Source organism: Simochromis diagramma, unplaced genomic scaffold (assembly GCF_900408965.1).
Source record: "Simochromis diagramma unplaced genomic scaffold, fSimDia1.1 OVJJ01000325.1, whole genome shotgun sequence".
Taxonomy (NCBI): Eukaryota; Metazoa; Chordata; class Actinopteri; order Cichliformes; family Cichlidae; genus Simochromis; species Simochromis diagramma.
Window position 1 is genome coordinate 1647745 of NW_024387291.1, and position 134325 is coordinate 1782069.

General features: G+C 40.2%; 8 protein-coding genes and 1 non-coding gene across 16 annotated transcripts; 6 read left to right on the plus strand and 3 right to left on the minus strand.

Moving 5' to 3' along the window:
- Nucleotides 1–12388: 12388 nt before the first annotated feature.
- rps19bp1 (ribosomal protein S19 binding protein 1) lies at nucleotides 12389–15715 on the minus strand. Of its 3 annotated transcripts, none has more exons than XM_040003928.1 (4): nucleotides 15519–15715; nucleotides 14077–14298; nucleotides 13724–13821; nucleotides 12389–13370 (listed from the first exon to the last, which is right to left on the minus strand). In XM_040003928.1, exons 1-4 carry the CDS (start codon nucleotides 15571–15573, stop codon nucleotides 13353–13355), a joined length of 393 nt encoding a protein of 130 aa, XP_039859862.1. In that variant the 5' UTR covers nucleotides 15574–15715; the 3' UTR covers nucleotides 12389–13352. The 3 variants fall into 3 exon arrangements, with proteins under 3 accessions (XP_039859862.1, XP_039859860.1, XP_039859861.1); XM_040003926.1 differs by having other exon boundaries at nucleotides 12389–13331; nucleotides 15519–15709; XM_040003927.1 differs by having other exon boundaries at nucleotides 12389–13331; nucleotides 14077–14250; nucleotides 15519–15707.
- A 729-nt stretch (nucleotides 15716–16444) lies between these two features.
- LOC120716395 (3-mercaptopyruvate sulfurtransferase-like) lies at nucleotides 16445–21715 on the plus strand. Its single transcript, XM_040003925.1, has 2 exons — nucleotides 16445–17367; nucleotides 20289–21715. The coding sequence occupies exons 1-2, from the start codon at nucleotides 16788–16790 to the stop codon at nucleotides 20585–20587; spliced, it is 879 nt and encodes a 292-aa protein (XP_039859859.1). The 5' UTR covers nucleotides 16445–16787; the 3' UTR covers nucleotides 20588–21715.
- LOC120716391 (interleukin-2 receptor subunit beta-like) lies at nucleotides 21605–36861 on the plus strand. 2 transcript variants are annotated; one of them, XM_040003920.1, is made up of 10 exons: nucleotides 21605–21710; nucleotides 31638–31844; nucleotides 31948–32059; nucleotides 32177–32267; nucleotides 32932–33019; nucleotides 33148–33281; nucleotides 33444–33648; nucleotides 34666–34750; nucleotides 34879–34957; nucleotides 35641–36861. In XM_040003920.1, the coding sequence occupies exons 2-10, from the start codon at nucleotides 31754–31756 to the stop codon at nucleotides 36619–36621; spliced, it is 1866 nt and encodes a 621-aa protein (XP_039859854.1). In that variant the 5' UTR covers nucleotides 21605–21710; nucleotides 31638–31753; the 3' UTR covers nucleotides 36622–36861. The 2 variants fall into 2 exon arrangements, with proteins under 2 accessions (XP_039859854.1, XP_039859853.1); XM_040003919.1 differs by lacking the exon at nucleotides 21605–21710 and adding an exon at nucleotides 21829–25910.
- Nucleotides 36862–45918: 9057 nt separating this feature from the next.
- LOC120716394 (apolipoprotein L3-like) lies at nucleotides 45919–52158 on the plus strand. The gene is made up of 9 exons (XM_040003924.1): nucleotides 45919–47177; nucleotides 48304–48405; nucleotides 48525–48617; nucleotides 48891–48983; nucleotides 49075–49114; nucleotides 49209–49260; nucleotides 50618–50747; nucleotides 50822–51010; nucleotides 51331–52158. The coding sequence occupies exons 1-9, from the start codon at nucleotides 47169–47171 to the stop codon at nucleotides 51751–51753; spliced, it is 1131 nt and encodes a 376-aa protein (XP_039859858.1). The 5' UTR covers nucleotides 45919–47168; the 3' UTR covers nucleotides 51754–52158.
- Nucleotides 52159–55039: 2881 nt separating this feature from the next.
- Nucleotides 55040–60493, plus strand: LOC120716393 (apolipoprotein L3-like). The gene is made up of 9 exons (XM_040003923.1): nucleotides 55040–55170; nucleotides 55743–55868; nucleotides 55987–56079; nucleotides 56352–56444; nucleotides 56536–56575; nucleotides 56670–56721; nucleotides 57886–58015; nucleotides 58095–58283; nucleotides 58632–60493. The coding sequence occupies exons 1-9, from the start codon at nucleotides 55162–55164 to the stop codon at nucleotides 59052–59054; spliced, it is 1155 nt and encodes a 384-aa protein (XP_039859857.1). The 5' UTR covers nucleotides 55040–55161; the 3' UTR covers nucleotides 59055–60493.
- A 330-nt stretch (nucleotides 60494–60823) lies between these two features.
- Nucleotides 60824–64859, plus strand: atf4a (activating transcription factor 4a). Its single transcript, XM_040003921.1, has 4 exons — nucleotides 60824–60997; nucleotides 61961–62122; nucleotides 62378–62686; nucleotides 63641–64859. Exons 2-4 carry the CDS (start codon nucleotides 62074–62076, stop codon nucleotides 64606–64608), a joined length of 1326 nt encoding a protein of 441 aa, XP_039859855.1. The 5' UTR covers nucleotides 60824–60997; nucleotides 61961–62073; the 3' UTR covers nucleotides 64609–64859.
- Nucleotides 64860–82303: 17444 nt separating this feature from the next.
- On the plus strand, nucleotides 82304–84726 carry LOC120716412. Of its 2 annotated transcripts, none has more exons than XM_040003952.1 (3): nucleotides 82304–82561; nucleotides 83121–83385; nucleotides 83542–84726. In XM_040003952.1, exons 1-3 carry the CDS (start codon nucleotides 82461–82463, stop codon nucleotides 83902–83904), a joined length of 729 nt encoding a protein of 242 aa, XP_039859886.1. In that variant the 5' UTR covers nucleotides 82304–82460; the 3' UTR covers nucleotides 83905–84726. The 2 variants fall into 2 exon arrangements, with proteins under 2 accessions (XP_039859886.1, XP_039859887.1); XM_040003953.1 differs by having other exon boundaries at nucleotides 82306–82623.
- Nucleotides 84727–90999: 6273 nt separating this feature from the next.
- On the minus strand, nucleotides 91000–109763 carry LOC120716410. Of its 4 annotated transcripts, XM_040003949.1 has the most exons (17): nucleotides 109467–109763; nucleotides 103500–103561; nucleotides 100065–100179; nucleotides 99851–99954; nucleotides 99213–99593; nucleotides 99070–99129; nucleotides 98822–98896; nucleotides 98317–98456; nucleotides 96988–97038; nucleotides 96748–96786; nucleotides 96101–96295; nucleotides 95856–95993; nucleotides 95655–95751; nucleotides 95203–95318; nucleotides 94906–95079; nucleotides 93353–93442; nucleotides 91000–93180 (listed from the first exon to the last, which is right to left on the minus strand). In XM_040003949.1, the coding sequence occupies exons 3-17, from the start codon at nucleotides 100175–100177 to the stop codon at nucleotides 93064–93066; spliced, it is 1890 nt and encodes a 629-aa protein (XP_039859883.1). In that variant the 5' UTR covers nucleotides 100178–100179; nucleotides 103500–103561; nucleotides 109467–109763; the 3' UTR covers nucleotides 91000–93063. The 4 variants fall into 4 exon arrangements, with proteins under 4 accessions (XP_039859883.1, XP_039859882.1, XP_039859884.1 ...); XM_040003948.1 differs by lacking the exon at nucleotides 103500–103561; XM_040003950.1 differs by lacking the exons at nucleotides 103500–103561; nucleotides 109467–109763 and adding an exon at nucleotides 102978–103481.
- A 22138-nt stretch (nucleotides 109764–131901) lies between these two features.
- Nucleotides 131902–131973, minus strand: trnac-gca. Its single transcript has one exon. It is a non-coding gene; the product is annotated as a tRNA-Cys (tRNA).
- Between the last annotated feature and the right edge of the window lie 2352 nt (nucleotides 131974–134325).

Sequence of the window (134325 nt, forward strand, 5' to 3'; positions counted from 1 at the left end):
CAGTAACTGTGTGTATATGTAAGCATTTAAACACTGCAGAGAGAACAATTAATAGTAACAGTATTGTAGAAATTCATTTCACCGAAACAATAACGTGGCGCACAGTGTGACGCATGCACCAGTTTATTGTATTTCCAGACTTGCTTTTGGCACAATTTACAGTGCACGCTACTCTGTTTTTTGTCAGACTTGAAATAGCCGAAATACCTTCACACTACGGGACTTCTATGGCTCTTCCGTTCGACAATCTCTCCGGCATTGGAACCATCATCTGTTTTCTCTTCGGTCACGCTCGGTTGATTTTTCTAGTCGGCACACTCATTTCCTCCATTACCCGCTGGCTCCATTACCCGCTGGCTCCATTACCCGCTGGCTGCTTCCCAAACAAACACACGTGCGGCTTGGCACTTGTGCTGTACGTAACAAGTCACGCGACGTGACGCTGCGGCTGTGATTGGTTCGGCTCTGCGCTACTTAATTTGGATTGGCTGACCTTTTTTTTTTTTTTTTTTTTTTAAGAGGACAGGAGCGGCGAGGTCTATCGCGATAGCTTAATTTCTCTATCGAGTAAAAGTTATATCGCGATACATATCGTTATCGTTCTATCGCCCAGCTCTAACTGTTAGAATTCATATTATGGCAAGAACCAATCAGCTAAGTAAAAAAACAAAATCCATCATTACATGATACATCATTAAAGGTCCTGTCTTTATTCATTCATCCATTTTGTGCCACTTATCCGGGTTTGTGTTGTGGTCTGTCAGTTGGTTTGTGTACTAACTCTTAAAATTTTGTATTAGAATTTACTGAATTCCTTTCCTCCCAGTCTTCATCAGATTATCTGCCAGTTTTGTATGGTAAACAGACTAAACCAAGTTAATTTTGTGAAACTTACCTTTTGTGTTCTAGCAGTCCTTTCCCTCCTCTTCCAGTATCTCCTCATTGACTGCAGGAGTACTCCTCCTTTTCCATCTCATCACATGGACCCTTCAATGATTACCTACCGCTTCACCTGCCTACCTATGCTCAAACAACTCCTCAGCAAGTCACCACCCTGCAGACCCAAACCCCTTCTGGACGTCGCCTTCTAATAAATCAAGTAAGCAATCTGGATCAGTCTTTTTTTGTCTTTATGGATTTTTTGGGAAGTTTTGGGATTAACTCATCCTGTGTCCTTCTCCCTAGACAACTCACCTCTGCGACCTGTACATTTTCCCAGAGCTTTGTGAAAGCCCTATTTGTCGAAAAAAAGTCCTGTGTCTGCCTGGGTACCTCTTCCTGTTCAGACTTCTGGTGTTTATGGTAGGATATTAGAAAAGAAGAAAACTATTCATTCAAATATAGAAAGCTGCTGGTTGCAGTTTTCTATATTACTTAACAACTAAGTTATTGTAAGCTTCAATGGCAAATCCTCAGTTTTAGCAAGTGCTACATGCTGGTATATACAGATATATATGATATGACTTCTAATTGTGATATTAACTAAATAGTCTGACTAAAGTCTCAGGCGAAATCCTTACAAAGAAAATATGACTAATAAACATGTTTAAGACATTTACAGGCTCATCATTTGGAGAACTAGTTTCATGACTTTAGTCAGAGAAATAACTGCTGACTGCATGTATCTGCATAATTTCTGGTAGGTTTCGAAACAGATACTGATTAAATGTGAACGTCAATCTGCGGTTTGTTCTGAATGGACAGATTTTAGTCATAATAATACACGTAACAGAAAAAAGAAAATATGAGGAGGGTTGGAAAATGGCTTCAGTGGCTTGTGTCACTATTTCATACTGTATGAGGTGGTAACTGTACTTAAATCTATACTCGGCTATTTGTTTTTCTCTTTACTTTTACTACCTACATTTTTTAACAAAGATCAGTAGGTTCTACTCATCATATTTTTAAACCAGATTCGTTACTCCAGGTTTATTTATAGCGTTTATATTCAGGGGTTAAAGTGGGCTGGAAGGAGTGCAGGTGTCTGCATTTTGTGGTTGCAATACTTCAAAATCTAGCTAGCTCTACAGAAGAAGATGAAGCAGGAAGAGAGACGTGTTTTCAAGTGGCAGGTTATTTCAAATTCAACATTGTGTTGCTAGCTAAAGGCCCAGCTGCTTTACTTCACGGGGTGGGGGGGTTAGATTTGAAGGTAAAGACTGCTCAGTGACACTTGATAAACTTTTGGATTGAATCTGTATAGGAAGTGTTTTGATTATGTATTTTTATATTGTGAAAATTCCTGCAAAACAAAGTTATATTAACTATATACTATACTATATTTATTCAAATGCTCCACTTTGACCGACATGGGGTTTTTAGGGGAGGGGGGGGGGGGGGGGGGGTATAGGATTGGCCTCAGTCCTGGTCATGAAAACCAACATTTAATTCATATTCAGAATTTTAATCCTTTAAAAGCCACTTAAATCACATAATCCTAAGGATTTATAAATGGAGAAATGCATTTCTGTTTTTTTCCAAATAGTACATGCAACCTGATTTATACTTGACCATCACTTCAGCTCAGTGTATATCAGTAATTAATAGTATCAATGATTTTTATGCATCATTACTTTTTGTGCAGTGTGTGGAGTTCTTCTTCGAAGTTTAGGAGACAAGTCTCTATTTCTTGTTGACTAGAGCACACCATGGGGTTAATGCTTGTATCCTTTTAATGAGTATTGCATCAACTATTATACATTGCAATTCATGTTAAAAAGAGACTTCAAAAATCAAAATCAAAAATCGTATTTCAATCGTATGCGAACAACCTTGTCCAGGTCATCTACGCTGCCTTTGCACCTATTGTAGCACAGGATTGCTGCAGGCTTCATATTTTCCCCATCACTGCCTGTGCTTTGTGCTTAAAAGCATTCTCCCCTCAACTGGGGACGTAGGACTCCGCCATGGTCATTTTGGTGAAGGCAAAGACGGATGACAGAGTCTTCCTCTGTTGTAGCGAAACAAATCTATCGTAACTCTGGTTTGTTTCTTGTGATTGTGCCAACCAGAGCCAATTTTTTTTTCTCCCTCTTCCTTCTGAGGAGTTACTCTGCCAAGATGAATTACGCAAAGTTGTCCCATGTGACAGTGTGTCCTTGGAGCCCTTCTGTCAGTTGGAGCACAACTGCCTGGGAACTACCGGGTGGGGAGTGTGATTTTTTTTTCCCCCCGTGTAAATTTGCACCTTCCAGGCATAGGAGGTTACCGCAGCACGGGTGACCCAGATTTTAATGCCATATTTTGCGGGCTTGTTGAGCATATACCGTCGAAATCAACAGCAGCCTTTGAATGCAACAAGCTGTTCGTCAACACGCACATCAACCCCTGGACTGAACAACAGGGGAAAACAAGCAACCCATTTTTCCCACAGGATATGAAATGCAGCAAGCTTATCATCCCTGAAGCGTCCCGGGCAGGTGAGCCTGTCATCAAAGTGGATGTTAGCACTGATCTGAGAATAGCGGTAGTGGGACATCGTCGCACAAAATATTGCCCATCTGGTCTTGTCATCCCACAAATCACGTGTTGCTTCATGCCTTGAGTGGTAGACGCCAGCTAGAATCAAAATTCCAATGTAGGCTTTCATCTCAACTTCCTATACATCCCTCCAATCCTCACACCTTTGCCTCCCATGCACGAGCCTTGTCATTCTTCATTGGATACAAGTTCTGTTTGGATCCCAATGGCTTTTTTTCCCAAAATCACCTGGGTTCTACTGGCTTGTGTGTAATTCTGAAATTTAATAGTACATTGGTTAATTTATTATATGTTATTTTCAATTTGCTCTACAACTCCTGCTGCACTTATCATCTTCAAAATACCTGGTTCTTGGATTGTGTTTGTGATTGTGTTTACTGAGCTAAGTAGGCAGGACAAGTACCATGACATCCTGGACCCTCACAGTCCAGTAATGCTGCATGAACACTTTCCAGGAAATGGGTCTTTGGTGGGGTTTCCCCAACACCTTTCTGTAAATGAATATTCAGTGATGTATGAAACAATTTTTAACAATATTTCTTACTTTCATGCACAGTTATGTGTGGTGTTATTTAAATTTCTCATTAAGGTTTTGGTAGTTTAGATACACATGACAGTATGATTTCAAAATTCTATTTTTAAAAACGAACAGATTGCATTTTATTCAGTTAATTTATCTTTTTTATGTAACCTGCACCCAGTTTCTGTGAGACAATGAGACACATTCATTTGGAATGACAAAGTAATATTACTAACTTACTTTCCCGTCTTTGGCAATCACTTTTCATCAACATCCAGAGTCCCCTTTTTTGCATGAGGAGTTTCAAGTTGTAGTGCTTTGTTACGTTCCTGCCACTACAAGGCCTGCAAAAACATTACTGCTACACTATGGACAACCCCATCCATGTCATGTCTTTCATTGAAGAACAACATTTAAGGAGCCCAAACACATGCATTCCAAGCCTGCAGTTTTCTGAAATGCAGGGAAAAGTACATGGAACTACTGTTAGTAGTACTTTTAAACCAGAAATATTAAATTGTCATACAGTTATTGATATAAATGTACACACATTTCTTAATATATACACAAAGATCCTTAGCATTTTTCATGATGTGGCTCAAACATCAATGAAGACCAGGAAGGTTGAACGTCTATGGTGGATGCTGACTAATGATTATTGAAAAGTACTTCCTCCAGACTTGTTTTGCAGAACGTAATTGAAATTGTTTGGAGGAGTACCAATGATCCATCACACACAAACATTACACGCCTTTTGTAGACCTTTTTTGAAGTACTTCTTGGGAAGAGAAAGAGGTTTCATTTAGGTTACAAATTAATTTCTTTAAGAATATTTACAGTGTCAAACTACATCAACTGAAATACGTTACCTGTTTCTTTGAAGGTAACGAGTTCATATTCTCCTTGAGCATGGAGGCTCTGGAGCATCAGCAACCTCATCATCAAGTCAAGTCAAGTCAAGTTTATTTATAAAGCACATTTAAAAACAACCAAGGCTGACCAAAGTGCTGTACAATAAAATACAAATATAAAATACAATAAAACGCAAGTACATAAAACACCTCACTGATAAAACAATAAATTAAAACAATAAGTTAAACCTTGCTAAAAGCCAATGAGAAGAGGTGAGTTTTAAGAGCAGTTTTAAAAGTTCCTAGGCTTGTGGAGAATCTGATGTGAGGAGGTAAACTGTTCCACAGTCTGGGTGCAGCCACAGCAAAAGCCCTCTCTCCCCTAGTCTTTAATCTGTACCTGGGAACATCTAAAAGTATCAGGTCTGCTGACCTCAAAGATCTCCTGGGGCGGTGTGATGGCATGCCACACATGGTAAGCTCCACACCTCACCACCCGTTGATTCACTTTAGTTTAATTTACAGTCACTACTTTAAAATATTCTATTTATTGTTCAATATTGTTTCTTTATTAAATGTATTTATTTTTCCATCACACCTTCCAATGTTTATATGGCGTGCACACATATTAACCTTGCAAGGTCAAAGTTCTGTTTTATGTTATATTAATACATCTTTCTTTGTTTGAGTTACCTGGGGGTTGGCTTCTCCTGTCTGGCAAAAGGTGTGGCAAAGGGCTGCGAGACCTGAAGTGCTATCCTCTATGTTGTTGCATGCTGAGCACCATGTCAACATTCTTGATATTTATGTATAATCACCTCCGTCAATCCTTGATATTTATTCTTGAGTGATTTGTATATATTGTGCTATTTCTTAAATGTCTTAAATCTGTAACATATAGTATTGTTATATAGTCTAGTCTGGTTCTGTTACTGTTATTTATACTGGAGCAACTGTAACCCACATAATTTTCTTAGGGATTAATAAAGTTTGCAGATTCTGATTTCTGGAAATCTGACCATCCAAAATGGAAGATATGGACCATAGAGACATCTCTGCAAACTGATGTAACAATGGTTGAAGTCAAGTTTTGGACTCAAATTCAGAATAATGGTAGAATAATGGACCAAGATACTAAACTGTATTTGAAAAGATACTGTGACGTCTTACAATCGCCAGTTAAACCATAAATAAATTTGGTCTGTGATATGGAGTAAAATATAAAAAGTTTGTTTGCAAAAATACAGATTCTGTGGAGGACTGTATGTCTGGGACCAGCACAGAAGCACAGATGTACTTTTTAGAGATGTTTTAAAAGAAGAAAGACTATGCTATCAGTGCACCCAGGGTTCAGGTGCAAGGCTCATGCAGCTAAATGTTTGACAGAAATAGAGAAAATGTTATTTTATGTCATTTGTTTGACTTTTGTTGTAGAAAGTTAAGATGTTTCGTCGGCATGCAATGTGTCTGGGAGAATACGACGGCCGTGGGCTGAGTTCCTTTAGCCATCAGTATTGTTAACTTTAGCTAGTAAACTAGTTTGCTAACATAGCTGATAAGACTAGTGTCAATCTCACTTTGGCCGTACAAATGATAGGTCCTGCATTATATTGATATTATACTTTATATACATTGAACTATAAAATAAAATTTTCTTAAGATGGAAACTACATCAGAGCATTAAACAAGCTGATGTTATTTGGGGTTAGAGGGTCTAAAAGGCTAAAGATGATACAGATGATAAAGACATGACTTCCTTATGAAATATTATGTAATCCTGCAGATTAATTTACGCCAAAATATTGTTTTTGTCAACAAATGTGTAGCATTCATAGCATTATGTCCCATATTAATATAACGTTAAAACACAATGTTAGAAAAATGTTAATGATATAACTATGATGAAATTTAGGGTTCTAAAGTCACTTATGCACACTAGCCAAACAGCCACTGCGAAAAATCACATTAAGAACGTACCAGTGCTTTAGTGTGCCATCATGTCCATGTCTGGGTTGTTCACGTTGTACCCTAAACATTTCTTCGACTCAAGTTTGACTCCTTTTTTCTGAGAAATGAGGATGTGGTGTTCTGATTTGCCTTGACGACATGAGTAATTAAAAAAACATGAAAAATGGTGAAAACCCTTTAGGTCTATGGTGGCACTCTTTCCCTTAAACAAAAAAAAGCCCATCTCGAAGGGGAAACAGTTAAGAGCTCACTAAATGAAACAGCTTTTTTTGGTTAATCTTTAAAAAAATGTAAAGAGTGAAAATGTCTGTGCTCTTCCCCTCCAAACCTTATTAGTTCACCTTTTAACCTAATAAAAGCAAAATATTACAGTTTTTCTCCATTGGTTTGGCTCATTTCTTGAAACAGAAATTACATTCTCAAAATAACATGGACAAACCTCCAAACCTCTTGGCAAATGTTCACAACAGAATGGCATTTCTCATTCATTTTATCAAATGGCAAATGCCTAAGTACATGTATCAATTGTCTCAGTGCATCTTTGCAAATGATTAAGTACAAGTAGCCTACAGTTATACAGTTAGCCCACATTTAGCACATTTTCCAAATGAATAGATCTTGTAGATCTAAACTGATTAGTTGATTCTCAGTCTAATGATCATTCTCTCCAAAACATGTCAGCATGATTTCATTGTATAAGTACTCGCATGCACAACTGTCTGTTCAATTGTCAAAATTGGTCAAGAACATAATACCATGAATACCATATATGAATTTCTTTGAATATTTGATAAATTGATGACAGTCATTGACAGTCAGGTGAAACTAGACTAACGAAGGGGGAGCGTCACACACAGGTGTGTTCCAGGTGTTGTGTGCTGCCAAACACGGATATATAGAGCTTGACCAGAGCCAGTCCGAGGCTCTGAACATGGATAGACAAGGCCAAGCAAACGGACAAGGGGAAGTTCTTCCTCAAGGAAGAGGAGGAAGAAGAAGAAGAAGAGGAGGAGGACTGAGAATGCGTGGTGGAGGAATAGGGGGAAGAGGCCGCAAATAATGCCAGAGGTGGGACCAAGTCATTGTTTTGCAAGTCTCAAGTAAGTCTCAAGTCTTTATCCTCAAGTCTCAAGTCAAGTCTCAAGTAATGTCAGGCAAGTCAGAGTCGAGTCTCAAGTCACTGGTGTAAAAGTCCGAGTCAAGTCACAAGTCTGAAACTTTGAATTTCAAGTCCTTTCGAGTCTTTAAAAAAAAAACAAACGAAAAAAGCATGTTGCAGTTATATGCTAAATGTAAATATTAGACCATGTAATTTTAAAATCTGTGTTTTTCTCAACACATGACAAAATAGTGAACTTAGAAAATATACACAAATTGTGAAATTGCACCTCTTTAAAATGCAGCTCAATTAAACCTAGCTCCAAGAATAATTTTCACCGACAGTTCTGAGATAAACTGCATGTTATTCTTGGATGCGGTTGTAGGACCAGCTTTAAAATCGCATGACAAAAATATCATACACATTAAAAAAACTGCATCACCAACGTAGCCTGGACAACATTTGCTAGTTAGATGAAGTCAGCTATCTCATCGTAGCATATTTATATGCATATTTATAATCATACGGTTCTTGGAGTGAGTGCATACACTCATGAAGTTTAGTAACTTCAGGTCACTGCAAAAGTAAAAGTATATGTTTTTGTCAATGTACCATAATAACAGAAGCGAAACGCAATATTGTGTCAGGACAATTCACTATTTATGCACAATAAATAAAGGAGCATAGCGCGACAATTTCTGTTCAGCGCCAGACTTGCTTGTAACCTATATCACTAATTATGTTATGAAAATGACGTATTAACTACTAAAAAACACTGACCTTCGTGTAAATGCTTGGAGCAGACTAACCTGTGAGCTGGAGTGTTCTGGGACGTTATATTTGATCTTTGAATGGCTGCAATCCAGGCCATCCGTCGCCTCTTTGTTACTTCGGAAACATGGCTCGAACAATTTCTCTTCAACGACGTAATCCGATAACAACCGATCTCTTTACCCGTCGGCTTCCCGTGGCTGTCATGCGACCGGCTATTGCAGTTAATAATACAACAGCTTCTTGACATTTTTGTGTTTCTTTTTATCGCTGTATAACTGATTTCAATTGAAAGCCTGCGTGCGCTAGTACCGCTTGCCACGAGTTCCCAGAATCCTACCCGTGAATGACGTCACATTTTCAATCTCTATATAATATGCATGTTAAATTTTATATTTGGGGTAAAATATCAAGTCTTTTCAAGTAAACCGGTTCAAGTCCAATTCAAGTCCCAGGTCATTGGTGTAAAAGTCCAAGTCAAGTCACAAGTCTTAGAACATTTTTTCAAGTCAAGTCTAAAGTCATAAAATTAATGACTCGAGTCTGACTCGAGTCCAAGTCATGTGACTCGAGTCCACACCTCTGAACAGAGGTGGGACCAAGTCATTGTTTTGCAAGTCTCAAGTAAGTCTCAAGTCTTTATCCTCAAGTCTCAAGTCAAGTCTCAAGTAATGTCAGGCAAGTCAGAGTCGAGTCTCAAGTCACTGGTGTAAAAGTCCGAGTCAAGTCACAAGTCTGAAACTTTGAATTTCAAGTCCTTTCGAGTCTTTAAAAAAAAAACGAAAAAAAGCATGTTGCAGTTATATGCTAAATGTAAATATTAGACCATGTAATTTTTAAATCTGTGTTTTTCTCAACACATGACAAAATAGTGAACTTAGAAAATATACACAAATTGTGAAATTGCACCTCTTTAAAATGCAGCTCAATTAAACCTAGCTCCAAGAATAATTTCACCGACAGTTCTGAGATAAGCTGCATGTTATTCTTGGATGCGGTTGTAGGACTGGCTTTAAAATCGCATGACAAAAATATCATACATAAATAAATGATTTTTTTTTTTAAATATCATTTAAAAAAAAACTGCATCACCAACGTAGCCTGGAAAACATTTGCTAGTTAGATGAAGTCAGCTATCTCATCGTAGCATATTTATATGCATATTTATAATTATACGCTTCTTGGAGTGAGTGCATACACTCGTGAAGTTTAGTAACTTCCGGTCACTGCAACAAGCCCAGGTACAGTTTACCGACGGATGGGTGCAGGACCTTGAAATGCACCGTGTAGAAAGTAAAGACCATCGTACGTATCATAAGTTTACCAGTCTCACAAATCGTCGTCATAAATACACATTCGTTAACCGTTTATTAATAGGACCTTTGAGCTCAACGGTAATTAATTAGCAGTGGAAATAATTTCTGGTAGCATCACAGAAATGTAGCAGTGACAATAATACTGTATGCTGTAATCGTACTGGACAATTAGTGATACAAAACAACTGTTTTACCCTGTGAATAAAAGTATATGTTTTTGTCAATGTACCATAATAACAGAAGCGAAACGCAATATTGTGTCAGGACAATTCACTATTTATGCACAATAAACAAAGGAGCATAGCGCGACAATTTCTGTTCAGCGCCAGACTTGCTTGTAACCTATATCACCAATTATGTTATGAAAATGACGTATTAACTACAACAGCAGACTGATCTTTGTGGAAATGCTTGGAGCAGACTAACCTGTGAGCTGGAGTGTTCTGGGACGTTATATTTGGTCTTTGAATGGCTGCAATCCAGTCGCCTCTTTGTTACTTCGGAAACATGGCTCGAACAATTTCTCCTCAACGACGTAATCCGATAACAACCGATCTATTTACTCGTCGGCTTCCCGTGGCTGTCATGCGACCGGCTATTGCAGTTAATAATACAACAGCTTCTTGACATTTTTGTGTTTCTTTTTATCGCTGTGTAACTGATTTCAATTGAAAGCCTGCGTGCGCTAGTACCGCTTGCCACGAGTTCCCAGAATCCTTTGCGGTTCTACCCGTGAATGACGTCACATTTTCAATCTCTATATAATATGCATGTTAAATTTTATATTTGGGGTAAAATATCAAGTCTTTTCAAGTAAACCGGTTCAAGTCCAATTCAAGTCCCAAGTCACTGGTGTAAAAGTCCAAGTCAAGTCACAAGTCTTAGAACATTTTTTCAAGTCAAGTCTAAAGTCATAAAATTAATGACTCGAGTCCAAGTCATGTGACTCGAGTCCACACCTCTGCCTCTGAATAATGCCATCACATTGAGACAGATCCGTGATGCCATCCTTCAGGACAATCATATATTCCAGAATATAAACACAATAAGCATCTCCACAATAGACCGGGTTTTGAAGAAGCATCAGATGACAATGAAACAAATCTACAGGGTACCATTTGAGAGGAACTCTGACAGAGTGAAGGAGCTGCGCTACCAGTATATAAATGTAAGTCAGTTACTGGTTGTCTCTCATTATAACCTTACCTGTAATCACAGTAAGCAGTAGTTCACTTATTTGGTTTCAATACCTCCTTTACCTGGTTTCAGAATCAGTATTTGCTTCATCTGACTTCAACAATTTCAACAGAAAACTGCAGTTTACTGTATGATACGATTGTCATTATAATCCTTATTTTGTTGTCTCCCAATCAAATCTATCTAATATTGTAGGTTTTACTGTAACATCTCAGTAAGTCACCAGTATTTCCCACTCCCCTTTCTATCAAATACCCCTGCAGTACTTCCTCATAGGCCTATCACTAGTTTAGAACCACTGGAGTAGTGGCCTGTAGTATATTGAACCTGTGGGGGAGAACATGTAATTGTCTAACTGTAGTATATGACTCTTCTGTATGACTGATTTTACGTTCTTTACTCTATTTTAGAGAATGATGGCATTGGAAGGACATGAGACCCCTCACATCCTGGTGTTCGTGGATAAAGCTGGCTTCAACCTGGCCAAGGGCCGAAGACATGGCCGTAATATTATTGGCCACCGGGCCACAGTGGATGTCCCAGGTCAGCGAGGGGGCAATATAACTATGTGTGCTGCCATTTCTGAGAATGGTGTGGCCATAATTTCCTTGGTAGTGTGAGTGCAATCTGTGATGTCAAACCTTGGAGGCTACTCTTTTCTGTTGTATATTGTTGGTCCTCTGCCATAGTGACAAAACATCTAAACATTTTGTATGGCAGTACTCACACAATGCCAAAGGGACGATGCATTTTGGGGGCACTGACTATTCAGATTAGAAAGAAATGTAGTTTTGACACATGAGTGAACTGTTTTAGGGGAGATATGAGCTTTTGCAGGTGGACCATGTTGTTGTGATCAACCTTCCAGGTTTATTTTGACAAAAGCACCAAGAATGATGAGAATGTCCGATCTGTGTTGAGAAATGAGCCAAAGCTATTGAGAAGGATCTTTGCCATTTTGGAGACACTGACTGTTTAAATGAGAAAGGGATTTAGATTGAAGCCCGAGTGAACAGTTTTGGAAGAGATATGAGCTTTTGCAGGTGAGCTATAGTGTTGTGCTAAACTGTAAGAGTGTTTTGCCAAATGATCTTAGAGTTTTGAGAATGTAATTTCTGTTTCAAGAAATGAGCCAAACCAATAGAAAAAGACTGTAATCTGAACAAGAATAAACCCATAACAGGAGTCATTATTTCATTACTTTAATAAAGCAACAAGTTTGAGGACGACCATATCAAAACACGTGTTTATAGGAGGAATGATGAAAATGATGGAAGCTATTAATTCAAGGTCGTTGCAATAGAAATAACAAACCTTTGTGTTGACTGTGATATTATTTAATAATTGATTAATTAGCAACTAATATCTTTAGATCTATCGAGTGTGGCATGCAGCTTTATTCCCAGAATTACAGCTTTTATTGAAAAAATAATTCAATAAATTAAAAAAAAAATAAATAAAAATTCTAAGAAGTTATCAAAGAAGAAGGGATGAGAAACAGAAATGTATTGTATAAGTCATCCATAAGCCCATAATTTCAGGAATTTGCTCTCTCACACCGCCCTGTAACGGCTCTTGCTAAGCTTATCTGGTTATTAAGCCATGAATATGGTGTTTTTCTTGGCTGTGAATTGAAGGTGAGCTTCATTACGTTTGTAGTTCACAAACAATGAAACAAAGGACTCGCGAGCTATGACTGACACAAGTCATATCTCAGTCATTTCCTGTCTCTTTGTAAATGATTTTTCATACTTTGTCTATGAACTTCAACCTGTGGTTGGTTCAAAATGTACACATTACTCACACAGACACCCTTGAAAGAAAAAAAAAAAAAAAAAGAGAAGAAGAAAAAAAAACCCCAAACCATACAGACACTACACGAACATTAATGAGAACAAAATCTGGTCCAGAAATCCACTTCGATCCTCCAAACGCAGCCCTGGAGCTTCTGCTGTGGGCGCAGTGTCTTTGTGTCTGTTTTATTTCTTTTCCTCCACAGTCCTGCCAAAGTATTCCTTCTGAAACTGCTGGAACTCCTCCTCTGTGAACAAAGACTTTGCCTCTTTGGCCTTCTTCACAGGCCTGTCCGGGTGATTTCTTGACTGCCTCCCTTTATTGTGGTTCACGATCTATGTCAGACAGAAATCAAATCAGCACGTTAAGGCCACCTGTAGACAACAAAAGCAGTTCATCAGTAGCCAGTGATGGCTATGAATCTATTTGGGTTATCAATAATGCAAAAAAATAAATAAAATCCTGGGATTTGGATCTTTACTGTACAGGATGTTTATTTTTTGCCGACATTAAAATTGATACCACTGCTGAATCTACGAGCAGGCTGAGAGGTACCACCGGATGCCACCAGTGTTTTCGTGGCTGTGAGCAAGCTGCTTTTTTATGTAAATATGACTCTTCTTTTTAAATCCTGCTTAACATTTTGGACTCCAGTGTTTCAAGAAGAGATAAAAGTCACAGACAATGACAGTACTTGTAAAATGTGAGGGACTGATGACCTGGTTACCTTCAGTGTGTCAGAATCTGTTGCTTTACAGCCAGTTGCCATAAAGTATTTGAGGTTCTCACTCAAATGGCTCTTCCCCTGCTTCTTCCTGAACTCCTCTACAATTCAAACCAAAGAACAAGAAATTTAGAGCAACATCAACTAGACTGTAAAAGAGTAACAGAAAATTATTCAGGTTTAAGTTCTTTTTCAGTGGAAGGCTGTACATTTTACAACTGAGTTTAAGACCAATGCTGCCACCTATTGGTCCTTACATGAAAACGCAAAAGCCTCTGTACCAATTGTTTTTACTTTTTCACAGATGTCTTTTATTCTAAGCATGAAGAAGACAGAAATACAGCAAGCAGACTGACCCACTGCAGACTTGATCCTCTTGTCTTTAACAGTGGCTTTGCTCTTGCCAGGCCCGAGACGGCCTTGCAGTCTTTTGACCTGCTTGGTAACTCCCTGCCGCTTGGTGCTCACCAGCTCCATCACTGTGGCTGAGCTAGGGGTCTGCTGCTGCTTCTTCTTCACTTTAGTGACATCTGGCAGGAAACACATGGCAAAAAGACACGCACAAAACCCAAAGTAAGCTGCAGACAAGGAAACATGTTCTTTTAAGAGTGTGAATCGATCTTTTTGTCATTCAAAAGCTATACACTAATTATAGCATATCTGAATGGAATCGTGTTGCACTGGCTCACAACATTAATAAAAATTGTAGTAACAAACAGAGCTATAAAAATGAATGTGAAATGCATAAAAAAACAGCAGTATTGTTAAATTACCAGTGTATTACACTTATAGATAGCAATGGAGTATCACAGCAGCAGGGACATCAGTCCAAGTGTGGTCCACTGTGTGTGTGTGTGTGTGTGTGTGTGTGTGTGTGTGTGTGTGTGTGTGTGTGTGTGTAGATGGGAGGGGTATTAAAAAAAATTAGAATTTAGAAGCCTGATGGCTATGAGAAAGAAACTTGGAGAATCTGGCTCTTCTGCTCCAAATACACACTCTTCATCTGAGACAGGAAGTGCAGACATTGCTGTGCTCCCATTACAAGAGAACAAAGCTAGAAACTTAGTGCTGCTGTCCACCTCCTCCACAATGTTATTGATGAGAAGCTGTGTATGTAAGACAGTGCTGTTTGTGGTACACCAGTCCCCATCAATTGTCTCCACTTGCCGCATGCTTTCATGCTGGGAGATGATTTGTGTTGAATGCGGAACTGAAATGCACATTGTGAGTCCTAAAAGGTGATAATCATTAAGACATGGAACTGTGGACTGTTTTTAGGAACTAGTATAATGGTAAAATTCTTGAAGAATGATGGTACAACTGCATGGTTCAGTGAGGTATTGAAGAGGTCTGTGAGGACATGACCCAGCTGGTCAGCACATTCCTTGAGCACCAGTCCCGAGGCGCTGCTTGAGTACGTCAGTTCTTCTCAGGGTCCTCCTGACATCAGCTGTGCTGAGACCAAGTACCCGCTCACCCGGATGAGGAATTGCTTTCCTCACAGGAATGTTATGTAGGTTGAGGTTACGCATAGTACCGTTATTCAAATACGTCTTCTTCGGGCTCTACGTTGCAATGGTTTAATGACGACAACGTGAAAACCTCCGAAATAATATTCAAGTAATCAATTTTAGATCTTAAAGCAACATTGTAAACCCCCTCTATTACGGCCTAACTATAACGATGTAAAAAAAAAACCAGATCAGTCACAAGTTATGGTTAGAATTATAATAGCGAGAGCGCTAATATCCAATACTGTTAGCCAACTGGCACAGCAAGCTCAAGAGGCTAAACTGACCTTTAATGTCATTGCTCATCAGCTCCAGTCCTCTCCTGATCAACGAAGCCGACATCCTGATTCAAGCTACAAACTTTTTATTCTACTTTCCACAAACTACATCCACAGAAATGTGCTTTTATAACCGGGTAACAACATGTGGTTCCATAAACATCCGGGAAGCTCGTGTGCGTCGGTTAAAAGCAGTCGGCTTGACGACGTAAAATGAACAAAGTTCCTACCTGGATCACCTGTTGTGCTATTTCAACTACTTTAGTTTTAAATTTTTATTCTTCTTCTTATTATTATTATTATTAGTAGTAGTAGTCAGTGCGCCCCAGGGCAGCTGTGGCTACAACGTAGCTTGCCTTCACCAGTGTGTGAATGTGTGGATGACTGAATGTAGTGTAAAGTGCTTTGGGGTCCATAGGGACTGAGTAAAGCGCTATACAAATACAGGCCATTTTAGTAGTAGTAGTAGTATCAAAACAGAACAGGCGCACTATGGAAACTGTGGGACAAGGAGAAAATGTAGTAAAATGATAAGTCATGCTATTTTAAAATGTAGGTCGAAGCAGTCTCCAGATTAGGTGAAGAGAATTAGCCAATGAGGCGTCCAAATTTACTGGCCTGTTAATAACAGTCGGTTGTGCAAATATGATAAATGGCCTGTATTTGTATAGCGCTTTACTTAGTCCTTAAGGACCCCAAAGCGATTTACACTACATTCAGTCATCCACACATTCGTGATGGCAAGCTACATTAGCCACAGCTGCCCTGGGGCGCACTGACAGAGGCGAGGCTGCCGGTCACTGGCGCCACCGGGCCCTCTGACCAGTAGGCAACGGGTTAAGTGTCTTGCCCAAGGACACAACGACCGAGACTGTCGGAGCCGGGGCTCAAACCGGCAACATTCCGATTACAAGACAAACTGTCAACTCTCAAATCGAATATGGAACAAGTGGCTCCAATCCTCTATTTCACTTCACACGGAGATAGGTTAATAGATTACGTTTTCTGTTGGAGTTGGAAAAAATGTGCATGTCTCGCTGCAGACTTATGAATGAGTGTCGGTTCAGACTTTGTCTAAAATGTAGGCTAATGCCATTTTTACTGTGTCCCCCTTTCACTTTTATCAGTGTCAGGTGAGCCGAGGGGCGTGACGGTTTGGCATGCGCTCTCTCGCCACCATTAGTACCTTTGCTCACTCGACCCGACTTTTGGCTCGGTTTTGTTAAATATTGTGAAACTTAGGTAAACTTTGTAGCCTGTCTGCATCTCCAGTTCACCATGGCTCTCCAAGCCACCGCTCTGGTCACCTCTAAGTGGCTGGCTCAGGCTGTAAAGGTCCAGGGGAAAATGCGGGTCTTGGACACTTCGTGGTATTTGCCCAAACTGCGGAGAAACGCAAAGACCGAGTTCAAGAAGAAGCATGTGCCGGGAGCAGCTTTCTTTGACATTGACCAGTGCTGCGATAAAACCTCTCCTCTGGACCATATGTTGCCGTCAGAGGACTATTTTGCGGAATACGTCGGGAAATTGGGAATAGAAAACGACACGCACGTCGTGGTCTACGATGGCAGCGAGTTTGGGGCGTTCTCGGCGCCCCGCGTGTGGTGGATGTTCCGAGTGTTCGGGCACAGTGCGGTCTCTATGCTCAATGGGGGGCTCAGGAACTGGGAGCTGGAGGGTCGACCTGTGAGTGACCGGTACGTCAGACCCACAGCGACCGAGTTCAAAGCCTCTCTGAACCGCTCGTGGATAAAAACCTATGAGGATATCCTGGATAACCTGGAGACTAAAAAGTTCCAGGTGGTGGATGCCAGGCCCACAGGCAGGTTCAAAGGACTGGACCCTGAACCCAGAGACAGTGAGTAGTCTGCATTAGAGCCTTTATGATGGTTACAGTCCTGCGTGCCCCACTCAGGCTTTTGAAGAGATCCATTCTTCTCAGAACTTCATTACATTTTCAGATTACTGACACCCTTATTTCAAATAGCATCCTCAGACTACAGGCACACTGACATGAGGGGGCGTGTACTGTATCTTTATTCTTATTGCCTCTTGATGACAAATGCGTTGATTATGATTAAGATAACTTCACAACTCAGCTATTGTTGGGACACACTTGTGCCAGGATTTCCGGTCTGACTCATGTCCCTGTGTAACTGAAATACTTCTAAAGAACCCAACATTACACTCTTTTCCCTTGGAAAAGATGGTGACATGCATTTTTTTTATAGAATTTTTATCTTGGTCAAAGTGATGATTGAGTGACTCACAGTAACGTCCCACAGTAGCTTTTATTACGTGCATTGTTGATAGTAACTTTTTCATTAAAGGGTTTATAGACAACATTGATGATCTTATTGTGCCTGTTTTTAAGATAAACAGAATGATTGAACCAGTCAACTTGTTTAAGAGTGTTTAAGAATGACTGATCAAAAACTGGTTCGAGGATTGCAGCTGGAGGCGGGTATCAATTACCAGTTTGAAATTCTCCAAATGTCTTCCTGTTGTCTGCGCAGATTTGTTTTTCTGGCAGTTGTACACTGCAAAGACTTCAAACTCATGGCAGTGGAGGTGGATAGACACACAAACGTGTCACAATAAGTTATTATTGTTATTAGGGGAGGATATCATGGCTCATGATATTTTATGTTATTGACCCCTGACACTCTTCTCTTTACTAGTGATGGGATAATTAATGAACAAACATGGACAATAATTAGTATCTTATAAAACACAATTACAGTTTGACTCTGACAGTGACGTCAGGGTGACACAGGTATGGGACGGGGGACAAGATAATGGTTTGCTAGTTCCTTGTACATAGAGTTTTATGGAGTTTGCTCTGTGCAAACCCAGCAGGCTGGGCTTGGATGACTGAACAACACAAACATGAAAAGAGGTCAGGCAGACAGGCCGTACTTGGATAGCCCACATTTTAGCTATAGTCAATGAACCATACACACACACACACACACACACACACACACACACACACACACACACACACACACACACACACACACACACACTGCTGTACCACAGTAGCAGACAAAGTGAATGGTTAAAGTTTAGATGCAGCAGTAGTCCAACCTTTGATCTGCTGATGTTTTTAAAGACGGCACTCAGTGAATGGAAAAAACAGTGATAAGGTATAGATGTCTTATCCATATACGTCTCACAGTACACACACTGTTAGAGGGTAAAGCTCTGATGTGCTGTTACAGGGCTCCTCTGCAGGCAGAACACTTCTGAAAGCAGTTTGAGCAGTGACCTTTCTGACTGCTCTCTTAAAAAAAAAAAAGAACTTCCCTTTTCATTGCATGTGTAAATCCAGCCTGGATTTAATTTGGGGGGGAACAAATAAAACTTTCACATGCTAAATCTGCTCTTCTGATTGACTCCCTTGGGAGTATAAGCACCAGTTTTTGTAATGTCTGTTTTCATATCAAACATTGATACAAACACACATATTTGTCTGTGGTAGTAAAAACGTAGCAAATGCGGGTTTCGCTTTCTTTTCCTCGATTCAGAGTTTTGCTTTTGAAACACTGAACCAATTTCCCACTATAACTGATATAGTCAAGACTAAAATACCACCTGTCCCAGTGTGGTTGTGGTTTATTAACACCTGGCTATTTTTTTTTTCACATTTAAAATGTGATCTGAAGAAAACCCTTTCTGGGGTTTCGTCCACATGGTCCTTCTGTAGCCAAAAGGTCACAGGGTTGAGTCATCAATGATCACATTATGTTCCTTTTTTTATCTTATATTTAAGACTGTCATCTTCGGTCATGGACTTTAACAGTCCTCTGTCTCATGCCTCTCTACTGATTTATTCAGAGTCGAGTGCAGCTGAGCTGGACCAATATAACTTACGCCTCTTACTCTTTCTGATGCTAGCAGAGTGGAGATGGAAATGCCATAATAAAAGGCGGTCAATACAAAGGCAGATTATAATGATTTGCTAATCATGTGTACTGTATAACAAGTTATTCAGAAATGGGGATCATAACAGTTTTACTAATGGCACTAAACATGTGTGGTAAAATTATTTGTGATGTAAAAGGTCACTCCAGGATTAGAGACTACATCAAGGAGGGGTGTAGCTAGAAAGGTCTAAAAAGTAAAGCCAAAACAGAAGTGCCTTAAACATGAATTCTTTTTAATGGCTGGCACAACTTCAATAGTAAGCCTTTACCCAGTGATTGTGCAGTGTCATTGGTTTCACAGTTGCTTGCCACATGTGGTTTTAAAACACCACAGTCACAATGATGAAAATGCGTCACAGCGAGACTTCACTTACTAGTCAATGGGTGATGTCATAGTTACTACTTGCTACTTAAAGAAATGACAAGAAAGCTTGTCTAAGAGAGTTTGGGCTGTGTTGAAGAATAAAGCTTGTCTAACCAAATAATGACAAACTCTGTTTTTGCCTCATATACTGTATTTCCATGTATCTTTGTATGTGTTTCAATAAATTGCTGCACATATTTTCCATTCTCCCTGCAAAATATTTAGAATAAAGAGCAGCAGCTCAAGAATTTTACTGTAGTCCACATTCAAAGTGTAGAACATAATCCAGACTGAGAAAAACAGAAGGGATCAACACAGGGTTAGCATGACTTAAAAGCCTCACCAAGGCTAATCAAGATCTCTAAAGGTCTTTTTAATTGCATGTTTCTGTGTAACTGCCCATTTCTTAATTAATTAAGAGTACACATTTGCTATTTCAGATTATTTAATCATATTCTGAATGTATCTGCTCTTTCTGATTGACAGACACAGAGCCGGGCCACATCCCTGGCTCCATCAGCATTCCTTTCCACGCCTTCCTGTCACCTTCTGGCCACTTCCTGCCAAAGGAACAACTCCAGGCTCTGTTTGCCCGTGCTGGTGTGGATCTCGACTGCCCGCTTTGTGTCTTATGCGGCTCTGCAGTGACCGCGTGCCACGTGGCACTGGCGGCCCACGAATGCGGGCACCCGGGGGTGTCGGTGTATGACGGTGGATGGTCGGAGTGGTACACCCGCGCCGTGCCCGAACACGTCATATCAGATGGGAGAGGGAAACATTTGTGATAACAGGAAGGACCTGTGACCGATGGTTTTAGGCTGGATCACTTGTGCTGTTGTTGCTATTGAAGTTTGGTCATTTGGGATTTGTATGACTTCCTCCTGTGAAGCCACAGCCAGCAGCACGATAGCAAAATTTCCCAGAATGTCCAAAAAGCTCCTGTATTAATAATACACCACTGGGGATTTTTTTTTTTTGTTCATCTATTATATACTGATAGATGATTTGTGATTAAAGTCAACAATATGTGGACACTAAACTGAACTTTTTAACCCCCGTCCCCCCCACCTCAAGTCTCCACCTGTTGGCAGCTCACGGACTCAAAGACACCTACACTTTGTAATCTTGTGTAATCTTTGGTAAAATAAATATGAACATGTTTATCGACGCAGTAACTGATTAAAAAGGACTGAAAATAGACAAAGAGCAGAGTCTACTTTGTTAGGTTCTTACAATAATGCAGTTTAAACGATGGACTTTTGACTTGTTGACTGATTAGAGCCTAAGGATAGTGATGTTTTTCTGTTTGTTTTTGGGGGTTTTTCCCCTTCCAAAGTCAGATATCCTGAGAAGTTTGTGTCTAAAGAAAAAATAAATTAATATATCATCATGATTGCTACGGTCTCATGTCATGTTACACATTGCCAATTACTGTACAGCATTTTAGAAGACTCTTTTTCTGTGGTGGCTTAAAATAATTTCAGTGATGCAATGTTGATGCTAAAAATATTGCTTTTAATATAACAAGTAAATCACTTTTGCCATATACAATAATCATTTCTTGAGTAAAGTTCAGCATGAACAGATATAAAATAGACTTGCACTAAAGGAAACAAAAAGGTGGCATCAAAACCCACTTTGCTGTGACGTACTTAGTGATAGTCACACGTATTACACGTAAGGCATTTTTCCACTGCATAGCAAAGGGGTTGCTGTACATAAGTTGAAATGTTAAAGCTGACCTGTGACAAGGAAGTGAGACTCAAATGTCCTCTCTTCCTCTTTCGCATTAAAAAAGCCTTTTGCTTTTTCTGAGCAGTATAGTTGTACATGTGTCACCGAGAGGACATGTTCATTATTTGTGCTGTTGCAGTGTGGGAGTAGTCACCCTGTCCTGGCTCTTAACTGGTGAGTGTGCTGCTCTGATAAATGATTTCTGTTATCTTGCTGCGAACATGAGCTCCTTTGGGAAAGTTGTTGGTGATAACTTAGAACAGCAGTGAAGTCCCAAGATAATCTCTTGGTTTGTTTCTCTATTTTCTCTTGGTTTGTTTTTTATGTCATAAATAATTGGGGTTTTTTACATTTTAAGTTTAATTTTATTTTATTTCAGAACACAACCTAAATTCTAGTTAGACTAAAAACAAATAAAAAATACTAACAATAAGGAAAAGCTCGCTTGTTTTAACACTGATTATATTTTCAGGGCTTTAATGTGAAGTTATCTTTGTGAAGTTAATATTTATCCCTTTCCACTTTATAATAACCAACATTAAATGCCATTTGAGTTTGTGTTTCTAAAGCTTCCACTCGAGGGCAGCACTACACTAGAGTTTTAAACCTTGGCATTCAGCACTGTTGTATAATAGGAGCTCAGGTGAAATAGTCTGAACATTTAATCATGAGTATTTTTAATTAGTTTCTCTGAGCAGCTTTGCTGAGCACCTGCATCTACACACAGAGTTGTCTCAGGATTGTATCCACTTGAAAAATGTGTTACTTTGTATAAAAAATGGCTTTAATTCTTAAATAGTTCTTGTTAAAGTGTTGTCGTAAATCTCACCCAAACGGTCGCAGCAGATGGCTGCCTCGCCCTGAATCTGGTTCTGCTGGAGGTTTCCTCCTGTTAAAAGGGAGCTTTTCCTTCTCACTGTCGACAAGTGCTTGCTATTTGGGGGTCATGTTATTGTTGGGGGCTTCGCTCTATCATTATAGTGGCCTTACATCACAATAAAAAGTGCTGTGAGGGAACTGTTATTTTGATTTGGCACTATGTAAATAACATTGAACAGAATTGAAACTGACATTGTTAAAAAACTTGTGGAACAGTGAAACATTTACTCGTCAAACAGTAAATGAAGGTTTTTCTTCAAGAACACCTCCAACATTTTGACATTTATTAAGTATCTTTTGGTGAGTTACATAATTAAATTCATATTACGATCATTTATTTGTCTATACATAACTATTAATGTACAGTTGGTGATCTTAACTTGGCTTTAATGTCCTTTATGAGTCTAATGGGCACCATAACTTATATAAATCACGTTTTAAATAAATGTTGGAACTTGTCATTAAGACCCATCAGGAAAGTGTTTCCTCAGGTCTTTTTTTCTTTAGAGTTCAAGGCTTTTTTGAAACTAGTCTTGAGATATTTCCATCTCTGGTTGGTCTCTTGCTGTTAGCTGTTTTTAGCATGCTATTGATGCTTAGAGAGATCTAATGTTCTGTTCGCAGCAGTGCAAAGGCAGACATCACAGACAGAAAAATAATATAAAAGATAAAGTTGTAAAAACACTTTACAAACTGTTCCTTTTTTTTATCCGTCTCAGAAATGCATGATTTAGAAAGTAAAAATATAACATAACCATATTTTTTTCCTTAAAATGTCAAGCATCATGGACAAATGACATTACATAGCAGTCAACAGTAGTTACAAAAGGTGCAATGAGCAATCAGCTAATACCCGCCACAAGATGTCACAACAGTACAAAATATTAGTATAATATTATAATATATACGACTATAATATTAGTTATAATATATGCAATGTGCTAAGAAGTGAAGAGTGTGCTGAGAAGATTAAAGGAATACTTTAAGAAGCTAATGAATGTAAAAAACGAGAGCCAGAGGGGGACGGAAAGTGGATAGTTAGCCAATGAGGAAGTGCAGAGGATTAGTAGCAAGGAAGTGAGGCAGCTCTAGAAGAGTGGAAAGGCAGTTAATCCAGATGACATACAGTGGAGGTTTGGATGTGTCTAGGAGAGAGGGCAGTGGACTTTTTAACTAGATTGTTTAACACAATCCTGGAGATTGAGAGGACCCATGAGTAATGGAGAAGAAGTACACATCTTCTTCATTCCTTTCCAAGAACAAAGATGATGTGAAAAGCTGTAGCGGTATGGCTTCATGCTGTGAAAGAGCACTTCAGGTGTAATGTTTGCTTTAAGAGTGTTGCTGGGTGGGCACTGGTTTAGCATAGTTGGATGAGCAGGCGACCATGTGCTGCACGTCTCCCCCTCTGTCTCTTTTTGCGTTCCTGTCAGTCTTCACTGTCTCCATCTAATAAAGCCAGAAAAAGGCCAAAAAATATTTTTTTTAAAAAGTGTTGCTGGAACATCAAAAAGGGGTTGCACTGTCTTCATGGATCCAGAGAAAACATATGATAGGGCGCCTGAGGTAGTGTGTTAGGAAATCAGAAGTGTATGTGAGTGTGGCGCAAGACATGCAGGATGCCAGCAAGACAGTGGGTTAGGTCTGTGGTAGAAGTGACAGATGAGTTCAAGGTGGGTATGGGATTACATCAGGGTTTGACTTTGAGTCCTTTCCTGTTTTTGATGGTGATGGACAGCCTGACAGGTGAAGTCAGGCAAGGGTCTACGTGGACTAACGATGCTTACAGATGATATTTTGCAGTGGCGAGAAGGTAGCAGAGAGCCTGGACATGTGGAGGTTTGCACTGGAGAATAGAGAAATGAAAGTCAGTAGAAGATAGAATACATGAGTGAGAATGAGAGGGATACAGGTGGAACAGTAAACATGCAACTAGCACAGGTGGTGAAGGTGGGGTCAACCATCCAAAGCCTCATATAATAGACAACAGAGGTGAAGAAGAGAGTGCAGCGGGTGGAGATGAGGGTCAAGGTTGATGTGTGACAAGAGTGAATGGAAAGATTTCCCGTATGGTGGTGAAACCTGCTATGATGTATGGTTTGGAGACGGTGGCACTGACAAAAAGGCAGGAGGCTGACGTGGAGGTGGCAGAGTTGAAAATACCAAGATGTTTTACTAAGAGGATGGACAGAATTGAAAATGAGTACATGAGAGGTATAGCTCATGTTGAAAATCATTTTTGGAGGGGTTAAGGGTTTCAGGATATTCAACCCCTCATGAACAAAATGTATTGCCTAAACCTTTTATACGTGTCTGGCCAGGTTCTAGTAAGTTATGCACAAGTTGGCTTCTTGTATATCCTGTGTGCTGTGGCTTAAAAGCCCCCCTAATCGTGAGACTGGCCTACTTTTTGGTTATCTGCTTGTGTGTGCCTGACGTGTCACAGCACGTGATTAATATTTGTTTTGGTGTCTGTGTTAAAATATTGTCTTTAACACTTTCTCACCTGTGAGGCCCAGTTCGGTCAGATTTAGGCTGTCTATTTTCATCTGCTGTGTGCAGCTGGATGTGGTACTTGCAATGGTGGCATATTAAAAAAAAGTAAGACACTCTAGCACACGTGCACACTTCAGCACCTCTAATTTCAAGTCCTTTCCCAAACTGATAGCATTTCACCAGCAGTGGATAGTTGTTTATTAACTGGGCACAGTCACTTTTTTGTAGTATAGACTGTTCTGCCACTTATATCGTGCCTCCAGGAAACTGCAGAGGGATGATTGCCGTGTGAGTGCATGCACATGAGAACAAAACTAAATTTAGGACAGTGATGTGTTGTATTACTCAGTAACGGGTAAATGCATTACAGTAACACCAACACTGCTTTTTACCCACAGAAAAACCAGGTAGGATGACAAATAGAGGTTTTCACAATTAACCAATAAGCTTATTTAGTAAGCCAGCTGTTTCCCCCATTCTCAGCCTTTCTCACTTGCTAAGCTAACCTTCATATTTCTTATGTAAACATAAGAGATATCAAACTTTCCATCAAACTCTCAGTAAGAAAGCACATTTCCCAACTAATCATTTAACCTGGCCCTAAAAAGAGTTGACTATGAATTTCAGTTAGCAAAGCAAACAAAACAGAGGCATGAAATTATAGTTTCTGCACTAGCATACTACTTTTACTTCTTACCAAGTCATAGTATTTTTAACAAATAATAGAAACTCAGTGCAAAGGGAACAGAAAGTGTTTATGCGAACATAGAAAAAGGGGTTTTCACCATGTTTCACATTTCTTGACACGCTGATTGAATGTCACCGAGTTACAACCCCAAGGGAAACCACAGCACCGCAGCCTCTTCTTTTCTCAGAAAATTTTCCAATACGTCACCAGAGGCAAGACGGCAAAACTTTAGTCAAAGAAATGTTTAGGGTACACGACCTGAATAACCCTACAGACATGGAAATGACAGCACGCTGAACAACTCTGGAACGGTAAGCTCAATTTTTACTTGGTTTACTTGGTCTTTTCTAAGAGAGATCAAACACATTTTTTAGTTGCTATGAATGAATGAACCTGCGGTGAGAAAAGATGGTGTTGCAGTAGTTACAGTCGTGATGGAGAAAGTGATAAAGTCTACTCTGAAGCGAGATTAGAAGTGGCTGGTTACGTGCATGTGATGAATGGAAAAGGCTTTCTTTTTTCTGTATTTAATTCATAAAATCATAACAAGTTAAAGGTCACCTATTGTGTTTATGCAAGAGTTCTCACTGTATTTTCCACAATATAATTGTGAACAAGACTTTTCACAGTTATATTGTAATTGTAATATATTTTGCACTAAAGTCACCTAAAAGGTCCAAGTAGACAGAAATATACTTAGATATAAAAACTAGTCCCAGTAAGATACCTAATGCTGTCTTTTTAATAAAAACGCTAACTCGGAAAGGTGCACTTTAAATGGCACAGGAAAACAGGTGGGGGGGGGGGGGGGGGGGGTGAGGCAGGGGGAGGTGGCAGAATAGCAAAGACTCAAAATAGTGTGCAGGAGCGAGAGAAGGAAAGGACGCCAGAGTTAAAGGGTTTCTAAAAGGACATGTGGATAGTTTTGTCAAATAAACAAAAGTCGTCCATGCACACAACAGCTTTTTTGGGGGTTGCAGTTTGAAATGTGTCAGCATGCTAACAAGCAAGTTTATCATGTTGATTTTACACATAAACAGTATTAAACAAATTGAAATTCAGACATTTCACAAAGCTCGTGGTAAGCTGTAAACACCCAAATTTCTGCCTGCCAGCAGCATTAGAGGAAACAGCTCAGGGGATTTATTGTATGTCTGTACAAAATTATGTGTCCCTGCATGCTCAACAGTCATACTGCTGCTGCTGCTGTTGTTTCGGGATACGCCTACTCCTAGACTGCGGCTATGATATGCTAATTTCTCCCACCTTCAACCCTTTCAGTTAAGAATTCAAGCCATAGCGGCATAATCAATCCAACCATCTCATTTCCAAGTATCTGATCACATAAAAACTACTCTGCAGATTCTTGTCTCTGACATCATAATAATAACGATGCTTCAATTAATCACTTACAGTAAACAAGACAAGGTTCCACCAACTGACAACCATGCTCATTTTAGCTACTTATAGTCAGAGAGCAACAAACATCTTTACTGCCTCTTTTTGGTTGAACATCAGCCAAAAAACAAAAGAAGGAAAGAAAAAATACCCAGACAGGTCAGCAACTTTCTGGTAACCACCAGTTGCTTAGGGAAAATCTGCATTTCCTGACACCAACTATCTAATGAGTGACATTTTTGTCAGTCATGTAGGTTGACAGGGTGGACCGGACTTTAAGCCCATGTGACTGAAGCTTAACATGATGACTATTATGAAGCAGTTCTGATCTGTATGCCCACAGAAATGAGTAAAACATGTTACTCCAGCTCACCACTAGTTGTGGTTTCAGAAACCGCTGCACCAGTAATTTCAAGAAAAAAGTAGTTCAAGAAATGAAGAGCAGACTTTCTGGATTGTGAATGGTTGCTTTTTTTGTTATTGGAAACAAACATACCTTTCTGGGAAGACAAAGGGGTTAGGATGTGGTTTAAGTTTTTAGTGTGTATTTGTAATCAGTTTGTGGTTGTTTTTCTCGTGTGTCAGTGAAGTGAGTAAGGAAAGAGAGAAAGAGACGAAAGAGAAAAAAAAGAGATCAAAGAGTGTCAACTTTTTCACTTTGCTGTCGGACCAGTGTAGGGGAAGTCCAAAAGTCAGTAGACAAATGATATGAAGAGAACTAGTGCTTAACACATGAAAAATGGTTCTTAGAAGGTAAAGTATTAAGATAGTGTCTGATAAGAAGAGGCAAGAAGAGGAATCTTGATTTTTTGAAGTTATTAACAAAGCGGGTTTTCCACAATTGGTCAACTGACGCAAATCATTCAAATCTCCTGTTAGCTGGGGAAGTCTGTGGATTGTCCAGTATGACTTTGACTCGTGTCATTAATCACGTGACTTCAGGTTTGATTAAAAACAGACTTGTGATTTCAGTCTTATGAACTTTTAAAAAAAAAAATCCACCAGAACAGAAAAAGTCTTGTTGAAGTCTAACCAAAAACAAACAATCCATCCATCTTCTTCCGCTTTATCCGGGGCCGGGTCGTGGGAGCAGCAGCCTAAGCAGAGAAGCCCAGACCTCCCTCTCCCCAGCCACCTCCTCCAGCTTATCCGGGGAACACCAAGGCGTTCCCAGGCCAGCCGAGAGATATAATCTCTCCAGTGTGTCCTGGGTCTGCTCCAGGGCCTCCTCCCAGTGGGACATGCCCGGAACACCTCACCCAGGAGGCGCCCAGGAGGCATCCTTGTCAGATGCCCGAACCACCTCAGCTGGCTCCTTTCGATGTGGAGGAGCAGCGGCTCTACTCTGAGCCCCTCCTGGATGGCTGAACTTCTCACCCTATCTCTAAGGGAGAGGCCAGCCACCCTAGGGAGGAAGTTCATTTCTGCCTCTTGTATCCGCAATCTCGTTCTTTCGGTCACTACCCACAGCTCGTGGCCATAGGTGAGGGTAGGGACGTAGATCGACCGGTAAATTCAGAGCTTTGCTTTTACACTCAGCTCTCTCTTCACCACGACGGACCGGTGCAGCGTCCGCATCACTGCAGCCACAGCACCAATCCGTCTGTCGATCTCCGGTTCCCTTCTCCCATCACTCGCAAACAAGACCCCGAGATACTTGAACTCAGAAACGTTGGACATAATTGGACAATATTACTCAGCTGAAACAAGGCTGTCCATAAGACTTGGCTTTGCTGACACTATAAGGGTAAAAAAGATGGTTTGTCAGAGTGTGAATAATTGAGGCTGAGGCATTCCTATCCAAAGTAATTACAGTGAATCATTTCATGCTCTGTATTCCATACACAACACCAGAGGTTACAAGTAGACAATTTTACATAATCCAGACCTTTATGTCTTTAAGAAATGCTTAAATGTGACTAAATGGACAGTTTCACCTGGCTTCAAAGATAAATATAGCTTGGCTCTGTCATCATAGCTATGAAAATGTGTGCAGTGTTTACTAGTGATATTGTTGAAGTTGAATAAAGGTAAGTGTTGGCACAGAAGCTCATGGAACTTCATGATGAATCTTTTGCATTTAAAAGACTCACCGTTCTTTGAAAGTCTGTCTGAATGCTTTAACTGCAGAGGACATCTACCCAGGCAAGAAGAAAGAGTTAGCTGTGATTAAACCAAAACACCCACATCAAACATGCGCCTTGTTTGAGCCGTCTGCTACAGATTGATGTGACTGCAGTGCGACCTTTATAGATCTGGTAGAGTGAAAGGTCAGTTTCTACAGATTCCTCACACTGAGGAGCAGCAGTGCATTAGAGGTGTCAGGTAGGTGTATGTTGTCAGACCATTTGCATGTGGAAGATCAGATAACGAATAAAATATAAGCAGTCTCATATCATAATCTGACACAATAAGTAATCTACTTCATTTCCTATCCCATACTGGTGTTTCTCTTTTTTATTCTGAAAGATTGCAAGGCTGTTATCTTCTTGGATCACTACATGCGACATTGTCACCCTAAAAGAGCTCTCATCAGAGAGTCTCAATGTCAGGATGGAACTGATATTGCTTTATGCTGCAGCACATGACTACATTTTAAGAGGATGTAGTTAGTGTAACTTCCCCCCCTCACCTTTTGTATGAACTGACATCTTGTTAATTTTTACACAAAGTGCCTCCTGTTAAGCTTATCAACTTCCTGACTACTAAAGCACTTTCTTGTAATGTGCATGACTGGAAATTGTATACTCCATTTATTAAAATCCTGCAAGTCTGAGCTCATTGCATGCAATCAGATTAAGTTTTTTTAAGAAGTGCCGTTAGCAGGAAGTGAACCTGTCAGAATAATGGAACATTTGAGTTCTCAGAAAAACATTTTGACCTTTATTAAACCTTGCAAACAGGTGACCGTAGAAGCACCAACATAATGTGCTTTCCCCTGTGCACGGAAATGGAAGAAAAACAGTAGTGTGCAGCGGTTTGGGCTAAAAAAAAAGGAGAACAACACTTTTTCTTTTTTTTTCTTTTTTTTAAAGAAATGATACTGGCACCACAAATATTTATCAGTAAATGATTTTTAAAATGTTCCACTGCATTTTAAACTGCAGCAACTCATGGTATACTTGCCACAAACTGCCACAAGTGTTGACTTCTGCATGACACTTGGAACGTAGTTTGTTAGACAGTTATTCTATGGATTGTGGCTGAAGATAATATTTACGGTTTTAGCTGCAGGTTTAGGTTTTCTATCATGCTACAAAGCAGAATATATGTTATGTTATGAATGTGAATCTAAACATGTAAAGAATCTACGTCAGCGCTGTGCAGTATAAACTTAATATGTTAATAGGTTCGCTTGAATGTCAATGAGATAAAATGCTTTTAAAAAAAGTCTTTACAGATAATACTGCAGTAAACGCACAACGTGAAAGTTTTAGGTCAGGCTGTGGGTGTTTGTGGGTCAGCTTGCACTTGGCTGCAAAACCACAAGAACCACGAATCCACACAAACACATTTTTTTTTTCATCCTGTTTTTCACAGAGTTTAAATGTCATTGCGGTCCACATGCAAAGGCAGCTGCAGCTAATACATTTATAAGTATTAGCTGTAGCATGCCCTTTGTGTGCATTGCTGTGCACTGTTAAAAATGGCAGGCTATAGTCAACAAACTAATAAATGATGATGAAGTTTAAAACTGAAACATTAACGCAGAAGCTGCCAGTTTCTACCTGACTGCATGTTTAAATGTGTCATCAGGTACTAAATTTAACCATATCTGTCAGTTGAAGGAAATGATAGGAAGTAAGAAACACGTGTTGACATGCTTCAGATGCTCAGAAGTGAAGAATAATTAATCAGAAGTTCACATTTTAGTCTGGAGAGCAGTGCGGATTCAAAGTAAGATCCTCTACAGTGTTAATTGCTTGAATTGAAAAGCAATGAATTCAACCTTTTTTTTTTCCTTTTATCTGTTTGGGTTTGTGTAGCTGACAAAATTATTATTATTGTTTTATTAAGAGAACTGTTTGATATTTAAACTGTATTTTATTAAATATTTTTGCTGAATTCCAATGGAGATTGAATGGAAACTGCTGACATTTTTGCACAAATGTGGGTGGGATGAAAAAGGCAGACTGCTGTATGTTCCAAAAAGGAAGCTGATGAAAGGTTTTGCATGTCTTGAGTGTGCGCGGCTGAGTGTAAAATGAGAATTTGACCAGAGTATTTCTTTTCATTACCTGTTTTAATGGCTGTATGAGTGTGGCCTTTCAGAAAAAACAGCTGGTCTTGTTTTACCCTGAAAAAGGAAATATCAATGACATTGTATTTGGTGTTGATTTTGATGCATAAGCCTGATTTACATTGGAACTTTGTTGTCTCAAATCATCATTGTTCATTTATCCTGTTACTGCAAGAGAACAAATGTCACATTTGTACAGATGTGGAACCGCAGAGGAGTGGGGCAGGATCTGAAACACTTCTATTTCTGTTTTTCCATCGACTGCTTATGTTACAACTTATTCTTGATGTGTTTGTAGGCAGCAGTTTTTTTTCTATGTGTATCTCTGTCACATTGTTGCATCTTGTCAACCAGATGATTTAATAAACACTTTAAATTTATTTATTTTTTATCTGGGCAGGATGAGAAAAATTGGGAAGCAGTGAGCCAAAGTCTGGAGCGACTACAATGCTTCAAGTCTTCCAGTCACTGAGCTTTGGAAACAAACCATCCCAGTGGCCTCAAAGGACTTAACAAATGGAGAGAAATAAGAAAAGCCTTTCCCTGTTTATTCTGCTGCCTGTGCTGCTGCTCTGCAGAAGTGATGAGTGTCCCAGGCTTCCAGAGAGTTAGTCTTTATTCCTCTTTATTCATGTTTAACTGATTTTAAGATCTGTTGTTTGACATATTTACTCATTCTCATCGCATCTCTCCGGTTTTATTTCTCATAGATCTCACTTGCTACACTGACTACAATAGAAACATCACATGTTTGTGGAACAGCAAATACGTGTCTGATGACACTGCATGCACCATACATGCTCAGTATAAATCTCGACACCTGTAAGGACCTCAGTCACAAAAAGAAAACCTAGATGCATAATACTTACAATACACGAGTCACAAATGTCATCAGTAACATCATCTACAGCAAAATCAAATGAATATTCTTCTTCTCAGCTCTTACAGCACTTCCTGTCACCTAAAGTCTGTTGACATGTCCAGACCAGACCTAAAGGAGTGCTCCCTCATCTTTGAAATGGAATACACTGTGAGTGTGTAAACAACTAGCATTGTTGGTGGATACCCTGTTTATTAAAAATATGTTTAAAATCTGTACAAGAGAGAAAAGAAGAATCATCTGCTTTTTAAGGTATAGACAGATGTGAAGAATCCTGTGATGAGCATATGGCCAGCAGGACATTTAAAGCACACTGCTTTCCATTTTATATTAGAGTATCTATGTATGAATTTCAGGAAGTATAACTCAGACAGGATCAGGCTTCTTTTTTATTTTTACTTTTCTGCACATGAAGTGAAATTAAAGCTAATTATGGCCTCTGTGCAGACACAGACTACTATCAGTATTCCTGACAAGAAAATGCTAATTTCTCAAAACGTAGAAGCTAAACTGAGAGAGCATTCTGGACCCCTTTTTTTTCTAATATGTGCGGGTATACCTGCACATATGAAATAATAATATGTCAAAAATGAAGAAGAAGCATAACTGGTCCCACCCTTGTGATCACAATCTGAATTTCACTCTGTGACACCAAGGAAAACCTCAAGCCTCAAGCATATATACATCACTTCTAGATTTACATCGAAACTATTATCTGTAGATTTGAATCAAAACATTTTAAATTTACCAATCGATTTAGATCTTCACTAGTTTTGGATCATTTTATTTAATTTTTCAAAACAATTTCTTTCAGTTTCGGTCTCTCCATGTGTTGTCCATGAATCTGAGCTGTGCTCATATGAAGCAGAGTCTAATCACTTCCTACATGCCATCCTGTCACAGTGAGTGTAATCTATACTACCTCATTGTTACTTACAATATGACCTATTTACGGAGCCCATAGAACATATTTGTCTGATTCGTGTGTGTGTGTGTGTGTGTGTGTGTGTTCATGTGCACACTCTTACAGTAAAGGTGAATCCTCCTTCGAAGCCAGAAGTCAACGTCACCTCTGTTTCCTGGTTGTCCAAAGACCCCGAACATGAAATGATCAGTTCATACGAAAGTGAAGTGCAGTGGAAGCAGCAGGATCAGTCATGGAGTGTAAGTTTAGATTTTGTATCACAATGTGAATGAGTTTGGGTATGAAGTCGAGATCCTGAAAGTGCACGTTTAAATAGTGTGTACGCATGATCCTTGCCCTGTGTTTGTGTGAATTCATAGCAAGAGTAAATAAAGTGATATAAAAATCTTTCTGTCTGTCAGGATCCCCCCTTTCAGAAAAAAGGTAAGATTCAGTGCAAGAATGAGTGCAGGGCAGAGCTGGACCCAGACAAACTGATACAAGGCGAGAAGTACGAGGTACGAGTTCGTGTGCGGTCTCTTAAACCTCAACCCGAGGGAGCCTGGAGTGACTGGAGCCCCACTGCATCATGGGAGTCACCAGTAGGAAAAAGAAAACCACCATCAGGTACTTTTTTTTGCCAAATGGCTCCAAAGACAAATAGTTTAGTTTAAGAAACTCTGCAGAGTTCTCTTTTACATTCAGTCCTGCCTTCTCTCATTTTCTAAGCTAACGTGATCGGCTCTGTCTTCTGTTTCAGTACAACAAGGACACACATTTTATAAGAACAACTAAAGCCCACAGAAATTCTGTATTTGTTTTACCTGATGAAGTCAGTACAGTCAGTACCATTGTTATTCTCTGTTTATGTAAATGACATGCAGCTCCAAGATAGGAAAGTGAAAATGTGAAAATATGCTGATGATATGGCTATTGTTGGTCTTCTATAGGAACTCGAGCCCTAATGGTTTTGCTCAGGGATGCAGGTTGAAAGAAGGGTGTAAATTTCATTATTTCCTTATTAAAAATGAAAAAGCTTGTCTTGAATTACCCAATCCCCATGACCGGCTTCACTTTCTGATCAGTCTGTGAGAGTCATTAATATCTTTAAGTATCTGGAAACACATTTTAAGGACAAGATTTATTTATTTTTTATGCTCATTCCATTTACAGGAAAGCTAATTGGAGAATATTTTGTTATTTTGTAACATGATTGTTAGAACTACCAGAACAATTACTGGTCGAAAGCAGCCTTGATTGGAATCTAGTATCTTCAAGCTGTCTTAAGGAAAGCCTGGTCTATTGTTACTGACCCCAAACACCCTCTTCACTCTGATTTTGAATTAATGCTGTCAGGATGACGTTACAAGATGCCTCTAGCTAGCAAAAAAGTCTATAAGAGATCCTTGTGTCAAAAGCATTTAATATTTTAAAAAATCCATCATATACTGTGAAGTATTTCTATAGGTATATTGGAGTTTTATTTATGCTTAGGTTTGAATGTGGTCTGATTCCTACCAATATTTTTATTATGATTTTATTGCCTGCTTGATTTTTGACTTGGTGAACCAAAGACAATTTTCCATTAGTGTGGACGATAAAGTTATTCTATTCTGTTTTTTTTTTTTTTTTTGTATTTTTCAGTTGTTCCTAGACTTGTTGTGTGCATAATTACAGCAGGTGTTGTAGTGTTAATGGCAGTCATTCTCTGCACAACTAAAAAACACTGGTAAGCAAACTTTTCCAAAAATATCTCAATGTGCAGTATATTATGATTAGTTATTCTGGTATGATGTATTAAAAACAAAAAGATTCTTTTTGACAGCTTCGGTTTTGATTGTAATTTTGTTGCCTCAGGGTTTATGTAGTAAAGACAATGAAAGGTCAGCCCGTACCAGACCCAGGAAAATCCTCCCTGCAGAATGTACATTTTAAGGTAAGCATACAGGCTGTAGATGCGTCCTCTTTACTCTCTACTGTTAAATCATGTAATCAGGTTACAGTTTACAGTTTAAAATGAAAAACAATCGAAGCTGCCATTTCAGGGCAGTAAAAAATAACATTTGTGTACTATCATGGTGAACATGTTTGCAGTAAATGTACATGACTAGCAGCTATTGTTAGCATTTATTTTGAGCTGTGTGTCAGCCACATATGACTGTAAGTCGATGTGGCAGGCCGTGGCTTGCGGTGCTGTGCAGGGAGGGCAGACGCACCTGCATGGCATCTGCAATCATGCCCCGCCTACTTAAATACTGTAGTGGGTCCTGCGTGTGCACAGCAACCATCAAGTATTAATAAAGAATGATTAAAATGCCACTGGGTCAGCCGTGGTCGTTTACAGTCGAATACTGAATCTTCTTTAGTTTTGAGTTCAAATACTTTGTCATAACCATCTACAAATAAAAATGAGATAACTGCAGCTCATAAACAGACACAGCATGCAACATAAAAAGAGAATTACTGAAAGTTGTGCTGCAGACAGTCTAACCAGACAAACAAAATTGATCACTGATCCATTCGTCTTTTTAATCCTGGTCTTGAAGTGCAGACTGAATATCTTGTATATTTCAAACGTTTCTAATCTCTTCTTCTGTTCTGTGACTTTCTCTCCTCCAGAGTGGGTTCTCCAGTGAATACTTTCACTCCTTCTTGAAACCAGTGGAAATGATCACTGTAGAATTAATCTCGCCTGTGGATGCTGCTGTGGCCTACAAGCCAGATGAGAAGATGGTGTTGAACAAAGGCAGCTATGACTCCACCAGCTCCACCTTCACTAACCCAAGTTACTCTGAGCTTTGTAGCCCTCCTCCTATTTCCTCACTCACTGCTGGGAATCTGAAGCCCTGTGCGGCTGACACGCCTTATGGTCCTGTTGGTACTCGGGGTGAAGGAAAAAGTGCAGAACAGGAAAGTGATGAAGCGAGAGAGAAAGAAAAGGAGACGTTAATGTTGCTGCTCAAAGGCAGCAGTAACAGTGAGCCAGTGCAGGTGATTTCAGACTACGAGAAAACTGAGAGGCTCGACAATGATCGATTTAGGCTCCAGAGTCTAGATTCAGGCATGTGCAGTTGTGAAGAGGTCAGTGAAGAGAGCATGGAGGCAGATAGCATCAATATGACTGATAGCCATGATGAAGAACCTGAGGCTGAGGAAGAGAAGGAGGGAGGGAATGAACAAAAAGCTGATTTTCAGAGGCTGTTTGGAAGCAGCGGAGGTGTGTTTGGCAAGTCTATCCAGGTTTGTTCTGATTATGAGCGAGTGGAGAAACAGCAGGCTGACAGCCCGGAGCTTCCCAGCTTGGATTCAGGTGTTAGCAGTGGGGGAGAGGAGCAGCTGAGTCAGGATGAGGGCATGGAGGATGTTGATAAGTCCACTGAATCTACACGCTTCCTGTTTCCACCTCATCCTTCCAGTGCTTTACCATGCTCCCTGCTCTCTTTTCCTCAACTGCCTCTGAACTTGCCTGGGCCACGACTGAGTCCAGCTTTGCAGCTCCAGCCAGGTCACATGACACAGGGGTTTGCTCTGATGTCAACAGGCAGGTCGGTGGAGCCCTCTGGTGACGGATATATGCCAGTGAAACAGGAGGAGGGCTGAGAACAGACAGCAGGCTCAACTAGCAGGACAAAATAGCATGTAGCACTTGGAGGAGTCATCACAGTCTGTCAGTTCTCAGGAAAATGTAACATCACATAAATCTTTCTCTTCTGCTCAGTTTTCAGCAACTTTGACAGTTTCATGAATGTATTTTACTTTTGTTTTTTATATATTTATATCAATATTTATGCCTGCTCAGAAACTCATACTGTCACCCCAGAATAAAATAATGTGACTCTTTCTACAATGTAAAGGCTGCCCTCTCTGCCATCACACTAGCTGACCTGACTGACTCTAAACTGCGTAAATCTGTGTAAACTGTGGTAAACTTCCCTACATGGACTAAAGTTTTTGGCCACATACATATTGAGCGATTTAAATCCATACCATGAAGCTTCCAGTGCACATTTTTTATCCTGATGTCAGTGGCAGAGGAGGTTTGGAGCTGTGCAGAGCAGAGATGGGCAGTAACGCGTAATCCGATTACTTTTTTCAAGTAACGAGTAAAGTAAGGGATTACTGTTGCAAAAACGGTAATTAGATTACCGTTACTTTCCCGTAGGAACGCTGCGTTACTGCGTTACTAAAACCGTGGTTTTTTTGCGAGAATGTCTCATGACAGTAAGGTAAGCAAGTGCGACGTTCGTGACAGCAGCTGTGTGCAGATCAACAATGGATAATATATCGAGTGCAGGAGAGAGTATGAGCATGCAGCGTTTAAAGCGTGGAAGTACTGACCTTACTTTAAGTTTGATTCCATAAAAAGTGACAAAAACCTGCCCCAGGGTAAACCTCCGTCTACACCACTCCTGCTTTACAGGTGAAAATAGAGCAAAAGGACCGCTGAGTCTTTGATTTTATTTATTTTCTGCTGTGTTTCACTTGCATCTATTTGAAAGACTGAGTGTAAACACAAAAAAAATATTTTATGTGCTGGAATGTGCAGAAAATAGGTTTAAATATTAAACAAATTTCTCCCAGTCAGTGAATGTTGCATATAATTAAATTTTTGCTTGATGCATAAAGTTAAAAGATTAAAACTAATAAAACAAGTTTTAAAAAGGGACCTTTCCATTTGATTACATTTTGTATGATGGATTATGTGGAAAAAGTAGAATTGGGCTGAAAGATCTATCGCTTTATCACCTATTCAGGTTGTAAATCGTGTTTTTAAAAAGTAACTAAGTAATTAATTACTTTTGAAAATAAGTAATCAGTAAAGTAACGGGATTACTTTTGGGGGGAAGTAATCAGTAATTAGTTACTGATTACTTTTTTCAAGTAACTTGACCAACACTGGTGCAGAGCCTTGGTGGCTTTTATCTCAGCTTATGTTGTCTGACATAGTATTACGGTACCACACTGTGAGAGCAGTGAACTGTTCAGACCCATTCTTTCACAAATACTTGCAAAGGCAGACTGCATGGATGCTTAATTTTATACACCTGTAGTCATGGAACTGAAACACCTGAATTCATTGAGTCAGAGGTGTGGCCCAATACTTTTGGCCATATAGCAGCGTATTTAACAATATTGGATTGCTTGTTTGTAACAGACTAACTTGGTAACTTTATTGCAGGAAACATATCCGGTCGTTAAGTGATGACGTGACGAATTCTACTTCCGGGCCTAAAGTAGTCTGTGTTTAATATGGCTTTTGTGTTGTTAACTTGTTTAATGTTTTGTATTTTCTTCTATTTAATCTCAAAAAGCTCCTAAAACAGTCAGTGATCACTGTTGACCTCCCTCGGCTTTTATTACCGCTAATCTACAGCCCAGCCCATGCAGCAGTATATGAATGACTAACCTCGTATTGTGGATGGATTATCTCAGTTGTTCTCCTGGCTGAAGTTTGGTCCTTTTACAGCATCCTGCCATGCGATTACATTTGTTCCTGACCACCGAGAACACTCACGTTAACTTTTATCGAGTGGGAAAAAAGTTAGCTTGTATATATTATGCTAATATAGCTGTGTCGCTAGCGGTCATGTAGCACATCATTATATACCAGCTATCCAAACTTCAGTAACCCTACAAACGTCACTGCTGTTTAGTTTTCTGTCTTCATTTATGTTGGAAGTGATAACAGAGCTGTACGTTTGAATTTGTTTCCAAAGCCCCGCAGTCAGGACATGCTATATTGTATCTAGATAGAAGCTAGTGAGCTAACTTCCTGCTAACTTCTAACTCCGTTAAATATCATAAATTTGATTTTATTTATTCTTGTGTGGCAGCTATTTACTGACTTTAAGAAGTTATTTGAAATTATGTCATTTCATGAATAACAGTTATTTTCCATGAAAACTAAAAATGGTTAAAATCTCAATAAAAATTAACGAGAAATACATGCAATTTTGCAGTTTTTTGGCTCAACATGTCGTTTTGAGGTTAGGGGTGCCATTGGGTCATGGTTAGGTTTTTGGGTAAGGGTTAGGGTTAGGCATTGATTTCTGATGGTTGGTTAAGGGGCATTATGTCAATTCAGTGTCCTCACTAAGATGTGAAAACGAACGTGTGTGTGTCTGTGTGAAGTTTTGATGTGAATCTGAAAAACACAATTTTGAAAACACTGGAAAGACCTGAAGACACTTTTTCCTTTTCTTTCTATGCAAACAAAAATTCCCACTGAGGCTTTTCAGTGTGAAATTTTGTTTGTATAGAAAATACCTGTGCCATTTGTCTCTGTTGCCATCTACTGGTGAACATCACCTTAACACTACATCAGGTGAGATTTTCACTCTGCACAGCAACACAAAACTCTTTTAACAACACAAACAAACAACAAAATTAATACATTTTAAAATGATGTAGACAGCTCAAGATAATGTTAACAAAGACTCAGTGAAAACTGAAGTTTATCTTAATCCTTAAAATATGCAGGGAATCACAGTTGCTTATGTCCAGCATCACTCTGTTATTATAAAAATTTATCTAAAACGTGGCCAGTTTAATGTCTTAAACTGAAATCACATTAAAGTTTTGATCAACTAAAATCCAGCTGATTTTTTACCCAAAAAGTTAGATGCGACATATAAAAAGTGGGCAGGACAAGGCTTAAAGGTATACTGTACATTTTATGATAAGGGAACTCTTAGGGACTTCCAGTCAATAAAAGATCAATGCCAGTTAAGCAATAGTGATTTTTTTAGGTTTCTCCAAATCCAGCATCATCTACATAACTTTATACCCAAGAGAATAGATCTTTTCGCTCTTCCTGTTCTGAATATATTTGTTAAGGCATACTATGCGGATCCTGGTCTCAAAGTGATTTCTAGACTGTACAAATGTTTACAGGAAGTTAAGAATATGAATACAATTTACATCAAACAGAAATGGGAAAGGGAAACAAATATGGTAATTTCAAATGACACTTGGTATCAGCAATGTGCTCCGTTATACGGCATTTTGAGTCTGGCTGCCCGAAAGACTAAATGGCTCGGTGTAAAAATTCCATCACTAAATGACATGAAGTTGTGTATCGGTTGTTTAAAATGGAAAAAATTACATTCTCTAACAGATTTCAATATGACACATTTGTTGAAATTTGGGACATATGGAAACATTACATTTAGTCAAGGCGTCCCGAATTTATGTGAGTGAACCTCCATATTCCAGTATCTTATATTTTTGAATTGTTATGTACATATGTTAACTAGTAGGTACATCCCTTGCTTTTTGTGTTTGTTTGTTTGTTTGTTTATTCTTGTTGTACATGTTGTGTTTTATGTTCCCTATTTTAAAAAATGTATATTTAACAAAAGGTCGACATACTGAAAAGTGACTTTCACACTCTTTAGAATTGTGCCTGTAACTCTGCCTTTGCCTTATGTTTCAATAAATTGCTGCACATATTAAAAATAATAATAATTAAAAAAAAAAAAAACTAAAACTGAGTCAGCACCAAAAAAACCTCGTATCTTTTAAGAATTTGTCCATAAACAGTAGCGTTGCTCTTGAAATACTGGGGCTAAATCCAGACCTGAAATCTATAGTATACTATATAGTATACTATAGATTTCTCTGTGGTATATAAATATTATAGTATTTAATAGTAAAATTTATGTAAAATGTCAAACATTATATGCTACCTAAAGGTTGACGTCACAGAATGATACTGAAATAAACAATCAATGCAATTTGAGTTTGTTGTTTGTTGCTAAAGTAAAACTTTTGATGAAGCTCTGGTGATAGAGCCTGTGCCTTTATTGTGCCATAATGTCTCCTTTTAAACTGTCCTCTTGCTCGTCTTTAGGATGCTACCTTCTTCACCTTTCCTGTTCCTTTCACTAAACTGCTCACTCTTGTTCTCCCTGCTCCCACTTCCTGTTCTGTTTAGTCAGCATGTGTCAAAGAAACTCCCCCCAAAACTATCATTTTTTGATATGATTATTAGATATTTAACATGTTATTTATCAACTTATTTTATGCACTGAATCAATGAATTATTAAACAAATACCATACTGTAGAAAATTAAATTATTAATGCACTAAGCCAGCGGTCCCCAACCCCCGGGCCTCGGACCAGTACCGGTCCGTGAGTCGTTTGGTACCGGGCCGCGAGAGTTGAGGCTTGGGTGTGAAATGTATGGTTTTCAGGGTTTTTACCGGTTTTTAGCGTTATTTTGTTATCGTTTTTATTGTTTTTTTGGTTTTTTTTGTTTGTTTGTTTTTTGTTTTTTTTGGCCTGTCCCGTTTGGCTCTTTTGCCATCAGAATTGTTGTCTAAAGGCAAAGAAAGATGCCCAACGGATTTACTTTACCAAATTGACCATCCCAGCCTTGCCGTAATGGTCCATTTGATTCACCTTTTATTGTTTATTTTATTTTCACTTACTGAATACGGGACAGACTTGACTGGGGGAAAGAAGGGGAGAAAGAAAGAGGGAAAGAGAAACAGCTGAGAAGAGGGACGGGGGAGAAGGGCAAAAAACAAAAACCAACAGAATGAGCAGAAAAGAAAAAAAAAGAAATAAAAAATGCATATATCGATCATCTGGATCACCTGCTGAGAAAGAAAAAAGAAAACAAGCAGAAGAGAACAAGAGTAATAGAATAAACAACATCACAATGATATATGGGAATATGACAGTAAATACTAAATATTAAACATTATTGTGCAGCACATAAGATCAACAGAACACAGTGTGCTTTGAGGTAGGAGCCAAAAAGGGTGTAGTTTGTGGGTGTGATCACCCGTGTGTACACCTGTGAGCATGGACGCGCTTGTTTTTTTAAAAGGTTCCTTCATGTAATGATCTGCTAGAGGGTGTGGGGGGGCCACAGCCCCGTCCTCCAGGGCATGAAGCAGGTATGGAGGAGATCAAAACTCCAGACATCCAGAGGCCCCCAGAACACAAGAGACCAAGGAAGACCAACAGAGGGGCAGCCGCGCCACTGTCCCAGAAAGAGCTGAGGAGAGTCCCAGATGAGGGCTCACTCAGCAGCCGCGGAGCAGAAGCCAGGGGGAGTTGCAGTGACGCGCCCGTGAGCTCCGCCGGCAGCCAGCTGTGCCTGAGTGACCGAGCCCCAGGCCGAGAGGCCGGGGGCACCCCACCTCCGAAGTGGCCCGAGCGAGCCCCAGGCTCCGATAAGCGGCCGCCAAGGAGTGAGCCGGTGTGTACCTGGACGCCCACCCCCGGACACAAAGAACCACCAACGCACCGATGTCTGAGGGAGTCCGCCACTGGCAGGGGAAGTGGTGGTAGGGGGAGATAGGCCTCCAAACCTTGGAGGGCCTGAGATGTCCCCAGAGAGGTGGCGCCTGACACCCAACCTGACATATAGACACAGAAATACAGGCACACACATATACAAACATCCATTCCCACCCTCATGCTCTCATATGCACTTACTCCACACTCAACCAACGTGGAGACAGACATAAAGAGACGCTGTACACACGATCACACTCCCCAAGCGTACTCTACAAACCGGGTCTAGGTACCCTTGCCCCTGGAGGGGGAACTGCACCCAGACCCAGGTGGTGTTACCCTTTTCCCTGCGGTGGGGGGAGGCAGACCGCCCCGACTCCGCAGCAGCAGGGAAGCCCCACACTCCAGACTGCAGTCGGACGGCCAACTCCTCCTCCTAGCCCCCCCGCTCCAGCAGGTCGCAGAGAACGGGGGTGAGAGAAGACTCCAAACCTCCCTCCACCCGCTCATTGTAGTGTTGATGCATGTGTGTTCTAAGGTGCATTTAAAACCCAGGAGGGCATGGAGCTACCTGCCAGAGAGCAGCAGGTAAGCGCATAGTCCCTCCTGCTAGCCCTCAATGTCTACGTGTATTTAAAATTGAGAGGTGGGCAACGACGCCAGGGGTGGGGTGTACACCCTGATGGTACTTTGGATTCCGTGTATCGTGCCCACCCCCAAGATCCTATATGTATGTGTAATGAGAGTGTGAGTAATGTGAATGTCTAAGTTGTGGGATAAAATTGAGGCAGAGGCAGCCAGAAGGGGACAGAGGGGGGGGGGGGGGGGGTAGCCTCCTCTGCACCCTGGTGACATACCCCTACTCGAAGGTCCTGCATGTGTGGGTGGTTGTGGTGGAGCGGGAAGAGGGAGGCAGCTGGAGATGGGGAGGGAAGGAAGGGAGGGGCAGGTGACCCCTCCCTGGGGCCAGCTCCCCCGCTGACCCCAGTAGGCACCCCCATACTCCGCGACCCGCCAGGGAAAGGGGGCCCAGGCCCATCCAGACCGGGGCCCAGCGCAGCAGCGCCTCCCGGCCCCACAGAGCCCGGGACAGTCCACCCAACCCCACCACAGAGAAAACTGCACCCACCCCACCATCCACTCATCTTCCAGACTACATAAGACAATAAACACCCAGGCTGAGATCTTCCTCCACCTCTCCTGTATCTCCCCCTCCTGCAGAGAAGTCCCGAGGAGAGGAAAGCTCCTGCAAGATGTGACAATCTCCCCCACCAGTTGAAGAGCCCCCCAGGTGGCTCGATGCACCGGCCGCACCCTGCTCCAGGGGTGGGCCCCCATGCACCCACCCGCCCACAACCCCGGCAACACACCAACCAGGACCCAAGCCCCCGAGGCCCGGCCCGGGCCCCAGCCCCGAGACGGAGCGCCCCCAGAACCTCACGCCCATCCCGGACCCACCCAGGGGCAGCCAGGCTACCAGGTCAGTAACCCACGTCTGTCAGCACAGACCCTCCCCTAGCCCCGCTGCACGCAGCCGCGAGGAAACAGTCACCTGAGAGCCAACAGAGCCCCTAACCGGACATGACCGCTACCCCAGGTTGAGCCCCCCAAGGAAGATGCCTCCGGGGAACCCCCCGACGCCCTAAGCCTGTCCCTACCCCCACACCAATCACAACAGTGAAGGCGGGACCAAACTATGACCCCCCACCCCCACTAGGTGATGGAGCTGATCAAAGGAGCCCAGAGCAATTGATCTGATGTGGTGGCAGAGGCTGTATCAAGACTAATGTAATCTAATAGATAATTTCTATATTGGTTAGAATTAAGATTGTTTTTATTTTTCCAGTTCATGAGGACAGTTTTCTTGGCTATGCATAGGGCAGTGAAAACCATATGGACGATATTCTTTTCTGAAGTGACATTATCTAAGCTGCCCAACAAACACACTAAGGGGGAAGTTGGAATGTTACATTTCAGACACTTCGATAAGTCTTCACATATCTCGCGCCAAAACTTCTGAACTGGTGGACAGAACCAAAGAGCGTGGATATAATTGTCCGGTGAATTGGTTTGGCAGTGTGAGCAGTTGTTGGTAGACGTAAAGCCCATCTTGAACATCCGATGACCTGTATAGTGCACTCTATGTAATATTTTGTATTGAATTAATTGAAGACTGGGATTTCTAATTAGATGAAAGGTTTTTAAGCAAATCTGAGACCAGAAGTTTTGGTCTAAGTTAACTGATAAATCCGCTTCCCATTTTGCAATAGGAAGTGATATTGATTCATCTGTTTTAGAAAGCATCCTGTATATTTTGGATAGTAATTTGGGGGTTTTAAGAGTACGAAATTGAACCACACTTGGTGGTGTTTGTAGTTCAACTTGACCCAGTTTAAATTTCTTTTTTACTATGGATTTAATTTGTTGATATTCTAAAAATCTTTTCTTGTTGATCCCATATTGTGTAACTAGTCTGTCAAATGAGACAAATTCTGTTCCTTCTAGTATATGTTCTAAATATTTGATTCCTTTACCACTCCAATCTGAAAAGTTTATCATATTATTGTTTTGTAATATGTCAGGGTTGTTCCAGATAGGTGTACGTTTGCATGGGATTAATGAAGGTGCTGTCAATTTTAGAAACTCCCACCATGCTGTCAGAGAAGAGCTGATGTTGATGCTTTTAAAGCATTCATGTCGTTGGATGTTTGAGCTGATAAATGGTAGGTCTGAGATCTCTAGATTATTGCAAAGTGCTTGTTCTACATCTAGCCAAGGTTCATCTAAGAGGGTATGTTTTATCGTTATGTTTATCGTTTTTATTGTTAACTCGGTTTTCCTGGGTCTTTTCCCATGTGTTATGAATAAATCTTTTTTTTCGGTACTAGTACTAGTTTTATTTTGTTGTATTTATCCGCGATACCTTAAAGGCCGGTCCGGGAAAATATTGTGGCGCAAAATAGGTTGGGGACCGCTGCACGAAGCAATTTCCTGCCACAACAGCTAAATGGTCCTCAAAGAAAATACTGAATGCCTGCACAGTACAGGCCAGTATTTAATGCAGCCACAGATCTACATCAGTCAGCATTTTGCTCTTTCCACCTCATGACGTCTGTCTAAACAGTCATGTCACTTTCTCATGTGAGTGACTTCTTCAGTCTCAGCTGACTGCAGGTTTCCACAATCTCATAAACAGTACATTTGCACAATGACTGACACAAACAATGTGCTGTGAGGTCAGTTTCATGACCTTTAATATGCAAATTGTCATGACCATTGATCAATGGCCATTCGCAGAGAGTTGGGAAATGGCTGCAATCACAGCATTGTAAGATGGTAAAAGATGCACCGTTAGGCTATCTGGCTAAGTGGATGGGACAACACAGAAGAGCTAACTCATCAGGCAGTTTATTTATGCCTACAGGCATGATGAAGACATGCTGGACAGGGAGGAGCGCTGGTTTGAGTGCAGAGTCAAAGAGGCCATTTACGTGAAAAGGGAAAGACCATCTCTGAATCGAGGAGGGGGCCTAAGGGAATCATAATGGGCATGGTTTTTTGTCTGACTGGTATTCTTGGTCTTCTTGAAGCTTTGTTTGATTTCATGAGGCTGTCTTGAACATGTCTACATGCCTAAATGCTTTGTATTGCGGACTCACAATTGGTTAATTTGATATTTGCATTATTGAGCAGTTGAACAGGTATACCTAATAAAGTGGCTGCTGACTGTATGTAATATGACTTTTCTGGACCATACAGTAGTCGGTGCTATGCTGTCAGGTTGTATATATTTTCTTTGTCTGTTTTCTGATCTGTATGTTTTCATGAGTATTATTTTGCTTTTCTCCATTTCAGCAATTTTTCACATAAATCCATCACATGTAATTTTTCTGTCTGGATCCTTTTTACAGAGTTTTGCAGAAATCTTTGCAAAATCAGTAAGGTTTTGTAAAGGTAAAGTAAAGAACAATTTAATGTCCAAGTCTTAAAAAGGTGGTGAAAGATTGTTATTCATTAATCACAGAGTTGAAGTGATTGACTGACTGGCACATTTGACAAATGTGAAAAACGTTTTGATTATTGTCCTGTCTTTAGTACAGGTGAGTCTGTGTCATAAAACTATTTTGAGAACTACATGAAGTGCAGTGAGAATAACATTCCTGCTGTGAACATCGTGCCTAATTGATTGAGACAACCTGTAAAGCCAGGGCGTGAATTACAGCGGATCCTGGCATGACATTAGCACTCTTCATTCTCATACCTGAGAAAAGGTTTGCAGTTTTTCTCAGTTGCTTTGGTGCAATTCTCACATCTGTAGCCGCTTTCTCAAAACAATGATCATTAGTGGGAAAGAGTGATGAGAAGAATGTTCCAGCTCTGAGATTTTCACCAAAGTCACTAAAAAACAACAAAACAAACTGTGTTACAAATATGAAATTTTGTCTTACTGGTGCAACTGTATTACAGTAACATAAAAGACAGTTATCCTGCTTAACATACTTGAAAAGGCACACATAGAGACCTCTGTATAAGCAGTTACTAATGAGATTCCCCCTAATGTATATCCCAGTTTAGAAAAACTTAAGCAAAAGCGGAAGTTGTCTTTCTGTTCACAGAATAACATTTATGCGTTCAATTTCATTAGGAAAAGAAAAAAAGAATCTAAGTATTCTTTTAATATTTCTTGTGACGAGTGGCGGGTGTTGTTATGCTAAAAACATTTTCCAGTCCAACAACAGAAGTGAATGAAAAACGGAGAATGAATACCATGACGTGACGTTTCAGTCACCGTCATGCCTAACCTTTTTGGATTGTGGGATGAGCATTCATTTAGTGGTGCAGCCAGCCAAAGTGCAGCATCCTGTAGTGACACAGAGACAAGAGACAGCGTTACACAATGCCACAGGTAAGAAATTCAAATGGAATTTTAATGAAGTTCAGATGACTCAGAACAACTTTTACTCAAAATGCCATTCATATTGTTTTAGTCAAAATAGCCTACCTATCTGGAATTTGTTCCAAAATATTATTTGGCAGAATTATAAAATATTTTTTTAAAAATCAGGTTTTGGCAGTTAATTTGGTCATTTTGTGCTGAAGAATGAGGCTCTGTCCAGCTCTCAGTCTCCGCAAACCTCACAGTAAACTGTTATCTTTAGAACTGCTTTCTAGTATTTTCTATATCACCATGTTGCTGCAAGGCTTTTCAAATGTCAGTTTTTGTGCTTGCTTTGTAAACTGCAAACTTTATGCAACTCACCTTGAGTCACATAGTCAAGAAAAACATCGTCTTCACTGCTTAATATCAAGCATACGTAGGGAGGGGTCATTACAGTGTGAGCATGTAAATGTCTTAAATATGTTGCTTGTTTGTGCTTGTTTTTCATGTCTTTTTTTAGTGATTTCTTCTGAAACTTTATTTAGCTGTTACATTTACGTTACATTGACATACATATATTCATATATACAAACATCGTGCACTTGATTACGCTGAAGATGATTGGAGTCAATAATAAAGGAGTTATTAAGTAATAATGTAGTCAGAACAAATCATTGGAATTCCTATTGCATACAACTGCTTCCCATATTTACTGTATGGGTACCATCATTGCCAACATCATATTCCCTTAGAAATGCTTGTATGTTTGAATGCATCTTTAGTATGTCTTCAGTTTTGTTACTTTCTTAGTCAAAGGCTGACTTTGGAACAATGCCACTGATAGATAAACTGATAAACAGCCATTATCAAATTTTACTCGGAGAAAAAGTGAAACCAGTCAACAATGGGTGTGTCAGCTGCAGAGATGTAAGCAGCCTTGTTTAGCGGACCTGAGATCTTGAGACAAATTCCACTGTAAAAATGTATAAATCACAAGATTTGACTCAACATTGTAATGTGAACATGCACTTATGGTCTCAAAAAATAGGGGGGGGGGGGGGTTGAAACTGTAGATGCATTTTTTGATAAACTTACATAACTCTTTTTGTAACATAGTGGCACCACCTTCAATTATGTTCCTTCTTTTCTACAGCCAAAGCATCCCCTTCCCCTGCCAAGGAAACAAATCTCACTTCCAATCAGTGTTGATGAGCCAGAAAAAAGTGCTCCCCTGTCTCCCACGAAATCTGAAGAGGTTTGGGTTCAGTCGCCTACACTCTCAGAAGTTTAAGCAGTGGCTATATATAAACATATATGGTTTAATTCTAATAGTTTTTAATTATTTGGTGAATTTTTTTTCTATTTTAAACTCAGGACATCTGCTCAAGTCCACCACCAGTGTCACCAAAGAAGTGGACTGTTAAAAAGAGTCCAGAAGGAAATGGAGTTTTTGTGGAAAAAATAAAGGTACCGCTGGTCTATATCTAATGTTTTTTTTTCTGTCCACATCTACTCACACAATGAATGCTTTTAATGTGTCACAGAAATGTAGTTTATCTGAAAGCAGTTGAATTGCAGCAGTACAAAGGTCAGACATGTGCATCCAAAGAATCTGAAACTGGTGTGTCTGATCAAACTCTCTGTCATGTGAGATAACATATGAAGTATGTGCACAGTTCAAACAGGATTACCATGTTCAAGGTTGATCTAATGAACATGGATTGTTTCTCTTTTTTTAAGATGCTGGATCAGTGTTTTAAGGATAAAGGTGAACTCCCTCTACTGCCTCCTAAACCCCATCGACTGCAGCTTGATGATGAAAATGAAGCCCTGGTAATTACTTAAAATAAACACAGCATTAAATTGATATCAAGTGATTGTTTTGTCATGTTGAAGTCACTTTAAATCATCTCTCTTTAATTAGGATGCTGAGAGTCTGTCAAACTTCTTTGAAGAGTCAACACGTGAGTAAAAAAATCCAGCTTGAAAAGATTTCAATTGGATGTTGTTTTTTGTGGTATCCTGTTGTTGCTGAACTGTAGTGTCATTTGCTTCTAGCCTGGAAAACTCTGTCCAGTGAGCTCCAACTTGGTAGAGTACCAGAAAAAGTGTAAGTTTTTTATCCATGCTTTTACATGTGGGAACAGTAGTTATAGTTAAAATTATTGTTTGTTGGCACTAAGTTTGTCTTTGGATTAATTTCATCTTCACTTCAATGCAGCTTAATTCAATTCAGTGACATGCAGACACATCACACAAATGTGAGCATCTTCCTCTCTTCAGACATCATTGTACTTCAGTCTTTAACAAAGGGTGGACAGACTGACAGTACTGTCATGAACCTACTCGTGCACTCCTTTGGCTACAGCACTTCTTTTATACCATACAGTTGATTGGCTGATTGCATGTGTTTAAGTTCAGGCCTAACTTTAGTTCCCAGCCATTCACATAGCCTTTTTGCTTAAAGAACATCTTTGCATGCTACACTGGCTCTCGCTGCCCAAAGCTGAGGAGGAAAGCAATTTTCAAGACCACATAATTTCACAAAACATTTGGAAGAAAGAAAGAAAAAGAACAATGCAAGTGAAAGTGAAGGCATGCAGAGATGCCGGAAGGGGCTCGTTCTCTGTGACCTTTTTGTTCATGAACATACACAACTAGGGCAGGGCTGGCAACTCCCATATCTCTCATGATAATAATTAAATATGAATGCCTTTTTGTTATGCATTAGTTTCACTTTCTTAAATTAATTAAACAAGTTAAACAGGAATAACTTCCATAAACATGGAAGGGCACAAAAGAACATTTTATTTTATTTGACATTGGTGACTAAGGCAAATAAAACAGTTTTGTGTGTGTGTGTTTTTATTTTTACTAAATGAGATTCATTAGAATGATGTGGCTAAAGACATCTGAGGTTAGTTGTTGATTTGAGCTGTTTGGAGGAGTCTTTCCTGTACTTTTATTACATGTCTCCTGCTTCAAATGATTAATGACACGCAGATTCACACTGATTTCAAATAGTGTCCTGAGTAAAAAAATAAATAAATAGTGTCCTGAGTGCTGCTTTCCATCTGGTCCAAATACTTCTGTAAAGAAAAGAACCGAAACAAAAGCAGACTTTTAATACAAAACAACTCTTAATAGTTTGAAACACATAAAACTAAGTGACCTGCTTAAGAAAAGATATACTCACAGCAGGCAGTCATGACACACGTGTTTCACCAAATAATCTACCACAAACAAAATTAAAGAAGCAGCTCGTGAAGCAAATGAAGACTTACACTGTAAATTAAAGTGCAGTTTTCCAGTTATCTGTGATAAATGCAGTGCTTTTCCTGCTTTAGGAAAAGTCAGAGAATCACCAAAGTTATTACAGTCTGTTATCATGAATAAGTGTGTTTAAAATGCAATTGGTTTTGTTGATATTAAAGGTGAATTAATAAAGTTTTTATAACACATTCTAGGGTCATAGAAGTTAAAGCCGAACATCTTCATAAAGCTTTCAATTCTTACATCTCAACGACATCTGGGTGTCAAGGCGGGCTACAAGAGAAAATAGACGAGCTTGGCTCCATCGCTGACAACTTAGATAAGGTGGTGTGGATATATTTATTGATATATGTATATCTGTGTCCATAGGTTCCCTTTTTAATCCTTTTCTTTTTCAGGTTTCAAAGGGGACAAAAATCGCTGGCATCACAGGAGGCGCTACAACTGTAGCAGGAGGTGTGGCAGCAGCTGCTGGGGTGATCCTGTCCCCGTTCACTCTGGGAGCCTCGCTGGCACTAACTGCTGTCGGGGTCGGCGTGGCTGCAGCCGGCGGTGTTACTGGTGCATCAGCAGCCATCGCAAATAAGGTGACGGTCTTTAAGGCATTGGGTTAAAACATCTTTGTTCATGGTTTTTGTAGGTTGATAGGTTTTCCTAAATTTTTAAGAGAAAATACATTTTTCAAATCTATTCCGACTCACTTTTGTTTTTGTTCTTTTGTTAATTTGGAGTTCCAGGACTTCAATCTAAAATGCTGAATGTCTTCTTTTACAATATAAAGTCTCTCAAGATCAAAAGCCCTGTTTTTATGTTATCACAATTTTTAAAAAGGGTACTAACTGGAAACTACCCACACTAGTAATCTGAATTTCTGGTATTGAACTGATTGTGAAGCATGTTTTTCCAGGTGAACTGCAACCAGGACCAGAAGAAAATTGAAAAGGTCTTTACCGACTACGAGTCCCTCAGTAAGGGCATTCAGGAGAAACTTGCTTATGTCATTGAGGGCATAGAGCAGCTGAGGCAGCATGGTGTCATCATGCTTGAGAGGACCAAGGTGAAGTCAGAGAGGGCCTCCAAGTTGTTGGAGTTCTTTGGTCTAGGAGGGCCATGTGCCAAGGTCTTGGAGGCAAACTCCAAGCCATCTGGGATGATAGAAGGCTTCGCCCTCGGCATGGATATGTACTTCACCAAAGGAAAAGATGGAACCAAGGTGAAGAAGGGCTTTGAGTCAAAGTTGGCAAAGAAACTCCGCTCCTTGGCGGTGGATCTCCAGGAACGACTGGATGAGTCCATCAAAATCAAAGAACTGTTTGAAAAGTATTGTTAGGAGGGTATTTTTCTCCACTTGAATATCTTTTGTTTTGGGGTTGTCTTTTAATGTTAATTTTCAGCTTTTATTAAAGTTTATTGATCAATATAGATATTACCTCTTTGGCAACAGGTTTGAAAACAGAACAAAACTTTTAGTGCAACTTTAGGAATTGTAACTTCAAGCAGTTTCTTTTAAATGGCATGTGGTTATTAATGCTGTATAAAACTGAGATTGTGTTAACCTCCCTTACTTTAGCCAATTTTTCCTGTTAAGATTATTTCTAAAACTAATCTAATCAGATTTTGTCGATTCACACTTTAAGCTAGGTGTTAAACAGAATGCCATGACATTTTTAAAAATGACTTCTAAATAAACTACTTAAAGACCGACACTATCCACCAGGGGGCAGTGTAATTCTTTTTTCTGTTTTTTATTTCACCTGATACTGAGTACAGTTTTAAAATACATAGACTTTTGTTAGGGGTGCAACGATACACAAAATTCACGGTTCGGTTCGGTTCGATACTTTGGTGTCACGGTTCGATATTTTTTCGATACAAAAAAATGTTCATGCATTTTTAATTTGTCATTTATTAAAATTATAAATATATATTTTAACTCAAAAGTACAGTTTTTAAATTTAACCCTAACCCTTGTGCGTGTTTTTTATTTTGACAGCGAATGCGCACCTGCGGACCACTTATGTGCAGCCCTGGTTATTTAGCTCATCATATTGCAGCCACAGAAATTCTTTTGTCCATGAAACCATAAAGCTGCACTTTCTTTTTGCCTTATAGTCTGATTTGTCATAACTTCTCCGTTTTGTGGTAAGCTTTTCTTTGGCTGTCACTTCTTCACCCTGACCTGTCTTATTTGGCTCAGCAGAACTGAAATGCTTTTACACGCTCACTCACATAAGCTCAGCGATTCTCTGCGCGATCAACCTCTCACATGTTTAAGCTTGCTGCGGGAGATTTCACTTGTCATGTTTGCATAGTAAGCTAACGATTAATAAGACGATGTCAGAGGAATTGGTGCACAAATTATCATCACTCACAGATCAGTGCTGTCGCTCTCTATACACAGTTCGCATGATTGCAAAGTGAAAGCAAAAAAACAAGCGCAAATTCAAACGCGATTTCAATATGTCACATATTGACAGTGGCTCACAGATGCCAATGACATAATTACCCAGCTACATTTCTGAAAGAATGCAAAAGCATTGACATATATTTTTCCTACAATAGCCCGACGGGCAGGGAAGAGATAGATTTTGGTAGCCCGACTGAAAAAAATCGCTAGCTCCGGGACGTCGGGCTAGCGATATTGCAAGCCCTGTATCTGATTGAGGAATCACTCATCTTTGTAAAAGAGAGTTTATTACAGAGAAATGGCTCTTTCCAAAAATAAAAGCTATACTATCCGCTTCTTCTGGGCTATATTCTCAGCAGCATAAGGAGAATCATGTGCTAACAGCTGTCTAAATGACTCGGCTAAAGTTAGTAGCATGCTTGCTTTTTTTTGTCTGCTTCCACTTGTCTTTGCACTAGGATGATGTCGGCGTAAATGTGCAGTCATATTCGTTGTGTTCCCACTAGTGCTTTCAGGTTAATCTCGTTGAAATGACCTTAACGCCACAACACGGCAAATCTCCGTTAACGAGCTACCGCCGATCGCTCCGTGCATGGGGCTAGACGGCAAACACGTTAACGAGCTAACTGCGCTAACACACTAGTTCACACCAATGTAATTGAGCATTGCATGGCACATCCAACATACTGTTTTACTTTAGTCCATGACTCGCTTACCTTCAGGGTCATACGTCACATGAAAACCAAAATAATTCCAAACGCCAGATCTGAATGTTGCAAGTAGAGCTTAACTTCTGTCTCGCTAGCTTGCCCTGCGCTCTTCCTTCTGACTATGCTGTCTGTGTTGAGTGGATCTGCGCTCGACAGTGCAGCCTAGGCGGAGTAGTCGAACACAGATTCACTGAGCGCTCAACACAGACAGCATCGTCAGAAGGAAAATTGATAAAATAAATTACAAATTTTGTATTGTTCGATACATATGCATACCGAACCGAAAGCACTGTATCGAACGGTTCAATATCGATACGAATATCGTTGCACCCCTAACTTTTGTCATTCCTAGCTTGACTTTATATGTCATGAGTGGTTGTTAACCGTAAGCTTAAAATGAAACATTTTAAATGTTACTTCTACATAAACTTACTCAGGCCCCAGACCTGACTGTGTGTCATACAAACCATATGACAATTACAGAAATGCAGTCAAACTTTTTCTCAGTGTTTATTCAAATAGTTCTGCCTATCATTCAACCTATTTATGCTATAAACCTTTTTACATTTTCACACTATCATAAGGTGTGGACACCTTGGGTTGTGAAAAAAAGTTTGAATGACCTAAAAAAAAAAAATTAGGGTTTGGGTCCAAATTAATGTCTGGCTTCAAGTGTGGTCTTCTGCTGCTGTAGCCCAACTGCTTCAAGGTAAGATTTGTTGTGCTCTTCTGCATGGTTTGTTTATAATCGCTGGTTATTTGTGTTACTGTTGCTATCAGCTCTGGTGATTCTTCTCTGGTCTCTGACATCAACAAGGCATTTACACCCTGAGAACTGCTGCTCTCTGGATATTTCTCTTTTTTTGGACCAGTAGTTTTTGACACACTCAGACCAAAAACCATGCCTATTATACCTTACTTCTTGATGCTCCGTTTGAACTTCATGAGGCTGTCTTGAACATGTCTATATGCCTGAATGATTTGAATTACTGACTCATGATTGGTTAATTTGGTATTTGCATTATTGAGCAGCTGAACAGGTATACCTAATAAAGTGGCTGCTGAATGTATGTAGTGTGACTTACAGTAGTTGGTGCTATGCTCTCAGGTTGTATATATTTTCTTTGTCTGTTTTCTGATCTGTATGTTTTCACGAGTATTATTTTGCTTTTCTCCATTTCAGCAATTTTTCACATAAATCCATCACATGTAATTTTTCTGTCTGGATCCTTTTTACTCTGCATTATCCCTACATTTTTTGCAGAAACCTTTGCAAAGTCAGTAAGGTTTTGATAAAAGTAAAAAACAATTTCATCTCTAAGTCTTTAAAAGGTGGTGAAAGAAAATTGTTATTTATTCATCACAGTATTCCTAAAGTGTTCCTTTAAATGATTTCCTTTAATATTTCTTGCGACAAGTGGCAGGTGTTGTTATGCTAAAAACAACATTTTCCAGTCCAACAACAGAATGAATGAAAAAAGGTGAATGGATACCATGCCGTGACGTTTCAGTCACAGTCATGCAATCTGTTTGGTTTGTGTGATGAGCATTCATTTAGTGGATCAACCAGCCAAAGTGCAGCATCCTGTAGTTACACAGAGACAGCAGGCACTGTTACACAATGCCACAGGTAAGAAATTTAAATAGAATTTTATTTAAGTTCAGACGACAACAACTTTTACTCACACTGCCATGCATATTGTTTTGGTCAAAATATCCTACCTATCTGGAATTTGTTCCAACATATTTCAAAAGAACTGCAAAGGTTTTGTTGCCAGAATCATTAAAAAATTTGAATTAGATTAGATTTGCACTCGAAGCAAAAGTGAAACCAGTCCACAATGGGCGTGTTAGCTTCAGAGATGTAAGCAGCCTTGTTTGGCGGGCTTGACCAGGTAGATTAACAGTTTGGTTGTCTGGAATTTCAGCTCTGTAAGCTGACTCTGAATTGAAATATAATGTGTTCAGATTTGTAGTTCCTTAGAAATCTTGAGGCAAATTTCACTGTAAAAATGTATAGATCACTAGATTTGACTCAATGTTGTATCATGAACATGCCTCATGGTCTATAAAAGTAGGTTCAGGGAGGGGGCCATTGAAATTGTAGACCACAGTTCTACTTTGATAAACTTATTCTGTGTTACATAACTATCTTTGTCACATTGTGGCAGCACCTTCAATTATGCTCCCTCTTTTCTCCAGCCAAAGCTTCCAACTCCCTCGCCACGTCCGACTCCCCTGCCAAGAAAACAAATCTTCCTTCAAATGAGTCCTAAGACTGATGAGCCAGAAAAAAGTGCTCCCCTGTCTCCCACGAAATCTGAAGAGGTTTGGGTTCAGTCGCCTACACTCTCAGAAGTTTAAGCAGTGGCTATATATAAACATATATGGTTGCATTCTATTCTTTTTAATTATTTGGTGAATTTTTTCTCTATTATAAACTCAGGACATCTGCTCGAGTCCACCACCAGTGTCACCAAAGAAGTGGACTGTTAGAAAGAGTTCAACAGGAAATGGAGTTTTTGTGGAAAAAATAAAGGTACCGCTGGTCTATATCTAATGTTTTTTTTCTGTCCACATCTACTCACACAATGAATGCTTTTAATGTGTCACAGAAATGTAGTTTATCTGAAAGCAGTTGAATTGCAGCAGTACAAAGGTCAGACATGTGCATCCAAAGAATCTGAAACTGGTGTGTCTGATCAAACTCTCTGTCATGTGAGATAACATATGAAGTATGTGCACAGTTCAAACAGGATTACCATGTTCAAGGTTGATCTAATAAACATGGATTGTTTCTCTTTTTTTAAGATGCTGGATCAGTGTTTTAAGGATAAAGATGAACCCCCTCCGCTGCCTTCTAAACCCCATCGACTGCAGCTTGATGATGAAAATGAAGCCCTGGTAATTACTTAAAATAAACACAGCATTAAATTGATATCAAGTGATTGTTTTGTCATGTTGTAGTCACTTTAAATCATCTCTCTTTAATTAGGATGCTGAGAGTCTGTCAAACTCCTACAAAGAGTCAACACGTGAGTAAAAATATCCAGCTTGAAAAGATTTCAATTGGATGTTGTTTTTTGTGGTATCCTGTTGTTGCTGAAGTGTAGTGTCATTTGCTTCTAGCCTGGAAAACTCTGTCCAGTGAGCTCCAACTTAGAGGAGTGCCAGAAAAAGTGTAAGTTTTTCCTCCATGCTTTTACATGTGGGAACAGTAGTTATAGTTAAAATTATTGTTTGTTGGCACTAAGTTTGTCTTTGGATTAATTTCATCTTCACTTCAATGCAGCTTAATTCAATTCAGTGACATGCAGACACATCACACAAATGTGAGCATCTTCCTCTCTTCAGACATCATTGTACTTCAGTCTTTAACAAAGGGTGGACAGACTGACAGTACTGTCATGAACCTACTCGTGCACTCCTTTGGCTACAGCACTTCTTTTATACCATACAGCTGATTGGCTGATTGCATGTGTTTAAGTTCAGGCCTAACTTTAGTTCCCAGCCATTCACATAGCCTTTTTTCATAAAGAATGTCTTTAAGAAAAAAGGCTGTGCTCGCAACTCTCATACCTCTAATCTAGTTGCATATGAAAACATTATTGTTAAGCATTAGTTTCACTTTCTAAAAGTAAGTTAAACAAGCTAAACAGGAATAAGTTCCATAAACATGGACAAAGAACATTTTATTTTCCTTAGCAACCAAACATTAGACGTTCAGAGTTTTTTTTTTTTTAAGTATTTATTTTTACTAAATGAGATTCATCAGAATAGTGCGGCTAAACACATCTGAGGTTAGCTGTCGATTTGAGCTGTTTGGAGGAGTCTTTCCTGTAATTTCATTACATGCCTCCTGCTTCAAATGATTAACAACACGCAGATTCACACTGATTTTTTTTTACACAACAGACATTGTCAAATAGTGTCCTGAGTGTTGCTTTCCATCTGGTCCAAATACTTCTGTAGAGAAAAAAACCAAAACAAAAGCAGACTTTTAATACAAAACAACTCTTAATAGTTTGAAACACGTAAAACTAACTGCTTAAGAAAAGATATACTCACAGCAGGCAGTCATGACACACGTGCTTCACCAAATAATCTACCATGAAAAAAAGAAGCAGCTCGTGAAGCAAATGAAGACTTAGATTGTACACTGAAGTGCAGTATGTGGTATGACATCCGTGATAAATGCAGTGCTTTTCCTGCTTTAGGAAAAGTCAGAGAATCACCAAAGTTATTACAGTCTGTTATCTGCGGATCATGAATAAGTGTGTTTAAAATGCAAATGGTTTTGTTGATATTAAAGGTGAATTAATAAAGTTTTTATAACACATTCTAGGGTCATAGAAGTTAAAGCCGAACATCTTCATAAAGCTTTCAATTCTTACATCTCGACGACATCTGGGTGTCAAGGCGGGCTGAAAGAAAAAATAGACGAGCTTGGCTCCATCGCTGACAACTTGGATAAGGTAAGAAGGTGTGGATATATTTATGGCTATATGTATATCTGTGTCCATAGGTTCCCTTTTAAATCCTTTTCTTTTTCAGGTTTCAAAGGGGACAAAAATCGCTGGCATCACAGGAGGCGCTACAACTGTAGCAGGAGGTGTGGCAGCAGCTGCTGGGGTGATCCTGTCCCCGTTCACGCTGGGAGCCTCGCTGGCACTAACTGCTGTCGGGGTCGGCGTGGCTGCAGCCGGCGGTGTTACTGGTGCATCAGCAGCCATTGCAAATAAGGTGACGGTCTTTAAGGCACTGGCTTGATTAAATTCTGCTGTTAAAAACAATCACAGCTTTTCTTTATCACTTTCACACTCCAGTGATGCATCTGAGTTTTTGGGCTTCAGTGTCTTGGCCGAGAACACTTCTCCCCACTGTCTAAGTGTTTGCTGTCATAGGGGACTGTTGGAGTTCCAGGACTTCAATCTAAAATGCTGAATGTCTTCTTTTACAATATAAAGTCTCTCGAGCTCAAAAGCCCTGTTTTTATGTTATCACAATAAATAAAGGGTACTAACTGGAAACTACCCACACTAGTAATCTGAATTTCTGGTATTGAACTGATTGTGAAGCATGTTTTTCCAGGTGAACTGCAACCAGGACCAGAAGAAAATTGAGAAGATCTTTACCGACTACGAGTCCCTCAGTAAGTGCATTCAGGAGAAATTGTTTTATGTTAATGAGGGCATAGAGCAGCTGAGGCAGCATGGTGTGTTCACGCTTGAGAACACAAAGGTGAAGTCAGAGAGGGCCTCCAAGGTGCTGGAGTTCTGTGGTCAAGGAGGTGCATGTGCCACGGCCTTGGAGGCAAACTCTAAGGCGTCTGGGATGATAGAAGGCTTCGCCCTCGGCATGGATATGTACTTCACCAAAGGAAAAGATGGAACCAAGGTGAAGAAGGGCTTTGAGTCAAAGTTGGCAAAGAAACTCCGCTCCTTGATGATGGATCTCCAGAAAGGACTGGATGAGTTCATCAAAATCAAAGAACTGTTTGAAAAGTATTGTTAGGAGGGTATTTTTCTCCACTTGAATATCTTTTGTTTTGGGGTTGTCTTTTAATGTTAATTTTCAGTTTTTACAAAAGTTTATTGATCGGTGTATATATATTACTTCTTTGGCAACAGGTTTGAAAACAGAACAAAGCTTTTGGTGCAACTTTAGGAATTGTAACTTCAAGCAGTTTCTTTTAAATGGCATGTGGTTATTAATGCTGTATAAAACTGAGATTGTGTTAACCTCCCTTACTTTAGCTGTTTTTTCTTTCAAGATAATCTAACAGCTTAAGCTACGTGTTAAACTGAATCCAATGACATTTTTAAAATAAGACTACTAAATAAAGACTGACGCCATCCACCGGGGGGCAGTGTAGTCCTTCTTTTAAAATATTTTAGCTGATGCTGAGTACACATTTTGAAAATACGTAAACTTTTGACATTCCTAGCTTGACTTTATATGTGGTATAGTTTTACGTATAACATTTAAAAAACAATTTACACACAAATGCGAGTGGTTGTTAACTGAAAGCTTAAAATGAAACATTTGAATGTTCTCCATAAACCTACTCAGGTACCAGACCGGACTGTGGGTCATACAGACCGTATTACAATTACAGAAATGTAGTCAAACTATATCTCAGTGAGATTAAAACGACTACAAAAAACATAGCAAGAGACACTGGTTTTGGAGACGCACAAACCAGACCCAGGTGTACTTTCAGAGTCACTGTCCTGCAGCTTGAATCTTTCAGTACTGTCTGCAGAACAAGTTTGATGTTTCCACCCCTATTTCAACTTTGGATGGAGGTTTTTTTTTTTTTTTTTTATCTATGTTTGCTTTATTGTCATTACTTGCTTATTACACTATGACTGGCTCTAACAAGTGTATCTACAAACAATGCTGAAGATTTCATTCAGATGCCAATTTTGGGTTTTAGGGGGCTGCTCTAATATTTGGCTTCAACACCATCTTTATCTTCGGTTTGAAAAAAGGAACAGTGCACTTGAGTGACAATCAGCCTTTTATTTACCTCGCTGACTACTTTGACAGTCATTAGATGACTTCCCCATCTAAAATAATATCTTCCCTTTACAAAACCATCCCAACCACATGAAACCTTCATGTAGGGTGAAAAAAATAATTATGATGAAATGTATGAAGTGAGACTCCTCGCTCTGCAGTCTGCACAGTCTTGTTCAGTCCAAATAATAGTTACCAGGCTTGTTTGACCAGAGACTGCTCAAAATGACAAGGGTGTGACCCTACATGTGTTAGACATAAGCAGTGAATCATGTCCGTCTGTATGTGAATAAAATATAAAATGGGACACGTTGTGATCTAAATTAACTGTCGGCCAGTTAAAACAATAGACATCTTCGCTCCAGTACAATGAATATTATTGCATAAATGCGATTTGGATGGGTTTTTTTACAAACAGTAAAACAGCTAAAGGCCCATAAAATACTCAATACTCAATGTTTACATCCTGGATTTGACCTATATTTTACGTCACAGCAGCCTGTGGATCTACTTTGTCCGTTGTAAAAGCTATGATTCATCCAACCAGTTATAAACATGAGTCAGGCGGAGGGATCGCACTCACAAAAAGGGCTCGTTTGTTTAACTTAACCAGCATAGTCGAGTGGCCACGCTTTTGTTGACGTTATAAATACTGTTGTGAAGACCTCCCACTCGCGCTGCTGGTTTCACAGTGAACAAACGCCCTCGCGCTGGCTGCGGAGTGATATACGCAGTAGTACTTCGTTCCTATATAATCCCCACGCGACGGCTCTACCTGCTTTTCGTTCCTACAGCTCCTAAAGTAAACACACTTTGCGCATAGTAGCTCTAGCGGGCCAAAATGGCAGTGTAGAGGCGTGCGGCAGCTAACCTTGCAGCGGCAACAAACCGGCAGTGCAACGGCTAAGTGCACTGGCTTTTTCTGGCAAAATGGCGTAAGTAATTTTTTGTGTTTGCAGTCTTCTAAAGAGAAAAAAATATAGCCACTTCCTGTAGTAACTAACCTGTCAACTAGAATGTGTTACTGGCTGTTAAACTTGTTGATCAAGGCTATTTGTTATTGTAAAAAAAAAATAAAAAAAATTTAAGTGTGTTTTGATTCCTAGTTCCTTGTTTGGAGCTAAGGTGTCAAATTACAGTATACCAGCTGAAGTAGACCGAGCCGGCCCCTTACTTTGTGTTGTGAATCATGCTAACGAGCCGTCGTTTGGGCACTGGAAACATTTCAGACGTCTCATTTGAAGTTGTAATTTTTTTTCCATGGCTGCGACACTGTTGTCAGTGTGATACTATAAACATTTTTAGTGTTTTGTATACGTTTCATATTGGCAACGTGGCGTCCAAAATGGCGCGCGCTGTGCTCGTTCCCCGCCTCGCGCAGATGGCTCTGTTGTGAAAATGGCGGTTTGCCCTCCCACATCTCCGCCGTGACTCATAGGCGTGGGTGGAGTTACCAGCCAATGCATGACCAAATTAGGCAAAGTTATCCCCCGGTGTAGGGCGGAGTTTCCCATCAATACAGCTTTGACGCTTAAGGGGAACGGATTAGCCAAAATTAGATACAACCCCCCCCCCCCTCCCCCATAACTGGGATGTCAACTCCTCTAATGACCCTAGTACATACCACCAAAGAAGCTTACATTGTCTGCACAATGTTGTCAGTCAACAATATGCTTGTTTCAGGAAGTACACCTGCTCTGGGGAAACTTTGCATTTACAAATAAACTTGGCCCTGCCGAACATTGAATTTTCATAAAGTTTGAATATATCGTTTCACAACTTCCTGCAATAAAATGTGTCACTTCATTTTAGTTTCCATGAGAATCAACACTTACATTTGCTTATATTCCTTATTTTTCTCCCATTAACATGATTTCTGTTTTCTCCCCTCCAACCAGGTCTCTCCCGGCAACCACCTTCAGCTTTGCTGCCGTCGACAGCATACCTGGACCTCTCGACTCACCTTTGTTCTTGTACACCTTTTCACGGCTACCACTGACCAGCAGCAGCCATGACCCTCTCCCAGCTAGCCCTGGAGGACGTGGAGGCCCTGTACTTAGGTGTGTGTTGTGATGACACATATTGCCAGAGCACTAGTACAAACACTGCTGAATGTGCCGCTTTGTTTGCATAACATTTGGTAATAATAATACCATTCCCAACAATTCTAAAGCCAATGAAGTACAGTTCCATATGGTCAGCATGGAATTATCTGTAGATGGGTTAGATGTTTTAGTGAGTTATTGGATGAATGACAGATTGTATGTATTGGATGCCCAAAATTAGAAATTGATGGGCTGATCTTTTGTTCTCAGGGCCCTCCTTTCTGATGGCTGACCCCATGGGGCCCCTTCTGGACCAAGATGAAGAAGAAGCTCTTTCTCCCTCCTCCCTAGAGGGGAAGGCGCCAGCTTCACCCTCCCTTTCTTTGTCCACTTATCCATCCTCCTCGTCCCCTTATCAGACTATGTCTTTCTCCCCGCTGTCTTTGTCCTCCCCATCTCCCTCTCCCACCCATTGTTCCTCGTTCCTGGGAACCAAGGCCGGAGCGGACTCTATGTCCCTCTCTTGGCTGGGTGCCGGCGACCTGCTCGACGCCCATGTTGGAGCAGATGATGGCAAAGGTGAGCGTGGCTTAAAATACATGTTTAATGAGCAGGGGGCAAGTCCTAAATTTTAAAAATTATTTTTCAAAAGGAAATAATTTGACTACTTGTTGAGCTGATTAGAAACCAAATAAAAGAAATGATGGGAGATTACTAATTGGAGTATGTTTAGGACCAAACTACATCTTCCACGCTCATTAGACTGTGAAGTTGGGAGTATTTCTTATGCTGTGAGTATTTCAGAGGAGAGGCCTGCTGGCAGTTAAGTATTTGAGGTTTGCTTGCAGGCTGAGACCTGACGTTAAGACCGTGGGTGAGAAACCTGGATGTTTGTAGGGCAACAAACATTTATTGGTTTGTGAGTGGCGGGTGTGGCTCACAGTTGTGCTGTAATGACCGGCTCAATCTGGTTTTGTTAGACATCATTGTGAAATGACACATTTAGCCCTTTGTTCTTCCTGGCATCAGTTAAAGGTGTAAAATTCCTTGTTTTGTGTTTTTTGTCTCACTTGAGTATTTGTGAGACGAGGGAGAGATCAAATTTACGCCTGAGGTCATGTGTTGAATACGGTTGGATCACAACATTTCAAGAAAATTTGATGTATAAAAAATAAACACTGTATGTTTTGTTGATGCTTGCAGCCAGCAGCTCTCATAATATTTTGGGATATTGTATCTTGGGTCAATATTTTAAACAGCAGCTTTCACCGTGTAACCACATCAGTAATTTACATCCGCCCATTGTTTTTTCTGTCATATGTAGTAACGTGACTATAACCCACATAGTGTTGATATTGTCATATGGCTTTTTTTTATAGGTTGTAAAAATTGATCCAGTACAATTCACAACCCTGGTATTTAACAAATAAGTAGCTTTATGGAGTATTGCATGGAAATGATTCACTGTAAGAATAATGATCCAAATTTCTGAACTGTTTATTGCGAGTATTAATGAATAATATTTGTCAGCAGATGATTCTTTTGCCGGCATGGACTGGATGTCAGAGAAAATCGACCTGAGTGAATTTGACCTGGAGTCTTTCATTGGATCCTGCTCCTCTGATGAGTCTCCCAGCTCCCCTGAAGATCTCCTGGCTTCCCTGGACTCCTCCATGGATTTGGATCTAGATCCCTTTAACACAAACATCCCCGTCCCACACAGCAGCCTTGAGCTGAGTTTGCCTCTGCCCGACATTCCCAGTCCCCCTCTGGAGCTCCCTCTCCCTGTGGCAGCTGAGGTCAAGAAGATGGATGTTGCTCCTGCTCATGAGGTTAAATCTGAACCTCCCTCTCCATCTCCCCCATCTCCAGTCTACACATTGGAGCTGGGAAGCGAAGTAGATGTCCTAGATGCTGACAAGCAGACCACATCCCTCACAATCATCCCAGACCCCAGTGGAAGCGTTCAGTCGACCCCCATTGTTCTCTCCATCCCCACCTCTGGTCACTTTGTGGTGGTTCTCTCAAACAAAGAAGAGCCCTCCCTCGTATCTCTCCCCGATCAAGCTGTTAAAACCTCTCCACCAAGTGAATGCGACAGTGACTCTGGCATTGAGTCAGTCATTGGTTCTCCGGTGCGCCTTCCTTCTCCTCTTCCTACCCCACCCCCTGCAGCTGGTTCCTCTAGGACCAAACCCTACTCCAAATCTGAAGCTTCCACCTCTCCCAAGACCTCCAAGGTCAAATCAGTGTCTGGTGCTCCCAGAGGGGTGGAGAAGAAGCTCAAGAAAATGGAACAGAACAAGACAGCAGCCACACGTTATCGGCAGAAGAAAAGGGTTGAGCAGGAGGAGCTGCACAAAGAGTGCGAAGAGCTGGAGAAGAAGAACCACGAGCTGGCGGAAAAAGCAGAGTCCATCAGCCGAGAGATCCAGTACCTCAAGGACCTGATGGAAGAGGTTCGAAAGCACCGCCGTGTAAAGACCAACTCAGTGGCTTAAAAAGAAAGTAGTGAGAGAGTGGTGTTCCTGCTTCAGTGATCACATGCTTAAAGGGAATCCAAACTAGTAATTGAAGAAAATTGTAAAAGAGCTGCGCGTGAAACCTGCCACTTGGTGGAATAGAATGAATAGCCAGATTAAAAAGTCAAACTCGTATAGAAGTTATAGTAGTGTAGATTAGGGGGCTGGGAGTGTGTGAGGTGAAGCATCTGTACATGCTTGTCTCTCAGTCCCCTGTCTTATTCCTGGTACAAAAAACAGGGTGTAAGTTTGTCTTTGTAGACTAGGCATGCAAAGCACGAGTCACTGTAGCTCCTGGTATTGTTGTAGACCTGTAACTCATTGACAGAGATCCCCTTGCTCCAGCACCACTTCATCACCAGACGTCGAATGGGCTTAAATACATTTAGTCAGAAAAATTAAACACCACTTCTACCCCGGTCCTACTACCTTCTAACCCCATGCAACCCTATTTTGACCTTCTTCTTAACATCTTGACTTCCAGTAAGGGGCCTCAGCCTACTTATGAATCCGTGATATTACACTCGACTCACTTTTATGTATATAGTTTCTCATTTGCTTGCAGATTGTGGGTATTTTCCCCCTTTTTTTTTTTTTTTTTTTTTTTTTTTTTTTTTTTAATTATTTAATGCTGGATAAAATGTTATCACATCTTTGGTAGCTGTCTCCTAGCACTGGTGTTTGGCTTGTAAAAAATGCTTTGCTGGTCTTTTTTTTTTTTTTTCTATTAAATATCTATCAGTACTCCAGTGATAATCTGTGTCTTTATTTTATTTAGAGTACATTTGATAGTTAAGTCTGTCAGGCTTTTCTGGAAAATTGATACGACAGACTGTAAAACACACATTGGGTAGATAAAAATGAGATTTTTAAGATGAACCAGTTTCAGTGACAAAAATAAAATCTTAACACAGATCCTTTGATATATTTAAGTTTATAAAAATGCTGAGTCATTTGCAGAAGGCAATGAGACGATGAAAAATTAGTCGTGTAAGGATCGGTTACTAAGCCAGAGACTAGGACTTGAACTTATAACTCAAGGTTATGAAAGTGAATATTGTTATTAATAAAAATGGTGCCTTGTATTGGGAAGAGTTGCGCACAAATATATTTAGAAATTTTCCTTTCTGGTTACATTTGTACCTTACCTGGTTTGTATTGCCTTGTCACAGACCAGATCTGCTAATGCCTCAAACCTTTGGAATGAAAACAAATCTCTTTCCACAGAGCTGCGTTACAGTAGTATTTACATATTCTCTGTGTTAGTCAGAGTTCCTCTTAATGTTATTGTGTTAAAGAAGTCTGGCTGGTTTACTACTCAGTTGAAATATGTGAAGAAGAGTGAGGCCAACACATTTTATCAGTTGAAGGCCACGATGCATCGTGTTAAAAATAAACCCCATGTTTGAGCAGAAGTAAAAATTGCTTTATACAAAGAGTGAGTGTGTGCAACTTTCCCTTGACTTGACCTGCTAAATAAGTTTAATCACAAAAACTGAAACTTGTGTCACCATCTGGAGCTGCAAAAGCAGCTTTTCTATCTGGAAATGAGACAAGAACAGAGAAAGGAACAGATGGGCCAAGGTTGTGTGGGAAAGTCCTTGTAAGTGTGAAACGAGACAACACTCCCCAGGCTCGCACAGGGTGTCAGAGTGACTCGGGGGGGGTTGCACAGTTTGTTCCAAAAGAGTGTGTGTGTGTTAGAGGCCACATTTGGAAACTTTTTAATTTGCTCATACCTTGTGTGTTAAGCATGAATTAGTATTTTAACTTACAGTTAAGTCGGTGTAAAGTGTGTGTGGTTTAAAGCCAACTCAGTGTGCTGACTTGTGTTGACCAGCTGTGTAAATTTAGTCTTGTCAGTAAAACCCCTCAGGCACACACACAGATGCACACATGCACACTCCTTAACAGATTCCTCAGTAGCAAGGCCTTGCCCTCCTGCGAAGATAGCGATAAGAGTGGCTACGCTGGAAGGAAAGACAAGAAAAGAGATGAGGAAAAAGGTCTGCTTTGGTATTATATGGACCCTGCAGTCCTTGTTAAGGATTTGCTCTCTGTGTTTAATTGTTACAGTTAGGCTTTTACCTGAAAACTTTCAAAGGGACTTTATGTCACTATTGTAGGCTGTTATAGAGTCATTCTTAAAACATCTATCGGTGCTTCCCACTGTCGCTCAGAATCAGCTGCTTTTCTGTCTACAGTAACCTTTGCATATTTAATGAAGTTAGGCAAACCTGTACCATCAGAGTATGAATAGTTTTCTAGTTACATTTTATTTTTATTTATGAGACAAATAATAAACTGAATTCACATTTTTATGCCCAAATTTGAGCCCACACACTGGCATTGGTAAATAAGTGTCACTTATCAAAACATAACAATAATGTGTTTTCCCTGTTCGTTGTGCCTTTTTGCTTAATGGTAAATTTCAAAATGAACGGTGGACAACAATAATTAAAATTTAGCATTAAAATATCATTTCAGTTAAAGAGCTTCTGCATGCAGGTGGATTAACTAGTACAGAAACAAAGCAGTGTATTTAAAACTTAAAAACTAGAACCAAATCAATTTGACAACTCAAATCTAAGCATCACAATCCACAACCAAATTGTTGTTTTTATCACTTGTGGAGGTCACATGCACCTCACCTCTCTGCTAACACACATACCCAGTTATATGAAAATAATAATAATAATAATATAGCATTAAAAATGCTATGTAGAGTTCAAATGAGACTTGTTAGTAAAGTGAAGTAGTTAATAATTTTATTTATCTGATCTTTCTGGTAGGGCTTCACACTGCCGGTTAATTTGACTCTTCTTCTCCTTTGCGCTGGAACAATGCCCAGCAACACCTCACTGAAGAATGAGGCATCGCCACATTCCTACCATGCACATGCTGAAAAGCAGCTTTGATTTAGTATGCAATATGACCCATCTAGTGAGCATTTACACACAAAATTCAATTCAATTTTATTTATATAGCGCCAAATCACAACAAAAGTCGCCTCAAGGCGCTTCATAGATACAGAGAAAAACCCAACAATCATATGACCCCCTATGAGCAAGCACTTTGGTGACAGTGCAGGAAAAACTCCCTTTTAACAGGAAGAAACCTCCAGCAGAACCAGGCTCAGGGAGGGGCGGGGCCATCTGCTGCGACCGGCTGGGGTGAGAGAAGGAAGACAGGATAAAGACATGCTGTGGAAGAGAGACAGAGATTAATAACAGATATGATTCAATGCAGAGAGGTCTATTAATACATAGTGAGTGAGAAAGGTGACTGGAAAGGAAAAACTCAATGCATCATGGGAATCCCCGGCAGCCTACGTCTATTGCAGCATAACTAAGGGAGGATTCAGGGTCACCTGGTCCAGCCCTAACTATATGCTTTAGCAAAAAGGAAAGTTTTAAGCCTAATCTTGAAAGTAGAGATAGTGTCTGTCTCCCGAATCCAAACTGGAAGCTGGTTCCACAGAAGAGGGGCCTGAAAATTGAAGACTGTCCCTCCCATTCTACTTTTAAATACTCTAGGAACAACAAGTAGGCCTGCAGTGCGAGAGCGAAGTGCTCTAATAGGGTGATATGGTACTACAAGGTCATTAAGATAAGATGGGGGCTGATTATTTAAGACCTTGTATGTGAGGAGCAGGATTTTGAATTCAATTCTGGATTTAACAGGAAGCCAATGAAGGGAAGCCAAAACAGGAGAAATATGCTCTCTCTTTCTAGTCCCTGTCAGGACTCTTGATGCAGCGTTTTGGATTAGCTGAAGGCTTTTCAGTGAGTTTTTTGGACATCCTGATAATAATGAATTGCAGTAATAAAGTAATGGAAGTAATAAATGCATGAACTAGTTTTTCAGCGTCACTAACTTTAGAGATGTTGCGCAAATGGAGGAAAGCAGTCTTACATATTTGTTTAATATGTGCGTTGAAGGACATGTCCTGGTCAAAAATGACTCCAAGGTTCCTCACAGCGTTACTGGAGGCCAAGGTAATGCCATCCAGAGTAAGAATCTGGTTAGATACCATATTTCTAAGATTTTCAGGGCCGAGTACAATAACCTCAGTTTTATCTGAATTAAGAAGCAGAAAGTTAGCGGCCATTCAGGTCTTTATGTCATTAAGACACTCCTGCAGTTTAACTAATTGGTGTGTGTTATCTGGCTTCATGGACAGATAGAGCTGGGTGTCATCTGCATAGCAGTGAAAATGTATGCTATGTCTTCTAATGATGCTGCCTAAGGGAAGCATGTATAATGTAAACAGAATTGGTCCTAGCACTGAACCCTGTGGAACTCCATAATTGACCTTAGTGGGTGAAGAGGACTCTCCATTTACATGAACAAATTGTAGTCTATTAGATAGATATGATACAAACCACTGCAGCGCAGTACCTGTAATACCTACAGCATGTTCTAATCGCTCTAATAGGATATTATGGTCGACAGTATCAAACGCTGCATTAAGGTCTAGCAGGACAAGCACAGAGATGAGTCCACTGTCAGAGGCCATAAGAAGATCATTTGTAACCTTCACTAAAGCTGTTTCTGTGCTGTGATGAACTCTGAAACCTGACTGAAACTCTTCAAATAAACCATTCCTCTGCAGATGATCTGTTAGCTGTTTGACAACTACTCTTTCAAGGATTTTTGATATGAAAGGAAGGTTGGAGATTGGCCTATAATTAGCTAAGACTGCTGGGTCTAGAGATGGCTTATTGAGTAAAGGTTTAACTACAGCCAGCTTGAAGGCCTGTGGTACATAGCCGATCATTAGAGATAGGTTGATCATATTTAAGATCGAAGCATTAATTAATGGCAGGACTTCTTTGAGCAGTTTTGTAGGAATGGGGTCTAAAAGACACGTTGATGGTTTGGAGGAAGTAATTATTGAAGTGAACTCAGAAAGATCAACTGGAGAAAAAGAGTCTAACTTAACATCAATGGTAATAAGAGTAGCTGTAGATAATATTACATCTGTGGGATGATTATTGGTAATTTTTTCTCTAATGATAAAAATTTTATTTGTGAAGAAGTTCATGAAGTCATTACTAGTTAAGGTTAAAGGGATGGTTGGCTCAACAGAGCTCTGACTTTTTGTCAGCCTGGCTACAGTGCTGAAGAGAAACCTGGGGTTGTTCTTATTTTCTTTAATCAGTGATGAATAGTAAGATGTTCTGGCTTTGCGGAGGGCTTTCATATAAAGCAGCAAACTATTTCTCCAGGCTAAATGATGATCCTCTAGATTTGTGACACGCCATTTCCTCTCCGGCTTACGAGTCATCTGCTTTAGGCTACGTGTTTGAGAATTATACCACGGAGTCAGGTACTTCTGATTAGAGACCTTAGTTTTCACTGGAGCTACAGTATCCAGAGTCATACGTAGTGAGGAGGTGAAATTATTAACAAGATAATCGACCTCTGTTGGGGTAGCGTTCAGATAGCTGCTTTGCTCTATGTTGGTACAGGGCATTGAAGATGATAACAGTGGGTGGATTATATTCTTAAACTTAGTTACAGCGCTTTCAGAAAGACATCTACTTTGATAAATAAATAAATAAATACATTTTTATTTATATAGCACCTTTCAAGACAGAATCACAAAGTGCTACACATAAGATTACAAGTCATAAAAAGATTTAAAAAGAGAAAATTAAACAGGCAAAAAATAAAGTCTACTCTCCACTGCTGTGTAATCAATTATTGTAAATGTAAATGTTATCAGGAAATGATCAGACAGGAGAGGGTTTTCAGGAAACACTGTTAAATGTTCAGTTTCTATGCCATATGTTAAAACAAGATCTAGAGTGTGATTAAAGTGGTGGGTGGGTTCTTTTACATTTTGAGAGAAGCCAATTGAGTCTAACAACAGATTAAATGCCATGTTGAGGCTGTCATTCTTAGCAACTACATGGATGTTAAAATCACCCACAATAATTCTTTTATCTGAGCTCAGAACTAAATCAGATAAAACATCTGAGAAATCAGAGAGAAACTCTGTGTAAGGCCCAGGTGGACGATAGATGATAACAAGTAAGACTGGTTTCTGAGTTTTACAGCTGGGGTGGACAATGTTAAGCATCAGCATGATTCATTTAAACTAACATAGTCATCCTGCTGCAACCAGGTTTCTGTAAGGCAGAGTAAATCAATTTGTTGATCAATTATTAAGTCATGTACTAACAGAGACTTGGAGGAGAGAGACCTAATATTTAATAATCCACATTTCACTGTTTTACTCTTTGGTTCAGATGTGGATACTGTATTGTTATTTCTTTGTGATTCTTTATGTTTAAGTTGTTTGTTGCTGGTTTTTAGTTCGTTTTTTGGCTTTTGGGGAGCTGACAGTCTCTATGGAGATGGGTTTTTGGTGGGGTAGCAGGGATAGCAAAATCAGGTCAGTGCAAATGACAAGGCTATACCGAGCATGGCATGGTCTATTGGTTAGCTGTGAACATGCTAAAAATCTGTTAGGGACTGATATACTTTAATGCTATAAAGAAAGTTTAAGAGTTATTAAGACTTTCCTTTGTATTTTCCACTATTCCTGCTTGTTTAACAACAGCTGAAAAAAAGAAGACATCACTGGTCCAGCTGAGAGGGATTTTTATGTGAGCAGTAGCAGGAGCAAAGCTTTGCGCAGCCCCGTCTTGGTGTTCTGGAGACAGAAGTTACCATATTTGGACGACAGGGTGGAGTGCTAAGTTATCTGCTTGGCTGGCAAGTTTGGTTAACAAGCTGCATTCATAAATCGTATGGTTGGAATGAATATTGGGTGTTATCTAACCCGACACTGTACCGCTGCTGTCAGGTTTCTCATGTGCAGTAATGCTGGATACCGCACACCTGACGTACATGCGGAAATTCAAGAATGCTGATTTATTGTGCTGACTTTCATGTGACAAAAAATCAAACTGATCCTGAACTCACACTTATTGGATGGTCTGTAGCAAACAGCAAGCTTATTATTTGTATGACAATCCCATTACAAAAGCTTCAGAAGGTGCCCACAGCAGATAAGAAGGAGAGAGTTCCAGTTCAGTGACTCCAATTAGCGGAGGTGAAGCCTAGCAGATGGTGTTAGGAAACCTGTCACTAAAGGATGACCATGCTCTGAACTCCATTATCTGGGTGGATGTGTTATAAAAACACATTTATTTATTTATTTATGAATAAGCTTTTTAATGCATTTGGACATTTCTCTGTCCAATAGCTTTGGCTTATTTGTCTGATGTTGGACAATTGGACGCTATCCAAAACATGACCTTAAGAATCCAGACCTGAACTTCATATTTGCATGTGGTCCAGATAAGAAGGGTGGCTGAGCTGAAAGGAAAGACAAGAAGAGACATGTTGATTCAACGTCATACTGTGAGGTAAAACTTCTGAAATGATAAACAAAGGTTACGATAGAAACATTTGTTTTCTATAAGCAGGTGATAGCTGTACTGGCTCTGAGCAGAGCACTGGCCTATATTCCTCTGTTCCAGTTTCAGTTTTATCGCTGTCATCTTGCTGTTTCCGAGACTAACAGAGTCAGATCAGAATCCGTGCAGTCATGTGTCTCCATTTGCGAGATTTTCATGCCCGAGCTGGTCTGAACTGAGGCCTTGTTTTACATATGTCATGCCACAGGTTGTAGATGGGAAACGGACATACACTGGAACTTATATACAATTGTTAAATAGATGCTGATATCTCATACTGTGGGCCTTGTTTTTGTTTGTTTGTTTTGCACAATCATATGTTCGTGCACAGTTATCAATCGGACTAATGAGAATATGGCCTTGCGTGGTAATCTGTGATTCTGTTGCAAGCCCGGATAAAATGTGACACAAAATCTTTTGCAATGTTCTATTTTCTATTGCAAAAGACAAAGACAGAGCAGGAAAGCTGCTCTGTCTTTGTCTTTTCCTTTATTACTAACCCGGGCAGGTTGCCAAAGTGGCCTTTTTTCCTCTGTTAGCCCAGACTCTCAGTTTGGTAGTTTAAGCTTTTACAAAACATTGTAACATTCATGTTTTATCATCAATGCTTGCATGTGACAACTGATGTGATACACTTTAATAAACTGATTATGTATGTCTGGACGCTCCTTTTTTGTTACCAGTTTGAGCCAAACTGATAACATATTTGCACATACAAGGACGGCTGCAGACCCCAGATGTCATGGCTGTGTGCAGGCAGGCAGGGAGAGAGGACCCAAAATGCAGGACTCACAGAGGTAAACGTAACTCAAAACAGCCAGCTTTATTGCTGGAAGGCAACTGAACAGAAAACTAACTAAACTGAGAATACAAAAACAAACAACCCAGGCAGGCTAGCAAACAAAACACACAGTGAAAGTGAGGGTACAACAGGACACAGAGAAACACGGGGCTGAACTACACTGAGGCGTAATCAGGGAATGGGAAACAGGAGGGAGACACAGCTGGGAGAGATTAGGGCTAACCAGACAGGGGGACGCAAAACAGAATACACTCACATGAGACATGGGCCTTCACAATAAAACAGGAAACAAGAAACTAAACGACTTGACTAAAGCTATAGTAAACACGAGGTTACAAGAATAAAACCCTTAACTGAAACAAAGACTAAGAATAATAATAATCAAACACAACAACAGATAACCCATAATAAAAAAATCAAACCAAAACATAAAAAACTCAAAATGCTGGGTCAAAATGACCCAGAACAGTGACACCAGAGGAGACAAAACTTTGGCTGCAAAGGCTAATCCTTGACAGTCCAAAACATGAAAAGTAAAAGTCCAAAGAGGCAAAATGAGGGAAAAACTGAAAGAGTAAACCCAGGCTGAACAGACATCACGAAAAGGGTAATGTCTGATTGAGTTACAAAATAATGAGGGCAGGAGAAAGGAAATGAGGAAAGCAGAAAACACAGACAACCACATAAGGAACCTCCAAAGTAAGTCAGTAAGTACACATTGACTAAGTGTACACAAGAAATGGGCGGGTGAGTTTCCAAACACTCCTCCAGTGTCTTCTTAGCCCCGAGGCCTGAAACTGCAACACAAAAAAGACACTTCTGACCCGGACATTTATGCAGCCCGCACTTTGAATGTTAAAGTGCAGGCAACTCTATTTCACATTCTATCACAAGACTTCATGGTATCTGGCTGACCAAAGGCATGAAACCTAGTAAGGATTTAAGGCTATTCATAGTTTGACTGTAAGTCAGTGACAGCCAAGCAAACTGACACATTCGTTCACGGCCCTATTTATGGATTATTACTCCGCTCTGAACTCCTGCAGATATTTGGATTATAAAATGAAAGCTGAAGGTGATCTGATTTGGAACAGTTGCTGTAAAGCATTAAAATATATATTTTTTCTTTTAGATATGAGAATCAAGCAAATCAAACTGAAATCCAGAACAAAGGATTAAAATTCAGTTTTCTTTTCTTTTCACTTCAATTCATTTCAAATTCATTTAATTTATATAGCACCAAATCACAACAGTCACCTCAAAGCACTTAATGGTGTAAGGTAAAGACCCTACAATAATACAGAGAAACCCCCTTCAATTAGATGATTCCCACTGTGATCAAGCACTTGGTGACAGAGGAAGGAAAAACTCCCTTTTAAAAGGAAGAAGCCTCCTCAGAAGCAGGCTCAGGGCGGAGCAGCCAAAGGTGACAGGACAAAAGAAGCAGATATTAATATTAATCAGTGATTAACCTGAAAGTCGTGTACAAAAATAGAGAGTGAAAAGATGACATTTCCATTAGTCAACACATAAGCAGCCAATATGACAGACTCACTTTCCTTATTGCCAACAGGAAAAACATCCAGCAGTGGAACGTGTCAGCGAGGCGACTCCACCGTTATATCTTCCCCCGAACCTGAGGGTTGTTTTCAGGATACAGTTCATTGCAGTTTACAGTAAATAAAGTCTAACTGGCCAACCACTTGACACTTACCTCTTACCACTATCCATGCAGTTTTGCTGTTGACTAAAAGTTTAACCAATCAAAAACAGAAGATGGCTTAGAAACCAGAGGTCCTGGAAGCTGTATTTTTTATCTTGTGCACACAGGCTAACATGTGTACGCAGGTGAATGCCCAGTGACATATGATCCACATAACTTACAAAGAGGCCTCACCCTAATTTTCAGTTTCTGCTGTTTTTGCATGTGTACACAGGTGATCACGAGCCAGAAGCACTTCCTGCGCAGCTGTGCATCATGCAGTTTTAAATGCTGTCCTTCAGTATGCACAGGTGATGGTGGCAAAGGGCAAGAGCAGCAAGAACAGATGAATTTATACTAAATTATTGTTGTTGTTGTTGAAACAAATATATATATATATGTATATATATGAACAGGGTCCAGTAACCATCACAGTGGCAGATATCCAAGAAAGGGTCTCCAGTATGAAGAGTTGGACAGCACCAGGGCCCGACATGGTTCACGCCTACTGGCTAAAGAAGCTGACTGCACTCCACGAGCATCTGGCAGCACAAATGAACCAGCTGCTAGTTAACGAGAGACACCCGGAATGGCTAACCGAAGGTCGGACGGTCCTGATCCCCAAGGACCCCAAGAAGGGACCGGTCCCCTCCAACTACCGACCAATAACCTGCCTCAGTACTACATGGAAGCTCCTGTCAGGCATCATATCGGCTAAGATGAACAGGCACATGGGTCAATACATGAGTGGGACACAGAAAGGAATTGGCAAGAATACCAGAGGCGCAAAACACCAGCTACTGGTAGACAGAACAGTCAGCCGAGACTGCAAGACCAGACTGACCAACCTGTGCACTGCCTGGATTGATTACAAGAAGGCCTATGACTCAATGCCCCACAGCTGGATACTGGAATGCCTAGAATTGTACAAGATCAATGGGACCCTAAGAGCCTTCATCAGGAACTCAATGGGGATGTGGCGTACAACACTAGAGGCCAACTCCAAGCCCATAGCACAAGTCACCATCAAGTGCGGGATCTACCAAGGAGATGCTCTGTCCCCACTGCTGTTCTGCATAGGCCTGAACCCCCTCAGTGAGATCATTAACAAGACTGGCTACGGATACCGACTACGGAATGGAGCAGTTGTCAGCCACCTCCTGTACATGGATGACATCAAGCTGTATGCCAAGAGTGAACGAGACATCGATTCACTGATCCACACTACCAGGCTTCTATCTCCTCCTTTGGCCATCCGACTACACTTCTCCAGTCCGAACGACATTCCAATGTCATTGCTGTATACAGCAATGACATTGATACAGCAATGGCATTGGAATGTCGTTCGGACTGGAGAAGTGTAGTCGGATGGTAACAAAGAGAGGGAAGGTAGTCAGAACTGAGGGGATTGAACTACCAGAAGGCAACATTGCAGACATAGAGGACAGTTACAAGTACCTGGGGATCCCGCAGGCAAATGGGAACCATGAAGAGGCCGCTAGAAAGGCTGCAACCACCAAGTACCTGCAGAGGGTCAGGCAAGTCCTGAGGAGTCAGCTGAATGGTAAGAACAAGATCCGGGCCATCAACACCTACGCCCTGCCCGTGATCAGGTACCCTGCTGGGGTAATAGGCTGGCCAAAGGAGGAGATAGAAGCCACTGACATAAAGACAAGAAAGCTCCTTACCATGCATGGAGGGTTTCACCCCAAGTCCAGCACCCTGAGGCTGTACGCTAAGCGGAAGGAAGGGGGCCGGGGACTGGTGAGTGTCAGCACCACAGTCCAGGATGAGACAACGAACATCCAAGAATACATTGGGAAGATGGCCCCAACTGACCGAGTGCTCAGTGAATACCTCAGGCAGCAGAAACCCAAGAAAGAGGAGGGAGACGAGGAACCATCATGGAAGGACAGGCCCCTGCACGGTATGTACCACCGGCAGATAGAGGAGGTGGCTGATATCCAGAAATCCTACCAGTGGCTGGACAAAGCTGGACTGAAAGACAGCACAGAGGCACTAATCATGGCAGCACAAGAACAAGCTCTGAGTACAAGATCCATAGAGGCTGGGGTCTATCACACCAGGCAAGACCCCAGGTGCAGGCTGTGTAAAGATGCCCCAGAGACAATCCAGCACATAACAGCAGGGTGCAAGATGCTAGCAGGCAAGGCATACATGGAACGCCATAACCAAGTGGCCGGCATAGTGTACAGGAACATCTGTGCCGAGTATAACCTGGAAGTCCTGAGGTCAAAATTGGAGATGCCCCCAAGGGTGGTGGAGAATGACCGAGCTAAGATCCTGTGGGACTTCCAGATACAGACGGACAAAATGGTGGTGGCTAACCAACCGGACATAGTGGTGGTAGACAAACAGAAGAAGACGGCCGTAGTGATCGATGTAGCGGTTCCAAATGACAGCAATATCAGGAAGAAGGAACACGAGAAGCTGGAGAAATACCAAGGGCTCAGAGAAGAGCTCGAGAGGATGTGGAGGGTGAAGGTAACGGTGGTCCCCGTGGTAATCGGAACACTAGGTGCGGTGACTCCCAAGCTAGGCGAGTGGCTCCAGCAGATCCCGGGAACAACATCGGAGATCTCAGTCCAGAAGAGCGCAGTCCTGGGAACAGCTAAGATACTGCGCAGGACCCTCAAGCTCCCAGGCCTCTGGTAGAGGACCCGAGCTTGAAGGATAAACCGCCCGCAGGGGCGTGCTGGGTGTTTTTATATATATATATATATATACATATATATATATATATATATGTACATATAAATCACTTTTTGGCACTTCGTGTACGGGGGGATACTAAGAGGACAAATGCACTGCAACCTAGGAAAACACTGACAAACAGAAAATACAGAATAAACCAAAGTGGTAATAAAAACAACATCTGCATTACCTCACAAGACAGACTAATCCTCTGCTTTTTAAAAAAAAGTGTGTCTCTGTGCAGTCCTCCACATGTTTTGTGTATCTGTGTAGCTGATCCATTAAATTTTGTGTCTCCAAAAACACTTTTATTGTGTTTTATGGCCTTTTACCCTACTTTTGTTGTTTCTTATTTAACTTCTGTTGTGTTTTTCATGTTTTTCTACTTGCTGGTGTTTTCTTAAGTTGCAGTGCATTTGACCTCTCAGGGCCACCGTATCCAGGGACTTTGTAAATTCATGTAACATAACCAAAAGTAAAATCTATACCTTAAGATTATATAGTTTTGCTTGGCTTGAAAACAAAATGTTGCCACATTGTTTTATTATTGTACATTTACAAATTCTTAATTCCAAAGTAGTCTGATTTTACGGCCCACACTAAAGACTAATCTTATCTTATTATCTTAAAGCTCACTGATCTACACTCTGCAGAAATGTTTTATGTAACTCTCTTATTTTACCATATTTTTTACATTGACATCAAAATTAAAAATGGGATGTTAACTGTGAAGTGGGGAAACAGTTGGTAGCGTGACAGCTACACTGCGTGTGACGGAGCCTCACACTTTAGCTCCTGCCATTTGTGAGCAGGACCAACACAGCTGAATACACACACAAACCACATGTGGGTAAATCATTAAACACGTCAATAAATTGCAGTTACAACTGAAAACAGTACTGTGCAAAAGTCTTGAGCCACCACTCATTTCTCCATATTAAGTTTCCAAGGAGCCGAACTTCCTTGTAATGGTTTAAAGTGGTCTTAAGCAACATTTCCCCAGAATTTCTGAGGCCTGTTCAACAGCTTTTGTTGGCCACTGACTGCTTTTACACTTTTTCAGTCCAGTCCTTGTACCTGACCATTTGCTGAGGAATGTCAGCACGGTGGTTAGCACTGTTGCCACACAGCAAGAAGATCCTTAGTTCAAGTTCCACCATCAGGCTGGGTCTGTCTTTGTAGAGTTTCCATGTTCTCTCTGACATATCTCTCCCTAAGACACCAAGATAGGCTCCAGCCCCCCAGTGATTTGGGAATCTTGTCAAAATCAAGGGAATTATGAACACAGAAAAATGCCGTTGGATTGGACCATAAAACAACTGAAACCGTGTTTTTTCATCTTGACAGAAAAAAGCACAAAAGGCAGCCAGCATCCAAAGAAGAGCTTTGAATGTCCTTTCATAAGCCTGGAGAACTATTCCTAAAGACTAATTAAAAGAAAGCTGCCTAAGAGACCTCAGGCTGTGTTGAAGAATAAAGGTGGTCATACTAAATACTGACTGTCAGGCTTGTTAGAATTTTTACAAACTCTGTTTTTGCTTCATGTACTGGATGTTTTTTCATGTCAGCTTCTCCTCAAGATTTAACACTCGTCTGACCCCAGTGCATTTTTGTTGGCTCATTTCCTTTTTTTTTTGACACCTCTGCCTTGTCGTAGGAACCGAGAAAAGAAACAGTGACACATACAGCAGAAACTTAGTCTGAGTTCATTTAAAACCAACTTGCATCATATATGGTATTTTCTACTGTTTTGGTGTTTTCCTGCTACACTTCGGTGTTTCACTCGGGCTTTAAATTCTGCCCCTTCTGACTTAGAGACTCATTGTACTGGTCTTCAGCTGACAATGCCCACAGAGGATCCCCGAGCAGCTGAGCTCATTACTGAGGTCACGGGGTGCAGATTAGGACAGATTTACTTCCATAAAATGGGACGACACATTTGTTCACCGTGCCTCACTGTCTATCACAGGAAACCACATGCAAACTTTCTGAAAGTCTTCCCGTATGAAGTAGAGCAGAGGGAACTGTATTTTGCACACTTCTGAAACATATAATACCACCACACGCCACAGCTGCTTTACAGTGACTGTATTGAATGAGAGAGTCATGCTTTACCTTTAAATTTTTGTGCACTTTTTTATACTTTTACATGGAGCAGTTCAAGCTCAGTGGAATCTTTTTGCTACCAGACGCAGACATTCGGAAATCTATGATTTGATTTGTCCATGTCTGTGAGGAACCTTACAAGGTTTAAAGGGCATTTGAGGAAGTGATGATATTTTTGTCTGCTCCTCCTTTCCTCAAATCACTCTTTCAACATTAAAACTTCCCTTAAAGGTTAAAGGCAGAATTAAGATTAGGGGGTTAGGCTAAGACTAAGGATTACGGTTAGGTGGTAGGTAATATGAAAAGGGATTGGATTAGGGATTAGGAATCCAATATTTCAATAAGGATCCCGTGACACCTATCAACTGCCATGCCAACATGTTCATTTAGAACTTAATTAGGATTAGTTTGTAATCATAAGCTTAATTCTAAAATCCACACTTAAAGTTTGGTGACTGCGCCTCGTACTGTTGCCACGGAGTCACTCATAGAGACAAAGAAGCACGTGGCCATGTTTTAGTTGTAATACTTTTTACCACGATGACATATATATACACGCACAGAGACTACAGCGCTACCCGCCCTCTCGTTGCTGGTAAAGGCATGTATGTGTATAGTAAGTGTGGAATGAGTCATCTGACAGTATTTCGAGAAGTGCTCTGTGGGTTTTGGTCTGCTGACATTCCTCGGAAAGAGGAAGCGAGTTGACACTGCTGGCAGTAAGCCAGAAATGAAAGTCAACACACTTGTGATGTGTGATCTGATAAAGAGGTGTTTCCATAGCAGACAGTTTGTGCTGTTTATAAGCAGTTTAAATGTGATGGTGTTTGTGTATCAGGCACTCACATTTGTCTGCGCTTCATTGGCGCCCTCTGCTGTCTGTGTTGAAAACCAACAATCATCAGGCGAGCACAGGTCACAGGACCTTAAGTCAGAGACGTAACAGCTCCTAGGAGAAAATAAAAGGATAAGTCAGAGGAGGGCCTGGAAAACATAACGTATTAATTAAAATTTTGACAGCCAGAAATATTATAATTCAGATCAGTACATTTACATATTTTTATATCTATAAAAAGGAAGCTGACACACGCAAGACTTTATCAAAGGTGTGAGCATCACAGCAGATGCCTTTGTGTCAAAGTAGCTGAAGATAAAACACAGAAAAACATGAAGGCGATTTTCCTGGCCTGGGATTTTATAAAAATATTCTGCAGTACATCAAAAACGAAAGAAAACCATTAATCAACACATGAACAGTACCTCTGAAGTTACAGCGGTTTTATTAGAGACACGGCTAAGCGTTTTGCATTTTGCATAATTTTAAAAAGTTTAAATTTGTTCAGTATTGAACGGCAGAAATTAGGTTTTCTTTTCGGAAGTATATAAAACGCTGTAAACAACGGTAGACTTGTGTGTAACAAGCAAGCGAATAATGAAGAAAACGGATTTTTAGACGGGAAACTGCTGTTGAGAGAGAGAGAGAGCTGTGCATCATGGTGGAAGCAAAACAGTAAAAGTAAGAGTGAATACATGATGTTTATGTGAAGCATAGTTTGGATCTTCTTTTGCTGCTGGTTCGGTCAATATTGTTTGGAGAGACATCAAACTAACAGCTTTAGAATCCGCGCATCAGAATCAGCGAGCTGTCGGCCTTCAGCCCCGACTGTGAGAAAGGCGACATCTAACTGATTCTGATCCGCGGGTTTTGTCTTTGTGCAGAATCCGTGTTCCTGCTCTCATTTACTGTCTTAGCTGTTTGGTGGTTGTTGAAATTTTGTGAGGTTTAACCTGAGATTCTGGCATTTCGGGCAAAATACATTTATATTAAAAAATCGATTCAGGATTTTAATGAATCGATTTTACGTTATCCAAGCCAGAATCGATTTTAATCGATAAATCGATTATAAAAACCCACCCCTAGTTCAAATGTTCTCAGCTCAAGTACAGTTGATTTGTTTTACATGAATTTCCATACATTTTCTCCCTTGTATAATTTATGTTTGTGGAATTCTTCAATCATCTCAAACAAGCCCTGTATGCAAGTTCCAGAACACTGCAAAGAGTTTTCTGTTCATTTTTACATACAAGATGCATCAGAACATATACATGCTTTTTTTTTTATTGACCAACAAAATTAATTAAAATACACAGTGCTGCTGTTAAACTGTTTTTTTAAAGCTCTGAGGCCGACAGAGATGTGAAACTGCTAGACTGCAGGCTAAAAATGAACCCCAAAGTGTGATCTGCAGCATTCTCGCCAAAGCTGCACATTTACTATTGCAAGCACTTTTGTCTCAGTCACACTTTTAGCATTGATGCTGAACTCAGATAAAGCATTTTTACTTTTCAACTTTTTATTTAATAAATGCTGAAAATGCACTTCAATTACGCATAAACATATTAATTACTGATAATACTGAAATACTGATTTCTCTCAGATAGCACAGTGGTGTGGTCATTAGTGATGTCACCTCATATTAAGAAGGTCCTTACACCTGTGTTTGCATGCTGTCTGTGTGGCTTCCTCCTGCAGTCATGCCTCATAGGTTAACTGGTTGATCTAAATTGAGTATAGGTGCCAGTGTCTGTATTATCCCTGAACTGGACAAATGGCAGACAGAATGTCCAGCACTTCAGCACTGGGACATTGCTTATTCACTTTAGGGCTTTATTTATTTTTCATATAATAATCTAACCCCTTTATTCATTGATTATATTACGTTGTTAGAAATATGGGGCTGAAAGAAAGCAAAGAAGAAAAGATAAATATAGATATGTATATGTGGATCTTAATGACATCATACAAAAGTGCTCTCTGCACTACAGAAAGAGTCAGGAAGCAGGTGTCACAGCTAGACGGGCTGTTGCAAACTGTCTCCAGGGGGTGGCGGTAATGTGCCGATTTGTTGGAAACTGCTAAGAGAGGTGAAAGAAGAAGAAGCCGCTCCTGTCAGCTGAGCGGAAGTTTGAGGCATGAGCTGAAAATGGATGAGTTCTAGTTCTTGTGTTTTTCTTTATTGTGTAAAAGTTGGTTTCAAGTGTCCCAGTTTCATATCGTCGGCACGTCTGACTGATGTGGCTAAATGCTGCCGCTGCCGCTGCTTTCGTCGCTGTTTGTGCTTATTACATGAACTTTGACAACCAGCTTAGAGGAGAAGAAGAAGAAGAAGGCAGGTCGGTGTTGTCCGCATGCCCTTCTTTACTACAACTTTATTCACAAGGCTTATTATTAGAAGGTATGTTGATTCAAGTTACGCAAACATTCATGTTAATGGCAGACTGTTAATCCAAACTCTGTTCTGAAAGCTGTTGTTTTATTCCAGGAACATGTTTTTATCTCAGCACAAGTGACAACATTCACACGTGTTTGTTTGAGTCAAAGGTTTCTATCGGCATAACGTTTATTTGCATTAACGAAATAATTTAGCGAGCGTGGCGCTTACTGACACGACACAGACATTACTTCAGGGTTTTTGTTTGTTTATTTATTTTAGAAATGGCATGCAGCTGTCTGATACAGAGTTAAACATAAGCTATTAAAAGGATGACTCCATTAAAATCATGCGTTTTAATTTAGTGACTAAATTTCAATGGTCACGTGCTCCAATACCCAGCACGTGCGCCTGAGTCAGATGTGTAGCGTAGTCAGAAACAGCAGTTTTCACTAAATTCATCTTAGACTATTGGGAAGAGCTAAGAGCTGATTCATATTTCTCTCCTTCCCTTTCCTCAGCATGTCGTCCGCTCTTCAGCGTCACGTCATCTGGGAGTCAGATGGGCTGGTAGCCTACCTTCACCCTCGGCCCTGGACCCCGGGCTCTGTCATCCTGGAGAGCAGCACCCCCGGGACCCAAGGAGGCAGCATTTTCCACCTGGGGGAGCCAGAGTACTTGTCCTGGCTGCTTGGGGCAAGAGCTGTGGCAGAGCTGCTTTGTGACAGGCTGGGAGTTCGGAGGTGTGCGCTGGTCAGCAGACCCCACAGAGATAGACCTGCTCAGGTGAGGGCCTGAACACTGGGTGGACCTGTTCACTGTAAAGTGTAACCAGTGGCAATCTGAAAGGCTGATGATGCATTGTAACAGCACGTGTAAACGCATGTAGACAGCTCCCTCTGTGTAAATTTCAGTTAGCAAACACACGTGTCTTCACTACAGATCCGTATCCTCCCCCTGTGTGGTCTGGACGCAGAGTGGCGCCCTCATCTGGCTGGGGAAGAAGAGCACAACGCCCATGACCCGGGATACTGCACTTCCAGGACCGCCCCACGATGGAGTGACTCCAGCCTGACTGAAATCCAGACCAGGATTCGAGCCAAACTGCCGCTGCCTGATGCCCCCCCTGATCTGACCTTCCTCGGGGACGATCCGGCTCACCCTTCGCTGTTCTCACATATTGTTCGTGGTGAGGAGCAGCAGTGGCGCGTGTGGGAGGACAAAGGTCATGTGGCTTTTCTCACTCCATTCCCCAACTCTCCCTGGATTCACTGTGTTAGTCCCACGCCGACCTTTGACCTCTGATATATTCAGACTGGAAAAAGAAGATTACGAGAGACTGGTGCTGGCCGCCAAGAAGGTGTCGTGGCTCCTGGAGGATGGGTTGGGCGCTTGGGGGGTGGGGCTTATTTTTGAGGGTTTTGAGATCGACTACGCTCATGCCAAGCTGATACCACTATTCCTGCCGCCATTGTTGGCGGGTGAAAATAAACCAGATAAACCACCGTCTCCCCAGTTTTACCCCACTTACCCGGGATATGTGACATCAGAAGATGGGCCTGAAGCCAGCTTAGAGAGTCTGAAGATAATGCACACTAAAATCAGTCAAATGTAATGCTCTTTGATTCTGACTCTGATGCTGTTTTTACCAAATAATCACCATTCTCTTTGCACAATCATGACTGAACGACTACACCCGAGCTGGTTATCTAAGTACTTCTAAGTGACTCTGTTCATTTTTTGCAAGACAAACATTTGATTCAGACATCAAATATCTGATTAAAGTTTACAAATTACTCTAAATCACGTATTAAATACATTCTTTAAAATCCAACAATGTTAAGATTAAAACACCAGTGTCATTGCACACTTGTACTCTGCCAAAAACCAGTAAACATGTACAGTTTACCTCAGAAATACAGAGCAAAAAGCTCAGTTATGTCATAGCATCATTACACTGTGCTATTTATGTTCCTGAATAATTCGATTGTTATGTGTTTAGATCGTTTGCTTGCATAATCTGTGTGCTCGCTCATTACACATCTACTAATTGGTCCCTCTGTGTGATTCTGTTGTAAGACTTAATTAATAACTTAATTAATAAAGTGCTTAATCGGTGCTCTGTAATACAGGCAGTGCCCCTGGCTGTCATTATAATGGTCCAAAAGATGTTCAAGAGTTAATGAGGAGGGTTTCTGCTGCTGGTTGCAATGGGGAAAAAGCAGAGAGCTAGCTAAAGTCTTCAAGGAGTAATCTCCATGGTTCAAAGTAATTTATTTACTCGTCTGGTGTGCTCACTAGCCAATAGCTTCTTTTACTTTAACGATCGCTTCTATGTGCACCTGGCAACTGTAGGAAGGAAAAACTCCCTTTTATCAGAAAAGACACCTCCAGTATAACCAGGTTTAGGGAGGGGCAGCCATAAGCTTCGAGCAGCTGGGGGTGAGGGGAAAGGGTAGAGAGCAGATGGAGACAGGACAGCCCTAACTATATGTTTTAAAGTCTGATCTTAAATGTAGAGAGGCTGTGTCTCCTGAATCCAGGCTAGGAGTTGGTTCCACTGGAGAGATGCCTGCTAGATGAAGCCTCTATCGCCTTTGGAACGAAGTCTAAGAGTGAAGTGCTCTATTGGGGGGATATGGTACTATGACGTACATGGGGCCTGATGATTCAAGTCCTTGTATGTGAGGAGCAGAATTTAGCCTGAATTTAAATTCCTGACACAAAGACAGCTTAACTGCATAAAACTAAAATGTCAACAGTTCCATTAGAGGCAAAACCTAATCTAAGTGATGATAATAAAAGACCTGTAGGTCCTCTTAATTCCACTTACCTTGGTGCTCATAAGCTAGTCCTGGGATAGCTGAATTGTTATCCCATTAGCCGATATAACCCCTGAAACACTAGCCTTCTGCTACTGAATGCAAATGAGGATTTATGAAAGAACACAATCGTTTCCAAACAATAACTACGATAAACCTTCAGAGGATAAGTAGATGAGAACACAAACTACAAGTGTGAATAAGAAACAACTGGTTGTGGTGGATGCTGTTTATTTGTTTATTTATTTATAAGTAAACCCCATTAGCTTCCACAACAGTGGTTGCTAGTCTTCCTGGGGCCCAAACCATCAAATACAATCAAATAAAACATTACACAATAAAGTGGATGCAAAATATCTACATAATTTGGCTCTTACATCCACAGTAAGGTTTTACAATTGTGAAAATATGAGCATATAAATATCAAAATATGAAAATGAGAACAGCAGGTATTGGAGAAGGGTTTTTTTTTATAGCCTCAGGCCGGAGGGGGCGTGCAGGAGGAGTGGTCCCGCTCCTGAAATTCAGATGATATCGCCGCTAAAAGCTGCCTAAATAGGCTTTTAAGTGATTTTAAAATTTAAAAATCACTTCTTTTCATATTTTTTAAAGCCCATTCTCTAATTGCATAAGGCAACTTATTCCAGTTTTTCAAAAAGTTGCTTTTAACTCAAGGAATTACTAAATTGTGGTTTGTTGAAAATTGTGTAGTATGATTATGTATTTCTTCTGGATATTGCAACTATTTAGCAACTATTTACTAATTATCATATGCATGGAGTAAGAATTACAACCACATAACAGCTAGTGAAAGAGATAGTAATTAGGTTACATTTCAACTAAAGCTAGGTTTGTCCACCAGCTCAAGAGCTTTGACGTTGTTCTCTTACCGGCTCTCCGGATCACACAGGACAAAATTCTTCAAATAAAAGTATAACAGTGCATGCACGGTCTTCTCTGAAAAACTTTTGTGATGGATTTATGACTAGAGGTTCAGTTATGTGGTGACATCGAGCGGCTTCTCACAGACACTCTTTCCACAGCATGTGCCTTCCACACGCTCCATCTTTGTGATGTAGAGCAGAGGCTCAATGCTGCAGCTCAGATCCATGATGGAGTACACACTGACGCGGATCTGACATTGAAACGCCACAGCCGTGTAGTATGACGCAAAGGGCATGAGCGCCACGGGTGGCAAGTAGTTGACCACGATGATGGCCAGGTTAATCAGCACCATCTTGAAGGCCCTCTTCTTCACCGGGTGCATCACCTCTTTTCCTGTCACAGAGTGCCGAAGGGCCCAGATGATGGAGATGTTACAAAAGATCATCAATGCAAACGCAAAAAGGATGATGCCACTGAAGACGCCATCGACAGGCATGCGTCCCAGGATGCACTTCACCAGGGCGTAAGCCAATATGAGGCCCCACACCACCACAGAAATCCCGATTCGGATTTTGTTGTCACGGATGCCAGCGAAGAGCACGGGGTGGACCACAGCCATGTAGCGGTCCAGACAAATACACACCTGGGTTGTTAGACAAGAAGAAAGACTGTGTTTCATGGTGCTTTGAAAAATAACGAAATTGATAATAATAATTTTATAGCTTTAGCTTTTTATTGAACTGGGAGAGCAACAAAACAAAACAAAAAACACTCCAGTGGTCTGACTTCTTCGCACATCAGACTATCTGAAAACATCTGATACACTAGTGCAACAAATGAAAAACTCACCAGAAAGAGTGGCGCTAAGTCTTTGATTCCATATGCCAATCGCTTAAAGTACCAGATGCTGCTGTCATTCAGCAATAACCCATTGACAAGGTCGACGGGCGTCATGAGGCAGAAGTAGGCGTCCAGTATGGCCAGATTGAGGATAAAGGTGTCAGATGTGAAAGCGTCGCTTTTCTTGGTAATGATCTGCCAGATGACCAAGATGTTACACGGAGTCCCTACTGCCAGGTTGAACACCTTGACTCCATAGTAGAAAATGTAGCCATAAGGGGCCACGGCGCATATTGGGAACTCGTACCATAGCGGACGAATGTGGACCGCACTGGGATTGGTAGAGTTTGCAGAATGATTGTAGGCAGTGTTCAGAGTGTTGTTGGACATTGCAGAACAAAGGAGCTGGAAGGTTGTTAGAAAGACCAATTAGGTTTTACTGTTCAGTATTTAAAGAAAACAGGCTGAAAACCAGCAGCCAACAAAAAAATAGATGGAAGGGCATGCCCATTCCACAGATCTGCTTTTTCAAAATGTTTTTGCACCAGAGAATTGTGTTGTTTCAAGAACTATTAGTCTTTCTAATGCCCTTCATAACCTGATTAAAAACTCTGATGCTTGAAACTTTTCGTTTGCTATACACTTTAATTTTACATTTAGCACCCAAATAATAGAGCCATGGAGGAACTTATTGCTATTTGATTCCACACAGTGGCCCAATGTCATTGCTTATGGCCTAAATCTAAAGATGAAACATACACAAAGATATCTTACCTTAAAAGGTTTTGATTTGTCTTGTGGTCCTGGTCTTCGCCACTTACTGCAGGATGTTCCCATAATTACCAGCAGTTCACTTATAAACATGCTCCACAAGGACTAACGTCACTTTTGTGTTTGGCCAATCTGGACGAACATCTACGACGTCTTTTCAAAATCATGTCATGTCAAGCTGTGATTGGCCAGTGATGCAGAGACAGCTTCAGCGATTGGATAACTCAGATATGTAGCGTACATACAGCCTGTTTTGGCTGAGCTAGATTGAAATGTTATTGTGTCCATTAAAAAGTACTTATATGGGCTTCAGAGATAAAACATAAATGAAATACAGGCTAGATGCAGTGCCATCAGGGGTCTGTAGTTGTTGAACAACTTACCTTATTTTGTACTGTGAACATGATATATGTAAGTTGTGTAGCTGCATAACATATTCTCAGCTGTTGCATTATTATAAAGACATTGGTCTTATAGTTGCACCAAGCTGCCTCTCTAGGTTTGTGCTTTCATATTTTTCATTTATGACTCATAGGGTGTATAAGTCAAGCTGATCCCAGGTCTGTTCCTATGGGTAATTTACCTACAGTAAAACTGCAGTGAAATATTCATCTCACTGATGCAACTGTACACTGTAAACAGGTGATGCAAGGTAAGCATCAATGAGAAATCTAATGCAAGGTGTTACTGAACTGCCTGTACAAAGTTTAAAAAGGGTAACGCTGTTAGGGAATATGAGCCTGCAAAGCCATGAAAAACACTCGTTTATACTAACTATCCTATATGTTTGTTAATGTTTACATATTCGACTAATATATGACATATATGCAAATCGTTTACCTTTATGTAATACCAACATAAAATTATTAGACAACCTCTGTACAAAATGTACAGTTGACACATTTTTTGCACATTATCCTTCGAGTCCTAATGACAGAGAAGCTAACGTCATATCTGACTGTTATGTTGAAACACTAATGTGAATAGAAGTGAATGTTCAGTATCGGAAAGACAGTTACTGATGCTCGCCAGTGTAAAATAAGGTTAACAGAACCGTCTCTGAAGAGGCTGGCCCTCAACATCTGCAGTCTGACAGTCAGTGTACAATCCACTCAAGACCACTGCTACCTCTCCCAGTAGTGATTGACCAAAAGATCTATCTATCTATCTATCTATCTATCTATCTATCTATCTATCTATCTATCTATCTATCTATCTATCTATCTATCTATCTATCTATCTATCTATCTATCTATCTATCTAACTACCTACCTACCTACCTATGAGTGCCAAAAATTTCCCTCACCACTAGTGAAAAATGGTATTTTAAGAATGTTTGCACACAGTCCAAAACTAGTAGTTTTAGTTTATGTGAGTTCATTCATACCAAATATTGACAAGGTTGTTATAATTGTACAAATTCTATTTTTTTCTTACATACTGCTTGTTGCAGTTCTTTGCACATATATCTATAAATTACTGCACCAATATCACATTTTCATAGCACAATATAAACAACACTGCACAGTTCTGTATGAGACTGTTAAAAGTCTAGATTCTACTAATTAATCAGGATTATTTGTTAATAGATTTCAGCAAACGGTGGGTTAAATCAAACTGTGTTGTTGTTCAGCTCACAGGAGACCACATCACCTAAACAAATGAGAAGCTGAAAACAGAACTATGATAACAGTAGAGCTGGTAAATACGTGACAGATAGAGTGAATTTGCATCATTTCTTTAAACGAAACAAAGTGTGCAAAACAGCACCTGGCATAAGATGTGACATGCAAAATAAAGAAGCAGTGTTTGTTTAGATGAGTCGAAGTCATTATCTGTCTAGAGTAGAAAGATTTGTTTTTTGGAATTGAAGCAAGTGCCCAGTGTATTTCACGCTGTTAAGACTTTGTAAGGTAATAATGTATCAGTGTTGTGTTTTAGTTATTTTTAGTATTTCGTTGAAATTTCAATTTGTAAAATATCTTCTGTTTTTGACAGAGCTCAACGCAGACACATGGGAAACTCCACGGCAGCGACTGAAATATTTTTGTGGTACTTCTTGCCCACAGTAGTGACTGTGCCACCACTAGGACTACCAACTAATGCTTGGGTCATTTACCTCCTGTTGGGCAAACCTGGTATTTGCTCTACCTCAGAGATCTTCACACTGAACCTGGCAGTAATCGATATGCTGTTCTGTATCACAGTCGTGGGTGAATACATTAATCTTTGGTTTAATCAGTCAATGGAGGCCACTAGCTTCCTGGCGTGGGGTTTAAACCAGGGAGGGGGGCCGCTTTTTCTTTGCTTTTTGAGTTTGGACAGCTACGTAGCAGTCTGCCATCCTCTGTTCTTTCTGCGGCTCAAGGATCCCAAACTGCGGCTGTCGTTATGCTTGATGGGGAGTGCCATCACTGCTGCTTGCTGCCTTCTGGTCAAAGTCTCTGCAGGGTATAAGTGGAATGTGATACTAGCAATCATAAGCTTTTCCACTGTGGTCGTAACAACCTGCAGCACCCTGATTCTAAAGTCTCTCCGCCAGTCAGGACCCAGCAGAAAAGAGGTCCACCCAGTTAAAAAGCGAGCATTCAAAATAGTGCTGTCTGCGCTGGTCATAATCAACGTCCACTACCTCCCCCCCATTGGAGAATACCTGCTGAGGCAGCTTGGTCCCACTTCTTTCAAGCCCTATTCAGTTGTCACCTGTGTGGCCTACTGGATTCTCTCCATGAGCAGCTTTGTTCAGCCTCTGACTTTTCTCATCCGGACGAAGCAGCTGCCCAAAATCAGCTGAGACTAAAACTGATGCAAGAGTGCAGAGCGGCTGATAACGTGATGGAAAAGCTGAGCTGCAACCTGCACAGTGATCAGCAATATTTAAAAATTCATTTTTAACCATAATACTAAGTTGTTGGTATTTTCTGCAGTTTAATAAAAATCTACTGGTAGCTGCTTTATGCCTTTAAATGCTTGAATGCAAACCTGACATTTTTCTCTCTCATATCTTCGACTCAGGAACAGGAAGTAAATTTGTCAATAACCACGATGAGCTTCACTGGATGTACAATAAGTACAACAAAGACATATTGCATTGTTTTATTTTAGAACTCAAATATCCAAATTTGGCTTACAGACAAAAATGTAGTCATATACTCTGCAGAAAACTTTAGGGCTCCGTGTGAGACGAGATTTCTAAAATCCAAATAGAAAACAAACGTTTTTTTATTGTCAATCAATCGATCAATTTAACATTTGAGGATAGAGAAAATGAACCTGATTGATCTACCTAAACCTTAACACTGTTCAAATAAGAGGAATGATACACTCTGAGGTGTAGGCTCTAGGCTCCCATCAATACTTACATTTTTAAACAATGCTTCAGCAAATGTGAGTCTATTAGACACATGTTGGAATGTTTAGTTATGCAAAATCAAGCTATTTAAGGATTAAAGTGAAAACTGTAAGTGAACATGTTAAACACATTTAACAACATTAGCGTGTATTATTGCGTGTATTGTATTGTCTACAATGTTCAGTTTATCTATAGCCTGCAGTACACCAGGAGAGTGGTTATTAAGCTTTTTAGGAATGTAAACAATCATTTATAAAACAGCCATCAATGCAAAAATATATCTTCATTTCACTTTAACATTACTTTTTGAAAACATGTGTTAATGACACTGTGTCTCCTTTGTTTAACAACTTGTATATATCAGCATCTATTAAATAGACAAAACACAAACAATAATAATACTTCTGAAAACCTGACCCTTTGTTAAGTTATCCAAATCTGAACTGCTTGAAATCAGGAAGAACATTTCATGTCATTCTGTAAATGATACTTTCTCTCATCTTCTGTCTAAATGTACAACAAATAAAAACAAAAATTCTGTCATTGTGTGAAATTGTGTTTTTCTGGGTTTTGAATGACACAATCCAAAGATCTGACATAATAATTGACAATAATTCAAAATGATTCTCGAGCTGGTCCTACAAAATGGACGGAGCAAAAAGAATTTGTAAAAGAATTTCTGTTTTATGCATAAATAGCACTTTTTTCTATCCTGGTTAAACATTTCATACAAATGTAAGCATTATGTACAGAGTAAAAAACAAAGCTGTCATGGCTTCAACACGACGTCTGTCAAAGAGGTTAGAAAAACAGCTTTTCAAGTATTCAAGTACCAGAAGGAAAATCCACACTGATGTGTCAAAACGTGCTGAAAGGAAATGTTACCAAGCTGCATATTTTACCTTTCATAGTGATATGAAATTACATTTTCCTTTAAGAACATCAAGCACTGCTGATTAGAAAACATTCACTGCTGCCCTCTGTGTATTTCCACCAAATAAAAAAAAGAAGAAGCACAAAACAAAACAAAACAAAACAAAACAAAACAAAACAAAACAAAACAAAACAAAACAAAACAAAACAAAACAGTGTTTTCAACCTGTTCAGGTATCAGGCAACATATGTGACTGAGCGCTAGACAAACTAGATTATTTTCTGTCTTAATTGTAAAAACATAAAATACTGAGACTCATTTAAATACCTATGAATGAACAGAGCGTGTTAGAAACGAGCTTTCATTAACGTCACTTCATTTCTTTTGTGGTCTAAGATGGAAAGATGAATAAAGCTAATAACCAGCTATAGAAACCAGGACAAGTAAATAAGATAAGAGACTGTTTCTATGACTTGTCACTGTGCCACTGAGCAAGGTGTTGAACACTCAACTCCTCTGTGGCTTCCCAGCAACAAAACGGAAAGAGATGTTATTTTACCAGAGAACTCTCAGGTGGGATGGAGCGCTGTACACATGCAAAGTAGGAAAAAAAGATTGTTAATAATAATAGTTTGTAATAAGAAAAGCTTTAAAATGATCTTGTGGCACAATCATATAATTGAAAGCAAGTTGCCAGAACCTTAAACTTCCATGTAGACTTTTGTCAAAGCAAAAGCAAATGTGCACTGCACAACAAGGATCGTGCACGTTTTTATCCTTTAATATTAAGAGGTTAGAAAAACCCCAGTAAAACACAGCTGAAACAAAGAGTTGTGCGTGTGAACACTAAAACACTTTTTCAGTAGCATTTGGCCCTGAGACCAGCAAAGCTTCAAGTCATTCCGAGTGAGTCTGAAGTCTCACGTGGAGGCGATCTTTCCGTGCACACGGAAACGGTAAAGACACGTATACTCGACGTGACCCCAGTTACTGAGAACTCTCAGCTCCACGACTCTGTAAACCATGTCGCTCGGATTCTGTGTGAGTCGGAGAAGAAAAGAAAAGATAGGAAAGAAAGTTAAACAACAAAATCTAAGTGTAAGACAAACACTTATGATTACTACACTTTATACAGAAGCAGAAGTAGTCTGATCGTGCTCTGTAAATATAATGAGCGGTAAATATTAAGATGGGCTCATTTGAACTCACAGGAATCTTAAACGTCTGCGTTGGCTCTCCATACTCATCGTAAGTGAACGTCCCCAGCAGTGTTCCTTCTTCTGTGTCGTTTTCCATCCCCTGGAAAGAGACAAATGGCACCTGGGTCAGATTTCAATATTAAAATTGGCTTTATGTCACTCTCACAAAGTTTTTCTTTGAGACTTAATTCCATACAGTACTCCTATATTAGGTCCTACGGTTGATAAATGGCAGATTTAGATCATCCACATTTAAAAAATGACAAGTGAAATAATAAACAAGTCAAATTCATGAACTACAAATATCAGAAAAGTTACAATTTGTACCTATCACATTGTGCCGAGGCTTTTTAATAGGAAGTGGAAGAAAATGAATGTAATAACTGGCAGGTATGCGTGTCTGTCAAGCAGAAAACTCTGCTGTGGGAAATTCAGTAAAAAACTGCAGCTGCTCAAGGTTACACTTGAAGCTGGCTCCTGTGCTAAAAAGCGCAAATTTACAGCACAATGGTACAAAGGTAGTTTTGGCCTGCAGCTACTTTCGGCCTTTACAACAAGTGTATGGAGTGTGATAACCTTTAACTGTAAAGGCTTAAACTTAGAGATGTGTGTGCTCTTTTGGTGCCTTTGGTGGATTTTTCATGGAATTATCTGAGCTGCACGGTTACTTTTACAAACAGCTGTGGTCCAGTTAAGGTGAGTGAAACAGTCTTAACAGTGTTAATCTCTACATGATCAATGGGATTTTTGTCTTCAAACACCTGAATAAATTTCCAGACAAAGCAAAACTGATACATATGAAAACTCGTATATGCAAACTGATATTTCTCTACTGTTTCAATTCATATTTCAGAAGATTTAATATCCATTTAAAAATAGATAAATACATAAATAAAAAATATTTTTATGTCATGGTTCAGGCTGTACAAGGTTAAGATCCAGCTTCAAACCATGCTTGCTAGCTTTCATCCATATACATTTACTTCTGACACCAATAATGCAACATGGCAGAGGCCAAAATGCTAAAGCTTTAAAATCCAGTGTGTGCTGTCACCGTGGACAAATGCAGAGCGTGTGTTGTTACTTGAGTTATTGCTGGAAATGTGATCACATGTGTACTGTGTGCAGTTCAATCTGATGTTTTGGTTAATTTGTGTAAGCATGTGTACTTGAGAACCAGCATGACTTAGCAGCAGCTTTAAATGTCTCAACCACAAATGCTGCCTCTGAGGTATAATTTCACATCTTTACGTCTGACAGATATTGTAGTACATCTGTGTATCCTAAAAAGTACGTGATGCTCTGGCTGAGGACAAACAGACCTGGTGGGTTCGCTCTTTCCTTACCACGAGTACCCTCCCTGCTCCCTCCACGTATCTATGTTTGATCTGAGTCATTAAGACCCACGAGCTCACAAACTCTCATTAATGATGAACTGACTGCTGGCTACTGGTTATTTTCCTGCTTCATGTTGACTTGCAGGCAGCTTTTTTTTTTCTTTTTTTTTAAGCAAGCGCAGGCAGTCATGTGTCCCCACACTGTTTCTACACTGGAAGCACTCACATAAACTTCAAAGTCTTTGGGTGCTGAGTCAATTCGGCCAGTGGGAGAGTTGTAGCGTGGCAGGTGGTCCAGTGTCACATGAGTTATCCGTATGGGGTGGGACAAAGAGATCACAAGTGTTCCCTGGACACCATGAAACGCCCAGCATTTCCCTGGAAGCAGCACTGGGTAACCCTGGGAAGGAAGACAGCGGGAGATGTAGTTAGTAAAAATGAAAGGGCTAACAGTCTAAAGTGAAAAGCCCTGAGGGTAAAATGACAATAAGGGGACAGATAAGCAAACTGATGGTCATTGTACCTGAATGACAGTGCGCGGGCTTTCAGATGGATACCAAAGAGGGAAACCAAACAGGGTCACACATGCTGAACGAATACGGTACGTCTCTGAGCACCTGGTACTGATCACACTGGCACCTACACACACACACACACACACACACACACACACACACACACACACACACACACACACACACACAGGGCAATAAGAGTTAAGACATGCTTTTTTTAATCTTCTATATGTTATAGAGTGTAAGATTAAATGACAACAATCTTTGCTGATGACTGATGACAAGATGCATGAATGTCATTTAGAATAATTACAGAAGACAAATCAACAGGCAAATAAATTAAACAACCAATAACTAAATATTTAAAAAGTGTTTTTTTGGGTGCAAAAACAGCAAACATACACATGCACACACTGAATTTTAGCAAAAATAATTTGATCTTTATCCAAACATTCCTGACCTTGAGTCTCCAGGGCAAAGTCAGCCACTTTATCAGCCATGGGACGTCCACAGTCTGCGCAGCTTCCACTGCTGCTGAGCCTGATTGCATCCTGCTCCTTATTTACATTCACAAACAGAGTATACTATTAAGTATTGACAGGTGTAAGAACTCATATCTAGCAGCATACGCGCACACACACATACAGTTACTACTAGTTACCTTGATGAGGTCAGTGAGCCACTTCTCCATGGCCTGTTGGAGCTCAGGTGTGAGGTGATTGTGTATGGGTGTGTTGGTAGGATCAGGGCAGGGGGCTGGAGGAGGCATCACCTGGATGGATGACAACTCCTGGGCCAACTGCAAGAGAAAAGACTATGCATAAAACCCAGGCAAAGTTCCAGACTGCATTCATTAAGCTTCGGTTGCTTTAAATATAGATAAGTTGAACCTATCAGGACTTTTACCTTATTATTCTGATCCTCTAAAGCTTGGATTCTGAGGGTGAGGGTGGCAGCAGCAGTGCTGCTGTCTGACTGATAATCTGCCATCCGGCTGCTCAACCTTGTGACCTGCTGCTCCACATGCTGCCGACTGTCGGAGTCTGTGGCCTCAAGCTTGGCCTTCATATCGCGCATTTCCAGCTGGAGTCTCTCCTTCATCTGTTAGAAAAAACAAGTGAAGGAAAACATGACGTGCTGATAGGTGAAGTGAGCTCATAGATACCAGGCTGTCTCTTTCATAAATTTTAGATCTCATGTTTTAAAGCCAGGTTTTTAAGTCATATATGTTCATCCTAAAAGCTAACCATGGTTACCCGTTTATCAGAAAGCCTTTTTGTTGTTTCTTCACCTTAAATCAAATTAAAATTTCTTTAAAATAAATTAGCTTCAAATCAGAAATTATGCCTTTGGGGAATTATTCAGCAACTGCACTTCCCGAGTGCTTGTAGGTTAGTAAACAAACCTCTGCATTTGCTCTAGATGTCAACCACTAGATGTCACTCTAGCATACCTGAGTTTTGACCCTGTTACTATTAGCCTGTGTTCCTTTCTGACATCCGTGGGCAGAAGCTCTACCACCCACAGGGTTTACCAGAAAGAGATTCTCTCACCTGGGAGAGAAGCAGCTCCTGCTTCATCTGCAGCTCCAACTGTAACAGATGCAACACATCACTTTCACCTCAAAATAGATCAACATGCAAGGTCTCAAAGTAACACCAATGCATTTATTTTAGTTTTCCTTTGTTTTATTCTGATATGGTTAGACAGCTTAATTTTTGTTTGTGCATGTGCGTGTGTGGAGGGAGGGTGCAGACTTTTTTACTTCTGACTGCAAGGAAATGGTTTGTTACCAGAAGACGTTGCATCTTTTCATCTACTACAGCAGACACAATGGTAGGATCCTGTTTGAAAATACAAAAACAACAAACTATTACTGCAACAAAAAAGAACCCACATTTTCATACAAACATATTAAGAGTCTCATAACAGCAAGCTTAATCAGAACAGCTATTACATTAAATATATTTTTGACCTTTAAAAATGCTTCAGAATTGACTGAGAGGTCCCTGAACCGGTGAACTTCTTGAAGGACTTACAACTAAGTCTCAAAGTTTTGATCATAAACATCATAAATCCCATCCCTTGTTGACTCTGTTTAGCTGGTTAGAGAACAGTGGGGCTCCAAAGTGTAGCGCTTTACACATTTGCAGGTGGCTGCATTTGGGTTTGTGTCAGGACGGGTAACTGGTGCAAAATATCCTGTGAATCAAACATGTGGCGCTGCCTGCTGTCGCAACCCCTTGTGAATAAGAGAACAACCAAAGGTAGCTTGGTAAGAGAGAAATGACATTGATGAGAGTGTCGTTGTTCTCAAACTGTAACTCTTTTAACTGAGAACGTGATGCACTTATAAAGATTTATAAAGAAAATACAGTAAAAAGCACCTTTGAGCAGCTCTCTTATTTCCAATTCATCACCACCACAGCAGGTAGCTTTGCTGGCTGATTTTTGATCCGTCATGATCCCCCAAGGGATTTGTGTCTCCTCTCAGGATCAAACTGCTGATCTTTCACTTTCAATTTGTAAACCACCCACAGTGGAGAAAACAGACTCTGTGAACCTTTAAAAATCCACAAATGTGTGCTGGGAAAATACTACACTAGCAAATCTCAAGCTTGGGCCGCTATAATACCAGGTTACACTGAAGAAAACAACAATGATTGCTAACAGTCAAATTCATCTTTAACTCATTGTCTGCTTTTTTTTGGATAAATGAATAAAATTTAAAATACAAGTGCACGGATATAGTGAGACAGGACTATCAATTGCATATAAACAAACAACTACAGAATGATTCATATCATTATTACCATTATTTAAACAATATCAAGATTTCATTTAAAAATATGTATTGTATTGGGAGCAAATGGCTGCCTCTGCCATCTGTTGGAGTTCTCTCTGTATTATTGGATTTGAACTTTACACCTTGAGACGACTGCTGCTGTGGTTTGGCATTGTTAAATAACCCCTCGTGCAGGCCTTGAAGATTTGAGCTTGAGCACTATTATAAAAGTTTGTCATTTATAATTAATCAATCTACTTAGTCACTCAGACAGTTAGATTGATCCAGCACCCATCAATCTAACCAGCAAGAAAAACAGTCAGTTGCAGAGCCCTACCACCACAGGTTTGGAATAGATGTTGTTGGGTTGGGCAGGAGGAGGAGTAGCAGGGACAACAGGCTGTGTCTGTGATGGGCTCTTTGTGACATTCATGCGGGTGATGAAAGAGGTGAGCAAGGGAAGGAACAACCAAAGACCTGGAGAAAACAGAAGGGATAGTTCCTGAACAACAGCACTCAGAAGCACACAAAGCAAGATCACCCAACTCTAATATTCAACAGTGAAAGCCTCTTGTAGTGACTGACATTTACAGTGACTCATACAGTCACAATGAGGTGGAGAAGGGAGTAAAACCCCACCACATGATGCAGGGAGCAGACTAAGCAGTGCTGCTTTGCAAGTCTAAGAACCCTCTGTGGCAGAACCTACCACGCCTAATTTTGAGGGGAAACCCCAAGCTCATAGAAGATTACTGTACTGTCTTCAGGAAAGTAGATCAAGAAGAAAATACAGCGGCTTTCTGAAAACACAGAATATATTCGATTTCGTTTATGTTACTTACATAAAAGTAAGATGAGGAGGAGGAGGAGAGCCACACCACAAGCCTTCTTCATGCGACTGCTGATTAGAGAATTAGCTGCGGGGAAGAGAAGGAATGTTGATTTGCAGGGATTTTGATAAGCTAGAGCCAAATCACATGCAGCAACTAAGAAAAAGTATGTAGGGTCTGTATATAATGCACAGGCACATGTAGATCCATACTGAGCTTCAGCTACAAGAAGTAACAATGATCATATACAAACACCATACCTAACGCTGCCACGTCATGTGTTTTTGCACATACTGTCGCACTGAGCATCAGGGCTGAGTCTGCCAAAAGAACAAACACGAACAAAGAGATTATTACATGGCAGCGCAAAGACACGCAAACACAAGCAAACTTCAACACTCACCACTAAGGCTGTTGAAGACACTTTTGATTTTGCTTCTGTATCCGGTATTGGGATCCCCAGTGTTACTGCTGACTCTACCAGTGCTGCAGGGGGCGGCCATGGGCTTCCTGTAAGTACCCTCAGAGGACGAGTACCCTGAGCTGTCCACGCCACTCTGACTCAGCTCCTTATGGCTGGGTCTAAACTGTAATCCTAGCCTGCTAGAGCTGCAGTGCCCTGCAGGAGAGCTGTTTCCTGGAGATGCTGGGTGGCAATGAGGGGGTGTCTGCCTCGGGGTTGATGATGATGATGGGGTCAGGGCAGGCCGCGGGGTGGCTGTGGATGGGGTGAAAGATACGGTCCTCATGACAGGTTGGCTCTCAATGGTTAATGGAGATGGGACTAAGAGCCAGATGAGAGAAAGAAGCAGAAAATGAGATAAATAAATTAGGTTCCTTACACCAATACTCCATCTGTGTCCATTATTACAAAGAGTAACTAAATAATTGACAGTCAGTAAAATACCGATAAGGGGTTAGAAGTAATCCAGAGCTTTGTTATAGGCAACAGTTTGGAAACTTTCTCTTTAACCTACTCTGAAAACTTTCAGATTGTGATATTATGTCATTACCACTTATGCACCGTCACAGCATACTGACCTGGAGTGACAGGTGTGTCAGGGGCAGCGGAGCTAGTATTGCTGTTGGCTCTGCTGGAGGTACGGGAGGCGGGCTTGCGGGTCCCGGCCTTCTTCTTGAAAACCCTGAAGAAGAAAAAGTTGGTAAGAGAGAAAGGCAGGGTTACATTACAGACTGACAATCAGAATGTAGAAAAAAAGCTTCAAGCACAAGGGCACAGAAACCAGTAACTTACTTAACAGGGTTTTCACGGTAGGATATAGATATGTTGGTCACGCTGCTTGAGTCAGATTCTTCATCTGAATTATAGTAGCCACCAGAAACCAGGCGAGAACTTCTGCGAGACATGACTGAAACACACAGACAGGGAAAAATAGTAAGTCTCAATTTACTCAATATACATAAAAGAGTTACTGAAATTGGATAATCCCTGTAATCAGCAGACCTAGTCAGAGCAGTGGAATAGGATTTCAGTGTGGTGTTTTGAAGTCCACAGCAAACACTGCTGCATTGTGTTTAGATTGCTTTCAGCTACTCTTAATACATAATCCTTAGGCCTACATAAAACTGCAGTTTTCACCTACAGTAACCTCATTTGCCAGCTTAATTTAGATAGAGTGAATACACCATCGCTAACAAAGAAATTGCCCACAATATAATTAGTAATATAATTAGTAATTGTGCCTCTTCTATATAACTCAATATGCTTGGCTTAAAAGTTAGAAATCATCTGCAAGAAAAAGATGAGAAAAAATAAACTGTGACTGTCAATGTACAGATACTGTGGAACAAGACTTCAGTGTTATATGTGAAGGTGTAGAGTAAAGCACAATCAAACAGTTTCAAGAATTAAAGACAGTTTTAAATATGAAAGACATATAGAACAGTGATGTAGTAGGGGGCTAGTAGCTTTCCGCTAGGAGTCAGGTCCAATTCTGAGCCACTGAATTGGACCTCCCACAGAAGTCTGTGGTGTTGTTGCCCTTTGGAGCATTTTTAATTCAACTTTCTGACAAACAACTTGCTGCGTGGTAACCATCAAATAATCTTTACTCCAATACGCCTCTGGGCACAGCTTACTAATGAAGCTTGCTGATAAACTCACCCTCTTATTCAAATACACCCAATTCTAGCTCCAGAACACACAGAGACTGAATAGTAAGGCTGGGCCATATCATACCGTTCACAGTAATACCGGTATAATGTTGGGCAATGATAAGAAAATGAAATATCGCGCTAGAATATGGGTAAAACACGCATGCGCAGTGCCTTTGTTTTCATACGCACATGGAGGAAAAAGCGTGCTGGCGACGGAGAATGAGAAGAGCAAAAGCGGATCGTTGAATAAAACGGATGAATCAGAATTGGTTTGTAAAAATGCTGCAACTTCAGTGGTGTGGAACTGGTTTAGCTTTCGTCCATCAGATACACAACAGAGCACTGTTTCTGGTAGAGCATGCTAGCGGGCCGCTGTTATTACCGTGTTGTTTGGAAAATACAGCACACTTAAAATCAATCCTTTGATTTTTCTGAAAATCGACAGTGCCCCTTATAATCCCGTGTGCCTTATGTATGAATTCTGGTTGTGTTTACTGACCTCGAAACGATTTTATGTCGTACACGGTGCTCGAAAATCTGTCAGACGTTTTAGTACAACTTTGCTAAGCTACGAAGCCGCACCGCTTGATGGATTGTTGGAGCATTACGGCTATCGTAGGCAGGAGCCTCGCGGAGTGATACGTACTGTGCTTCAACATAATATTACCATATCGTGTGTGTATAACCTCTTTTTAAGTTTTGTGGATATTATACATGGTTATGCTGAGGATATGTCGGCCAATTTCCACTGGAAATGCCTTTTGGTTAAACTGACAGCAAGGAATTTGCATTTGCACTGTTAAATTTTTATATAGCTTTAATGCACATAAACAGCTGCTTGTTTAAGTGAAAATACATTGATGGGGTTTTTTTTTTACTAATAAAGTTGTGGAGTTGTAAAGTATTTTGTCTAGTGTCAATTATATCGTCAGTTATATCGTTATCGCAAATTTTCAAATGTATATCGTGATAAATATTTTTGGTCATATCGCCCTGCTCTACTGAATACTATAATGCCAATTCAAATTCAAAATGGGACTTCACAAACCAGTGAATGACTGCAGTGGCTATTTCCATCTGCTATGTCTGAGCAATGTTTTCTTTCTTTTTTTTTTGCCTCGGTCACATTTTTTCATTTTCACATCAACTTTTCTCTCGTTCATTTCATAAATATCTCTACGGGGAGTCAAGAACTGGTGACCCCAGTAAGTCAAACTGGCAGCTCAATGCATCTTTTAGGACTTGCATGTTTCAGTAATGATATTTCCTGTAATCACATTAAATAAATAAGACCATATGTTCACCTTTAAGAATGTGGCATTATTATTACAATAAAACAGTAAAGCAGCAGCACAGTGAAACGCACAGTAGCAGTAATAGTGATGCGGTAGTTGTGGTAGAAGTAATATTAGTAGTATGTCACTGACAGATGCTCTTTTGGTTAATCTTGGTTGCCTGTAATCCAGCTAATCGGTCCTGCTGCACAAACACTCAACAGCACCAAGATTTACAGAGTAAATATAAACCCCCCAAAACACCATGAAGGCATTTGTACATGCAAAGCTTAAAAAACAAGGACATACACTTTCATTACGCTACAGTGCAGACACATTTACAGTATAGAATACATGATAGACAGACACACATGCACACACAGATGCATACCTTAACAGACCCCGCATACTTAAAGTTCAGAAAATCTTCAGAGACTATCACAGGTAGCGAGAAGGATCTGAACAGCTCTATGTTGTTACAAAACATCTATGAGGTTAACTTTCAGCACGGCAGGCATCGTAAAGATTATGTAACAAGCATCTTAAGCTAAGTGATCCCATTGGTCCACGATGTGCTCTTACAGTGCGGATAATTAGCAGCAGCTTTACCGCCTGACAGCTCCTGCAGCAAGTTTATTGTTACACATTCAATTCATTACAGAAACACAAAACACGAGCAGTGCTCTGACGATGGGGTCAAAACATTCAACTCCACATTAACCCTCTTTCCTGCTGCACATCACTGATAAGACCAAAAGAAGAGCACCAGTACATACCTGCAGCTACAGTTCCAGACAATCTGTTGAATAAAGCGAGGCGTTCGACAGTAACAGGATGCTGAAAGTTAGAAATGCTAGCTGCACGGGGCGTTTCTCAGCTCAGTGACAAGTAGAGGCCCCCAGGAAATCCACCAGCCTTTAGATTCTCTCTGCGATCCTTTCTTTTAGCTTCTGACTGTTCTCATGAAAGCAGCCTTCCTGTCTCTGAAGTTTTAACGCAATCAGAGCTGACATCCAATAAAAGCCTTGATGTCATTAGCCGGGGATGCGATCACTGCAGACTTGTGCAACTGAAATGAGCGGCAGAAGATGACAAAAAGGGAAGCTGCGTCTGTGCATCTAACAGACAGGAAGCTGATGCACGAGGACATATGCGCGCCGAAACCCTCACTTTAAAAAAATGGGCGATCGCCTTGTTGTTGTTGTTTAATATCATTACTTACAAATCATGACCTTGCTTTACAAACAAACTTTGTCCAGCAAACATGCTCAACAACACCACACAAACTCTTTACATACTTTTCCTCTAGTTTTGTCACCCTCTGCTCGTCTGTTGATTCAAGACTCGAGGGGGTGAAAGACTGAAAGAGAGAAAAGAGTAAATATCAGCAGCCACACCGTTTTGATGTAAACAGCCAATAACAGCAACACTGTACTTGACGACGCCCTGCAGCCCCTGTGGTGGTTGCTACAGCCAGCCTGTTCTGTTTACTGTGAATAAGGAAAACACACCATCATACTGAAACTGCTCTGTTGCAGAGACAGCTACATTTCCAATACATCTTTACTATGAAGATGCATATTAAATCTGTTTATTTTTTGTAACTTGCACCTTCTTCTCTCTATCAAACAACCAGGCTGTTTAAATTTAAATTAGATGGAGGGGCTCTTGTAGCATGTGACAGGTAAGAGCTCTTTTTAAATCCCATCATGTCTAACAATCTAATCTGCAGATCCCATCATTAGAACAAAACAGAAAAACAAGGGTCATGTTTATTTAGACTAAACAGTGCAAGCAGCCTGGACCTGCTGCTGAGGAAACACACATTTACATTTCTTTCTTCTTAATACGTCAAGAGGCTTAAGCTAAGAGCGTAGAGAGGGGGAGTATTTTGAACTTAATTCCCCTAAAGCCTCCCTTACACTTTAAGTGGCATCTCAGTGGAGCCTAGCTCAGCACAATTCTCCTCCTGAACATCACCGACCCCCACCCCACACAGAGGACACTGCTGCACCAAGATGTCCCTCCTCTTTTGCTCATTCCACTGAAACACTGCAGCCGTGTTTGACTGCGTCCCACATTCTTGTGTAGGTTTACTTTCCTTATTTGGGGCTTGTCGTCCAGTCCGCTTGATCTAAAACCCAATTACATCTTACAATAGTCTGTTCATGCTGTAAACTGAGAGAGCTGTTTTTGTACTGGAATGCCCGCGTGACTGATTTGAGGCCTTTCATTTAATTTCTAAGCATCTCACTTCTAAAGAGCTGCTGAGAAAACATGTTCTGCCTTGGTCACCCTTGCACTGCACACAGGATCTGTCATTGAGGTCTGATTCCTCCATGAGAATGTGCAGTATGGAAAGCTAATAATGTACAAATGTGAGAATGAGAACATCCCCCCCCATCAGAGACAGAGAAGCCTGATTCAGGTCCTGTGGGAATCAGGTGCAGAAAGACACAAAAGCGGCTTTTCATCAAGAATAGGCAGCACAAACTGCACAGCTCCCACAGAAATAAATCTGCCTCAATCATGAAGAAGGACAACAGTGACAAGTGCATCACATTCAGCCATTTAGTCCAAATGAAAGATGAAAAAGTGAAATGACATAGTATCCCAAACAGTGTGGAAATCCACCAGTTATCCATTTGGTGTCTCACATCCCATCACAGGATTTACTGTACTGGAATCATTTATAAACAGCTGTATAAAGAATTTGTTTTGGATGATTCGACACCAACAAAAATAATTCAAAAATGTCAGAATGTCAGAGTTAGAAATTCCCATATAAATATACTGACTCATATAATTAGTATCGTCTCTTAGAGTGTAAAACAAGCCAAAAGAAGCAGAAGAAGAAGAAAATTTACTGGAACAAAGCTCACACGTCGCCTCGCCACAACATCGCCCTGCTCGGCTATGACGCCTGCTGTGCTACATGTAGTGGAGACAGTGGCAGTGGCATGAAGGGTTTGATATCAGTAAAGTCTGAATTACTTGTATTTTTATAGTGTTCCTCGGGTCAACAGTGTTGTGGAAAACATAACACAGGATTTGATGATAGTAAGCAGGGCTCAACAATATGAGCATTTTTGCTTTCACAGTTTTATCTAAAAGAGACGTCTGAGCAGTAAATTGAATTAAGATCTGGGCTAAAAATATACCAGGGTCACCAAACATCTGGTTCAATAGATGAAAATGTGGTTTCCTGGATACGGCAAAACTATTACATCTGTGATAGGCCAGTATGTTGATTAAGCTGTAATAATCACACAAGCAAAAAACAACAACAAAAAAACACTTTTGGTATGTGCTTCAGTTTTGGGATCATGGCACTGCATTTTCACTGCAGTTGGCTACTCCAGTTCTTCCTGTAACATTAAGGCCAAAAAAAGCTGCTACTTTCCATTAAAACAGGTTCAGATACTATTCAAAACTAAGAATTATTATCAGGTTAGACACCCATTTGCGACAGCAATGATAGCAGCAGACTTGACACGGTACTGCTGCAGACACACAGCCCCTCCCTCACTAACAGTTGAACCAGCTGACGTTCACAACACTAAATAACTCTTAAAGAGGAATTGAAGAGGCCAGTAAATCTCCTGTTACATCAACACAGAAGTATTAAACAGTTATTGTAAATGTTAACACACCCAGTGCCATACTTTTGGCATGACCTAGGAGAAATAATTACCCCTTTATAAAATATCAGTAACCTTTCACTTCACTAAGCCAATGTTTTAACCACTACGCTATGGAGACACTAATGACCCTTTTTTAAAATATCAAGTATTGTCTTGGGTGCAGGTATTTAGTTTGTCATAACAAGCCTACTGTTTATAAGAAAGAACTCTAAGCTAGTTAGTGGTTCATAATCAATAATCAGTGTGTTGCTTGAACTTTTTTCAGCTTCTGAAGTGGGGCAGGTCCAAAGAATTTTGAGAACCAAGTACACACACACACACCAAACTTGTTTGTGTGTAAATGAAGGCATAAATGTTCAGTAAAAGTGGAAGTACTGTCCATCTTTCACAACCACTCCTGTTAGCATGCTAAGGCTGTCTATCAGCAGCTGATAGACAGCCTTAGCAGATAAAGCCTCAAATGTCTGTTCCAGAAACCCAAGTATGCCGGCAAAAATAGACTTCTATATTTCAGTAACAGTATGACTCACAGGGTGTATAAAAGCGAGGAAATGTCATACCAAACTGAACTGTGCAAGCCAAATGGTTCAGGACCATTACAGCCCAAGCACAAGCACATGTAAAAACACATGTGAGCCCTTAAAGCTGACGGCAGGAATCTCTATTGGACAAAATCAAAGAGTGGAGATTGAGATGTAGCAGCATTATTTGCTCAGGGCTGGGCAAAGAGGGGCACTGTTTCACTGTCAGGACAGCGACAAAGAAGGAACGCTGACACGGCCTGTAACAACAAAGATGTAGAGGGTGAAAGGAAGAGTAAGAGCTGATGCAGACTGAGACAAAGACACTGAGACACAGGAGAGAAAAGAAGAGACAGAACGGGCAGAACAACAAAGATGAAAGCTTGGCTGGTGATGGAGAAGGTGTGAAATCACTTTTATGATTTCACACTTTTATGAATGACTGAAACAATTCAGAAAAAAGAAGAAGAAGAAGAAGAAGAAAGTGTAGAAATGAAGGGAAAATGGTACGGTAAGAAGGAGTGGGGGAAGAAAGGAATGCCGAGAATTAGTCTTCATCAAACCAAACCAGCCTGGCACATGGTTTGTGGCTAACATTAGTACCGTGCCAGTGAAATATGACTCACTCACAGAGAGCGGATGAGTCATCAGTGTGCACTGCCTTCTAACAAAAGGACCACAATCTCTTTGTAAAGTTTAAGGGGAGAAAATAATTAAGCACAGTTTTTTAGCTAAGTTGCTACCTAACCAGGTCTGTTTACAACAATGTGACCCAGTTAATTAATGTTCATTCTCTCAGTGTCTCTCTGAATAGTCTGCTGCATGAAAGAAACTTTATTGTCAGGGCTGCGAAGCTGTTTTACCATCCCTGCCCGAGACTCTCAGGCAGGCCCATCTGCTTTCCTCCAGCCTCACACAAAACTCATTTATTTCAAGTAATGTGTTGAAACAATCTTTATTTTAAAGATCTTCTGAATTAATCTCCTTCCATTTCCATACTAATAATTCCAAATCAAGCCCTTGATTGCATAAAAAAAAATCACAATTTTAATTTTAACTGTAAAAAAAGTCTAACTTCCCTTACACTGAACAACAGCTGGATTACATGAACTGCGCTGATCCAAATTTGTCGAAATTAGGCTGCAGCCGTTTACAGAGTTTTCCTGCTGCCCTGTTTTTACTCGTGTCCAGTGTTGGATGACTTTTTTGGTTAAGCCGAATTATTGTTATCTCAGGATGGTGAGATGACCCCTGTTGTTCATAGTATTCCCAGAGTATTTAAATTTATTTAATAAAATATTAATATCTGCTGTCCCTGTATTAATTATTGATACAATGTTGCCAAAATCTCCCCCCATTTAATAGTAGCATTTATCTGTAATATAGACCGCTGCAGGAATGATGTGTTTTTCTAGCCCACCCTGATTTTTAACACATAATTGCAATCCCCAAAGTAAAAGACCAATGTTAGGTTAGAAAATTACTACATGACAGTTGTATGACTTCACTACGACCCTGTGCTCAATGTCTCCATGGTCCTTTGTTAGTGAACGCCTTTACAAAAACACTTAAGGCTTCAATATTCATGATTGTGTATTTATTGAAATACATCCTATAGATCAAGATATTGTGTGTTTTGATCACAAAAGTTAAAAACCTCTAAAAAAATTAAAAATGTTAACTTCAGGCTAAGGAAACCAGAAGTAGAAAATGCTAACTCATTTTGAAGCATTCTTCTTAAACTCCAGCAGGAGACAACAGCTCTGAGAGTAAAAAGAAATAAGACTGTGGAAAAGTCTATGGTAAACATATCTCAAAGATGCAACCACAGTAAACACTACACGCATATACTAATGATCTCAATCTGCAGTTTGGGGACTTTTTGAATACAACACGGTATTCATTTTGTAAACTACACTCTAGTTAAAAGTGATTGAGGATGATGAAGCAGGGTGTGCTTTAAAGATTGAGGGGTTGCTACCCTAGCAGAGTGAATGGTCCCTTGATTGCTCTGTCGGATCAAGCCCTCACTAGTCACGTCTTAATAGTGTTTACATCTACTTTTTACATACAGTCTATGATCCTTACATGAAATAAACAAAAACAAAAAGAAAATTCCGCAGGGATGATTTATGCACTTCATTAGATTTTGCAATACCTAAACATACCTTTACAAAAATGAATACATAAATTAATTAATTAATTAATTAAAAAACTGTGGTTACATATTGAAAGACAATAGTATGATACCGTAACGACAGACAAGCCCAGTAGTTTTTTTCTTTCTGGTGTTGTGATGTGGTTGATATGAGACAAAAGATAAACACCTGTTTAGCCAGTACATGTAACAATGCTTCCCTACACAACACACTTAATATGGCAATAAGGTTAAAACATGTTATTTACAACAAAACAGTTATCGCCAGTTTGGCCAATTTTGCACTTGCCTTTCTTTGACACACCCTCTGAGGGCCTTAAATATTCCCTGGTGGTCCCAGCATGCCCTTCGTTAATCGAAGTACAGAAAAATAATTGCTTTTTGTGAAATTTAACCTTTTGTGCACCTTCACCAAGCTCAGTATGGCTAAAGTAGCCCTCAATGCCCAAGCTCATGTCATGTAACTAATAATAATAATAATAATAATAATAATAATAATAATAATAATAATAATAACAAAATGGTAATAAGACATAAACACTCCCTCATAAAGTTGTTAAGTAGTGGTCTTATGGGGACTAGCAGAGCAGCCTATGCAGAAAAGTATGGCAGGTTAGTTATTCACCCATTACAACAAACCAGTTCCGCCTACATATAACACGCTGACATTTAACTTCGCTGTTTAACTACATTCATCGCTAAATTAACACACATTTCCAGCAGACAGCTAACCCCACATGCTTTCAGAGTGAGCAGGAGCTGCAGGCAGCTAATGTTGACAATAAACTGTAGTCGCTAAACTAAACGGGCAGCCAACGGACAAAAGCATCCTGAAGCGCAGCTGAGATGCAGGGAGACACGAAAAGTCCAAAATTCAACCTTAAGAAACTGAAAAAACACGAATTACCACTTGGACTCCTTAACCCCGTGCCCGTAACTTACCTCGTTAAACTGTTCAGTCCGTCGCAGATAAATAATAATAGTACAAAAAAAACACGCCAACGAACAGCAAAGACGGTTAACCAGAAATATTAATCCGCACGGAGACTGAACTTAAACAAACATGCCCGTTTTGTTCAACTCTGTTCAGTTAGTCCCAAAATAGCAGCCTGGTTCATGACGAATTCCACAAGTAAAGTCTAAACCTAGATGGCATGACTGGGCTCAACAGACGCTTGCTGTGACAGCTCGGAGGTTTCACCGCAACAAATGTTGACAGCAGCGGAGTCAAGCTAGAGCGAAGAAGAGAAACACTTCCGGTAAGGGTTTGCAAAATAGAGGTCGCCCAACGAAACAACGAAAATAAATGTAAATTCATTTTTTTTCTGCATATCTAACTTCCGAAAGAGAATATAAGTTTGACAGTGGGCTAAACATTAAAATCCATTTAAAGTGTGCTTTGAATAATATACACCACATCCGTCTAGTTCTCTCAGAGTTGAGAGACATATTATTCTATGCATCCAGATTATCATTTATGTTCTAAAATTAATAATAATTAACCCAAACTCGTGTTTCTTCCTTTTGTTGTTTCAATTGTTTTTTAAAAAGAAAAATGGCAAGATTAAAGAGATATTTTGACCGGAAATTTGTTCAGAGAGTGCCTTTTTAAAGCTGTTTATTTATTTATTTTATTTTCTGTACACGACTGCAGCTATGATGCGGCACACTTTGAAACCGTTTCCGGTTTCGTTCCAGCGGTAGCAAACAACAGATACACGAATGGCTCCATCTAGCGGCGACAAGTGTGCTCCTTCGGGACTATTTTTCCATAAGCTGCTATTCAGACATGCTGCCACACGGTGGCGCCATTTCTCCGCGAGTAACTTACGTGCTGAGCAGGCCTGCCGCAAGTTAATGTCTCTGTTGCACCATCATCTTGCAGTTTGCAGCGTTTAGAACAGCATTTAAATCTATACTGTATCATGCATTATGCGTTTGAATTGAATAGCAGACTGAAGACTGAAAGCTGAGTTTAAAGGAAAAGGACACATGGAATCCAGATTTCCACTTAAGTGAGAACGTCAGACAAACTACTCATAAGCACACACGGCTCTCTGTGAAATCTTTAATCTCCAAAATATTCTTTCATGTTTTATTACAGGTTATTTAAAAGCACACTAAACTCTTTGATTGCCTATCACAGTCGATTTATTTGTTTTGGTTAGGTGTGAGGGCAATTCAAACATTTGATAACACTTATCTATTATCCATGTGTAATCTTGCATCACTGCATCTATTTCCCCTGCCTTAGTTAGAATAATACATTCTGCTTTATATCAATTCAGGTTAGAATGGCTGCTGGTATAGTTAGAAATGCTTACTGGATATGTGACACTAATTGGTACTAGTGCTCTTGATTTAATGATGCAGCTTCTATTTTGTTCATTTCTTTTAAAATGTACACACAGAAGACTAAAAGACAATATGAGAGAAAAACTGCAGCTCCAGGAACAGGTAATGCAACCAGATCAAGGTCAAACTACTCAAAAAAATAGGCCATTTTTTGGATTTTTCTTTTTCTTTTTTCCCCCTCTGAGTGTCTTCATCACACGTGACAGGCAAAAAGTCCCAAAAAACACAACAAAATGCTTTTAAGCGAAACCCTCAGGGCTCTGGTACTCTTTGCAATACTGCAAGGAGCCCAAAAATAAATCTAATCTGACCTTATCACTGGGCAGACCAGGTCCAAGCAGGGGAGGGAAGGTGGGAGAGGGATAATTCTTTATTCCAAAAGTCACCTAAGGAAAAGTGACCAAAAAAAACCAACCTCTGAAATGCTACTGGTATGTCCGGATTGTTCCATATTTGATAAATAATTTCAGAAGGTCTGAAAACTATCAGGAGCACAGGCCCGACCCCTGACCCTTGAGCTCTGGCAGTTATGGCGCATGTTTACGCGTCTTGCATGGGTGCGCACGCGCGTGTGTATTTATGCCAGTTGAACCCATTGTCTCAGAGTGTGTTCTCATTATGCAGCAGTTTCCTTTGGCCGGGGTGAGAGAGCAGGAGAGACAGAGACATGGGAATACACTCAATCATCAGTCGCTCAACAATGAAGAGTCCATAAAAGTTGACAAGACCATCACTCCTGAGGCCAGCCCCACTGACTTTAAACAAAACCTTTTTTATGCGCACTTTCATGTCTGGCATTTCCCTCTTTCCCTCAATACCACACACACACACACACACACACACACACACACACACACACACACACACACACACACACACACACACACACACACACACACACACAGACTCCCACCCTGCTTATCTACCAAGAAGCTGGTGCCCCAGACACAACCACAGTACGCAAACAAACAGCTGACGTCATGGGCACACACACACACACACACACACACACACGCAACACACACACACAGACACACACAGACACACACACACATTTCACTCACTCTATTTCTGATTGCATTCCAACTCACTGATTTCAGCCAGAAGTGTGTGTGTGTGTGTAGGGTGGGTTTGTTTTTGAGAGCACGAGAGTGATAGAGGGATGACTATGAGAGAAAAGGGGGACATGATGGAGGGAAGATCTGGGAGGGGGTGTCACATGGGCAGAGCCAAAAAGGGAAAGAGAGAGTGAAATCTTTAAACAGACTTGGGACACACCTATAGATGGTGACACACACACACACAGTCTGAGTCATCACCTCAACTTCTTATCTAGATCCGGGCATTAAATCCATTACAGGGCATTGGATGCACAGACTGTACTCTCGTGATGCTGATTACATGTTGTGTGTGAAAACTGCTATTTTTACCAAAACATGAAATTTACTACACACGTTTGTGGACTTGTTATACCTTCAAACCAGGGCAAAATATCTATTTCTGCAATGCGTTTGATATCCATCTCTTCTGGCACTTATACAGTGATGTCCAGACCTCCCTCTCTCCTTGCACTTCCTCCTGGTCTTTCAGGGGCATTTACCAAAATAATCATGAACTCTCCAGCATGTCCTAGGTCTGTGCTGAGGCCTCTTCCCAGCTGGACTCACCTGAAACACCTCACTTGAGGCACCTATAGGAAGGATCTTAGCACCCTGAACGATCTCTAATGCCTATTTGCAGTTTGGCACAGTACAGCACACCTACAAATCAAGAGGATTTAGAAACCTGCCTATATGCAGTAAGGGAGTGGGGCATCATTTTGAAACTGAAGGCGAACTGAAGAGGGACTGCAGCTTGTACCCAGCAGTGTCTAAGCACAGCTGATTGAGGACACCTTTGCTGAAAATGTGCTTTGGACGTACGTTGCAGTGGAACAGTCATGTGAGTGTCTGCAGCTCACTGTCTGCCTGAACTGGCTCACTGGCTTTGCTCCATTTATTCTGGGTCACATTCAGTAAATATTTCATGGCACAGAGTCTGGTGAGACACTTAAATTTAGATGGTTAGATTTGGGATTGAGTCTAGACCTCTTTGGACCCCACCTGTGTGGCAGCGTTTGCAATGCTGGAGTAAGAATTTGCAGCACTGACTGCACACATATGATTAAGAGAATATAAACATCCCAACAGACTCGTTTTTGGCTGTTTTTTCTTTTCTTTTTTGTAGCATATATGAAAAAAAAGCCCAATTTAGAAAGATTATCCAGAATTCAGCCAAACACTGATGTTCTCTTTGAAGTTATGTTTACTTCATTATCAGAGGAATTAAAAGCAGCTGATTACTGCACTTGCATGGAATGCTATCAGAAATAAACACAATGATAAATTAACATGATTGCAATATTTTTTCCTGTCCTGTCCCATGACTTGCCGAAACTGCTTCATCTCCTGCGTCCGCGATGATGACCATGAAACATCGGTGGAGTTTCCCCTGATGGATCAAACAATGAAACATAAAAAGAAAATTCCGATGCATTGTTACTAGTGTTGCCATGTTAGCATCTGCTATTTTCTTCTTTTTTTCCCTTGTATGGTCTTTCCTGAGAAAACCAAGGGGCATTTCCATCTCCCGATCTGTTTTTCTGTGAGCCTAATGACCAAGTATGACCTTTGGAATTTTTGGAATGTGCAAAAACAGGATGGATTTTCTTTTCATAGCGGCCAACAAACAGTTCTCACTTAAAGGGATCCCTTCTCCCCACCCCATACCCAAAAACAACTGACTTACACATAGTGGGTGTTTACCCCGCTGTGTGTTTTCATTTGAAGTTGTTCAGATTAAAAGTGTTGACAGCACATTATGTAATGGGGACACACAGTAATGCAAAACTGCAAAATAACATTGACCCATATTTTCATATGGAAGACTTTAACTAAGATGTTTTCTTAAAAATCAGTTTTTTGTTGTTGTTTTTTTTTTTAAACAGATGACTTTGGAAACTGTGCAAAAAGTAAAGAAAAAGGATGTTAGGTGGTGTGGGTCAGGTGCAGGGCTCAAATTCATGACATCACCAGCAGCGTGGCACACATTTTAATCTGCTGAGCCTCACAGAGTGACCGCATGTAGTCACACTTAAGCTACCCTGAGACCTGTGCAACAACCGCCACAGGCCACCGATTTAATCCGCTCCCAGCCTAGCAGGACACTGACCTCACTGCGGTGATGTCATCAAGGTGAGTCAGACAAGTCTGAGAGTAATGACAGCCAGGGAGGAGGAGGAGGAGGAGCAGTGTTAAGGTAAAGGACTTACTTTCCATCTGGGGACAGATGGATGGTACAGGATTAACAAGTTCTCTTGTTTTCTGGTTGACCTGAAATAATCTGTGCTTTTGTATCAAAATTGGATCAAATAAGGTCCTCAGAGTTGGTTTTACAGAGCATCTTTACTTTATTGGTATAGTTTTTCTTTAGCGGAGTATTCGAAATCTAAAAATCAATTTTGGCCATTTCTCTAGCCAAAAATGAGAAGTCAAGGAGCTCTACTGAATAACAAGAAGAAGAAGCAAACAATGGGTAGAAAAAAGCCTAATATAAGTAAAAAACCAAACTGAGGCCTAAAAAAGAAAACACGGACAAAGCGGTAAATTAGGGGGAATGAATAAGTTGAGCTTATTATGCAATTTCTGTACTTTTTCTAACCAGCTCTTTCTCTTGACTGTACTTTCTTTAAAGATATAACGCATTTTGGGGTCAACTTGAAAAACAGGCAGATGAGAAATGGAAACTATTTAGGAAACTATCATTTCCTAAATGTTGCCAACACAAAAACAGTAGAATTTTAAACACAGTTTTAAATATAAAAGACATGTTATAAAAGTTTGGCCTTATTTGACCTTGAAGAAGAGGAAAAAGGTCAAAAACATGATATTTAGAGTCTTCATATATACCTCTGTGCTATCAATGCAATCAGTGGCAGAAAGAAACAGATAGCAAACAGCTACTTTAATAGATCAATCTAATGGCCTCTAAGGAGAGGTGAAAGGGCAAATGTGTTATTTTAAATCATCATGCGGTTCTTTCTAAATGTTCCCAAGACACTGCACTTGTAAGAATCATAGTTTCTATTTGATCAATTGATCACATTTCTGTGGATTGTTAACATGACCCCTACAAAGTTTGACCAGATTTGAACTTGCTATCGCTATGCAAGCGCTATCAAAAACAAAGAAGAGGTAAAAAACAACATAAAACCCTAGGACCATGGTACATGTAGACCAGCAGTTCCCAACCCCTGGGCCATGGACTGGTAGGTCCGTGAGTCATTTGGTACCAGGCCTCGAGAGTTGAGGCTCGGGTGTGTTTATGGTTTTCAGGGTTTTTATCGTTAACTCGATTTCCCTGGGTCTTTTCCCATGTTGTAGTTGTGTGTCTTATTTTGAAAGAAATATTTACGCGTTAGCAAAGCAACCAGAGAGCATTAAGGGGCAGAAAGGAGGATGTTGCTAATAAAGTTACACCGCAACACCTTAAAGGCTTGTCTGTGAAAATATCATCTGACATTAAACCGGTCCATGGTGCAAAAAGGTTTGGGGACCGCTGATGTAGACAGTGTTGGATTCAATAATTCTGGTAGGCTTTTAATGTGGTTAACATAGTGAAAAGCTCTATGCTAGCCCAAACTATGACCTTCCTGTTCACCCAGCTAAGTGATTTTAGTTCCTAAAAAAAGCAGCAAATGAAGTAAATACAGAGTGAAAATACAATGTTTGAAATCAGGAGGTAAAACAAAAAGCAATGGTTCCATAATGGAGTCTAACCCCAGTCTGCTGAGTGAAACTTCTATGACACACAACTTTATGATGGTCTTTATGAATGTGTCAATGTTACCTTTACTGCTTTAAAAAGGTCTAATGAGCAATGAGGAAAGACATTACTCACTGTTATGTGTGTGATTTCATGTGTCTAAGTAAGACAGACCTCAGCAAATGAGAAAAATGAGACACTGTCTGTTTGTGTGTTTTTGTGTTACAGGAGACCAGTAAGTCCTTTCCACATACTGTCACTTATTAACCAGAGCCTCCCTACTATTTCACCAGTGGGGAATTTTCTTTATCACCGACACCATAGTGGACAGACCGTGACAGAAAAGTGGCACAAAGGGTTTCACGCAATAAGAGGAAAGAATCCTTAAAAGGAGATCAGTGTTGTTATTTGTTTGGACCTACCCCCATTAAGAAACACCATCTCCGCTTCCTCGGATTGTCCTCAGGATGAGTATACCGGAAGAAAAGTACAGGTCACCTCAGTGTTATTTCAAAGTCACTGACTGTGAAAATAATTAGCTTCATTTTTTTTAAACTGAGGGAGAAGGTGTAAGCATTTCCTCTCAGTTTGACTTATTTTACAAGCCGCTACACGTATGTATCTGCAAGCTACGCCGTCAAGAATGGCTTAAACATTTAAGTAATTGCACCATCAATGTCACAGTAAATCATCATTTAGAGCTAATGAATTTTTTTCAATGTTTTGCTCACAAAAAAAGAAGCTGAAAAATGGAAAATACAGAGAAAGGTGAAAGGAAACGACAGCTACATGTAAAACTCATAAACCCGTATTTTATTCACAATATCAAGTTTGTAAACTGAGGAAATGTACCATGTTAAAGCCATTATTGGCTCACTGCCTCAGCCTATTTGGAATAGGTTTGCATTGCTTCTCTTGTTTCGTGGGGTATCATTAGTTTCTTTCAGAGCTCTTCTTCTGCAAGATTGACTTTTAGATAAAAGAGGAAAAAGAAAACTGCACGCTGCATAAGCCTGTCACTCACCTCCTGTATACAGAAGGTAAACGTCATCTTCAGATTCATACTTGCACAACTCCATGAATCACTGCAAATAAAGACGGGGTGTGAACAAGAAACACGGGGTGCATCACAATAAGCCTCTTCTAATCTATGAATAGCTGGAGTAAGATGTACCCTAATGACAGACACAACCGCATCAGTAAACATACACAGAGACGGCAATTTAGAAACATCAAGGGGAAGAGTGGGTTGTAAAATGTGTTGAGACAATACCCAGGGAAAATTTGACATATGTCTGATGATTGCATGAGAGAGTGTGTGACTAAAAGGAGACAATTTATTATTATTTTTTAACCATACTGACTCGAGGGAGTATAAATAGGATTCTACCTGGAATTTACCTACGAACACCACAAGCTTGCTGTTGGAAACTGGGCAGCTGCAGGTTTTTGGGGCTTTTGCCGAATGTGTGTTTGGGAAAGTGGAAAATATTGTCTATTCACGACACACATTCCTTTACAACAGTCAGCATTCAGGTCACCAAACTTTCCTCCACTTTTCCACTGTGTTTGAGTTACCTTTGCACACATGAAGTACTAGTCTATGGATGAATGCAGATGTGCAAGTGTATGCACGCATAGACCCTGGTGGGTGTGTTTCTGAGCGTCACGACGGTATACAAGTTATTAAACTGTGCATCTCCACCTGGGTGCTGCAGACACCACAAATCTTCACCTCTCACCTCCCCACCACAACAAAGGGAGTCTCCTTATGAGCTCATGTCTGGAGTTCTGCCACAGCCTGCCCGATAAAGGGATAGAACAGCAACACTGTTTGTATTTAGAGGGATCATTTGCAACAAAAATAAAAATAAATCGAAAGGCTCATCGTAAAGAATCATAAACATATGCATTCATTGTTTGCGATTCTTGTAACAATGTTTGCAGTTTTTCTAACTGCTCAACTGTATCAAAAAAATTCAGTTATTAACTGTTTATAAAGGATGAAAGTAACCACCATGATGTCATTACCCATTGCTTTGTGGACCGAGGTTTAGTATTTTGTCTATTAACATTTTAGTTTTTTGGAGGCAGAAATGACCATATATGCATGAAGGTGGAGTATTAAATTATCAGTAAATGCTAGCTAACTTGGTTAGCCAAGCACATTAATAAACTGTGTGGATTTACATAGAGATAGCTACTAATTAGTGCAAAGTAATGTAAAAGCAAAATACGACAATTTCACTTCCCAAACTGCAGCAAAGATTTCATGCAATTCATGCTATATTTGTGTTTAACTTTTAATATTTACATTTGTCAGGAAATGTGTTCATTTCTACTGTAGAGTTTGTCATTTTAACAAAGGAGTCCAAAGGGACTCAAACCTCGTGTGGCCGTTTATGGAACTGCAGGTTTTATGACTTGGTTTTATCTTTTGGACATAAAAAGTGTGCACTTGCATTAAACCCAGTGACTGTAAAGAAGAATCGTTGGTAGATAAGCAGAGGGACAGCGTGTGTCTGTGTGTGGAAACATTAGGTAAGGATGTCTAACAGAGGACTAAAATCCCAAAAGCAGGATCCACCCAGACAGACTCATGCAGGCCTATCAATGGAGCCATTGATACATGAAAGGCCACGACTGATGGAGGGAGACTATGAGAGGACGCGAGTGTCTGAGTATGTGAGGGGGAAAGATTTACAAGAACAAATCCACCAGATGTGGAGTGCGAAGCAAAGGCCAGACATTCATGTTTGCCTGGGTCACGACCTCAGAGAGAGTTTGATTTTTTAAATGACCTCCAAACATTGTTCACATGTTTTGCTGCTACTTAAAATATTTGGCTGACTTTCATTATCTTGACACCACTTTTAACAATTCCTTCATTTAGTCTCTTTAAATTACAACTTTAAATGGCATAAAAACCACATAGTCAAAGCCATGGAAACAGCCCTCAGTGTTTTGATTCATTATCACAAACCTTAGACTGTCAGCATTTTCTGAAGCATTCATGTTGCTCATTACAGGAATCACTCTGTGAGAAGCCCATTGCACATTGCACTAACTTGAATGTAGAACACGGCTTACATGTTTTCCTTATAAAAGAAAATAAATGTCAGCTATTATCCTGTCTTCCCTCTCATACGTCTGATCTGAAGAAGTGCATCTCAGCATGACATGTTGAAGGATGTCTCACTTTAAATCTAGAGCACAGGACAGAGAAGGTTGGTTGGAGGAGCAATGAGGCAGAACACATTAGCGTAGCTGGTCTATCATCCACATTAGTGATCATAAAAGTTATTTCTGCTCGTCTGACAAAGATCGCAAAGCACAGCTGTAGCAGCTGGAACAGAATGATGTAGCAGTGCCCCACCCCCGAATTTGCCTCTTTAAAATGACAGCTCACAAGAAGACGAGCCTTATTTTGTTAAATGTCTGTTGCCATGACTCCTTCACGCCCCCCGTCTTAAGTGGGAAAGACTGAGCTGCAGACAGTAAAAGCTGTATTGATCCCAATGCTGGTATTGGGATCAGATATGAGCATAATAGGATTGATACTTTAGTTTGTTTCTGTCATCTTAGTCTTAAGTGTGTGGAAACACAGCTCCTCTCATGCAGTCACACTTTAACATTAATTATTGATAAGGATAAAGTATCATCCTAGTTTACTTTGGCAGATGTATTACCTATAGGCTATATTCATCCAAATAACATATTCAGACCATTGAATTGTGTTAAATAAGTTATTTTACTGTGAATGAAAGAAATCTACCTTTTTAAACATGGAGTATAAAAATGTCTACATCGTTGTGTGTTGACTGTCAGCTCTTTTTATAGCACATTTAAAAAACATCAGTAGACCCAAATTGCTTTAGAGAAAAGTTCAAAACTTTCAAAATACATGAAAATCTGAGAGGTTTTATAAGCTGATGACTCATCTCATAAGTGATTCCACTCTGCCCGGCCCTACATAAGCTGCTTTTGTAAGTTCAAAAGTATCAGTACTGGCCCTGTATTTACTTGGCATAGGATCGATACTGACATTTGCAGTATCGCACAGCACTAGCAGAGAGACGAATAGGTGCAATTAGTAACTGAACTCTTTTTGTACCTCCTGTTTGTTCCTGTCCAGTCTGTCACCTCCACATATCTATCTGCACTGCTTTGCAGTTTCCAATTGTCCTTGCTAACTGTTCCACAGTAAACTGCCCGCTCTGTGTGTGGGACCACCTGCCAGTGTTTTGATTTTCCCTTGTTGCTCTCTTCTTCAGTGTTACCTGAACTGTGGCTGACACTCTTTTATCTCACACCTCAAGGACAGCACATGCACACTCACACAGTAACCCTTACCCTAACGTTAAACACTTTTGTTAATAGAGAGCGCTGTGGCACAAAATCTCTCATGTGTTTTCCGTTAGGTTCGGATCTTGTGACTGTTAAGATGATAGCATATTTACCCAGTGACCCCTTTTTGCCCCACGGATGGGGACATCCTCGATCAGACCGCTCCCACCCCGAAGGAACATTTCATCAGAAGAGAATGGTGGTCATTCAGATCGACTTGCAGTGACTCCTTCTCTAACTTTGAGCTCGCTGAGCTCACTCTAGAAGTAAGGTGTTTTTTTAAAATAAAAATAAATTGAATTTGACACTTATGTGTATCTCAACCCCGAGGAATGATTAGAGGAATCTGTATTTGTATTTTAGTTTCTCTTTAAATGTGTATTCTCTAAATATGACACTGTCTTGCCCAGCCTCTTTGTTGATTTTTAACTCCACTACACATTTTGCAATAATGCAGTAATGGTAACACATTATTGCACAGTTGTTCAGTGACATTTAAGTTACAATTATGTTGTTGCTTGTGTTATTAAGGCTCTTCAATTGTCCACACAACAGGCAGATAGAATGAAAAAAAAAGTTAAACATGTCTCAATGCACCATTGCACTCAGCTAATTTTAGTTCCTGTATATGAATTACAGAAATGCTGATGTGGTCTTCAAGTTTTGAGAACGAGAGATACGGATATTAGTAATATTCTTATTCCACAAAACAGTAAGAGGGTGTTTTTAAAGAGTAAATTGCCAATAGGACAGAAACAACTATGTTATACTAGTAGTGCAACTTTGCCTTTTTGCAAGCATCTGCACAGACAGCATGCTAACACAGAGCTAGCCAAAAACCCAGAGTGATGATAATGCTAAGTGAATGCAGACTCCAGTCCAGCACCTAGACCCTGATCCTGAACAGGTAACAAAAGCAGCGATGAGCAGTCAGTGTTCATGTTTCTAAAGTAGAATCATGGCAATCGCTTTAAAGTCTCTTTGTGTTGTTTTCATCTTTGCTTTATGTTGTCCACTTTGAGTTAGTATGTAGTAGTGAAAGAAAACTCTTATGTATGGTCATTAAGATGGAGCTTTATCAGTGTGTGGGACTGCAGCTTCAGGTTTATAAAGTTCTGATAATTATAAGAGGTTGATTTACAGAGTAACACAAACGTAATGTAACAAGTAGCATCACGGTGCAATTCAATTGTTCGAATAATTAAATTGTGTTGCCTTGTGTTGCCTTGTGTTGCGAACACACAGAACTCTTTGCATATGATTTCTTCTTGTTTAAAGTTGCCTGCACTAAATCCAAAGTATGTCCAAACAGTGGATGAAGATTCACTTCAAGGGAGAAGCTCTTCACCTTAATTGTTCACACTGCAGGGTGCAGGGAACAGCTGTGATTGGCTGATGCAGGCCCACTGTCAGGTGTTGATACAGAATTGTTGTGTTTTATTGGCATAAATGCATTTTCAGTACTGCAGACTCATTTAAATTTGTGATTCAGATTCAAATTACATGAATATTGAAGCTTTCCAGTGAACACCTTGACCATCCAAAACTGTGCTGAGAACATTTTTTGCTGACTCATGACACAAAGGTTAATAAGTGTGAGAAGAACAAGCAGTATGCTGGTGTAAAACGAACAACCACGCTGTGGGTACTGTAAAGTCCAGTTCTGGCTAAGTGTAATGTTAATTAGTGTACTGTATTTGATAATTACATAGCCTTTTCTCTACACCCACCCTCAAGGAAAACTTCAAATATTACTACTTTAAGCATAACGACTCAGTCGATGTTAAATCTTAACCCCTAGATCATCAGCTGTAGCTAATTCCAACCCCTAACCCCAGCAATGTCACATAACCAGGACCATCACTGTTTTGCTAATTTTCCTTAGAAAATAGGTGGAACAGAAAGGTAACAGTGTGAAGGCAGGAGATGCAGGCGATGGTGTTGTAGGAAATGGCCTTGATGTGAAAAATGCAAGATCAAAACAGACATCATAACATCAAACTCAACATTTCAGAAATATTTTCAGGGGCTTACCTGATTAAAACCCCCCCAATCTTTTTTATTTTAGGAATATAGTTCATGTGCACTCCTGCTACGTGTCATGCTCTTCCTTGAAATCGATAGCAATCAGATATTGCTCCCTCCAAACTTGGCGTTGTGTGACTGATGATAAAAGAATGGCCTGTATTTGTATAGCGCTTTTTACTTAGTCCCTATGGAGCCCAAAGCGCTTTACACTGCATTCAGTCATCCACACATTCACACACTGGTGATGGCAAGCTACACTGTAGCCACAGCTGCCCTGGGGCGCACTGACAGAGGTGAGGCTGCCGGACACTGGGGCCACCGGGCCCTCTGACCACCAAAAGTAGGCAACAGGTGAAGTGTCTTGCCCAAGGACACAACGACCGAGACTGTCGGAGCCGGCAACCTTCTGATCACAAGACAAACTGCCAACTCTTGAGCCACGATCACCCACAGAGTTTCACTCCACATCAAACAGAGGAGTCAGCAAACTACAAAAAGCTTTTATTTGTGACATCAGAGGTAAGATAACACTTTAATGATCCCCATAATGAAACTAAGCTGTTGCAAAAGAAAACAAAAGAAACGAGGCTACATCAAAGTTCTTTTGAATATTGCACTACAAGATGACAGCTGTGAGTTAACACCTTGCTGAACAAGTAGTTTGTGTCAGGTTAGTTATTCTGAGCTGGATGAGCATGGGAATGGACTGAGAAGGCATGGATACGCGGATGGATGGTGTAATGTAAGTACAGGTCAGGGATTAGGGAAAAAGAGAGAAGGATTTTCAGACGAGCGAGTAATCTAGACGTGTCGATAGTCATCCTCTGGGGGGAAAAAATACCAGGCCACAGAGATTATCCTGATGGCGATTGCATAATCTCGTTGTGTGTGCATGTATGTGTGTTATGCTAAGCAGACGGCACAATTAGTCACTCTCCCAGTCATGCCTTCGGGCTGTGACTAAATACACGTAACATCAGGCATGCAGCTACAGAGATATGCACACGTTTACACACGGAAGCGCACACCAAAGCACCGCTGAAAGAGGTGCAGTGTTACTTTCTCTGCCTTCACTTAACCCTCTCAGGCTCAAATTAAGTTTTTGTTGCTAATGCACAAAAGAATACCTGCAGTGGTACTTCTGAGTAAAAAAACCTCATAAAATATGTATGTGGGGTAATCAGGTATTTAGCTTTTAACTGTTGCAAATCTGCAACGTCTGCCTTGAGAGGGTTAATGAGCAGCTTGTTTTTCCCACTTTTTCGCTCCCTCCATTTAATTGGATTCTTTTTTCCCTCCCTACATCCTTTATGGCCTGCTTCCTTTCCTCTCTTCTCTTTGCTCTTCTTTCCTTTCACCAACTTTTCCATCTTTGAGAAGCAGCTGTGTTTGCTGAGACATCTCTACAAAGCTATGCAGAGGAGGCTGCTAAGAGTTGCAGAGAAGTCATTTTACATAACCATGGAGAGACTGACAGTCTGGTAGACTGGGACCATGCCTTTTGGACTGGCATCACTATTTGGTGATGGTTAAGTGGGATTTTAAGAACAAGACAGATGAGGGTGAGAGTAAAGAGAGTGTAGACCCTCCTGTCTCAAGTGTTATCAGCACACAGAGTAGTCATTATTAGTTTTTATCAGTACATATTACCAGTACATTGCTTCCTCCTTCTATCACTAGCAAGTAATCTCTTCATTGAATGCTGCCCACTGAGAGCTGCTGAGCAGAAGAAATGAGTGGTGTGTTCAAACATTTGGAAACCAAAGCTCAGCTGTGACATTTCAGCACCCATCCTTTGTGCTGAACTGTGATTAGAACTCAACCTTTGGCTCCATTTGCTAGCTTACCTTGACAATTACTACTAGAGTTTCACTCCCACTTATTTCCACAACCCTAGTGTCTCATGTATCATATATTCTTGGATAATAATAACCTACTGCGCTGGTTAGATGTTAGAACAGTGTTCTTAATGATTATATGTACAGGACATATAGAACAGAACAATCATATAAGAACTTGGCTGCTGACTACCAGGACAAAGACATGGTGGTGATGATAGAATATGCAACTCGTATTGTTAAGAAATCCATTAAAAAACGTTGATAGCATTGTTATAAAACAAATTATCCATGCTTTGCTGAACTTAATTTGCTAAGTTGCTCCGTTTTTGTAAGTTGTCAAGTAGTTGAGAAGCTTCAAAAACTCTAACCCCAAAAAGAGATGTGCGCATGTTTCTGCTGACCTTTTCCCTGACTCTGATTTTCTGTGAAGAATTGTTCTCAAAGCATAAATTCAATATGAAAGCAGACTTAGAGGCAGGATGTCGATAAACAGACTGGAGTAGTTTGAGTTGATGACCACACTGGCAAACATCTCCAAGGCACTGCACTGCTGTAAGGTTCGCCGATCAGATCACGAAGACCAGCACGTTATTGTAAAAGCTGCTCTTGTACTCGAATAGGTTGAGATGATGTTTGATTCACAGATGTAAAAAGATGGATTGCTAAACATTGTTCTGCTTCCACTACACACTATACACTGGATATACACACTATTTTTATGCATTTTAATGCATCATTTATCATCATCACTTTGATCTCTCTTTTCCTTTAGTAATTTCCACCTTCCTTTATTTCTTGTAATTGTAGGGTCTTTACCATAGTAGTAATATAGTAATATAACACACCTGTTGTTGTGATTTAGTGCTATATAAATAATATTTAACTGATTTTACTGACTTCTTTTTCATCTTTTTATCATCTCTCCATCACATCTACTGTCTTCTGTCTAACCATTCTCTTGTCCTATCCTTGTTTAATCAGCACTATTTTCTCACTCTGTACTTTGTAATGTCACTCAGTTGTTTTGCTCATATTCTTATCACTGTCCTCCCAGTTTCCATGATTTTCACTTTATAATAAATGTATTATTATATTTTTCCTTTGAGATGTATGATATCATTCTTCTTTGTTTCATCGTCCCTCTTTCTTTCACACGTTGAAATATTTATGAGGTTTAGCAAGTGATGTCACTGCCTCTGATTCTCACCTTTTCTTCCATTGTCTCAGTGCTGTAATTCCCCCCCATCTATTATGAACAAATAGTCCTTTCCATACAGTGGGCTATTGCAATTGTGTGTGCGTGTGTGTGTTCTGGTAATCATGACATTATGGGGACAAAAGGCTTCTAGAGAAAGGGTGGTCCTCAAAAGTGATGATTAAAAAGTTCACCAGATGGAAACCTGTGTGTGTGTGTGTGTTTTCTGAAATATGCATAGTAGGTGTACAGCATAAATGTCCTTGTTGTGTTGCTTGCGACTTTATAGAACAGCAATGATACTGATGGCGTAAGAGGCTGTTTTTTATTTCACCTTGTTCGTATTTTTTGCAGATCTCACCTTCATAGAGAATTATTCACATAAAAATGATCCAGTTTCTTGTGAAGCAGCGTGGGTTATCTGCTGGAAGCGTTTTAGATCTAAAAATACAGCTAAAGATGACGTTCAGTCTTGGGAGGGAATTCTAGTTTAATTCAAGCTTTACAAAACTTTAGTTTATTCTACTGGTCAGTCAGAATAAACTGCACATTAACTGATGATATTATTGCTATTAGTATAATACTATCACATTATTAAAAAAGGAGTCTTCTGTTAATGTGAGACAGTTTAATGAAACGCTAAAAAGCCTGTAATATATATATGTTCCAGTATAAAAGGAGCTAAATTGTCTTACAATTAACGGATTATGAAGACAAAAAAGGCCCCACCTCTCTTTCTAACATACTCTTTCTAAGATGGAGCGCACACATATAAAGTACTGTAATACAGTACTTTATATGTGTGTTTTTATACTTTTGTGTGCCTATTAATGTGTAAACACATACTGTACAGCTGCTCCACTGATCCTGATCGGCTCATATGAAGATCAGGACTGCCATTATTATTGGATTTAGAAGATTAACACACACCTGCATGGCAGGACATTAGAAGGCTCTCATAATAGCGTGTGTGTGTGTTTATGCGCATTACGCACTAAACCATTATGAAAGGAAGCTAGATGAAAGAAAATTTGGCCATTTGAGCTGCTTTAACTTTCAACTTCCTGCTCATTGATCAATTCTCTCAGGGGGACAAAAGAGCCAGAAAATAGCCTTCTTACTGTAATCAACCTTCATTATTATTAAGGGACTTATCTGGATCTAAAGAGAAAGAGAGAAGAGAGGTTCTACCGATGTTCAGGCGGAAGTCGCCTCATGTAAACAGGAAAGAGTGAGGTTAGTGGATATGACAGGAACGGAGGAAGTGGAAGTCAATCCAACTTTAAACACACACTTACACAGAACTACATCCAGCCTGAAAATACAACCTGACTGAAATTTGAACTCTTCACATGCAATTTGTTATGATGCTATTCCACCACCATTATAGACAAATAGTATATAGTTGTATAGAGCACATTCTTAAGGAAGAGAGACAGGGATTGGACTGAAAATCAGTGGCAACAGGTCTGATTTAGTGGTTCCAGTTGTATATATGTATGAAAGTGGTCAGGAGGCACGCACAACCATGAGTGTGACTCTATGTGTTAAACACGGCAGAGGATATGTCATGGTTTGTGCTTGCATTTCAGCCAGTGGGGAGGTGGTGTTGGGGATTGTGACAAGACTGATGGAAATATGAATCCAGAAATGTTTCTATCAGATTCCACCAAAAGTGTGCGGTTTGCAATGGCTGCATTTTTCAGCACAACAATAATTACGACAAAATCACAAACACACTGGCAGAGCGGTAAAAACATACCTGGATAGATAAAGAACTAACAACAAAGCTTCAGGGTGTGTTGAAGAATAAAGCGTCATACTAATATTCCTTCCAAGCTTGTTTGAATTGTACAGGCTCTGTTTTTGCCCCGTGTTTCATTAAGTCGCAGCACCTATTTGCCATTTTCCTAGGAAAATATAAAGAAATGCGGGGTGTCTAAAGAACTTTGCACAATAAATTCTCTAGATTACTTTAATACAGCAGCACAGGCTCTAACTGTGATGCATGTGAATGAGGTTCATGCTGCTGGATTGATCTTTTCACATAAAAGTGTGGCTGCTCCTGTGTAGCAGCTGCAAGATCAGCTGCAAAGCCAACAAGCTGTGAGTAGCATTTCTTCAGAGATGACCTTCATATCAAGGCTTTAGCAGAATGTCGCATATAGCAGCCCCGGGGCATCACTGCAGTTCAACAAGTTGAAATAAGACTTCGCAGATCTCCCCTTCATAAAGAATTCACTATTGTGTATGTGTCACTATTTTTTCTTGCATCACAATATGTCTAAAAGATAATGATATGCTAATTTGTAAGAACAAAAATTGTGTAGATCATAAATTGTTATCCACTTGACTTATTGTGATCCGCTGACTTACATCTATCTATCTATCTATCTATCTATCTATCTATCTATCTATCTATCTATCTATCTATCTATCTCATAAATAAAGCAAGTCATCCCTTGAATCAGGTGTGTGCATTTACAGAAATGTACACACACCCGGCTCACTGACACACCTTAGCGCAGGACTGACTTTTATAAGGTGTATATTGCTTTTGGCATGGACACATGTGCACCAGCACGCAGCAGCATGCACTGTGAAGTATAAATATCAAAGAGTGAAGGGATCAGGAAGCCCCCTATATCAGATAATGTTTGTGGGGAAAAGAGTGGAAACCTAATGCTCCTATTACCTTATCATATACTGCAGAAATAAGCTAGGTTGTGTGTGTGTGTGTTTTGTCTGGTTAGACTTTAGGTGAAGGTGCATACCGGAGATACTTTCATCTCACAGTCATTTTCTCCTTTAGTTTCTCTATCTCTGTTTCTTCCTACCTCTGCATCTTTCATCATCCACATCACCTGCTTCCACTTCCAACTTTTGATTCTCTTCTGGGAACCATAAGACTTCTAACTATTGTAAGGCTGTATGAAAGCGAAAACCATGCTAACCTGTTGAATTATTGAGGATTACAATAGTCTTTTTTACCTTTGAAAACAGTTTTGCACATTTGGATTTTGGAAGTGTCCTGCACGGGACAAGGCATGTTAATCAAGCTATGACTGATACACGCCTATATATGGAAAAATAAATCAAATTGGGGTTAAGTGAATGAATCCATGCAATGCACATGGAAAAAGAGACTGCACTTACCCTATACTGGGTTTTCAAAATCAGTCAAATACACTCCCAAGTCCATTCTCAATTCCTTTAGGTCATCTTTGAATTGTATTAAAATAAGCCAGGGAGCAGCTCTTCAGCTCTAAAACTACATTTACTTTCTTCTTTATGACAGTGTTTTTAAGATCTTACATTATGTCCTTTCCAAGTCTTTATAATTCAATATGCAAGACCTGCCTGAACCTGAGTTTATTTGATTTTGTGTCTTAAATCAAGTAGTGTGGTTCTGATGTCTGGGGCAGCAGGTTACTGCTTGTGTTTGCCTTCTTGGCTTAACACTGAAAACTATCATAGATCTTTACTTTGACCAAATCAAACAAATCTTTTTAAAAAATGCTCTAAATAAACAGAACAAAAAAGTGGCTTAGCACAGCCTTAACCTAAAAAAAGTTGCATAACAGCTTTTATAGCATTCACTAGTTTGACCAGATGAGAGTCAGCCTGTTAAGACAATGACCCTAACTATACAGGGTCGTACACACCCTTACACACACAGGCCCCATATGCAAGTGCGTGAATGGATGAGCTTGTACTGAGAGGTTAGCATTTCTCCTGTGCTGACGCATTTCCTCTGCTCCACATCTCAGTTCAGATTTTTTTTTAGCAACTCTGTAAAAGCCACAACTGTGTAAATTTACACAGAAAAACCACGAGAACTTCCCCAGATGGCAACTTTCAGGGAAGTGGCTTCCCTTCGAGGTGTGTGTCATATTTATTTGCATCTTGTGTGCGCACTTTTCATACACTGTGTGTTCATCTTTCGCACCATCTTGTGCTATTTCTCTGGCACTCATGACGCTTTCCTTAAAAACTGACAACTTGAGTCAGAGGTTTTTTTTGTTGCTTTTTTTGAGCTCGCGATGGCAAAATAACTCCTAGCTGGAAAGAACTGCGGTCGCGCCTCACTGAGAGTCGTTCATCATAAGAAAAAAAAAAGAAAAAGAATCAAAAGGTTAACTGCTGGAAACATGGGAAATGCAGGTGCAGGAAAATTTTGAGATATTTCAGATGTTGGTGCAGTCTGCTTCTCATTTTTAACTATGTTTCAATGAATGAAGAATAAGGAGAGGAAAGAAAGTGACTCTGCTGCAGGAGCTTTTATCAGAACAGTTGGTTCTGCGTGGCTGCTGCACAGATTGCACCTGTGACATTTCAGTTATACAACAGTCTCTTTAACCACAACCTTAGCAACCTTAACTTAAACCCAACTCTTGCTATGTAAGGGATGATGTTTCACACCACAGCCATTTAATAATGATATAGTACAGGTTTAAATTTCTTTATGCATCTTTGCACAAACGCTGTCTTTGTTAAGTGAGTTAGTGCAAATGTGATTTTGAAAGCTGGATACTAGTTAAGTATTTATTTTAATTTGAAAAGACGGGAGGCCACTGCAGCTAGAGCGTGTGAATTCTTTGCTAAATCTAATTTTGTTCTTCTCAAGTTCACATTTTGGCCTTCGGGGAGGAAATTCTCCACCTGAGGGGAGAAGGGAGGAAGAATGGCGCCCTCTTTCAAGACCATCATTTTGTCTTTACAACAAAAAAATCATGTCAAATTGTCACAGGGCTAATTTGTAGATGAGGTGTTGCAAGCACTGCTCGAATGAAAACTTCACATTCATTACTCTGGATAAAGACAGTGAGCCTCATTCACAGCTGGCAGCTCCACTTCATCCTATAAGCACTTGTCAGCAACAAAGTGTCGTGGAAGTGCTTAAAGGGGCTGCTTGAAGTGTGACACAAAGACCTTATAGGAGACCTATGGAAAACACTCGGCTTCACTGAGAAAGGATCACAAGACTACGAACAACGACTGGATTGAGCGTGTCTGCAAAAGGGAGGAGAAGAAGAAGGAGAAAAAAAATTGAACATGCAGTGTGAAAGGCTTCCAACCCCAAAGGGCAATCTCACCGAGCTTCAGAAGAGCTGGAAGACGAAAGCAAGAATAGAAGATGTTTTACTTTCTTGGAAGGTAAAGGAAGAAGAGCCTCCTACAGCGATATAAGGGGAAATTCCCACCAATTGAACATCCACCTCTCAGATCAAAGTGTCTACGTGTGTGTGTGTTTGTGTGTGTCTGTGTGCATGAAGCCACTTCTGCACCTGCGTCTGGAGCATCAGCACCTTAGAAGGTTATTAGAAAAAAGCTTAAAGGTGTGGAATAATAAGGGTCGTATAAACTGTGGGAAACAGACACCATCATGTTGCACCTTTGACAAGCAGACCCAAAACAATGTGATGCAAAATTTTATTTATATAGCACCAATTATAAACAGCAGTTACCTCAAGGTGCTTTGTAGTGTAAGGTAAAGACCCTAAAATAATACAGAGAAAACCCCAGAACCAGGCTCAGGGGCGGGGCCTCCATCTGCCATGACCAGAATTCAGCTCCACCCTGTTCTTGTAAAAACAAAGCTGCTCATCTGGCTGATTTATTTTCAAGATGTCTTTTAAACTAGATTATAGTATATGTGAGAGTGATGGTCATTTGTCAACTAACATGTTTTAACCCAAATGCACAATAATTCCCTAACCTTAACCAAGATGCTTTTAATACAAAAACCTAGCACGGGGAGAAAAAAAACTTAAACTCAAAAGGGTTTGAGTTTTTTTCCCTCCCCATTCTCCCTCCCTACACCTCCAACCTGTCAGACGCTATAAAAATAAAACTGAACTGAACGTAATTATCCGTGAGTGGTCAAACACTTTGAAATGTGAATTTCTTTTTATATTGTATCGCATTCTATCACAGCAGGTCCTATATTAGAAACCTGAAAGTTGTTGCTGGTAACATTTTCCAGCTTCTTTTTCTGTTCTATTTGTACAACTGCACCAACTGCAATAGCAGACACACATTAGGGATAAATCTTGGCATTTTTGACATTAATGACTCAGTCAGTGTACCGGCAAATGTTGGGTGGGCTAAATGCTGACCACTCGTCAGTACTCACAAGATATCTTGGGTATATAAGGTGGGGCTGTGACTAGATTTGGGCAGGTGGACTCCACCTGACCAATGCCATCATACTGTGTAAAATAGAGCCCATAAGAACATTGCATTAGTGCACTACTGTTTATGTTCAGTGTGAGCACCACATTGTAGTCAGTGGAACTCTGCAGAAGTAGCATAAAAGTCTCATAAAAGAGCTCAGAAAATGTAAAGTCAACAGATTGTAACTGATTAATTACAATTGAACTTTCTGTTGAAACCCTTTTCATAACAATTAACAGCCAACTTCAGTTCATTGTAACCAGACTAATGAGTGTTATCACCACTTTCCACTCCCTGATGAGCACCTTAACAGAACAGTTTGTTATAGTTTACCCTGCTGATCTTCACACACTCTGCTTCTGTTTTATTTTGCTCAGTATATTTAAACGCCACTGGTGGCGTGAGAGGCAACAAGGGTGCAGTGCTGCAGTCGTTAGCACTGTTCCCTCACAGCAAAAAGGTCGTGAATTTGACCATTTGTCTTAATGTATGAGTGTGAGACTTGTTAAAATCCAGTGGCACCAAGGCATTATACAATAAAATAATGTGATTAATACATAAGTAAAAGAATTTCCTATACAGCTGCTTCTAAGCATTTTGAACAATTATTTTCCCTCCACTGAGATGGCTTAGGGGGCACCCAGATTTGAACTGGGGACCTCTTGATCTGCAGTCAATTGCTCTACCACTGAGCTATACCCCCAAACACAATCAGCAAGTGCATTAACTCTGCTGAACAACTCATATTTTCTCTTCAAGTCACTTTATCACTTTGTATATTACCCCCCACTATAACCGCAATACAATATAGGATAAGCAGTAAAACCTTCTGCCACTGAACTAAACCTCATCATACTTAGTGACTGTCAGCAGGTAGCTCAGTGGTTCCATCAGCATGTGAGTGTGTGTGAATGCTAGATGAGATGCTCAGGTATAGAAGAAAACACTGCGATGAATGTGTGTGACCTGTTTATAGTTAAAAAAAAAACCATGAGAAGAGCTCAGTTAGAGTACAAGAGTGTTGTGACTGATATGAAGGAACTGCAGTCAGCAGATTTCAGATCATTATTTTGCAAAGGATGCAATTAAAAAGTCAACTTTTTAATCCTATGTTTTCATATACTGTTGGCAACATGCAATTAAGAGTAAAAGAAAGTTGCCACATTTGTAGTTTTGGAGCAGTAAAAATGTAGTCCAAGATCACTGAGTTATACTTAATTGATTTACTCAGAAATTTACCTCAAACAAACAAACAAAACGAGCTCCAATTTAAATGTTTTCATTACTGTACTTTTATTTATTAATTTATTTACTTTTCATTTGTTGTTGTAATACTGTTTATAATAGTAGAACAAAGAACTTTTTTCTTGGTTTGCAAGCCGAGCCAAGAAAAAGAGTATGACCTTCTTAAACCATATGTATACTATTTACTGTTCTTTTTTTCTTTGCCCGAGAAAGATAACTGTGATAAAAACACAAAGCAAACACACGACGCTATTAAATATTGAAAGCACACTCTCGTACGTTTAACCTGCCTAATTCTATTTAACCGGCACGCCTTGGAGAAAACCGGCACAGCTGGTGAAGCAGGACCAGCACAGCACTTCATTAACCAGAAACAGCAGAAACATCAGCAGTGATGAGTAAACTGAGCACTGGCGTCTGATCATCTTGCTGAGAGTCGTTCACTCGGCAGGCAGCTGTGTTTGGGAACACAGCGAGTGTTTTCACTCATAAAAATCAGGGAGAGGACTGAAGCAGCACATTTGATCGGACCTTTCTAGCAATTCAGCTGGCCTCAGATGATTACATGGCAAACACGAGGTTTTCACTGCTATTATGGGATTAGGAAGAGAGACTGCGGTGGAACATATGGATAGGCAGGAACCTGTTGGTGGAAACAATTGTTTTATAATAACGCTGCAAAGAGGAGGAGGAGAAGGAAAGAGGAACATAATGAAAAGTTGGTATGGAGGATGTAGGTTAAAAAAAACAACAATGACAACAATAAGGATAGCAGTGATGATGGTGGTGACACGGACCATTTCTGAAGGAAATCACACATTGCTGCCGTCAGACACTGCAAATAAAAGCAAGTGGCACATATGCGTCAATAGATATGTCACAAGTTTATCACTTATCAGGTAACACAACAAGTCCAAAAATAAACACTAAGAAAAAAAACCCTTAAAAAACAGCTGCATCTGTTGTTGCTAAGGTAATAAGGAAAAATATCTACTGCGTGGCTTCCTTTTGTTTTGTTTTGCATTAGCCAAGATGACCAATTATCACATGAAGAGTCTTTCCTTTCACCCCAACAGCTCTCATGCAGTCAGCAATCAAATCCTCCATTCATCCTTGAGTACTTGATCACCTCTAAATGTCACTGTTAAGTTTATTTATTTATCAAGAGACACACAAACACACACACACTCATAATGTATTATGTACTAGTGTTATGTAATTACGTGTTAGATTAAGTACACAACATGTGATAAATCACATTCACCAGCTTACTCATATACTAATGGTGGCAAGCAATCTAAGGTAGGGGGTTAAATGGTAAATGGCCTGTATTTATATAGCGCTTTACTAGTCCTTAAGGACCCCAAAGCGCTTTACACAACCAGTCATCCACCCATTCACACACACATTCACACACTGGTGACAGCAAGCTACATTGTAGCCACAGCCACCCTGGGGCGCACTGACAGAGGCGAGGCTGCCGGACACTGGCGCCACCGGGCCCTCTGACCACCACCAGTAGGCAACGGGTGAAGTGTCTTGCCCAAGGACACAACGACCGAGGCGAACTCCCAACTCTTGAGCCACGATCGCCCCATTAATGTACTATTGTTACTGTTGCTGCTGTTTTTATATGGGACATTTGGCAGAGATTAAATGTCACGTATGCACTACTTGCAAACTTGTTTCTCCGAACTCACAGATGTCTGATAACAAACAAATATGTTAATAATAATCCATCTGGTTTGAATGTCAGATATGCTGCTTAGAAGCACGGTCATTAGTTCTGTCACATCTGAATCTCCTGGCT

Coding starts and splice junctions, on each gene's coding strand:
- rps19bp1 (XM_040003926.1), bottom strand. CDS start 15,573: ATGTCGGCTTCGTTGATCAGGAGAGGACTGGAGCTGATGAGCAATGAC. Junction 14,299..15,518: donor GATGAGCAATGACATTAAAG/GTCAGTTTAGCC, acceptor CCTTGTCTGCAG/CTTACTTTGGGTTTTGTGCG. Junction 13,822..14,076: donor GAGGATCAAGTCTGCAGTGG/GTCAGTCTGCTT, acceptor TTTGAATTGTAG/AGGAGTTCAGGAAGAAGCAG.
- LOC120716395 (XM_040003925.1), top strand. CDS start 16,788: ATGGCTCTCCAAGCCACCGCTCTGGTCACCTCTAAGTGGCTGGCTCAG. Junction 17,368..20,288: donor GGACCCTGAACCCAGAGACA/GTGAGTAGTCTG, acceptor TCTGATTGACAG/ACACAGAGCCGGGCCACATC.
- LOC120716391 (XM_040003920.1), top strand. CDS start 31,754: ATGGAGAGAAATAAGAAAAGCCTTTCCCTGTTTATTCTGCTGCCTGTG. Junction 32,060..32,176: donor CAGTATAAATCTCGACACCT/GTAAGGACCTCA, acceptor TCTTCTTCTCAG/CTCTTACAGCACTTCCTGTC. Junction 33,020..33,147: donor CTACATGCCATCCTGTCACA/GTGAGTGTAATC, acceptor ACACTCTTACAG/TAAAGGTGAATCCTCCTTCG.
- LOC120716394 (XM_040003924.1), top strand. Junction 48,618..48,890: donor TTTTTGTGGAAAAAATAAAG/GTACCGCTGGTC, acceptor TCTTTTTTTAAG/ATGCTGGATCAGTGTTTTAA. Junction 51,011..51,330: donor CAGCAGCCATCGCAAATAAG/GTGACGGTCTTT, acceptor ATGTTTTTCCAG/GTGAACTGCAACCAGGACCA.
- LOC120716393 (XM_040003923.1), top strand. Junction 56,576..56,669: donor CTCCTACAAAGAGTCAACAC/GTGAGTAAAAAT, acceptor ATTTGCTTCTAG/CCTGGAAAACTCTGTCCAGT. Junction 56,722..57,885: donor AGAGGAGTGCCAGAAAAAGT/GTAAGTTTTTCC, acceptor AACACATTCTAG/GGTCATAGAAGTTAAAGCCG.
- atf4a (XM_040003921.1), top strand. CDS start 62,074: ATGACCCTCTCCCAGCTAGCCCTGGAGGACGTGGAGGCCCTGTACTTA. Junction 62,123..62,377: donor CGTGGAGGCCCTGTACTTAG/GTGTGTGTTGTG, acceptor TTTTGTTCTCAG/GGCCCTCCTTTCTGATGGCT. Junction 62,687..63,640: donor TGGAGCAGATGATGGCAAAG/GTGAGCGTGGCT, acceptor ATTTGTCAGCAG/ATGATTCTTTTGCCGGCATG.
- LOC120716412 (XM_040003952.1), top strand. CDS start 82,461: ATGTGGCTAAATGCTGCCGCTGCCGCTGCTTTCGTCGCTGTTTGTGCT. Junction 82,562..83,120: donor GAAGAAGAAGAAGAAGGCAG/GTCGGTGTTGTC, acceptor CCCTTTCCTCAG/CATGTCGTCCGCTCTTCAGC. Junction 83,386..83,541: donor ACAGAGATAGACCTGCTCAG/GTGAGGGCCTGA, acceptor TCTTCACTACAG/ATCCGTATCCTCCCCCTGTG.
- LOC120716410 (XM_040003948.1), bottom strand. CDS start 100,177: ATGTCTCGCAGAAGTTCTCGCCTGGTTTCTGGTGGCTACTATAATTCA. Junction 98,457..98,821: donor CCTCCTCATCTTACTTTTAT/GTAAGTAACATA, acceptor TGTTTTCTCCAG/GTCTTTGGTTGTTCCTTCCC. Junction 95,080..95,202: donor GCCCGCGCACTGTCATTCAG/GTACAATGACCA, acceptor CTTCCTTCCCAG/GGTTACCCAGTGCTGCTTCC.